Source organism: Maniola jurtina, chromosome 2 (assembly GCF_905333055.1).
Source record: "Maniola jurtina chromosome 2, ilManJurt1.1, whole genome shotgun sequence".
Lineage (NCBI taxonomy): Eukaryota > Metazoa > Arthropoda > Insecta > Lepidoptera > Nymphalidae > Maniola > Maniola jurtina.
The window spans coordinates 12,378,708-12,517,500 of NC_060030.1; the positions used below are offsets into that span (position 1 = coordinate 12,378,708).

Here is a 138,793-nt window from a genome sequence, read left to right on the forward strand (position 1 = left end):
ATACGTGTTATATAAATGATAGGCAGTGCCTGTGAGTCTCTATGCACTACTCTTGGAATATCTTGGTAAACTTGTTATAATATTAATTCGATAACCCCGGAGGTAAAAGTAAACAACCAATAAATAGTTGCATGTTTAATGCAATAATAATTAATCATCTTGTTATGATTAAAAAATGACGAAATAGTCCTCGATCTCAATCAGTGACGTTCTAGTCTCTAGATAGAATGATTCATTTTTCAGTTGACAAAAGGTCAAAACTAATAGCGGATTCATGTCTATACTTTGTTAATGAATCATGCGCCTGAATACGAATGTTGTTCCATTTTTAAACGACTTCGAAAAAGGAGGAGGTTCTCAATTCTTCGGAATCTTCTTTTTTTTTATGTATGTTCCCCGATTACTCAAAGACCCCTGGATCGATTTGGAAGTTTTTTTTTTTGAAAGGGTATATATATTATGGTGCAGGTGGTCCCATATAAAGGTGAAGATCTGATGAATACATGAATATCTTCAAAGATGGAGAACAGAACTCCGCAATGGATAAGAGCAAATTAATCGCGATCAGTGTAAAAGCTTAGTAAACAGTAGGATTTTAACTGGACATAGCATATTATAGTACCTACAGTGGGGCCACTAAAACTTGTGAAATAAAACATTTTCAAAAGAAAAATAAAACTAACTTCAAAAACCACAAACACTACAAAGTAAAAAATTTATTATGCTCGCTCGACTTCATACATACATTACACGTGCAGAAACAAAAATTATTTTTTCCTTTTTAGTGTTTGTGGTTTTTGAAGTCGGTTTTATTTTTCTTTTGATTTTTTTTACGTCTTTAAGATTTATCGTGTAAAATGTCGCAAAAAAAAATATCCGAGTTCGGCACCATCACTGCGCGAGTATGACTCGAAATTTTCTCGACTCGACTGGACCTCCTCAAAGCTTGTTTGCATCATTGTTCGCTGAAACATCCTCTTAGCTCTATGCCGAATTTGATAAAACATCTACTCTCATTACAACCACTGATTATTATTAATACATATAATATGTATGTTCTAACTAAGCCTCTATTTCGACTCGAAAGTCGAAATAGAGATCATGTCAGGGACGGATTAACCCTTAATCAAATTAAGCAATTGCCTAGGGCATCACGTCTGAGGGGGCACCAGAAGAAGCACAAAAAAAAATCCGTCCTTTGGGCATCACATCTCACTCTCACGTCATCAAAAAAAGTTTCTAGGACTAATTTGAAAATTCGCGCGTTTTTTAGTTGACATAGAGTCCGACCTAGAGTCATAACCAGACTCCCGCTTGCCCACTCGCTGCCCGCTTGTGCATTCGACAATTCGAATGCCCCCGAAAGCCGCAAGGCGCATTTCAATAAATAAATAAATTATGCTTTATTAGGGTGCCGTACCTCAAAAGGAAAAACGTAACCCTTAACGAACGGATCACTTTGTTGTCTGTCTGTCTGTCAAGAAACCTATAGGGTACTTCCCGTTGACCTAGAATCATGAAATTTGGTAGGTAGGTAGGTCTTATAGCACAAGTACACGAATAAATCTGAAAACCGCGAATTTGTGGTTACATCATTTAAAAAATTAAAATATGTTTCAATTTTCAAAATAAGATAACTATACCGAGTGGGGTATCATTTGAAAGGGCTTTACCTGTATATTCTAAAACAGGTTTTTATTTATTTTTATGTATATCTAATAGCTTTTGATTTATCGTGCAAAATCTTGGAAAATACTCGAGTACGGAACCCTCAGTGCGCGAGTCTGACTCGCACTTGGCCGGTTTTTTATTGTTGTCGCACCTACTCCACTTCTAAAGTACGTTACCTCTCATTATCTTATTTTACAAAAAACTAATGTTTTTAGGCAGTAAAGGTTTAAAAAGACCGATTCTAGTAAACATACGGATAGGGGGGCCCACAGGCATGGATTGCTTAGGGCATCAAGTAGTCTTAATCCGTCACTGGTCATGTACATACATAATAACAGCGTAAGACTGGACTCGTACCTAATGTACCTTATTAAACTATACCTTTCTACGATTTTGTACCTACTTTGTGACGTAACTTATGATGTCATGAACAGGCAGGTATTGATGAGTCGCTGACTGCAGCCTCATCATTTGAATGATGACGCACCCATTGCATCGTCACCATTTAAAATCTGTAGGTAGGTATTTATGCAAAAAGGTGACTAGATTATTATAGATGCAATATTTTGCGAAAACGATAAATGCCATTTTTAGTGTTCCTGAGTAAAATAAGAAAACTTTACAAATAAGTCCAGTCCGTCTGTGTGTCACAGCTATTTTATTTTTTCTATATAAATAATTTACTTATTACTTATCTAAGGAGTAGGTATTAAAGACATGCTAGTATCTAGGTAGGTACGTGCCGGCTCATAAAGTTCCGCTGTTTCCGGTGTACAGTTCGTGTTTTAACTTTTAAGTCATAAAGTTATATTACATTCAACTCTATTGAAATAATGGAATTATATTTTGTAATTAATGCCTACTAGAAAGTAACTTAAGAACTAGAACATCGGCGTTCGGCATCCAAAACCGTAAATGGCAAAAAAAGATTAAATATTCCGTTTCAGCAAATTCAGCAGTGCCTAGAGAAGTACCAGTGCCTACAAGCATGAAACACTACAAGTCAAATAATTCGCGGTTTTGTATTTTTTTTGATTCATATTCTACGCGGCGCGCGTCGTCGCGGTTACAAAACACCTTTTTTAACCCCCGACCCAAAAAGAGGGGTGTTATAAGTTTGGCGTGTGTATCTGTATATCTGTCTGTGGCCTAAACGAATGAACCGATTTTAATTTAGTTTTTTTGTTTGAAAGGTGGCTTGATCGAGAGTGTTCTTAGCTAAAATTCAAGAAAATCGGTTTAGCCGTTTGAAAGTTATCAGCTCTTTTCTAGTTACTGTAACCTTCACTCATCGGGGGTGTTATAAATTTTTAAAATACACTTGTTTTAGTGTGTGCTGCCATCTTATTGAATTACCGAAAATTTTCATATTTATATAAATATCGCCATCTATACGTTAACTACTAAACTACGTGATGAAGTTTTTCTGCGCGCTGATACCGCGTGAAGCCGCACAGCCTAGCATTTAAACGATGATAACAGAGATGGTGTTAAATATAAATAAACGTTACGAACATAAAATCATGTGTTGGATTTAATTTAAATTATGGTATGTACATATATTAAAAAAAACCAGTCAAGTACGAGTCAGACTCGCGCACCAAGGGTTCCGTACTCGACTTTCCTCCGACATTTGGTACGAAAAATCAAAAATGATTATACATAAAAAATAAATAAAAATCTGTTTTAGAATGTACAGGTAAAGCCCCTTCATAATATGTAACCCCACTTGGTATAGTTATTTTAATTTGAAAATTGAAACACATTTAACACATTTGTGTTTTCTACAAGTTCACGGATTTTGGATTTATTCCTTTACTTGTGCTATAAGACCTAGGTACCTACCTGCCAAATTTCATGATTCTAGATCAATGATCAATTTTCTTGACAGACACGACAGATGGACAGACGGACAGACAGACAGACAACAAAGAGATCCTATAAGGGTTCCGTTTTTCCTTTTGAGGTACGGAACCCTAAAAAGGATGAGGTTGTCAATTCGACTGTGTAGCTGTAGCTATGTTAAATATTATAAATTGACCGATTTCTAAGGTACAGAGGTAGCCTGTATCCCGGAAATTGTCATAGGCAACTTTTTTCCCGGAAAATCAGAGTTCTCACGGGATTTCTAAAAAAACCTAAATTCACGTGGTTGAAGTTGCGGGCATTATCTAGTAAAAAATAAGTCACATCAAGAACATGTCAAGCGTGACGCGAAATTTTAGATTAGATCAATAAAAAAGTTCCATATCCTACCATCTGCTACCCCAATAGAAAGATTGGGGTAGTGCCGCAGCTGGCGTCGCACGCGCACTCCACAATGGACGATCAATGAACCCAAACTCCACCCCTAGGACAACTAGGTGCCATATCAAAATTATTATCATATTCAGGACCATAACTAATCTAGGGCTAACGTACATAACCAAGCTTTGTTTGACGATCTCTCACAAAGGAGGGTAAGCAGATATAACTGCCGTCCTATGATATGTAAAAAAAAAAGTTGAAAAAACTATAACCCGACTACGGAAAAAATAAGACAACTTGAACCCGACTTGGTACAAGTAAAATAAACTAAAAAGAAAGAAACAAGATTGTGCTTAGTGCTATCATCGTCTTGATTGAGATTCAACACAAAGGCCGTGGTCGTGCGTTGTCGACAGCAAAAAGAAAATATTCTAATTTGGTAGACAAATAAAATCACTGGGAATTCCGTCAATCAATGATAAGAAATACGCTGTCGACAACGCACGACCACGGCCTTTGTGTTGAATCTCAATCAAGACGATGATAGCACTAAGCACAATCTTGTTTCTTTCTTTTTAGTTTATTTTACTTGTACCAAGTCGGGTTCAAGTTGTCTTATTTTTTCCGTAGTCGGGTTATAGTTTTTTCAACTTTTTTTTATTTGAAACTTTTCCGTTTTAATAAGTCTATAATGCGACGATTAACTGAGGTCTCGTAAATAGCCAATAGCTGGCGCTGCTGTATGAGAAATAATAAAATTATAATAAAATGGGATTTCTGTCGCTTGATATATTTTAATGATAACTATATACTATATATTTAAATAATAAAAAGAATAATCAATTAATAGGGTGCAAGAACTGTATTCAACTACGTACTATATGAGAAATTCTGTGAGCTATGCGTTGTAAGCAGCTAGTGGCGCCATCTGTTATGTCTAATCGAAACGAATTTAATTATAGTAAAATGGGGTTTCTGTCGCTTGGTATATTTTAATACTAACTAAATTTATATTTATGAACACAGAATTTTTTTCTCTTTCGTTGGACATCCCACTCGACACAATAGCAATAAAAAAAAATTTGAGACCCTCACTTTTTTTGATGTAACTTCCGTCAGGCCGATTTTTTTCGTATAAAGTATAGCCTATGTCACCCGGGCCATTACAAAGAATCGATTGACACCTCATTCATCAAAATCGGCCCAGTAGTTTAGGCGCTACGGTGGAACACACAATATCTGGATACAAACATACATACATATTTACATACATACATACATAGACTGCTAAAATCATAACCCTTCCTTTCGGCTTTGCCGTAGTCGGGTAAAAAGCCTATTATTACTATTATCTATTAGTTAAATAGCGCCCTTAGAATCCAGATGAATCAATCAAATATTTGTGTCAAAACTCATATCCCTAATCGTAATTGGCATTCTACACGGTATCGTACGGTGGTAATTATAATAGCCTCCCAACAGACCAATGGAGACTAGCGATAAAATAGCCGGGAATCGAACCCCGAAACCCACACTTTCCAGTAGATTGTCAGAAAAGCTCTTCTTGGGGATCATCTCGGGATACATTAATTATAGTACCTTGGCCTTAAAGGAAAGTAATAGATAGTCAATTCATTCGAGGCTGTATTCAGGATTGAAAAAACGGCTAAAACCAGCCAGCAAGCTTTGATGAAATGATAAAGCAAGTCCAACAATCAAAAATCGGGTCAATCCCGAAAATATCGGAAACATGGTGTCACTAGTTACGTAGCCAGCGTGCTTTTCTCACCGAAAAGGTTCATTGAATCCTTAAAAGGGAAGGTTGTACACAATAAGAGATACTGGAACAGCTGATCCATTCAAAATCTTACAGAAAAAGTACTGAAAGCATTTTTTTCAATCGGTTTTATGCAATAGGGAAGAAATTTTTAGCCCCCGAGTCCCGACCCAAAAAGAGGGGTGTTATAAGTTTGACGTGTGTATCTGTGTATCTGTCTGTGACCTCGTAGCGCCTAAACGAATGAACCGATTTTAATTTAATTTTTTTTTGTTTTAGAATCTGCGTTACTTGAAGTCAAATTGTTTTACTTGTTTATGATGACAGCGTTATATCTGAAAAAACTTTTGATCTACGAAATATTATATGGGGGGATGGAAATGTGGCATTGGCCTCCTAAGTAATCGGTGGTCTGGGGTTCGATTCCAGGCCTTAAACTTTTCAGTTTTAAGAGCTTTCATTCACCGGACTGGGGCATTCATCGTAACGTGGGAGTTATCTATAATGTTATCAAAGGTACGTGAAATCTGCTTGTGGCTAATCTGCACTTGGCCAGCGTGTTGGACTATGTTCAAATCCTTTTCAATCTGAGTTGAGACTTATGCTCGTAATGAGCCGGCGATTGGTTGGAGATATGATGACTGTCTCATTGGTATTATTGACTATTATATTATTGCTATAATACATTGTTGCAATAAGAATACCATATCCAGTCACAATCATTGAGATTGTAGGTCGATACGGCTGGTAGCACTAGGTAGGTACTTATTAGGTAGCACTCCTACCTGTTAGAGATTGGGAAACAATGAAAATTAGGAGTCACTATGTTAGGGGACACCACTGCATAACTAGATATTATAACAAAGTAGCAGCAATCAGCATCCGTTCTCTTTACGACACATTTGCCTGAATCGAAATGTATGCAACTTGTGGGAGGAGTAGACGGTGATTGATGGGCCGTGGCTTGGAGGTTCCTCGAATTGTGCTAATACTTAGCTATGTGTACGTCGGAATTATATGTATATAAGCAGGTAAATATGCAATATAAGTAAGTACTTAGAGTCAGTTGCAACACCGTTTCAAAATTTGACCCCCAAAAAAGCCGCTTTGGGTTGGGTTGAAGTGGTAGGTCTGCTACCGCGGACATCCGCTGGCGGAGTAACGAGGTGTTTTCGGTCCCTTGTGCCCCGTCATCAGCGGTGGGATGGAACTTCGTGAGGTTTTTAGTCGGTAGGAGTCCGACATAATCAATGTGTTCCCCCGTGGCCGGTGGTATCCATGACAGTTTTCCCTCACAAGAAAAAAAATAAGGGTTTCTTTAACTTTTACCAATAGAATACTGGCTCGTGCTACAGACTTTACTTTTTGGTGGGCAACTACGATGACTTTTTGTGGTGCGACTCGCCCTCACCATGTATTACTGGCCCTTACTATAATTCAGCAAGTAGGTATCTATCTAGATGAAAACCACATGAAAACAGTAGGTACCTACTAGGTACTTACAATTACAACTTAGAGTAGCACAATGGCATTTTGGCGTCAGGTAAAAAGAGCCGGGGCTCGGGGTGACAATGGAGGGGATGTGAAATGTAACTTTCCTACACATCGATGTTCCTACATCGGAAAAGTTTACTGACGAATCATAATCGCGTGGTACAAACATCTCCGCTGACGCACCATACTTCGTTTTGTACCACCAAATACATCGATAAATCACCTACTGCGCATGTTCAAAGACAAAGTTTTAATCCTGATGCCAGTCTCTCAGTTCTCAATCATTAGGACCCAAATACATTACCTACTGTATTGAAGTGTGTCTTGACGAGTCGTGCGTGACAAGACAGAAGGCGATCCTATCGGATCCATACTTCGGAGACACTGGAACTAGACCGCTTGGTAAGTAAGTAGGTAGGTAAGTAAACTCTGAATTCAAAAATAACACTGATTGTGCAAGAAAAACTTACGTAAGCTAGGTACTTGTCGTGTTTTTTATACTACGTATAAATACAAGACTGACGTAATTTTTTGTTTGACCAAAACTAAAAAAAATTAAGTTATAACTTATAACTGTATGAAGTAAGAACTTGACTATTATAAAAACTAGACCTCCAAGACTGTTTAGGTAGGTACCTACCTAATTAACGAAACCGAGTTTAAATTATCCAAGTATGTCATATCTGCAGATTGACGATGCAGACAACTGTGTTGTGGTGTGTCGCACTCGCAACACAATAGTCATCGTCATCAACCGTAGTGCACTGTTGGATATAGGTCTTATATTAGGTAGGGGTGAATTTTAAGATTTGGCACGCTTAGTCAATAAGATTTATCGCATCACACATGCACCAAATACGCGCAGCAAACGCGCCACACAGGAGGCGCCACACATATTACGACACACACGAATCAAACATGCGCTACACACAGGGGATACAAACGCGACACACACGCGTTAAACACGCTCAACACACGCTCCACACACGCGCGACACACGCGGATTCGAGAAGATCAAATTCGGATCTACGAAGTCGGTCGTCCACCCAGTTACAGACTACAATCAAAGTTGCTTATCGATCGACATGCGTTATCACAATTGGATCACAGCCCCTCCAGCACATGAGTATCTAGACATATCCCTACCTCCAGGTTGATATCTACTCATGTGCTCCGTGCTCCCGGTACGAGGTCCAGGTGCTAGGTCTATCTAGATGTACCTACCTAGTACCTACCACATTATGCCTACACGACAAACATTCTAATCACAGATAACTATGATAAAGCTTTGACGTTATCTATCTACGTCTAATGCACAATTCCTTATAAAAAACTGGAGATAACAGAGCATTCCTATAGGTGTAGACTTGTAAGAGGTGATGCCGGATGTTTACCCTGGCGTCAGTAAATATTGGTTGCGGAGCTATGATGTCGATGTCTTGGGACCGTCTATGGACCGTCAATAATGATTGTGGATCTGAAGTTCTCAAAGAGCAATGTACAAGTTTATGTACAATCACATTGACGAACACCCAGTAAGTGTTGTCGCAGTGGTGAACGCAGCGGAAGGTCTTCCTCATTTTGGGCATCCATATATTTTTAAATAGAGTCAGGTGAGCGGTAGCTAACTCAAATTTGCTAACAGGTCTGGTCATGGTATTTACCACCTTTCTGACGAAATCTTGCCGCTAAACGATTTAGCGTTCCGGAACGATGCGTGTAGCTGCAGAGTGCAGTAGACGGTAGTATCACGGTTTTATAAAACTGTGCTACTATTACGTGCTATTACTATAATAACCTACTAAGTAGGTACCTACCTACTTTACTTACCTTAGGTACTTACCTACTTCTTCCAAGTTTGCCCGCTAATCACATTTATAAGCTAGACTGTACTCACCTGGCTGGGCTTTACAGAAATTGCTTACAACTCGGTACGATTTCTAATAGTGAGAGTGGTGATAACGAGGCATATCATTACGCCGCATGTGCACTGCGCTGGCTGGAGGGTAGCAGAGCCTGGCATTAGGTACTAGGTAGCTGGTAGGGCGACGCATGTGGCCCAGCGGGGACGGTGCCTCGCATCTGGTACCGGCGGGGGGAGCGCGGCGGGGGTTAAAATTAGTACCGGAGAGCCACGTGCGCGCCGCCGACCGGCGACCGAGCGAGCATCAGTTCGCGCCCGACTACCGCACACGTCGCTCATACCGTCCCACCCCAGTGTTTGCCAAACCTACGCTCGTGCGTTAGATCCGCTGCAGCGGAAAGTGATCGCGAAGTGCAAGGTGGCCGGCGCGACGGAGACGGTGCAAGGAATGTTGATGGCGGGCGGTCTGCCGGCCGAGTCCGAGGGCTTGCTGGCCCTGGGCGCGCTACCCGGCCAGAAGGACACGACCTGGACGAAGCTCTTCGTCGGCGGCCTCCCTTACCACACCACGGACAAAAGCTTGCGGGAACACTTCGCAGTGTACGGAGACATCGAGGAGGCCGTCGTCATCACAGACAGACAGACTAGCAAAAGCAGGGGATATGGATTTGTAAGCTTAAATTCAGTTTTCTTATTCCATCTATTGGTCACGTTTAGGATCTTGGGTACCTATTAGAAGGACTTTATGAACTTTCAAGTCGTGCGTAGGATGATGTGTGTAAGAAAATATAAAGAAAATTTATTCAGCTGAAATGACACGTAAACTTGCTAGTAATAAGTAAGGTGCCCGTGCGCAGTCGTATCGTGTCGACTCTGAAACAGCGTATCGCTCGCATGTTTGCGTTATCGCTACTTACCTGCTGGCTGCTACCTAGTATGTATGTATGGTACCTTGTACATTACACATTACTACTGGATACTGTACAGTTGTACACAATCACACACACATGGCACATATCGTGAAACATCAAACACGGAAGTTGCCCTTGCTATACCGGTGGTACCTACTTCCATCTCTGCGGCCTGCGCCACTTAAAACAGACATAACTCACGCGTTTTCATTTCCGAACATTAAATTTATTACTGGTGCATCTGCCTATCTATGTTTGTGCAAATACAATTCCTAAATGGATCTTATATTATTGTCTATTATTACGACCAATCGATCGTAATATATTATATCTATTTTGGATAAACTTACCTAATACATATTTGAACACTGCGAATAAGTTGATAATGTGTGGATATGTCGTACATATTATTAAGTCAAAACCGTAACAATACTCTACGTATAAACCGTAGCAATACTCGGCGTCAATCAACGCGTTAATAATGCATTAGCATCGCCGCAAAGTTTAATAGTTGGTACCTATCCAGCAAAGTTGATTAAAACGCACTAAAATTTCAATATGAACCTATGAATTCGATTATCCAAAAATTTTCTCCTCAAAAATTTTAGCGTAAGCTTAGCGCGGTGCGCTTGGGGCTCGAGGGAAATGAATCACAACCCCATTCTCAATTCAACTAGGGTTGGGACCCTGACGAAGGGAACATGTCTCGATGCACCCTCGCTGTGACATCTAAATAGCTGTAATAATCGCAATGCGTCGATGGCAACACTTTGTGAATTCATTTTTTGTAAAATATGGAAATATGAAACACTGGGTTGGTACTTTATGCTATTGCGTCTTTAAAGCTTTTTAGAGGTACTTTGTAAGTAATACTGAAACGTTTTTCAGTAATTGAAATGCAATATATCTGGGTACAAGGGGCTACGCGACGTTATTAGTTGAAATAGGTAGCCAAATTAGCAATTAGCAAAAACTTCCCCTGTAGCTTGGCTATACAACAAAATGTATGAAAATAAATAAAAATCTGTTTTAGAATGTACAGGTAAAGGCCTTTCATAATAGAATACCCCACTTGGTATAGTTATCTTACTTTGAGAATTGAAAATATTTGTTCATGAACACATTTTTTTTTTGTTATAGTAAGTAACCACAAATTCACGGTTTTCGGATTTTTTCCTTTACTTGTGCTATAAGATCTACCTACTTGCCAAATTTCATGTTTCTAGGTCAATGGGAAGTATCCTGTAGGTTTTCTTGATAGACACGCCAGACGGTCGCACGGACGCACAGACAGACAACGAAGTGATCCTATAAGGGTTCCTTTTTTCCTTCTAAACTACGGAACCTTAAAAATTGATAATGATGAAGTGGGATCAGTGACGGATTAACCCTTAATCAAATTAAGCAATTGCCTAGGGCATCACGTCTGAGGGGGCACCAGAAGAAGCACAAAAAAATCCGTCCTTAGGGCATCACGTCTCACTCTCACGTCACCAAAAACCACACTAAAAAAAGTTTCTAGTCGGACCTTCAAGGCGCATTTCAATGAATAAATAAATTATTATGCTTTGGTTTTTATTGTTGTCGCACCTACTCCACTTCTAAAGTACGCTACATCTCATCATCTTATTTTACAAAAAACTAATGTTTTTAGGCGGTAAAGGTTTAAAGACCGATTCTAGTTGACATACGGATAGGGGGGCCCACAGGCATGGATTGCTTAGGGCATCAAGTAGTCTTAATCCGTCACTGAGTGGGATCCACCATCATAGGAATGCAACTAATAATTGCAAATTACAAAACAATAAATATCCTTCGGTGAGTGATGAACTATAAATATCAAGAGCAAGTGATTTTGAAAAAGTTAACTTTGCTTTGCATCTGAAAAATATAGTACTATGTACTGGTAACTATGAATATTGCAGGTTTTAGATTATTTGGGTTGGTAAACATGAATGAATTTTTCGCCAAATCATATTAATTGCCTTCCGGTAACCATGAGACCGTAAACTAGTGTAAAAAGGTTTATTTAAATTATAAAATAAAAGTAAATTTCGGACTTCCTATATCAATATTTGCATTAGGTTTATAAATATTTTCCGGTACCGCCAACACGACTATTTTAATTAGGTTGGATGAACAGATTGTAACAGATTTGATGACGATAAAAAAGGGTCAGCTAATAAATGGCACATCACAGATTCAAAACACTGAAGAACATTAGTTTCAACATTAAATTTTACATCTATTACATTTTAATTTTTAAACATTGGCCGTGTAGGAAATTTGTTTGCAAATTTGGCTGCCTAGTTCTAACTCCACACAAATTCCTCTTTTTCCCCATCTTTAGGGGCCGAAATAGATCTCCAAAATATGTCAAATGAACAGTTTGGTGGTAATGGTAAACCAGCAGTGTACTGCCTGCTATTGATAATAACTAAAGCTCCTTTATATATTCCATATCCTCAGCTTGGTATAATATATCAGGTAGGTATGTATTAATATTTAATACCTACCTGATAGAGGTATTATATCTACCAAGTAATAGTAGGAGTCTTGTGATTTCAGTAAGCAGACATTTACAGGTCTGCTTTACAGGTCTTCTACGTTTACAAGACAATCTTCTTTTTTGGGTCCTCTCTTCAGGTCGTTTTCGTCTACGCGTATAAATGTCCAAAATATTCCAGTGTCCTGAACTACTTAATATAAATAATTTTCAAATATCTTTTCCAAGCAAACGAAGCAGAGGGAAACTTGGCTTTATTAAAACAATTTGATTTTGTGGATTCTGCATAAACCTAGCCTAGATAGATTACGGGGTAAGGTTTTTAATATCGAAATTAAAGTGAACCTTGTGACTCTAGTAATACGGGTTAAAGATGATCTTTGTGTTGAACAATTGGTTAGCTCAGCGAGCACCGAGGCGGTATGACGGGACGTGCATAAGTACGTGTTAAAGACAAAAGACCGACATCTGATACTGTGCGGGCCAAGAACGGGTCTTGTGTACTGCAAAAAATTGACATTAGAGAAAATTGAAAAGGTGTGGAAACTCCGCTCAGTCAATAGCCATTAGACAACTAGGTACCTACGTAATAATAAAATAGAATTCTGCACTGAAATTTGATGATCTGTAAGGACATGCCCGGGCACGAAGACCCAGCCTCGATGCTCGTACTGTCCAACTGACTGAAATTAATTGGAGAAAAACGAACGAAAACAATCCTAGTCTGTGTCCAACTTAAAGCTCATGTGGAATAGGCGACTGGATAAAACAGATGGCATCAAACAAGTCCCAGGGAGCCGTTAAACACGACCGGTATAAGACTGCAGAATGTGGCAATACTTCCTTCAAGAGACCGATGTCCAGCAATAGAAGCCCATCAGTTGAGATGTTGACTACGACGTCGTAGTAAAACTATGGCGGAATAACATCTTAAGAATGGGAGGAATAATTAAATCGTACTCACACAAGGTGGGAGATGTATTGGAAAACAATGAAAGTAATAAAGCTAAAACACCCTGACTTAAAAGGCTGCTTTTCCACCAGGTATATTTTCATTACTTCATCATACGTCAGAGATTCTAGTGAACTTGACAAGTTTAATCATAGTAAATTGATGGTAAATTAGAGGGAGATTGGTTCTAATTATTTTGTGCACAATCTCTAAATTAAACTAATTGGACTAAATCTAAATCTTTTTCGCAGGGAGTAAGTTTATCATTTTAATTTATAAAGATTGTGTATACAAGAAAATGTCATATTCATACAGTTTTAATCCCTTCTTTGGGAGAGGTTCCCATTGCTGAGCCAAGCTACGAGGGGTTTTTTCACCAAATTTTGGATCATTGCCTGTGTTCTTCGAGTGACCCGAGGAGTTCTCGATCGAGCTCTGTATGAGCATCATTTTCCTTACCATTACTCAGGCCTCTCTGGTGGAAGAGATTGATTGCAATAAAACGCTTCTATTTATGAGTTTTACATACATCCCTCGCTACATACTCGTAATTGAGCACTTCCCCGATGGAAAGGCAGCCTATATAGCAGGTAGTAAAATTTAAAACTTAATTGGAGCAGAGTTAACCGATTCAAGCGTGAAGTCACAAGACAATGAAGACAGACCATTTGCATAAGTGGTACCGATATGTAGTTTTGAACGCGCTCGTTAGCAATTCTGAATTCCACATACTACTGAAGTTTTACTTTTAATCGACTCATTGATATGCGTTAATTAATAGCTGAGGCGTGACTGGTACACTGACTGCAGATAATAGGTATATCTTCGATTGTATTCTTTATGCGTATTGTAATAGAGACCCTGAGGATTGGGATCTTGATATGGAGCTGTGCAATTGGAATGCTGGGCGTCGCTGTGCGCGGCACGCCTCCCGCTACGGGTACTACGACGTAGTATTTTCACTCATCTAAAAAATTATTAAATATAACATAAGTTAGGTACTTTACAAATATAAAACATATTAGCACACATTCATAGTTTACGCTTCACACATTATCCTTAATTCCATTTTCGCATTGTTAATTTATGAAAAATACGTATTTTATTTGCGCAACAGCTTTAAAAGTGTTCATTAAAAACTATTCTACTTAGATTCTTGCATTTTATTTGAGGCTACACATAATACTGCTAGTAGCATACGAGTATTCACAATTCACGTATAAACATAAAATAATTTTAAGTTTGAATTAATGTAAGATTTTTATAGGCTCCATACTCCTGAATACATAAAGAATAGGTACTTAAAATAAATGTTATAGGTTTTCGAAACAAAACGAAGGTTATTAAAGAATAAAACATTTTTATTTTTGGGGGTGCCTTACAAAAGTAAAAAAGTGACTTAGACCCGTTTTATCTAAACGTCTCGTACCTAACTCGTAAGCACCAAAAGAGATAAAAGCCTAAAAAGTTGTTTACTGTAATTGCCGTTTGTTGTTGGATTGTCGTTTTTGTGTTTGACTTCAGGTCAAGGTTGTTTCTACTTATAGTTTAATTGTACTAGCAGCTGCCTGCGACCTTGTCCGTGAATCTTTTGATACAATAATATGGTCAAAGGCTTCTTACCTACAATTTTTAGGGTTCCATAATTAAAAACAAGGAATCTTCAATAGGGAAACTTTAAAAATAATAACTATGTATGATAAGAGCTGTAAAGTTGAAAAGCACAGGTATTAGAAACCTGTTAGGTACCGTCCTATCTATTACATAATCCTACTAATATTATAAATGCGATGTTTGTTACTCATTCACGCAAAACTGAAGAGATTTGACTATTTGGAATGGAGACAGATTACACATACCCTGAATTAACACATAGACTACTTTTTATCCCGGAAAATCAATGAGTTCCCACGGTATTTTTAAAATCCTATATCCACGGGAACAGAGTCGCGGGCATTAGCTAGTATTCTACTTATGATATTACAGAGATAGATTTAAAAAAAAAAGAAAATTTTCAGGGTACCTACATATTTATAGGGCTAAATCTTTTTAGGGTTTTGTACTTATTTACATTTTCTATAAGTAAATAAAATATTTTTAATTTTTAAAATCTCTTGGATAGCTGGTATGGTAGAGCGTATGGTAAGCAGTGCTTATCTGCATCTGTGAAGCGACCGCCACTTGGTAGGTCTGTACATACATACCATGTACATACTAAGTACTTTTACCGCTTATTTACGACAGTAATAATCTTCAGTTATTATATAATCCTTCGTAAAATCGATGATAAATGAATCTCGATGAGGTTTAATCGCGGAAGCAATTATAATTTGCTTCTTTTGAAAATTTTGTGGCAATTGTAGGTATTACATTTTTAGTTTTTACACCTTATTTAGTCCTGTTTGACTTGTATTAACATACCTACCTACATATTTTATCAGCGCACTATACAAGTAAAATTATGCACGTAGTTATCAGTTATCAGCCAGGAAACAAAAGGAGTTTACTGTGTTACTGGCTAATTGCAGGGCATACAGGTAACTTTCTCTTTTTATTTATTTACGTAAAGGAATTATTTTTTACGATTTTAGCTGAAATGACGGAGTACAAAAATATTTTAGTTAGCAGATAGTTAGATCCTAATTCCTAAATGAACACGTTTAAATTAAAAATTTATAACACCACCCCCGACAAATGAAGGTTATGCAGTAACTAGAAAAGAGCTGATAACTTTCAAACGACTGACCGATTTTCTTGGATTATAGCTAAGAACACTCTGATCAAGCCACCTTTCAAACAAAAAAAACTAAATTAAAATCGGTTCATTAGTTTAGGAGCTACGATGCCACAGACAGATACATAGATACACACGTAAAATTTATAACACCCCTCTTTTTGGGTCGGGGGTTAATAATACAGATTATAATAATTGGTAGGTAGATGGCGATGGGTTGATCAAGATGATGATGATAATAATACAAACAGATATAAATAATACAATTAGGAAGTTTGACGTAATATAAAGTTCACCAAAATATGGTGAAATTCAGAGGTGGTCCACCTCTGAAGTATGACCTACCAGAAAACAGAAAAAGAATCATCAAAATCGGTTCTTAATGGGCTGAGTAATCGCGTACTTAACAAACATATAAAAAAAAACGTAGGTACAGTCGAATAGAAAATCTCCTTTTTTTAAGTCGGTCAAAAACAAATATCTATAGGTAATAGTCTACAATATCAATGGAAGGGATCGAAAAGAGGTCGCCTACCTATTTCACAAAACCAATAAAACAAATAAAACCTGCCACTTGCGAGTTGGTCGATAAGATTCCTTATCGGTGCCATACCTAACTCCAATTTGAACGCTTTGCTAAACATTTTGTACCTATACAGTCTGTTAAACCCATTGGACCTTGTCAATATACTGATAAGGGCGATTTTGCTTGCGACTCTCCAAAACTTATTTCGCCTACCGTATATTGATACCGATTGCAGTAACCATTGCTTTCAAGTTTTAATTATAACATGGTTTCCCTTTGAATTAACATACAATGTCTATAAAATTGAATTGAAACAGCGTTTGCAGTATCTGCAGCGATAAGCTCATTTTCAATGAGTAGGTATTAGCTGGGTACCTACTTACCTAACGTAAAATCTCTTTTATATACCTACTAACTACTTAGCGCTGGGTTCATTCTGGGTTTGGACTGCTTATCTAGCAGTCCAAACCCGGAATGAGATATCTCTCATTCAGGGTTTGGACTGGGTGTAGGGTTTAGACTGGATGTTGATAAGTCAGTCAATGGGTGAGTTTTTTTGAAAGAAATCTGACTTTAAAAGAGCACACTGAGTGTGTTCTCTTTGAAAGTCAGTTTCAGTCAGAAAGAAGTTCAGTTCAGAATCAGTCAGTCTGACTGATTCTACTGTCAACTTCCATTACAAAGGAAGTAGGCAAATGATACACATTTACATAATAATGGTAATACAGTGTTGCATTGTCACTAAAAATATGTAAATTATCCTACGAAGTATGAAAATGTAAAGTATTTTTTATAATTACGAATATATCAGACCTTCGATATCCGAAGGTCATCTGACGTTTCCCTAATTTGTGTTTGTATGTACCTATACGATCGGATCCAATGTTACATATTCTGACCAGGTATTGATGACCTGTGGTGCTTAGTATCGAGTCGTTATTGTTGTTTGTGTTGATGGTTGTACGTGAGATCTACTCTAGCTGGTCGGGGTGGTGAGGTGGCGACCTGTGGGGCACACATGCATTACAATTGGTAATGGGACGACGTCATTCTAGAATTATTTACAAAATTTGTTTCACAGAATATCGACAATGCAACACGATCGAAGAATATATATTTATTGATATGATAAGATATATTTTTGATGAGTATCACCTACATTCAAATTGATAAAAACATAGATATGGCTTGTTGTCATAATTACCGCATAATATGTATCGATAAATGTAACTTGTAATCGATAAATAAAAATGATAAATGATAACAGATAAGTTTTGTTAAAACTTGGAACCCGAACTACGCAACTCGATTTATGAGATGATATTATCAATGAATTCAATAATAAAAATCTATCTTGATATTATAATCAATTTAGCTATGTTCCCTCTACTTCTCTGCAACTATCGTTAGAGAGAAAGACTCTCGAGTATTATACATATTATATTAAATTAAAAATAACAGTAAATAACCCAAATTTACTACCCTTAACGGCTGATTTTCAAAAAAGCCTTATGCAGGTTTTTATTATTTGAAACTAATACTAACTCCACAACCATACGACTTTCATAAAATTTCGACACTTCATTTCACCCTCTGAAGTGCGGATTTTCTCGAAATACCTATTATATCCTAGGAAAAACCTAGGTGTCTTCTAAATTTCAAGTTTGTAGGCTTTATAGTTCCCGAGATTACGTGGTTAATCAGTGAGCGGGTGGTATTTCGCTTGTAAAATTAACCGTAAAAGACTTATCAACTACTAAGTTGTTTCCAGGCAATTTCCAGGTATATTTTAACTGTCACAAATAAAATTAGGCGTACTGTTGTGGTATGGTTGGACCTATCTCATCCAGTGATAAGAGAAAGCTCGGTAAGGTTCTATCCTAATATATAAAACACAACAAGGGTAGGTAATTTAAAAATATATAACACCCCCAACAAGTGAAGGTTACAGTAACTAGAAAAGAGCTGATAACTTTCAAACGGCTGAACCGATTTTCTTGGATTATAGCTAAGAACACTCGATCAAGCCACCTTTTAAACAAAAAAAAAACTTAATTAAAATCGGTTCATTAGTTTAGGTGCTACGATGCCACAGACAGATACATAGATACACACGTCAAACTTATAACACCCCTTTTTGTGTCGGGGGTTAAAAATCGTTTTACCTATGTGCGTATAGACTTTGAAACCATCGAAGTGATCCAACCGATCTGCTTCAAAATGGTTTTATTAGAAAGGCAATAATGCGAAGATGGTATCAGACCAGCCGGGCGATTCAGAACACTCGATTCGGTAAGTTATCGTTCGATAGGACGTATTTTTCAATGAAGAGTACGCCTTATCGAACGGTAACTTACCGAATCGAGTGTTCTGAATCGCCCGGCAGTAAAAAATTGCATTAGGCACATTCTTTGCATAGTAGCACAGCCGGGTATCCGCTAGCTAGGATAATATAAAATGTAGGTATGATTAATTGATTAATTCTTGCAGGTAATAATGGGAGACAGAGCGGCAGCGGAGCGAGCGTGTAAGGACCCCAACCCCATCATCGACGGCAGGAAAGCAAACGTCAACCTGGCCATCTTAGGAGCTAAACCCAGAGGGAACCTTGCGCCTGGTGAGTACCCTAAAAATAGCTACAACCTACCTAGGTATTACATTTCCAAAAAATTGCCTAAGAGTGACCTCAAAATATGAATATGAGCATTGAGCATGGCATATGAATGTACAAAAAAATTCAGAGAGTAGACTTTATTATTATGCTATCAAAGTTGGCACGTATTTGCTAGTAGAATATATTGTTATGCTATCAACGTTGGCACGTATTTGCTAAAGTACTGAGATCAACAGTTTAGTCCGTAATGACCTCTCTATACTACTCATTTAGTTAATGTAGGTAGGTCATAGAGGTAGTATAAAATATTCATCTATGAGGCCATGAGGTAGGTATTAAACTGTGAGAAGAAATTGTCATTTCTTTTATTTTTTTCGAAATACCAAAAGTTTTAGTGACATTTGATATTTCTCTTTTTTCACCCAACCAGAGTGAACTAGAGTGAGGTAACTCTCGGTTTGATCAAATATTAGCGTTATGGTTGACCTGAAATCAAAGAAAAATAGGCGATTCATAGGCTACCTAGCGTCAAGACTTGTAGTCAACATTTGACGCCCGCCAGTGACGTCGAAGCCTCGACGTTTTGTTACAAGTTCCCTAAACTGTCGTTAACTGTGACCGTCATTTTTTTATCGTTTTCGAAAGTTGAAAGCTTTCTTAAACTATAATGTAAGCATTTTTTAAACTATAATATTTAAAAGCGCTGTACTCTGTAGACCCTTTTAGAGTGAAAACTGTGGAATACAATTATAATAATCTACTCTTCAATGAGTTATCTTGTATACCTTCAACGAGTTATCCGTCCATAGTTGCTTAAACTAGCTGTTTGTACTTCAAAAATCTCATCAACACTGCTCAGCTGTTTCAAAAACATTTGTTAGTGTAAAGGAGCACTTTTTTTGGTTATAGTTCACATGAACCCTTTTTTTTCAATATTGGATTTCGTTCAACCAGTCGTGTACTCATGTCGCCTACAAAAAACTCCGCTTTGCGTGTGACAATACGCGCTGAGGGAGTCATTGTTACATGGCATGTGATAATAAGGAATTAAATGTTTCAGTAGATTTGAAACGCTTTTTATACAAGTTGGAATTCAGTCTCGATACGCAACTAAACAGTGCTTTTCTTAACACTAGGCAGTGTGCACTAGCACTAGTTTTTGCAGAGTGTTGTAAACAACATTGGCTCTCATTTGAATACCAACCCATCAAACGCAATGAAATTTTGTAGTACATATATGATTTAGGTGCTATATTTGTCTGTGGTATTCAAGATTTTCGTTAAAATATTCAGTTTAAAAGTTACATAGTCTCAACTTTAAAACTAGTTATTTTTACGGAAATCTGGCAATCCACCGACAGAATGTGTCTACGAAGTTCCATCGAGTTGATTTGTTAATATTCGAATAAGAACTAAAGTAGGTTTGTATGGAGCGAGTGACGGAGAAACCGCCTCATCAGACTTGTACATAATATCGAACTGTCCTGTCCACTTTTGGTTATAAGCTAATAGGGATGATGACTATTAGTCAAATCAGCGACTTTTTGTCAAACGTCAAAACGCTCGCTTAGTATGGGAGCTTGTATGAAATACACAGATGTGACGTCATACACATTTGACGTGATTTGATGTACTTTTTTAGTTAAATCGATAATTTAAAATGGTTAGCAAATTAAATCTAGCAGAGAATGTGGATTTTACCAATTTTGAAAGACGCTCTATTTAATAATTACTAAAATATAATTTATTTTTGACCTAGGCATCATCCCCCATTATAAAGCACGTCACTGCTCACCAACGGTCGTTATCAAGCCACTAAAGTTATAAGCAACAACATTTTAAAAAAAGCGGCCAAGTGCGACTCAGACTCGCGCACTGAGGGTTCCGTACTCGGGTATTTTTTCCAACATTTTGCACGACAAATCAAAAACTAACATACATAAAAATAAATAAAAATCTGTTTTAGAATGTATACGTAGAGAGCCCTTTCATATGATACCCCACTTGTTATAGTTATCTTTTAAAATTAAAACACATTTTAATTTTTTTTTAATGATGTGACCACAAATTCGCGGTTTTCATATTTATTCCTGTACTTGTGCTATAACACCTACCTACCTGCCTTTCATGATTCTAGGACAACGGGAAGTACCCTTTATAGGTATCTTGACAGACACGACGGACGGACGGACGGATAGACAGACAACAAAGTGATCCTATAAGGCTTCCGTTTTTCCTTTTGAGGTACGGAACTCTAAAAAACGTTGAAAAGTTTAAAACACACTATTAAACGGCGCTTTATGGTATGGTACTTAATAGTGTCGCATTTATGACCATCATAATCATCAGAGGTACAACCTTTGACCTTTTCTAGTCAGCGTTACTACACACGGTTCTCAGCCTTTTTCATGCAGCTACTTTCTTGGTCTCATCAATATGGGATGATTGACCTTGAAAAAGGTATTTACTTAGTAGAAATTAATGCAATTATCCATACTGAAAGATACAACCTAAAATATGTCCTGGAGATGCGGTACTTACAATTCAGTGAGGTTAGTTGCCTGTTTTTAACCCCCGACCCAAAATGAGGGGTGTTATAAGTTTGACGTGTGTATCTGTGTATCTGTCTGTGGCATCGTAGCGCCTAAACGAATGAACCGATTTTAATTTAGTTTTTTTTGTTTGAAAGGTGGCTTGATCGAGAGTGTTCTTAGCTATAATCTAAAAAAATTGGTTCAGCCGTTTAAGAGTTATCAGCTCTTTTCTAGTTTTCTTGTAGAAAAGAAGGTTAGATAACCGTTAGGTTCTTAATATTATGTCAATTGACAAATGTCAAGCTGTCGAGATGGACGTTGCCTAAATACATAATTATTTATTTGAAAATGATCTTTTGGAAAACTCAAATACTTTGGATCGTCGGGGGTGTTATAAATTTTTAATTTACACTTGTTTTAGAATTGATTGGTGTACCTAGGTATAACGGTAAAAAAAAATTATCGATTTTGGCAATTAAAATATTTATTTATAAGTTTAGCTAAAGTCCTTTGGCAGTGAAGTTCATTTATCACGGCCAATTGATAAGGCAACCTAATAAGACTGTAATATTCAATGCTTCTTCACTTCCCCGCGATATTAATGCCAATTTGGCAACAATCCAGACCAACCTTGTCTAGACTCGTATTGCAAAACAGCATTTAACATTTATATAGCTCTATGATTATACTTCGGATATCTTGTTGGTCCATCTAAATATTTTCTTACGCTAGCCCCACGTCATTTGATCTTCATCTCCATAACATCAATGCCAATCAATAATATTGATAAATAATTAATCTTTGGTCTTCCTTAGTTTCGGAAGCTATAGCTCCAAGATCTACAGATAAACATCCGAGACCAGTGTCAAATATAAAAGAGTATTTTCTTTAATGAAATTGATGGGAATCTCTGAAATACTTGTTAGTGGGACAATAGTCATTTAATAGTGGAATAAAAGTTATCTTTCCTGCGGTTTAGATCTTGCTATTCGAAAACATCAAACATACATGGACCGACGATATAAAGCGGCTGGCGGGAAGTGGCTGGATGAGGAAGGCTGAGGACCGTGTGTGGTGGCCGCTCTATAGGAAAGGCCTATGTCCAACAGTGGACGTCCACAGGCTGATGATGATGATGAAACATACTTATGTTTTGATGCTGTCCAACGGAATAATACTTAGACGCAAATAAAAAATTTAGGCGCAAGTATTTGGCTAATACTCGTAATATTTTTTGGGTAGATATATAAAGATAATGAGATGATAGGGCTATCGGACGGTGATATTAATTTATTTAAACGTTTATCTATCGAGTGCGAAGGTATCCACTCATTTTAGTGAAATTATTGATGAGGGTCGCGTGAAGTGTCATTGACAATTTCAGTTATTTATAACTTTGACCTACTTTGTAACAGCTGTATAAATGAAAAACTCCACATCTAACTTTGAATGGCAGCAGTGTATTTGTATTTGTCATAGAGAAGGTATTTGTTTAGTACCATCATTATCATCATCATTGTTAACCCACAGATGTCCACTGCTCGATCTTTTTATTTTATTTTACTAACCGACTTCAAAAAAGGAGGAGGTTTTTTCAATTCGTCGAAATCTTTTTCAAATACAAGTTAGCTGTTGATTGCAATTTCACCTGGTGGTGAGTGATGATGCAGTCTAAGATGGAAGCGGGCTAACCTAGAAGGGTTTTTATCAACCCCTTTGGTTTCTAGTTTCTACACGGCATCGTACCGGATCGCTCAATCGCTTGGTGGCACGGTTTTGCCGGTAGGGTGGTAATTAGCCACGGCCAAGCCTCCTTACCAGACCAGACCAGAAATTTAAAAATTATAAAATTGTACACCCCTGCCGGGAATCGAACCCGGGACCTCCCACTAATAAGACTACAGCGTTTACCACTGTGCCAGTGAGATCGTCTTGCGCCAGCTGAAGCCGTCCATTCCCAAACCGCGGAGCTACGAGTATGTCGGCTACTCTGGTTCTCCCAAGAATCACTTCATTTCTGATTTGATCACGTAAATAAACTCCAAGCTCTGTCCATTTGCTCGCGCATTTGCTTAGTAGGTACTCCAATCTTAATTTTTTTAAGGTATTTGATTAGATGAATCAGATATCTAGTTTCTATTAACGGCATGTAGGTGCACCAACAGTTGGCTCATAAATTGAAGTGTTACCAACATTTCACCGCAAAAGCAACACAAGGGTTGCGTGCATAGTCCAATCAATTAGCGAGCCTCCTACTAGGTTCCGGTTCCGAGCGTTTAGGGACTTCCGGAGGGGATTGTTCTGCTAATCATGGCAACACGTCACCCGGAGACAGGCTTACACGACACGCTTAAAATCGTAATACAACTGAAAAGTTGATAACTATTGTTATAATTGAGAAAATATTCTCCAGGGTCGACGAAACCCATGTACCTATCATATTGGAGAAATTTAGAATTTAGGTACCATCCGCTGATTTTGGATTCATAAAAAAGATGGATTTAAAAAATATTGAAACCCAAATTGAAATTTGAAGCTCTAACGCTGTAACAAAGATGATATGCAGACTGCCCAACTGCTTGACAAATTATTGTGGATGTCGTGTTAAGGCCCATTTAATTAATTTTAATGAATCATCACCAGAATGGAGTAGAAAGACCTTCATATTTGGTTGTCAAGTTTATCAAAAGTTGAAACATACATTCGACATGTCGGGGAAGACTTTTAAATCAATATCTTATCTTTAAAACAAGAGTGAATAGGCACCTTCTAGGTAAACGCGTCCCATCTTAGACCACATCATCACTTTCCATCAGGTGTGATTGTGGTCAAGCGCTTACCTATAGTGAATAAAAAAAAAAAAAAATTCAATTTCATTTCACCGCGTTTAATAGCCTCATCGGGTGACAGAAGGGCTGGCTCATTTTTTGCGCAACGGATCAGCCTGGCTGTCCAACGCGGAAATGCAGCCAGTATTCTTGGCACCATTCCACGCGGGCATGATTTGTATAGTAATTAGATAAGGCTAGCTTTAAGTTTTATTGTAATATTTTCATTAAAAAAAAAAAAAAACAATATTTGTAAAGACAATTTCTTTTCTAGTCTGTGTAGTAAGAAAAAGGATAAGTACGCTATTATTATATCTAAAACGGAAGGTTAGTGTTGCCTTCTCAGATTGACTTGTTCTGTTGTTACAAGTAACATGCAGCCATATAAAATCAGGTGCAAAAAGCAAATACAAGACAATCTTGTTAGACCCACTACAAATAGAATTGTACCTAATGTTTATTATAAGTGCTAAGTACTATATACAAATCTAGGTTTACTTTATATCGAGTCATTAGTCAGCAGGTGCATTTAACGATGCACGGCTCTTGGATTTTCTGGAATTGGTAGATTTAGGTTCATATAATTATTTTCATTTTCCTTTGAACTCCTAAATCGTGATACAGTAACTTCTAAATTTTCCGAAGATTATATTCGAAATTCCACTCAGCTAGTGGTAGTGAGAGCTATGCTCGGAGTTTTCTCTACTTGTCCAAATCAGGAATGAGGAGGTCCGTAGAAGAATCAGAGTAACTGACATAACTCAATGAGTTGTAAATCTGAAAATATAGCATTGGGTGGAAATAGTTCGGAGAACCGATGACTTTGCGGTTCCAAGGTGCTGGAATGGTTGCTAAATGCTAGGTGACCATTAGGAAGAATGAGTCGCAGTAAGCCACTGGACTTTTTTGTTCTTAGTACTCAATGCTACACTTGTAGCATGTGAGGTCTTCGAATCGTCGATACCGCAAAACCTCAAGACTAAGGTCTTTAATCAGTGCGTCCTACCTGTGATGACGTATGGAGCAGAAACGTGGACACTGACAGTTGGCCTCGTCCACAAACTAAAGGTCGCTCAGCGCGCTATGGAGCGAGCTATGTTGGGGGGTATCACTCTCAGGGATAAAATCCGGAACGAGGAAATTCGCAGAAGAACAAAAGCGACCCACATAGCTCAAAGGATTAGCAAGCTGAAGTGGCAATGGGCAGGTCATGTCTGTCGCAGAACCGACGGCCGATGGGGCAGACGTGTTCTGGAGTGGAGACCGCGTACCGGTAAGCGCAGTGTGGGACGACCTCCTGCCCGCTGGACCGATGACCTGAAGAAGGTGGCGGGGAGCGGGTGGATGAGAAAGGCGGAGGACCGTGTTTGGTGGCGCGCTCTTGGAAAGGCCTATGTCCAGCAGTGGACGCATACAGGCTGATGGAAAAACTCAATGCTACAAACGATCTTTGCCCAATGCGACGGTGTGTCCGTCCGCTGAGACGTAAATGATCTGAATCTTTTTTTTTTAAATGAAAATTTGCTACTTATACTCGTTAATTATACGTTATCATTGATTACATGAGCCATTACGTAAAAATGAACTACGATTATGGCAACAAACATAAACCTTTGTCCTTTTCATATTAGTGTGATGGCGGCTGAATGTACGGAATGGAACAATAGCCGTAACCTTTGCAGGTATGACATGCACAATATACTTCCTGTTGTTATTGAATCGTACCTGCACTTGATAACAGCAATCGACCTATCTAAAAGACCTGGTCTGTAAAACTGGTAGAAAATTACCTAAGAGCTAGCTTATATTTAAACCTATTATACTTTAAGAACATCGCTTCCTCTTTATTATTTTATAATCTAAGTAGTGTTGAATTGGGGATTCTGTATCAAAATTGGTGGGGATTTTGGATCACTCTCGCTACGCTCGCTCGCTTCGCTCGCCGTGATCCAAAATCGCCACCAATTTTGATACAGAATTCCCCAATTCTAAACTACTGTCCTCAACAACACATTAAATAAATGGAGTGTAGCTAAATCCAAGCAAAAATTAATCAACTATCCGTATTTTGAACAAACTATTCACATGGTTTAAGAACGAAATATTCATTCTATTTGCACGAGCAAATATGTTGATAAAACTAGATAGGTACTAAGAAACCTTGAATTTTAAAATTACTCTTCAAATGTAATATTTTTACAACATGAAAAACAACTATTTGGCTATAACAACCTACACCAAATATTGTGTTTTCAATACGAGTATAATCAGTAAATTAAATAAAAGAAGCAGGTATATGGAAATTAAACAAGCATATTTAATCATCTAAAACTTTATTATTCATACACCACTTTTTTAAACAAGTTACATTTTTCAGCGCACAGATGGTCGGATGATAAACACAACTATATATGTCAGAATGTGAATTATACAACTCATACAATGTTAATAAACGAGGACATCCTTTATCTTCTAAATTATGTACGTTAGGATTACTTAATATATCTTTTAACCATAACTGCTTTTCAAGGCCTTTACAATAAATATCATTATTTTTTAAAATATCTATTAGATGGTATTTATAGGTCTCGTAAGGCACGATTCCCTCGCTCCATAATATTTTTCTATTCTTTTCAATCCATTTAACTTGTTTCTTTTCTGTGTCTGTTAGCCATTCATAGGGATATGGTGGTTTTATTAACAAAACTTGAACTCGATCACTATACACTATAGCAATCTCTTTAGGCAGAAAGTAATTTTGATCATTTTTAAAACCTTGAACGTCCACAATAATTTTCATGATAGTTTTCGAACAATGTTACTCAGCGGCCTATACTCCACAAGACGATCGTTTATGATTAAACAGTAAGCGCTGGTATTGCTTGGAATTTCCTGAGACGTTTCTATTTCCAGACGAACATCAACTGGACCAGTTTTTAAATTTTCATTTTGTCTGGAACAATCTATGACAAATAAAGGCGCTATTTCTTTAAATGTATGAAGATCAAGCAGTGGATCAATAGGAAGGTTGTAAAACGACTGACGAAACTTGGTGTACATGTCGTATAATATACTGTATTTATTTTCCTCAAACTTGAGATTTAAAGCATCATACGGATAATAGTGGGAATTCAGGAATAATGTGACATTGGTTAATGTACAATGATCGAATATTGTGCTGTCTCTGTTTTTAACATTTTTTCTATTAGTTTGCAAACCAAATATAACATATCGAGGTTTTTCTAATTGAGAAGCAGTCTTTAACGCCCATGAATGTTTGGTAGTTTTTGGCAATAATGGATATTCATACAAATCCCAATTTCTAAATGCTATTTGTACGGGATTATCTTTTTCTAATTTCCTTAAAAGTATTAATCTTTGCTGATCTGATACTTTAATATGTGGTACTCGCCATTGGATTCTCTGTATATCAATGTCTACAATATCATCGCTACCCATGACAACACTATTTATGTTAGTACTACCTCTGTTAAGTATGAGTTCATGTTTACAGTTTATTATTATTTTATTGTAGTCTTCAGCAAAACCTAAAATCTTATTTAAGGGTATCAAAGCATTAAAATTTCCATTTTGATTTTTAAATCCGTCTATATTCCAACCCCAAGCAGCAGCCGCTTTACTGTCACCGCTATTCATTGAAATGAAAGATTTTATGGTTGTAGTTATTCCAGCATTTCTAATACGATCGATTTCAACACCATTCATTTCGTATCGGATATCTTGAAAAAGAAATGCAATTGCATTATTACTGAAGTCAACACTTTTCTTTTGAACTTTGCCAGCTTGATCTTTATGAGTCACCGAAACTTTTCCTTCAATGTAAATGGAACTGGCTGATGGTAACACGTAAATATCTTGCTGGTGAATAGGTATCCGAATTTCATCATTTTCATTGAAACTGTTATTGTATGGATTATATGTATGAACCTCATAACTCTCGATAGAGTTATCGAATTCAGGTAATTCGTTGATCTGAAGGAGGCTCATACTTTGAAGCCGAGGGCTTTAAGAAATTGTTTATTACTCTGATGAATTTTTTTATATACTCTAACACGTCTTCTTTGTTTTACACTTTCCTTGGTAATAACTTTCTTAATAGTTGGGTTATACTCTTTATAATAATTACTTTTGTTAAATACGATCATTTTGACTTTTTCAAATGAAGACACAAAACAATAGTTTCGCCCTTAAAATTTATATTATTGCCTTCCAAATCCAAAATTTTTATTGTTATTGATGAAATTATCTTTCTTTTGACCGGAAAATATATCACATTACTTGGAGATTCTATAAATCTATGACCTGGAGGAATGTTTGGCACAAACTCATAAATAATATGTGAAGGAGAACCGTTAGTGTACGAACTCTGTACAAGATCACATTCGATCCTTATGACAGACAGTGGTAGAATGTTAACGGATTCTGTAGATTCATGCCATTTATTTGCTTTTAGTTTTTCGTTAGAAAAACCTAGCATAGGTCCAATACTATTTTCTGAATTAAAGTTTATAGTTTCAGTACAGTACAAAGAGCATGTCATTGTATTGATGTTAGATTTTATTTGTAATTCACAATTTTCAACTCTTTCTTTTAGGTATTCATACAAATCTTGTAAATCGTAAGCACCTGGTTGAATAAGAATTCTTTTTTTCTCTTCTCCATATTCAAACACATTATTATTATAGTCTACATTTGGAATTGAATTAAATGCAGAAAAATATACTAAGCCACACTCATATTCGTCTTCCAAAATAAGAGGAGGGGCGTAAAATGATTCTAGAATAGATTTTTCACCCACGATCGTGAGTGTAATAGACATGATGGTTAAATGAGCTTACATATTTTTGTATCATCTATTTATTTTCAATTTTTATTCCAAAAATTAATAAGAAATTTGATACATAGATGGCCACAGTTATAAGAATTAGATCCTTGATAATTGTCATAATTATAATTAATATTCGCTCCCACATATTTTACAAATTCTTTAGGCGGTTTCAAATTACCATAACTATCAAAGTATTCAATGTAATTATTTATTTTTGCATAGGCTACCCAATGAGTTCCAGGATTTTGAGAGCTATCTAAGTTGATGATACCACACTCTTTTTTAAAAGGATATTTTGGAAGTTCATTTCTCATAAATACACCTCTGAAATAAGGAATATTTTTTGAAATTTTTAGAATATCCAAGTTACTTAGAGCACGATTAGGTAGCCGCCGAATCAGTTTTTTTCCTTTGCTGTGTATATTCCCAAACCATTACCATAGGGCTTTATAAATAATCCTTTTCCGATACACAATGTTTCCATCTTCTCGTTATGTCTCTTTAGTTCTTGAAATTTTTTTTTCATTAAATTAATAGCATTGACTGCTTTCACTATACTAGCAGTACCACCCGCTAAGCTGCCCGCGGCAGACAATCCTGCAAATATGGGGACTAGTGGCAAAACCCCACCTGTCTTTGGTATGGGTATTATACGCGGTACATTAACTGAAGATGTCGCTGCTAATTCCTTAGCAGCAGCAAGAGCTAATTCGATTGCAGCTTTTTTGCATTTAGGTTTCAATTTATGGATATGTTTTTTCGCGCGAGATACAATATCCTTAAAGCTTTTCTTAAAACCAGCACCAGAATTACTTGTTTTCAAATTGTTAGATTTTCTTCTCAAAGTCATTTTACGCTTGGATGGTTGTTTCTCCATTTTTAATAAAAGAGAACTCTGCTCAGTATCGTAGATAATAAGAGACTGAAAGTTGTTAACATAAAATGTGTTTATAAAAGATTTAGTTTATCTATCCAACTGTTTTCACTAGGCGGCAGACCTAACCATTTGACATATAATTTATTTCCTTTTGTTTTTAAAACCTTTTCAATAAGATATATATCAGGATGTTTTGTTTTTTGTAATTCTTCAGTATAGAATGATCCTAAAATAGGTCGCTGTCTTGCATCTTTTAGAAGGTAAGTAATTGGATGAGTGTTTTGAACTTGAGCTATATTAAAAATTTCAGTTGACCAGTTGGGAGTATATCCTTTGTCAAAAGTTCCTTTGTATTTGCTTATTCTTACATAATCTCCAATTTTGAATTTTGAACGTTTCTGCGATGGTGCTGATAATTGTAGTAGTCTGTATCTTTTTAGTATATTTTGTTTATTCTTTTCATTAACTTTATCTGGAGCTGTACCAATTGTTCTGTGAAATGTGGAGTTATATTTTTTCATGATGTGCTCGAGGGTTCCATCATTCCATTTGTAATTCCCTTGCAAGCTAAATTGCTTGTACATTTTAGTTTTCAACGTTCTTATAAATCTTTCTACTATTGACGCCTTTTTAGTGGAATAAGTGGAATAATGATTTATACCGTATTTTTGTAATAATTTTTTGAAACAACTATTATAAAATTCTGTTCCTAAATCAGTTTGTAGATTTTTGGGAACACGACCTTTTTCTAGTAACTTACTAAATGCTTCAGTCACAGTTTCTTTATTTTTAAGTTTAAGCGGATATGCCCATGCATACTTTGAAAAAGCATCGATGACTGTTAAAATATATTTATATTGTGAATTATCTTTTGAGAATGATTGCATATCAACTAAATCGGCCTGCCATACATCATCAATGTCTTTAAGTATAACATGTCTTCGAGGAAAATTTTTCCTAACATTTTTATGTATTTCATTTACTACACTATCTTTGCTCATTTTTTGAATTTACGACTTACACCTTCTATATTCCTTTTTAGACTATTTATTTCTGATTTTAACTGCAACAATGTTTCCTCTACTGTTTTTAATCGTATATAGAGCCCATCTAAGAATTTGTCAACATATAGTTTAGTAGCACAGTCGTTTGGGTCAATGGGTGTACCAACATGTTTGATGATTTTATGTTGAGCATCAAAGATATTTTCTAAGGCAGAGCTATCCATTTTCAGTTTCTTGTGTACATGATGACCAAACTTGTTGACATTCATGTTCAACAGTGTTTATAGAACTAAGCAAAAATGTAACCAGGTTTTATTTTTATATACTTATTTTATTATACCAGCTTCTTTAAGTTCTTCAATTATTGATATAATCTCATTGTCATGACTAGTGTTGCCAGCATCTTTTGAAGCAATTAAAATTTTCAATCTATCTACTAACTCATTCGGATCATCCCAGTATATGAAATCTGTATTTTTTTTCAAAGTTTTAAGAGTTGGCATAAAACCACCTTGTTTTTTTTCTTTTAATTCACTATCAGTAAAGAGAGGTTTCACAATTTTAGTATATTTTGTCCCTTTATCGCCTTTAATCTGATTCGTAGGGTTATAATCTCTCCTATGTGCACTAGTATTGCATAAAATATCTTTATATACTAATTTATCTTGATCAGATACAATCTTTACATCTGGTTTACTCTGAAATAATAATTCTGCCAAACCTGGGGTTACTTCATAGGATCTATTTCCTATTTTAGCCATCATATTTTTGCTATGAGCATCACCATCTGAAAATGTTACTTTTGTATTTCCAATCATTAAATTACTATTTTCATTACGTACACCAAAAGGTACATTCAAATTATAGATTTCATTGCTTTTTTCAGGCGTTGGAGATGGAGTATAGAATTCTTCGATTTCTTCAAAATTTTGGGTAGAAGTTATTGGTTTTGGTGTTACATAATTTTTATCATCATTTTCTATGTTTTTAATTTTATCAGAAGTTGAAGGTGAACATGTATCTGGTAAATCATGGTGACTATTGTTTTTATTTTCTTTTTTTTGCAATACTATGGATTCTAATGGATCCGTTATGGATTTAAAAAGTTTGCGCCTTTTTAGTTCTAAATCATCTTCTTCTTCACGCATTTGTTTTGCTTTCTTTTTGATGGTTTCAATTGATTTAATTAATTGTTTCTTTACAACGGCTTCCATTTTTAAATTAAATATGGGTAGGTATTCTTACCAGTGCTCTCATTTGACTGACTAAATTTGTGTCTCGTATGTGGTATATAATTGTAAAATTGTTAGTCGAATTTCACGAATATGTCAAATGTTTTTCTGTACCGACCGTTATTTAGTTCGCAATCTTTGTTGATTGATAAAAACATAAACGGATCTTTCCAAATACTTGCACACAATTGTTTAAAGACATGCCAGCTCATATCAGAATTAACATGTTCCTTATATATATGTTTTAAGTTTATATCATCTTGCTTGAAAATAATTAAAAAGTTAACATTGTCACGTATTAATTGCTTAGGAATTTTTGAATATGTTTGGGTCAAGTAAAAGCAATCAATTTGTTTGTGTCTGCCCATCGAAAAATAATTTCGAATATTAACTTGATTTTCACAAGTCACGTCGTCAAAAATGAAAATAGAATTTCTTAAGGCTTCAGTTGGCGAAATAACTTCTTCACTATTTTTGAACATAATAAATTTAACATCTGGAGTATTTTGAAAAACTTTTTGTAGGAAACAATATTTAGATTGAAAAGTGGACTTTGAGTAAATATAAACATTTTGGAATTTAAGTCCATTTTCGTGCAATAATAAGTTTATCATAATATTTGTTTTCCCACAGTTGGAGGGTCCGCAAATTATGCATCGAATTATGTTTGGTAGAAGTTTACTATGTCGGCTAAAGCATGGTGGTGGTGTTTCAACATCTATATAATTTATTTTTAATGATTCAGCCTGTTTTATCAACTTCATATTACTGATTGATGATAATTTTAAAAATGCAACTTATTAAATAACTTCATATTATTGCTAGTTGATTTAAATTTTAAGGTATTGCTTGTAGGTATCACATTCGTGTTTCACTTCGCACTTGTCTAGCGCACTATTATTTGTCGATGATTATATTAAAATGTAGGTATACATTTTAATTTAAACCTTGTGATAATAGTATGAAATTGAAATTCGTAAGAACTTAATACTAAACAGGTTCTAACATGTCGCTAGAGATTGCATAATGCGGACGAATGTCATACAAGTATATACAATTGTTTTGAAAACTTGACTCCATAGATTTGTTACTAAACAATTTTCATTCCCAGATCTTCTCACGCAAGGAACTCACTCGCTTCTGGTTAGTGAAAAAAATTACTTATATAATATTTTGACTGTATTCTTTTCTATTTTAGAATTTGTTTATTGATATTTTTATAAATGTTGTTTTATTGTTATATTTATAAAATTTTGTATTTTGTTACAGCATCATGTCGGACTTTTATTTCACGGATGACGAAAGAAACACAAGTATGAATAATCCATTTTATGGAGCTCAAGACTTGGATGCTATTTTAGAAAGAGAAGAAGAGAATAGATTGAAAGCTTTACGTGAGCAAAAAAATAATGAAACACTTGAAAATAACACCAGTTTGAAAACCATAAAAAAGAAAAATAAATTGTCTTTAAAAAAGAAGCTTCCAAAAATAGATCATGTGATTTCACCAGCTCCAGATTCATCTTTTGTTATACGGAAAAATAAAGCAAAGGGAAGCCACATTATAAAAATTGAAATACTTGAAATTGATAGTAAAGAACAGGAGAACAGTGCAAAGACTAATTTGAGTGTACAGTACATAGTGAGTGATAATTATGACAATATGATGGATGCTACAGAAGATTTAATTAATAGGATTATACAAAAGCTAAGTGTGCCTGAATAGTTAAATTTAATATTATTTTATTGTTATTTTGCGATTGTAAAAATAAAAAGCATAAATGAGTTCTAATTAAAGTATAAAGTATATTTTATATTTTCATATCATGCAAGTAAGTTGTAGTCCGAATATTTTCCATTAAGTAGTAAGTTTTTATAATACGTTAATCTTATGTTAAGTACTAAGTTTATGAAGTAATGTAAATAATTGGTTGAATTAATAAAGGGAATATAAAATATGTTGTGATTTTATTTGAAATAAAACACTGTGGTAAACTTAATCAAATTTATTAAATGCTAAATTACCATTAAAACTAATATTAAAATTAGACACATAAAAATTTGTAAAATACATAGGTACTTAGCATAATATTTTTACTAAAGAATCGTGCTGTAATGCCCCCAAGGCAAAGTTTTAAAATCATTTTCCATTATTTGCCTTTTATTATCATCACTATTTAATACTAATTTATTAATTTTCTGAGTAAAAACCTGATGATTTTTTGATCGTATGACAAACATATCATCTCTTATATTTTCATTGCAAAATAAGGCTTTCTTATATTTCTCAAAGTTTAATTTTTTTGTCACAGGCTTCGTGATACCCTTTGCTTTACTGATAGTTTTTTTCTCAGAAAGTAAACAATATAATTTTGCGCGTAAACCAACAAATTTAGAAATGATTTCTCCTCCCATTTCGTCTTTAAAATATCCAGGTATTTTCATATTAGCTTTCGGCATATTAAAAATATTATCATCTTCAAAATTGCTAGTATCAAAATAATGAATGTTATCTTTCATATCTTCATAAAAATCATCAGTTTTTACAAGATATAGTAAACTATCAGTATCCGTATAACATAACTGAACATTATTTCCATAGATTCTTTTTATGACCGAATAATGAAAATGATACAAATGCGTTTTCGACAGTTCAAGAATCGTGAATCCAATATATATTGGTCGATCTAAGACAATTTTTGTTTTTTTCAATTGAATAGCTACTAAGTTTTCAGAAAAAATTGATAAACTGTGAAAATGTGGTGCACTAATATATTTTTCCGCTCCATTCAATTTATTAGTATTATTTGTAGTATCTCTCCAAACGTTTACTAGTTTTACGTCAACCTGCTTCCTTTTGTTTTCTATCGTTTTTCCAAAAATAGAATTATTCTGCTTTTTAAAAAAGTCTTTCTCAAAATCAGACTTGGCATTTTGTCTGAGACTTGTGTTTAAAAAAATATAAGGCTCTAAAAAGTTGTCCTGATAAAAAGATAGCACTCTGTATATTTTTAAAAGCAATAAACCATTCTTTAAGCATTCTTGCAAGTGCATATAATGAATAACAAAACGATGTTTATTATATAAATTTGCCACCAATTTTTTGCTTTGATTTTGAGCAGGAGAATATTTTTCCGCAGCAAATGGTAGGTCTGAATGAGCATCATGAATATTATCCGGATAACATAAATCTACCTCGAGAATATATCCACACTGACTTTTTTTAGAAATGTTCCTTACATCAAAATTTTTAATTTCATTTTCATTTAAAAATTTAAAGTCACGCATTGGCATTTTTTGCATCATAGCAAAACCGTAAAGGTTGACACAGTCTAAATAAATTAAGTACGTACTTGACTCATTTTTATTGTAGGATGGTAAATATTTATTGTTTGCTTCAGCATATCTCAATGAACACTGGGCTAAACCACCTCGAATACCTTTTTCTAACATCTGATACATATCCACATCAGAAATCAAATCAAGCTCAACTTTAGTATATAACAACATTGCGTCCCAACTTAAAGATGGAGATGATACATAATAGCAGGGGTCTAAATTATAATAGTCTAAACTCATATTTCTGAACTTTTCAAAAACGTCGCATAGTAATAAGACATCGCATTGTAAGTATAAATCTGTATACTCTCCTAAGTTTTTTATACCAAAAGTTTTCCATATTTTTAAAGCGTGTTCGTAATCCTCAATGGAAATATTTTCACCTGTGAGTTTATTAAAAAAAATCGAATGTTTTGGTAACTTTGTTTCATTATATTTCTCCCATGCATCCATATAATCATAACAATAGACACCCTTTTTACAGGCCAAATTTAATAAGTGTTCATCCTTAATAAATACACGCATATGCTGAAAATCATTCGGATGAAGACTCTTTGCCAGTTTATCCAAACCCGAACTCAAAAAATTAAATGAATCGATAAACTTCAGTTGAGCAGCATTTGTTTTATCAATAGGTAAAAATTTTGTGAATGATATATATTTTTCTTTAGATTTTGGTATCAAGCTCGTTTTTCCGGTAATTTCTGATAATTCTTTAATAAATAAGTGGCAATCATAACCACTCAAGTTATGAAAAATGATCGGTATAAACGTACATTTTTTTGCATTTATGTTACAAGTGTTGTGAGCAGGGCCTCGGTATTTACCTGTAAAATGGTCATGATCCTTTACTATTATATCATATTTTTTAAACATTGTTTTACAGATGCAGCAAATTTTTGCTTCATTATATGAAGTCAACTCTTCGGTAGTAAGAGGAAACATTGGATTATTTGTATTTAAAATACCGTGCAATCTTTTTACATCTCGCGTAATGCTTTCAACAAATTTTTTACCACAGTTTGGTCCGCGATAGCTTACAAAGTCATTAAGCTCAGGTTTAGAATGGCAACATATGTAATAAGCGAAACAAGATGGTTCATGTGTTTGTATATCTTCAGTATAAAGAGATTTATTTTCGTTTGAATATTTACAAAGCAAGCTCTCAAAATCGCCATATATCACGATAGGAATTCTTTGAGTTCTCTCATAGTTTGAAAAATGCAACTTACTACCATCTTCTGGAAGTACAGTTTGTCTTTTAGCACAATCGTGATTGTGTAGTTTTTGTTCATTTGCGAAATATAAAAAACATTCATCACATAAAAATATTTTAGACTTGTGTTTTGTTAATTGCCTTCGCACAAGTCGGCCAAAGTCTTTAATCAAACAGTAATGGGCTTTGTCATTTTTAGTAATATATAATAAATTAACATGGGTAAGTTTTCGAGCTAAAGTCACATACAAAGGACCTGTAACTGTATTATTGGCTTCTAACCCATAAACATTTACACTAATAGTTGGATTGTTCTTCTCAAAGGTTTTAATATCTTCAATTCCCGGAGGAAATGTCATATTTCTTATGTCAAAAAGCAATGAATAATGAGGATATGATGAAACTCTATTGGAATTAAGTTTTGTAGGATACATTTTAGCAGCAATGCACCATAAAAAGCAACAATCATCGAAATTATGAATATTTAGACATGATTTTGTATTTCTTATATGTGATGGTAATGCCAAATATGATCCACCTTTCAGAGGATTATATTTATTAATATTTATCTCCAAATGACTGATAGAATCAATTGTCCAACCAGATTCTGACTGTTCGAATTCTGCGCATTTGCAAGTTAACTTTTGAGCACATTGTAATAAAAAATTATCAATATCAGTACTTTGGACTATAATACCATATTTAGTACTGAAAGATTTAATAGACTTTTCAAAATTTTTTGGTAAAATATACGAAACAAATAACTCGAAATTTACTTTAATGGCAGTGTGTTTCTTTAGAGATATATTTATGATCTCGCGTGTGGTTTTAAATATTTGTGAAAAAAAACTCTCTGGAACTAAAGTTGTAGAGGTCGGATTTACTTTGTAACTGATTATTCTGTTTCTAAAAGCCGTTTTTATAATTTGCACATTCTCATATCTAGATTGAAATAAACTATTAGATTTATGAGTATTTGTTCTGTTATGTGACGATATAGATGTTTTAACATAAAGGTTACACTCTTTGCAGAAAAACATTTTCAATTTCATAGAATTGCTTATCTTGTTTATCTATTTAGTATCTAGTTTCTCAGTTCTGGTTTTAATATTCTGCGTATAAAAAATCGGTAAGGAAATACATCTAAATAATAAATCAAGCTATTGGCTAATAAACAGTAAACAGTTATTAATAGAATGGAAGTAATGCGATGTTTCGATATCAACATTCAAACATGTCAAGTATCTAGTTTGTATGGTTCTAGTTTCTCAGTTCTAGATTTTAAATTTTGGATAGTTATGAGATGACTGTATTAAAATAAAGTAATCTAGTTATTTTCAGACAATGTGCAGACTTAGTAAGAGTATAAGGGCTGTAAGTATCACGTTATTAATATCCCAACTTCAAATCTTTCGATATGAACATTTAGACATTTTTATTTAATTTTATATGGTTCTAGTTTCATATGGTTCTAGTTTTTATGTTTCTAGTTTCATATGGTCTAGGCTTTGTATGGTCTAGGTTTTGTATGGTCTAGGCTTTGTATGATCTAGGCTTTGTATGGTCTAGGCTTTGTATGGTTTAGGCTTTGTAATTTCTGTAAAAAAACACGTTAATTTAATTTTATATGGTTCTAGTTTCATATGGTTCTAGTTTTTATATTTCTAGTTTCATATGGTCTAGGCTTTGTATGGTCTAGGTTTTGTATGGTCTAGGCTTTGTATGATCTAGGCTTTGTATGGTCTAGGCTTTGTATGGTTTAGGCTTTGTAATTTCTGTAAAAAAAACACGTTAAAAAATATTTACAGGCACAAACATAAAGATAGTAATTTAATTGTCATACTTATTATATACAATATGTTGCAGATGAAATATTTTTTGAATTTATTTATGAAAATAATTTCTAAGATTTACAAAATTTAATTTACAAAATTTATCTTAGAAATTATTTTCATTTGCAGGGTATAAAATGGGCTGAATATTTTTTAGTTCAGCCTTACTATCATCAATTAATTTGGTGAGGGACTTCCATACCACCGAATTTAAATCAGTTGCAAGTTTTAGTGTGCAGATGGCATGCTTCCAACGCTCATTGTTCGCGAGTTTCTCCACTTCTTCAGAGTTGTAGACGCGCAGCTCGAAGTAGTAGCTGCCTTTCTTCGATGGGTCTGATTGGGATGTATACCCCGACGCAACGCGCCGACTGAGAAAACTTCTCAATTTCGCAGCGCGCACTGGCTTGCTAGTAGATTCATCCTGAAATTGAAAAATATTCAATTTAGTATCATCTGCGATAATTTCAACTCTCTACCTATTATGGTTCATGAGATAAAGCCCGCTGACAGACAGACGTCCGGGCGGACAGCGGTAGCTTAGTAATAGGATCCCACTGGTACCCTTCGGATATGATCCCTAACAAAATAATAACTTTAACAAACTATATTCATAAATTTATATACAGACCAATTGCCTAACAACATTCTTATTGGGAAGTCTTTTAAAAGCTTTAATCCAATAAAATATAAATAAGACAACTCACCTCAGATTCGGTAATAAACCTCCTCCGCTTAACAGATGGACTCGTAGGTGTATTTGGAGACGTTTCGGGTTCAGATTCCGATCCGCTCGATTCGAACGGATTCTTCGGAGCAGAAGAAGTCACCTCCTTTTTCTTGATCGTCTTCTTCCGCTTCACCTCACGTTTCTTCTTAAGAGACTTCGATGTTGATGGGGGCTGCACCAAAGCGATGGGGTCTTCGTCTTCGTCAAATGGATTGATGAAAGATGAAGAGGCCCTGAAAAACAATTTAAGTAACTATCAACATGAAAACTCCAAATAAAAATTCAATAGGTACCTAGTTGCTTAATTCAAAAATAAACATATAAAATAAAAATACTTACATACTTTATTTCGACTGTTGTTGTCGTCGTATCCAAAACTCGGAAAGAAAGGAATGGTGACGCTTAGGATCGACCTATTTATACGCTCGAATTCTAAAACCTCTTTCATAATAAACGAAATGGATTGAAATAAATTAGATTTAAACATTTGCGCATGTAACTTTAAACACTAAATCATCACAACATAAAACTTATATTTGCGAAAGTAATCAGACTAGATTTATACATTCGTATGAACACTGTCTTACGTATAAATTATTGCCGCATCAGCTATAGGTGTTCGATTTTGAAGCATGGAAGACGCTGTTGTTTATAGTTACGCCGTGAATTGAGATCTAACCGTAAAAGGAATGGTATGCGTCGGACTCGCGATAGTTAAAATGTTAAAAGGTTATACATTTTACTACTTTCCATAGGTAGGTATAAAATTTGTGAAAGGTCTAATAATATTTGCTCCTATTTGATGCTTCAATCTTCTTCCTTGCGAATTTGATTTAAAACTTGAGTGGAAATCCTTTAATTTTCGACGTCAAAAAATATCCTGGATCCGTCTCCAAGATGTGAATTGTCTGTGTATCAAATTTCGGCAAGATTCAGCCGTTAGTCTTTAGTTTAGACAGACGCCTTTTTGCATCACTAATCATACTTATTATAAATGCTAAAGTGTGTCTGTTTGTTTGTTTATTGGTTCGTCCTTCAATCACGTCGCAACGGAGCAACGAATCGACATGATTTTTCGTGGGTATAGTAAAAGAACTGGAGAGATATAGACAACTTTTTATCTCGGAAAATCATAGAGTTCCCGCAGGATTTAAAAACCTAAATCCATGCAGATGAAGTCGTGGGGGCATCAGTGAATTTATTATATTAGTACGCATTGTACGTATTTTTTTCGTCCATTAATCTCTATTTATCAAAGTATTTATAACAATCGAAATATATTTAAATAGCGGGAAATGTGTCTAAATTCATCATTAAAGAATTAATTTTCGATAAATAATAATGTATGATAAGCTTGCACACCTTACTAGAAATCTGCTATAATATATTTTTACTAATAAATCTTTATCCAAAATTCATTGTTTGTAGATCAGAATGGAGTTAATATATCCTAAATATCCTCGCTATGCAACTCAAATCGCAAGATTGCGAAGTTTTGATACCTGGCCTCAAGATTTAAATCAAAAACCTCAAGAAATGGCTGATGCTGGTTTTTTTTATACAGGAGATAGTGATCGCGTGATTTGTTACTTTTGTGATGGCAGGCTCAAAGACTGGGGCATCGAAGATCATCCATGGTCGGAGCACGCACGCTGGTTTCCGTCCTGTCCCTATGTTTTACTTGTGAAGGGTGAAACATACCTACAAATTGGTAGCAAAGATGTTTGTGGTGCATCAAAAGTATCTGAACAATTTGTAAATAACAATATAATAAGTTCTTTTGCAGACAGAAACATATTATGTGTTGAAAATATTAAAGAAACACTTTGCTGCAAAATTTGTCTTGTAGAAGAAGTAGCTGCGTGTTATATACCATGTGGTCATGCTATAACGTGTACTAAATGTGCTTTATCGTTGGATAAAATGTTATGTCCGATATGTGGAAAAGCAATCGTTAATGTAATACGAATATATTTCTGATGAGCTATAAACATTTAAAGAGTCTACCTTTATCCAACCTATTATAAGTATGCGCAAGCCTCGAATCAATCGATCGAAATTCATACTAATGAATACAGCAATGCCGGATCAAGCAGAAACACGATCAATATACAAAAATAATTTGAGCGCAACAAATCAAATGGTTAACTATGCGAGAGCAAACTTTTAGACGTAAAATTATCATGCATATGGGCTCGTTCGCATTTCTTATGAATGCCGCAGTCTCGTCGAACTCATCGTATTATATCATCCACTGTGCGGTGCGGGCGTATGATATAGGATCCGCAATAACTAGTCATTGAGGATTTTGTCTCACTGTTGATAGTGATTAATTGTTGCTTGGATTTAGGAATACTCCATTTATTTAATGTGTTGTTGTGGACAGTAGCCTACATTGGGGATCCTGTATCAAAATTCATGGGGATTTTGTATCACGGTGAGCGTAGCGAACGAGCGTTAGCGAGAGTGATCCAAAATCCCCATGGATTTTGATACAGGATCCCCAATTCAACACTACTAATCTATCTATTGGGTATAGCTTTTTCCATCCTTGTTTATCTCTTGCTTTTTCTTTGATCAGCCTATCAGCCTGGCTAGCATGGGCAGTAGATAAAAATTATATCCCCGATTATATCCACTGATTTGTATGACATCAGTGGATATATTCAGGGGATATAAATTTTATCTACTACCCATGCTAGCCGGGTTGATCCGACTTTAACATTCTTCAGGACCTGCTCGGTAAAATTCTAAGTCTTTCCCAAGAAAATTAAGTTGATGTTATAATAATTGCGATGTTTAAAAAGTAATCAGCTAGTTGTATGATAAGGAAACCCGTTTGTTTGATCGTTCATGTGTTTGTAACGTTATCTTTCCGAAAACATTATCGGATTCAATGTGCTACCGATAGATTATACTGAGATAATAATGTGTTTCAGTAGCCCATTATGATTTTATTATTTTCAGCCAGAGATAAACTAGAGAACTTTTAAAATCCTTCTTTAAATTTTAATCAGAAGCATGGTATATATTAATTGTATTTGTCTTAGATCTTAACATATGAGTTTATGTACCTCCTTAATATTTAATTTCGAAAATTCTGTTAGGTATCTAATATTATTGTATTGGGAAAATCGCTGACGGAAAACTTGAATTGACCGCTAATTTCAAGGTATTTAATAATTTCTTATCGAATGGTTTTACTAATTTGCAATGGTGTTCAGTATTAGGTATTAGGCAAAAGACCGAATACCTAGTAAAATCTATGGAGATTTGAGTATTGAAAAGAAAGGATTTTTTTATTTGCAATAAGTATTATGGGATGATAATAATGTTACTGAATTTTTTTATTTTTTTTGAGCAAATACGACTGTAATGATGAGATACAGCTGTCATTATTTCATTTATAAACCAGCTTCTTTGGGAATAATGTAATAAGCATTTGCTAACATCATGCAAAACCGATTCGACCTCATCTCAAAGACTGGAGAGGTGCGAAAACTAACTGACTCCCGTTAAACATTGTCATTTGTCATTGTGTGTTTGTGGTTCGTTAATTTAACCTAGCTTAACAAAGGTTCTTTGTGTGAATGTTTTTCATGTAGTGCCTAGAGAACTAAAATGTGCATTATAATAATGTTGACGACCACTGTGCGTCCAACTTGATTAGAACGAAAGTGTCTTTGAAAGTCGAGATAACTCATTCAGCAGATAATTTAGCCGAAAAAGTTAGAAACGAAAGTCGCAAAATTTGGGAAGCCGACATCTTTAAAGTTTGTGGTATATTTTTCTATTCAACCGACTTTCAAAAAAGGAGGCTGCTCAATTCGGCCCATTTTCTTAACCAAGAATGATCACTGTCAAGCCACACAAGTTTCAACGTCCGATATGTACCCTTTTTTAACCCCCGACCCAAAAAGAGGGGTGTTATAAGTTTGACGTGTGTATCTGTCTGATGTCACAGACAGATACACTGTCTGATGTCACAGACAGATACACAGAGTATCTGTTTGTGGCATCGTAGCTCCTAAACTAATGAACCGATTTTAATTTAGTTTTTTTTTGTTTGAAAGGTGGCTTGATCGAGTGTTCTTAGCTCTATAACCCAAGAAAATCGGTTTAGCCGTTTCAAAGTTATCAGCTCTTTTCTAGTTACTGTTAACTTCACTAATTGTCGGGGGTGTTATAAATTTTTAATTTACACTTGTAAATGTTGTATAGAAGCACGCCTGCTTCTACTTCGCCTTAATTTGCGGAAGTCCATGGTATACAATTCTTTTTTCAAAATTCAAGGTGTTTGCAATTGAGTATTTTAAGGTCTAAATCTCTTGAGAATGCTCCAGTGTCGGTGCGAAACGTGCGTCGAGTGGTTTTGGGAGTTCTGTGGTGCTGCGTGGTGATGGTATTGCTTGCTTGGTAGCGGGCTTTTCCTGCATGTTTAGCAGTGGGAGGTGCATATCGCATGTTGCACCATGCAGATTTGTCTGGTTTTAGCGGATTATAGCAAATTAAGCTTTTGGTTCCTTGTATAGTTGGATTTTAGTTGATCTTGTTGACAAACGTCGTTACAGTTTCGCGAAGGCTGCAGTAGGTGATTGTTTGCCCGTCGCGCGGGCGCACTCGCATGGTGCGAGGGGAGAGCGCGCGCGTGGTACAATGGGTGCGGGCGCGCATGACGGCCACCTGGCCGTGGCGTACCGGTCCCGCCATATGCCCTTCCCCTGTAATGCACCGTGCTGTACTTAGGGTTGCCAGGATTTTATGACTCATGTTTTTCTAACTCATAATCTTTCATTCAAAGTAGGTACAATGGGGATGATGCCTAGTATGTCAAAAATAAATTATTTAGTGTGTCTTCTTAAGTTCGTAAAATCCACATTCGATGCTTGATTCGATGCTAGTTTTAATTTTGCTAACCATTTAAAATTATCGATTTAAACAAAAAAAGTACGTCAAATTACGTCAAATGTTATGACGTCACATATCTGTGAATTTCATACAAGCTCCAACGAGTGTTTTGACGTTTGATAAAAAGTCTCTGATTTGACTCGTAGTCATCATCCCTATTGTGCACCTCTTGATGGTCGGAATTGTTAGATTTGTAAGATGATAATATGATAATATAGTGATCATAATTAATTACGTAGACTTAAAACTAAAGCCATCTAAAGCTACGAGGGTTTCATACAATTCTAGTTTTGGTAATGTGAAATATAAATTTAAACGTATAATATCAGATGATGACCCGAATCTTATATGACATCTGCCGAGAAAAAAAGAAAAGAAAATTGGGTCTAATAGCCAAGTATAAGACCCAATTTTCTTTTTTTCATTACATTTATCTTCATTTCAATAATGACCTTAATTTCTGTTCCAATATTGGCGTATTTTGAGGAGGAATCTTTCTTGTAGTGGGCGTTTTTATACATCTAAGTAAGAGGATCATAAGATCAACTTAAAATACCTATCTATTATCTAGGGTATTTAAAAGACTACTCACTACTTTCTGCATTTTTGCGTTAAGTGCCATAAGTATTAGAAGAATGCCGACATTCTTTCTTCTACCCCTAATAATGTTATAATGAAAAGAGTACATATCGGACGTTGGTACTTTAGTGTGGCTAACTGGCTACTGCTCCATATAACAAAAAGCGGCGGTTAAATCTATACTTATGCAAATCGCGACAGACAATATACGCAAAATCCATTTATTTCACATATACAATTTTTCTTACTAAGTCTTCGTTCGTTACCGTTAATAAACCGGTTTTTAAGGTCTCAGTGTTACAGTAGTTAAGTGGTTTTGCATAATTATTATAGTTTGAAATTCAGATATTTGTGAAATGCGCTTAAATGCGTTATAACTGCAATATTCGTTGAAGTGTGGGTTAATTTATTCAAGAATTTTTGCAGAAATTTAAAATTGTATTTATTGCGCAATACACAGCATTGCAGCGATAACTAGATAATTATGTAGGTAGGTACCTACTAACTTAATTTTTTTTCTAGTAATGTATAAGTATTAGGTACTTTATCTTGTACCCAATCGAAAAAATAGAAAGAGCATTAGTCTATTTTAGAAAATAATAGACAAGTAAACAATAGAGCCTAATGGTCTATCAAAAACCTTTTAGAATCCAGTAGATCGTCCAAAGATAATGGTACCATAAAAAACCTTTTCGAAGACATAATTTGGCCTTTGTATGAGATGGATATCAGAATGATTGTTAAATAAACGCATTAGTTAACTATCATGCCACCGAAAAGCCGTGTTTAGTCTATAGCTGTTTGTCTTGAGAGATTAAGGTTTACGAGGCAGTATGTATAACGTGTGTTTATTCTTCATAAATACATCGAGCAGAATAAACTCTGTTTAACGTTCCCAAAGTACGTTAAACATTTGTTCCTACCCTGTTAGGGCTACTCAGTACTCCAGTACTTGACCAGGCACAAAAGATTCTTTCAAAAGAGTTATGTCCGTTATTAGGCCGGTTTTTTAGAAAAGGTGTTGTCATGAAATGCAACTGGTTGGAAGTGTGAGCCGTTATCGTTCAAAGTAGCATCCGGCTTTGACAAATGCGTTTTAGATTTTTTACCTGTGTGATTTGCAATTATAACGACGTGCTACTACTGTATTTCTTTAACAACTAAACAAGTAAATAACGGTTCTATAAGAAGAAAGATGCTCTGAATTATAAATATGTAATGGATTAGTTATTTGTCTTTGATGCCGCCATGGTTAGGTACAGTGTACAGTTTAGAATTAGCAAAAATAAGTGAAGGAAGCCAAACACTTCAGAAACTTTATGTTATACGAGTATCTCTTCCATGCACGATTAGTTGTGGTAACTTAAAAATGGGAAAGAGTACCCTGGCTACAATAGCCAGAGGAAAGAGGTTCAAAACTGACGCCACGTCACGTTGCAATTTTCTAGCCTTGAATATTATAAACTTTTGTATGAACGTTTTACTATGGTTGTATTTTCAGCTGAACTGATCTTTGTATTATGGGAATTGTAGAATATAAGCTACGGCAGTAGTACCACTGCGGTAAAAAATATATACTTATTTCAGAATATTCTTCGTCCACAAAATCGCGAGTCAAAACTAATTCATATCCATACAATATTACAAATGCGAAAGTGTCTCTGTCTGTCTGTCTGCTAGCTTTTCACGTCCCAACAGTTTAACCGATTTTGTTGAAATTTGGTAAGTACAGAGTTAGCTTACATCCCGGGGATTTTTAAAAAACCTAAATCCACGCGGACGAAGTCGTGGGTATCATCTAGTTTTCATATATGTATCGGGTTTGATTTCTTTTCATTACAACTCAAACATCAGATTGTATGTTATCGAATGTAATATAAATGCTTTTTCATAATATTATTTTCATGGAAATCTATTCGCTGACATTGATAGAAGCGTAAACCCGTATCTGTCTTCGGGGCATGCGCATCTGCTCGTGCGCCAAAACAAATACGCACTAATCCGCGATCGTCTTGGTTTGCTTACGTTTTCTTCAAAACTGGGCAGTAGATACGTACATCTTTTCATTCAAATCTTTGGATTTATTTGTTACTAGCGACCCGCCCCGGCTTCGCATGGGTAGCTTATTACAATTTACGTAGGGATCTCAAATTTTTTGAAAATTGAATTTAGCCTGTATCACTCAAGAATTATGTAGCTCTTTACTGGTGCAAGAATTTTCAAAATCGTTTAGGAGTTCTAGAGATTACTTGCTGTAAACAAACTTACAAACTTTATTTATTAGTAATTGATAATGCCCGTGACTTCGTCCGCGAGGATCTAGGTTCTGCCTGAGTGCCAAAACAAATAAGTACCTACTAATCCGCGATCGTATCAAATAGATAGGCCCACGTCTAGGTCCACGTGAAGTTAAATATCCCGTTAGAATTTTTTGTTTTTTGGCGCAATACTTACGCCAGATGGCTTTGATGCCATTTGGTGCAAGACACACTCAGTAATATCCCAAGTCCGTAGAAGCAGCAACAGCATCCTGCACATGATAGCTGATAAGATGGGGATTGTCTGAAATTGAGGACTAAATAAATCTCTTAGTATTTAAGTAACTCCTTAGTGTTTAAGTAATGAAACAGTTATTGTCACGTCAGACTAAATATAGTTATACGTGCATAGATTATTTGTTCTGTGGTTATAATTATTGTATTATGTTTGTACTCGTAATTATTCCAAAAACACTTGTGAATTCGTTTTGTATCTCATATTTGGTTAGCTGTTTCATATTTTATGAGTAAGTAACAAGAACATTTTAATGAATTCAATGTCGCTCAAAACTTCGCTCATACTTTTGTGATTATCGTGAAACTAAATGTAGCTAACCTAGTTTCCAAAATACATTGTATATCTACAACCATGGGTGATTTTAGGCGAGCTGACGTCGGATATGAAAACATTGTTAAAGTTTTATTATATGGGAGTGTTGATGAGGGCCAAACAGGCGCTTGTCCAAACAGGCCAGGCGACACGTTGAATTATTAAGCGCAGTCGGCCTCCGAAATAATCGATTAACACCTGTCAAAGAAATTATGAAGAAATATTAAGTTTCGGCCCAAACCCAACCCAAGTTAAGTTGGGAATGTAAGTAGCCCTCGTTTGCCATCCAAGTCTTGTTTAAAACTTTAAGTGAAAGCCCCCGACCCCCCGGAATGTTATAAGTTTGACGTGTGTATCTGTGTGTCTGTGTATTTGTGTGTTTGTGTATCTGTCTGTGGCATCGTAGCTCCTAAAGGAATGAACCGATTTTGATTTATGTGAAACATGGATTCGTTTACGAGCAATTTGCGGCGTGCAACACGAAACATGTACAAAACAAACCGCAATACTAATGTGCGAAATTGAAACGCCGAAGTCATCATTGATTAATGAAGAGTTCAGTTTGTTAGTGATGGGGTCCGCCCTGCATTCGGCGTCGGCATCGCGTGCGTCGCTCGCCCTTCGCCTGTGCATTACTTATGCATGTCTCCCCGCTGTCCTGCCATGCCACTATTTTTATTTCGGCTTTGGGATACAATAGTGCTGAGTATGTTGAGTATGACACGGTTTCGAAATGAGGTGAGAGCCGGCTCTTATATTTGAGCCAGACGCTCTAGCGTAACTTTTAAGTTAAAACTTTTTATTAAAGGTAAACTGGACTACCTCTGTACGTCTGTGGAGTGTGAGGACTGCAGTTGTAATATGCATTAGGTCGATGTTGACCGCGTTGTCTTTGTCACTACTTTTACGGAAGCAGCCACAGCGTGAGCAACGTACTCGGTCGCGCTAAGTTTGCACCTCGCTGGAATGCGACGCCTCTCCCACTTACCCGCTCACCTCCCCGCGGTCGTCTTGTCACGTCAGTACGATTCGCATACCGTACCTAAACATCAGTTTGACGTAATCGATGCGAGGTGCAAACTTAGCTTTATCGAGTAGTAAATATTAGGTGCATCCATATAACAAAGAAAGATTGATTGATCTCTGATTGATCAGAAAGCTTGCTAAATCAATACCATTGATGGTATTGATTTAGCAAGCTTTCAGCAACTGATTTAGCAAGCAATACAGTCGCGCGTTTGCATTGATGCAAAAGCGATGCTGAATCGATACTCACGATGCGATTGTATCACTATTGAATCGATACTTGCAAATGCGACTAACGACTAAAAGTCCACGGCTTCTAAGCACACGCGCTCCATCTTAGGCTGCATCATCACTTGTAGCCAAGCGCTAGTCTGTTTAAAAAAAAAAGTATAGTGATGCAGATGCGCTGTAAAAGTCACTGTGGGCGACCTCCCTTAGGGTTGTTTTAGGTTCACACATCACTATGGGAACAAGAGCCCTGAATATGCGTTGAATGCACCGACGAGTCCGCACGCGCCGCTTACCGTGATCGATATTGATTCAAACAAGAGTGCCTCATTTTGTGCGGTACAACGAACTTTGAGTTTTTTCGGTTGTTACGACCGTATTTTGGACTGAGCAGTGAATCATGAGAGCAGAATTAGCTTTCAAAGCAAAATGTGTTGGTACAACGAAATGTAAGGCTGATCGATAGCTTTGCGCGTACATGTAATTGTATGAAGCGAAGCCATAATGTTTGGCTTAGTCCGGTACCACGCCACCACGTGTTTGTATCTGCCTGAGGTATCTGCCTTCACAGTAATCATGGCTTATTTTATTGTAGTAAGCGGAACTCGCAATTACAGCAATTACATCGCCGTGTGTCTAGTCACAGTTTTAATGTGATTTGGGCTGTAAACAGTTTAATAGCCACATAAACTTAATCATGTTTATTGTGACATTAAAAGTATTAATAATAAATAATTGATATTCACACAACTAAAAGTAAACTAAAAGTATTAATAATAAATAATTGATATTCCTAACTAACCTGCACCTAAATTGGAAAAAGATCTCTGCTTATAAGTACCATACCATCTAGTATTTTTAGCCGAACATTACCATCATTATAATCAACCGGCTCACTACTGAACGCGGGTGTCCTCTCAATATGAGAAGGGATCAGCCGTAGTCTACCACGCTGGCCAAGTGCAGATTGGTAGACTTCACACACCTTTGAGAAAATTTGAACTCTCAGGCGCGCAGGTTTCCTTACGATGTTTTCCTTCACCGTTAAAGCAAGTGATACTTAGTTATTGCTTAAAACGCACGTAGGTCCGAAAAGTTAGAGATGCGTGGCCCGGTTCCAACCCCGGACCCCCTCACTAGGAGACCGGCGTTCTAGGCTATCATACTTTTGAACAAATAGTCGGTGTGACTATCCCACAATATCGCTCCGTACAGAATTTCTTTCCGTCCAGTAAAAGTTTATGCTCCTGCCCATCGCGTTCCCCTAAAATGTAAGCGATTAAAAGCGAACCCAATTTCATTATTAAATCTACATAATTAAATTATGAAGGAAGACATTCATAAACTAACAGATGCCTATAACTTCGTTAACGTTACAGAAGGTTAAGTTTTACAATCGGCAGTATAGAAAGGTAGGTCGGCATTTTATTGAGCACAACAAATAAAAGTTAAACGTTACAATCTTTGATCTTTCTGATCACTTCAGTCGTTAAAACGGTGATTGAATTAGGTACCTGTAGCAAATGTTAATATATTAAAAGCGTACAAAAACATATAAAACGGCTTCGCTAATACTAATAACAATTTTGAACGTGTTCCAAGTAAATAATTGGTAGAGCTTCACTATAATGCGGACATGGTATTTGTCTCATTAATTTCACTAAGTAAATTAGCGACGGCAATAGGTGCTTCGTTAATAAGGCGCATCAAAATTTTGCACTAGCCAGTCCATTGTTTGGGGACTGCCAATGGCATTTTCCCAAAGAATGCAAGGGCAAGATAATGATCAATACTTCTAGGTTTTACTCGACTGTATGGGCTAAAATCGGCTGTTGTTAGGACATCCGTCCTTCTACGTGCGATCGAGGGTTCGATTTCGAGCACAGGCCTCTAACTTCGGAGTTGCGTGCATTAAACTTTAAGCAATTAAATATTAACGGTGAAGGAAAACATTGAGGAAACCTGCATACCTGGGAGATCCACAAACTGTTCTAAAAGGTGTGTGAAATCTGCCAATCTGCACTTGGCCAGTGAACTTGGTTGACTATGGCCAAACCCTTGTCATTTTCCGATGAGACTGTGCTCAGTAGTGAGTCGGCGATGGGTCGATTATGATGATGGTGATGTTCGGCTAAAAATACTAGATGGTACCTATAAGCAGAGATCTTTTTCCAACTTAGGTGCAGGTTAGGTAGGAAAAGTTCAGTGTGTGAATAGCATATTCAGTCAATGTTAGTGAATGTATAGGCGTACTATAACCTCATGTGCTATAACCTGTAGCTAACGAACAAAGAACAAGATAGGTACAGGAGTGAATGACACGTGTGTATTTTTCTGCTAGAACAAACAAAAATGATTTTTGCGTAAACTATTTTTTCTTTCAATTGAACATATATTATGGAGAGAGAGTCGTTCGTTATTTTATAAAAGGTGAAAGTTTCTCTGTGTATTTCCCCAACATCGGGAGGAACGATCAGCGACTATGAAGATTGGATCATGGTGGCTTTGGGAGATAACAGGTAACAAAGTGTAAGGCGCCCTTAAACCAAGAGCATTTGGCAGGGGGTTGCTACGACACTAAGTGTCTGGTTATGCATGACATGATTTCTAATACTATTCAGAAGAAAAAAAAAACTGATTTTATACTTTGACATAATTTTTTTAACAGCCTTGTTACCTGTTAATTCCCAAAGCCATCATGATCCAAACTTCATGAACGCTGATCGTTCCTCCCTGTGTTAGGGACACTAGGCAAAAAAAGTTTCAGATTTTATAAAATAACGAACGTATGGCCCTCGCGGACTCTTAGTCCGTTATTATTGAATTAATTTTATATTCAAGCTAAAGAATATAACTGTCTAGAAATCGATCACTACGGATACCTCATCGAGGATATGAGAATAGGGATACTTCGATTATCGAAGAGTAAAAAAATGATGGATAACTTTAACCCAATAAGGTTTTTTGTGATTAACAAAATGATCTATATTCACTGATATTCACATGTAAATGTATCAACAGAGAAAGTGTGACGAGCACAAATAAAACGGGTGTCCAACGAGGTTTGAAAACGGAAAGGGAAGTTCGTGTGGGCATTGTTCTAGTGTTGGCATAGGCTCGAGTCGAGGAGTTCCGCCCCTGCGCCAACTGTAACGCGATCCCTAGTGGCGACATCCGCACGAAGCCCCGTAATCCGCCGATCAAACCTTACTAACATGGGGCATTGATTATAAACCATTTACGGACAGTTCCAGCTAAAATTTATTGGTATAACAATCCTCCACTCTGGCAATCTTATCTCCTAAATTTATCTGTCTCTAAATCGTGTCTATTACCTTGCTTGACTGTCTCCGCAGCGATCTCAAGTTCTTTTTGTCTGACAAGGCCTGACATTTGGATAAATTCATATCTAATGTTAGGCCTTTCCAATAGATTCTGCCTATCTAAAATAAATTAGGACGTTTTAGGAGAATGTCTCTTTTATAGGTGCAGTACGTTTGAAAGAATGTTTTGGAACGCAGTATCCAGGGAAACGAAATGAGTTTTTGAATTTTTTGAATTTTAGTTTTTTATTAACCATCTGAAGATAACGAGTATATTGATCTGAGTTGACCTGAGGTGATTTAGAAAAGATTTTTCGAAAAAAAAAAATGTCCCTAGGGGAGTTACAATATGTCACATTTTATTACTAACCTTAATTTTTTGCAGATTATTATAAGGGATTTTAGTACTCTAGTAGGGTACTGAGGCAAAAAAATGAAAAGGACGCTGACGAATCCGCATTTACAAGTTTGTAGAAAGTCACGATTGTCATGTCTGGAACTTGTCAGTATGGAACTTGTGTTGCAGGAAATGGTCTAATACATCATGTCTAACCACTAATGCAGTTAAAAGTCGCAGGTCTACCAATCTGTCTACCATTAATTACAATCGTAAATCTCCTGGTGACGAAAGTGCTGGCTCGCTTTTACTCGTAGAACACAACGCGGATATAACGTTAGCATTCTTGGTTCCATTCCAGGAAGATATTATATTTTCTTATTGGAAAATAAAATTGATTTTATTGTTGGCATGTTCAAATTAAACTAGTAATCTATCAATTATTGATTTAGAAGAATAGTTTAACCAGAATTTGCTTTCTTCGCGTCTACCAATCTTGAGGTGACGAAAGGGCTGGCTCGCTTTTACTCGCAGAATACAACGCGGATATTAGCGCTCTTGTTCCATTCTAGGAAGGTATTATATTTTCTTATTGGAAAATCAAATTGTTTTTGTAGATGATATCTTCAAATTGAACTAGTGACTTTAACCAGAAACCGTTTTCTTTGCTAAGCCATGAAGATGATAAAAGTATTTGTCGTAAACTAAGAACCGTGCATGTGGTACGAGTACAAGCCGCTAATATCTTCGTCATCGTCAACGTCCACTGTTGGACATGTCTCTTGTTGGGACTTCCACACGCCATGGTCTTGTGCTGCCTGTATCCAGCGACTTTCTGGGACTCGTTTGCTATCAGCTGTCCACCTAGTGTTTGGTGTGCCCACTCTGTCCGGTGTGAGATCGCCATTTCAACACCTTGGGATCCCAACATCTATCAGTTCTTCAAACTGTGTGCCTCGCCCATTGCCCCAATAGCTTTGCAGCCAGTTGAACTATTTCGATAACTATGATTCTTCTACGAGTTTGCTTGTTTCTGATTTAATCATGTAGAGAAATTCTGAGCATAGCACTCTCCCCATCGTCCATTGAGTGACGAGCTTTCTTATGAGATTCATAACGACCATGTCTCGGATTCGTTGTCATTATGTGAGTTGTTACTTGTGGATTCGTATACTGGCAACGCACACTGTTCAAAGATCAACATGTAATAGTGATAGAATTGTTTTAGATCTTACCTTACTTTATTTGGATTAAAATTCCCGCATACCTATAATTTCTAAGTCCTTTAGTACTTACAAAAAGCACGTAGCTTTCTTCGTTGTCTTAATTATTATTTATGTACAACAGCTGGCGGGCAGAGGTTGGTTGCGCGAGGCAGTCCGTCCGGCGAACGACGCAGCTATTTATAAAACAAGAGTTGCGTCTCGTTTTGTCTTCGGCTGGCTCTTTATTTTGTCTAAATATACGCAGTTTTGGGAACGTCGCCGCCTCTGCCGCGACACCAGCGCTGGCTGCGCGCCAATAGCACATATTTTCTCGCCAGCTTTTCTTTTGTTCTACGAAGTTTCAGCTACATAGTAGCCTGACATTCTTTTCTTGTACACTTTCGCGAATCCCTACAGATTCTATGAGTTACCTACATAATATAGTACAGAAAAACTATCATTTGATAGATGTAAATACATATATTATCTCGTCTTCGTTTTCTTTCTTTTAGGTATACACAGTTTTTTAATATTTACCTTCACCACCTAATAAATAAACGCAAAAAATGTCATACAAACTCCGATTTCATTCTGTTCCGTTGCTTCTGTTCTGACTAATAAGTACATATTTCAGTACATTTATAGAAGCTATATGACACCGAACTTAGTCGAAGGTGACTAACTTACTAAGCCCGCGCACGTGTTTTCCAAAAATAATGTCTGTGTCAGGAACCGACGTATTTAAGACTAGTCAGTAAGCCTAATCATCATTAATTCTACGCCTAATATATCGTTGAAGTGATCTTATACCAAGAGACGACCTGGCAAAGGGCACATCGATGCAATGCTGATGAGTGATGTTGTGAGAGGAGAATGCAGAGATTGGAGCTAATGTGATTTCTGCTCTAGCATTTTGAAGGTTTGCGATGCTGCTGGTGCTTGCTTAACTCAAATCGTTTGCGCGTCTTGTGATCTTCCTTTGGGGTTCTAAATTAATTCTTAAAAGAAGCCGGCAGTGCATTGGTGGTAGTGCTGCAAATGTTTATGGGCGGTGCTAATCACTTTACATCATGACCCGCTGTTCGTTTGCCCCCTATTTGTACTATGAAAAAATCTTGTAAACCTTACTTTATACACCGCAATAAATGATGACAACCTTCTAACAGCTGTTCTGTTTGGCGGACATTTTAAATTTACGCAAGTAACGCGAAATCACTTTCGTCAAAAAAAGACCTGAATTACTTCTCAAGTCGCGTCTTAAGAAGTTTTACCTGCTTCAAAAAGATCAACTAGAGGCTAGAGAGCAATCAATATCATTAATCCAAGATGGTCGTACAAGTTAGAACTGGAGACAGAAGTATTTATTACTGCTAGACATCAAAGTATTCGACGTCAGTCGTAAGGCCACCGGACACGCCAACTGTCATATACGATACCCAGATTCGGTTTGGACACAAAACTGGGCCACGACTGGTCCACGTCTATTCCTGTACCGGTAAACTTGTACGACATATTGGTGTTACAATGTATATTAACAAAGCAAGCTTGCTTCTCGCGGTGCCAGGGAGATGATAATATCTACATTCGTATCATATGGAGGAGCAGATCTCATACATTATTGGGGCTTCTTGATGTAACTTTTTAACCCCCGGCCCAAAAAGAGGGGTGTCATAAGTTTGACATGTGTATCTGTGTATCTGTGTACTTATCTGTCTGTGGCATCGTAGCTCCTAAACGACTGAACCGATTTTAATTTAGTTTTTTTTGTTTGAAAGGTGGCTTGATCGAGAGTGTTTTTAGCTATAATTGAAGAAAATCAGTTCAGGCCGTTTGAAAGTTATCAGCTCTTTTCTAGTTTTCTTATAGATGTTTTTGTGTCGGGTGTTTTTTAAATTTTAAGTTATTATATGTATTTATTATTTGTAATAAATAGTGTCAGGTAATCAAAAGTGACTGCGATTATTAACTTTGCGAGGCTGTCATTTCAGGCGCCAAAAAAGTGGTCCTAACACTTACCTAATGATAACAACGATGTAAGCGTGGAACTAATAGATAATAATAAACATTTTAAGTAGCTAAATATATCTATTTTTTAGAATTAAATCTTCTAAAAAGATATTTAGTATTTAAAATGGCTACCACACAAAAAAGCTGTTTTGAGGCTGCCGTTTGTAGATAAAGTAAAGGAAAGTGCCATTGACTGAATGTCTAAAAATACGACTGGTCTATGACCGACTTTAGTAACTAGGTAAAATATCATGGTATTAGTATAACCGATTTTGCTCATCATTTCACGCTCTAGAAATGTAATATCTCTCGGACAGTAGAAAACAATTTTCCGCGTCTTTCTGTAATATTTGCTATGGCTTCCCTGGCACGTTGGCGCAAATTCTGAAATCGTAAACGGCTTTTAACGGCGTAAACAAGAAGATCGATGTTCCAACGCCTATCAAATGCTGTTTGAAAACTAGGGTTTTGCTATGAATAAAGATTCAAAATTGCCTTCCAAAATTTGCTTCTCACTGGCTCTTCTCAGTCGAGTTGCTTTTCGAATCGTAATTGCTAGATTGCTAGAGTTAGTACAGGCAGGTGGACTTGACTTTTCATAAGCAAACCAAATCAAATCAAAAACGTTTATTTTATGTAGGTCTACGAGTATTTTACAGGGGCTTATGATAAAGGATAAGTTAAGAATTTACTATCAGATCGGTGACCCTGCTGATAAAAAAACCGGTAACTAATTCAGCAAACGCAAACCTTCTCTGAACTAAACTTATCAAATGCCTATTTCACAAGCATGCGCGAAATAAAAATACTATTTTTATTATCTTACAAAAATTTGATAAAATGTCAACTTATGTTATACAGTGTTTACTAGTAGATATATTTAACCTTACATAAATAATTAGGCATGTAGAATTAGTACTATAATTACTTAATCTATTTTGGAAATTTATAAATTCGTCTATTGTCTAGAAACGCCGCGTAAACCAACTTTTAATGTTGATTTTTTTAATGTAAGTTATCTAATCACTTTTCGAATTTTATCGTATACTTATACTAAATAGAATTTATTTACTGCTCAGTTCTAAATCTGCCTCAACTTCTAAGACGACTTTATTTCTAGTCAAAATATTTATGTGGACAAAATTAAAAAAATAGTCAATAGACCGCTTTACCGGTGCCGACTGAGTCTAAAATCGTATTTCCGTGGAATCCTCACAAGCGACGTTAAGCTTCGGTGTCGGCTTTGCAGTTCGTCGACCCGGACTTGGAACTCCTGAAACCCAGCAAAAACATCCAAACAAAGCGTTATTTACTTAAACGGGACGTGTGCGGTCCGATTTTCAGGAGAGACCGTGACTAACGCAAGCTACGTAGAAAGCATCATTATTCTTGGTAATAACATCTATCCATACTAACGATTAATTTAGATCCTAAAGTGTCCGATTTCAATAGACAAAGTCTAAGAATATAATCTTATTCTAGAGGGTTATGCTACTTTTTTTGATAGAAAACTAAAGGATTCCTACAGGATTAGAAAACCCAAGTCCAAGTGACACGGAAAGTAATTCAATATTCTATTGGATGCAGTCAGATGGATAATGACTTGCTTTTTCTGCATAGTGTAATTGTTATAGGTATTCATTGATGATGGAATAAAGTGTAAAATTTTAAACTGAAGCAGTGCTAAATATTAAGGTGTCCAGAAAATAATTGTCCAAATGGTTTTAGATATCCATCGAATCCTATAAAATTGAAGGAACTGTTTTAACTTCCGTATGCTCGACGAATTACATCGTAAATGTGGTTTCTCTCCAAACATTGGTTTGCTGATTGGAGTAAAACTGGATAATTAAGGTGTTTAAAAATACGCATCGAATATTATAGAACCTCCTTTGTTCAAAGTCGAATAAAAGCTTGATTTTGAAAGTTTTTTTTAGCTGTTAATTAGGTAGATTCTTGTTTAAGGCATCAATGCGGTTGAGCCATTTAAGAAGTTCAATAGCTCAGTGATCAATGAGTGCACTGAAGTTTGGCACAAACGTCAGCTGTGGCATATTGTCCTAAGCCAAGCTTTACGCTTAGGGGCTCTTAAAAATGATGACATACAGATTCGATTTCATCACTTTCTATTTCTACATCAATCCACGGGTGTATCAACGACATTTTGTTTTATTGAAGTAAAAAATATATTGTGTAGACAATCGATTACTGTGACTAACTAGGTCACACACGGACAAAAGCGCATCGTATTTAGGCCGTGGCACAATGGTGAAGAGGAAAAAAAGAGTTTTGAATCAGATAACGTTTGTGGTGGACAGTGGTTCGACCTCGGCCGTCAAATGCCACGGCATCGATCGGTCTGCGGCCCCATCACGCGGTCTCCAACCACACGCCATCAGGCTAACCCTTTTTATTTTTAAGGGTGATTCGATTCCTGTATCGGTGTCTATGTAATTTGTTTCCGTAAAGTTGGAACTTTGAAGTTAATTTGAAATGGATAGGTTGTTACTTGTTTTCCTCATTCCTTTACCTACTAGAAAAGTTTTAAATTTGTTTTCAACCTACTAATGTAATTCTTAAATAATTTCATGCTATGCTATGGCTGTTAGAGAGGATCGGGGGTCGGCAAGTAATTTTTAGTGAGGAAGGTCCAGGAAAAAAATTGATACCTACTGCCTATTCTACGTCTTCTTGTATCCAATTCGCCATCGATCATCTACATTTTAAGGGAAACCTTTGAAAGACTGAATTCAGTCCATTCTACTACAGCAACAACTTGAGAAATCTGCAAAGTCTTGGAATCTTATAACAATTCGTTCCTAAGACCGATCTTGAAATAAATAACAATTTCGTCTGCAAGTACGCCTAACTGAAATGAAGATGAAACCTTTGAGCATTTTGGCAATGAATGTCTATGAATTTGTTAGAGATTCTTTCAAATTGTTGTAGTTTTAGGTTTATCTAGTTTAATTTTAATCTAGTTGGTACCGATGGGGCTGGCATACCTATACCTATCTCACCTATAAAAGCCTCTTAAAAATATTAGTATTAAAAAAAGGTGAATACCTATTCATATTTTTATTAATTTTTTCAAGGTAATTAGTGAAATAGTTTGCGAAATATGAGCATTGAACACCAATGTGTCAATTTTATAATGACGATTTGTATCGGTAGCCGGTATGGTTCCAAACCGAAGGTCATGCATTATCACGGTAGCCGAACCGCGACTCCATCCGGGGCCGCTCCGGACGTATTCGTGTGTAATTGTGGGGGAAATTTCACCATAACCGTCCAGCCGGACATGGGACACGCTTCTATGCCCATTAGCCATTAATCTATCGTTTGTTATCAAACGCCATATGCCATTTATTTCTATTGTCGTGCTATACTTAAAATTAATCACATCCTAAAAATTACCCAGGTACCAATATTGCTAAAAAATATCGCTCCTATATTGCTCCACAAAAAAAAATCTAATACAAGTAGTTTTCGACGCAAAAGGTTTAAGTATATTATGCTAATAACTCTTTTATCGTCAAATTGTTTCAAGAGTTTTGAATTGTCATTACAATTTTTTTTTCTTCAATCTTGTGAGTTGAGCAAAGGTTTCTCTAGTCTCTTTCCTCCTCACATCCATTTCAATTTAACTAGAGATCTATTAAGAAACAAACAGACAAAAGCAGACAAGTTCAAAGATATACCTAATATCAATCTCAGAAAGTAAGAGAGACAGGAAATACACGTTTATAGGAATTAGGAAGGAGTATTGTAAAACATCGATGAAGATATAGTAGAACATAACAAAATTAAAAGAACATTAAAAAAAAATTGCGTAGCCCTCGAAAAAACCCTAAAAAATTTATGCTCCAACGCGCAGACCATCAGCTTATTAAAATTGTATGGAACAATTAATCTACTATTTATACGATCAAAGCGGTCAGCAGATTATATCTACCGAAAATCCGAACACAGTATGAAGTTAGCTGTGTACACCTGGCTCTCTTCGCAAGTGAGTTGTAGTTAAGATGTTCTGTCAGGCATACGCGATATGTGCTTTGATGCCAACGTATAGCGAGCGTGTCGTCTTCTTGTCAAGAGCCATGTCCCTGGCTGCCGGAGCCCAGGCGGGCTAGCTCCCGAAATAGACGCGTCTCGAGCGACTTAACAATGCAATAAAAAGAAATTAACATTTCTGACGTTGCTTGCGCTAAGTTGACTCTTGTGTCATTTGGAAGTCGTCCAATACCGATGTGATATATTTTAGTTTCGAGTCCTCTCTAGCCACTTCCGTTAAGTGGGAATCGAAATAGCATCTTTTGGGAGCGCACGCGATGACAGATTATATTTTTCCTCCGAAATCATTTCAGTATCGTCCCTGTAGAGCGAGAACTCATTAAATTGAAAATGACCAAAGGAGATACGATTTACGAAGCTTCAAAGAAATGAAAAAAAAAAGTACTTAATCTTTTTTTTTGACAATAGCTATTTCTGGATTTATAGTCTTATCTCGCTTCAAGGGATGATTAAGTTCCCTGTCGCATCGCACAATTTGGGATGTGATAGTTATTTTTGGCTATGTTTGTTGCAGGATTCGGTTTGGCTGCGGCGGCGGCGGGCGTCCGTGCCGGCTACCCCACAGTATTGCCAGCGCACTATGGGTAAGTATAGACTGCTCTAGTTGCCCTTAACGCAATGTATCGCATCAATGTTCTATGGTTCAACACTTCGATATTTGCCAGCACAAGCGGCGCCGCATGCCGCTTCGAATACATCTCACGAGACAAAAATCAGACCTGATCTCAATACATGACAGGGTCTAGTAATAGGTGATAGATAACTACAGCAATATTATATTTATAAGATAGACACAGAAGAGAATCAGTTTATATACGTACTTAGTTCAATTTTATTTCTGTTAGATACTTATATTTGCATCGTCACTCAAATTATGCTCAAACACTATAGCTGATAGAAGTTTTGGTGTAACGTAGGTACGAGTAAGTGACCGAGGGTAGCGTCGCTATGCGAGTGCAACGCTGAGCTGACTTTTGTCTCGGTAGATGAGGCGGGCGGCGTCTTCGGACGGTCAGCGACGCGGCGGCCGGCGGACCACACCTAGAATAAAATATTCAAACATTTTCACATAGGTATCTATGGCAAGCGTGAGCGTGAGAGTGGATTTTTCGTTTTGGGTGTGAATTAGTCGATTGGGTTTTACATGTTTACGTTTTGAAGCTATACGTTGCATGGGCGGCGCCGGCGCGGGCCGCTCGCCAGCGCGCGGGCGCCGCCCAGGCCCTCACTATTCGCATCGTCTCGACACTCAATGTTTTTCTTTAATTTTATGTTTTATGCCGTGTTCGTGTAAGATTTTGTTGATTTGAATTGAGTTTTGTTGGTGGTGGATTTCGTTTAATACACTTACTAAGAAACAAAGTAACCGAATTTCCCTTGCAGCCTGTGGCGCGCGACCTATACTGTGATTCCTATAAACGAATACAAGTAACCACGATTCATTGTACTGGTGGATTAATTTATTAAATGTACCTTAATTTAAATAGTAAACAGAGCAGTACTTTTAAGTTTTATACGTCTATTATGTTATATAGTCTACGTTTTATGGCCAATCGTGTTTTCGTTTGTAAAACTAAATGTAGATTTTTGTGTCGAATAAAATCACAATGAAATAAATAATGGGTCACGAGTTAAAGGCTCCATTCACGTTCCGTCGATCGTAACAATCTATCACAAGTTTCAAACAAAGCTATATATAATCCTCACAATTTACGACAGTTTCATTCCGACAAATTACGGCACCAACAGTTTGTAGGATGGTTCCTATGCGTTCGCCGAAACGTGAATGGTTCTCAAGAAGGGATATTCTGTTATACTCATCGGTGGCCCAGAGCATTTTAGTTATGAGATAGTGTATAGAGTAAAGAAGCAATGTGCTCTCTCGTCTTCCACCGTCGCCGTGTCGTAACTTCGCGTGCAGTTCCATCATAGGTTATTTATTTTCTTCTTGACAAATTACACGGTACCAAAATGGTCCGCTGTCAGGGTGACGCAAGCCACCACATAAAGTTCCACCAATTAATAAATAGTTAACGTCAACCCTAATGTAAGTACAATCAAGTGAAAGCTTCTTTCGATTAATAGACTTTGTTTTCAAATACCAATTTAGTAGAAACAATGTTACCTACACAAAGTCCTTGGCTTCGATGGCCCTATGGATAATATCAACGTGGTTATTAATACTCGTAGGTGTGCATGTAAGTAATTATTTAATATTAAATTATAAAACGTAGGTTTCTAACAGATGAAATAGATAGAGGTGAATTTATTAAACTTAGTTTCTGATTGTCTTTGTAACTGTAGATGTGGCAGCTTGTGTGTCGTTTCGCCAGTTTTATAATATCTATTGCTCTGACGCGTGTTTTTTTGTATTGTAAGTTTCCTTTGAATAATATAAATTAGAACTTAATATTTAATTTATCGGGCTTCTAGGCGAGATTTTTTCCGTTCACCGTTAAAAAGCATATCAAGTGGAGACAATACAAAATCTATCCAAATATTTTGGAGTTAGTAGGTATGGTAGTTGCGAATGAGATTAGGACACCACAGGTGGGCGGCTTGGGCGGGCGGGGCCTCTCGCCGGGCGTGCACCGCGCATGCGCGCTAGTCTTGACTCCTCGTACCAAGCTAATCAAGTCCGCTATGAACTTCGATCATCCATCAATCCGTCTCTATTGACGTGTATAATGTTGGAGGAAGACAAAAGGTCGATAAATGGTGAACTGAGTAGCGTAGTCCCGGCCGGGAAAGCGACAACCCCTCGTAAATGCTGATGCAGCGTACTTGAAGCGCTCTTGAACAGACTTGACCGCCCGCCGTCATCGTAGAGGGAAATAAGCGCATTTGGCATTTTTGTCGTTTTCTCATTTTAAATTCTCCTCTCTTCAATACGTGATGTTTCTTTTAAAAACGTGTTCACAATTTCACCACTTCTCTATTTGCGGATTGCGAACGGATGTATTTTTCTCTGCCTCTATTATTTACAGAGAGGCATAGTCTTAATTATCTCGACTTTGAGAGATGTGAAGACATGTGTCCCAGCGACGGCATACGGTTATTTTGGTCGCGGCTCTGATACCGATAGCGCATTTTAACGGATTTTTTCTCAACTTTCCTGCCAATGACGCACGGCGGCGGAGCACGACAACTGCGTATCGCATACTTGCATAATACATAACCGTTCGATGTCTACTAACATAACAAGACTATATAGATGCTCGTACCTAAGGCTGCAAATGGGGCTAGGTACTTATTGCGTGTGATGACAGTTTTAAGAAGTGTTTCGTTTTGCAAGGATGGCCTTTCACGGTTGCTGTACATCTAAACAGCCTTGTACACATTGGACCAATGCACTCGGCGAATGCACTTTACGAATATGGACACTGTACGTTTGCATCTTATGGCGCATTGCCGTCATTAGTGTGTTTTTATACAAAATATTAAAGGATCTTGGACAAATTCGCTACGTTTACAGTTAGACCAGAACTCGTTGAAGGCATTGGGCCATTGTGCTCAAGCTAAGCACCGTGAGTGGCCATAGCGGGGTCAGGCATCGAACGGTCGAGATTTCTGCTCGAGCGTTTGACGCCTGTTGTACTTAGTCCGACATCTAAGATAAATGGTCGGTATTGATCGGCAGGTTGTCCCCCGGCTACGTGTACGGGACCCCTAGTTACATGCAGACCGTAGGGGGTGTGGGGGCCGGCGTGGGGACCGGCGCAGGGGGCCTAGTACAGATTCCCCAGATACAGCACGCGGCCGCGATGGCTGCTGCGAACCACCTGTACGAATACCAGGCCGCTGCAGCACAGGGCGCTGCGGCATATCAGCAACAGTATGCTGCAGCTGGATTCGATCCTTACGCTACTGCTGCAGGTTTGTATATAGTTTTGTATGTACATAGATGATACTGGCTTTATTGAACTAGTAAGAATAGGTAGATACAGGTATTAACCTTGAGTCAATGAATTTCAAACACAGAACTAAAACTTATTCGGTGGATTCAAATTGCAAAAAGTTAGGTACGAGTAGGCTCATGAATAGTTATAACTTATTAGTCGCGTGGTCCCGTTTATTATCGCTGATAACTGTTATCCTTAGTTAATGAGTGCATTCGACATTGATAATATTTTTGATAGCATAGTTTTTAATGTTTTCATGTCAACTCACATTAGTAAGCTATTACCTACTAGGTAGTCTGTCCCAGTCTAACTCGTAACTTTTCAGTCGTGTAAGAAGCAAGAACCAAACGGCTGGAAAACGACTATTCTTTGTGAAATCCTTGACAAACGCTTAGTTGATTGATTAATTCCAATGAGTTTCCATTCATTTTAATCATCATGAAACGCACTTTCTGTAGGTATAACTTTGATAGTTGTAAGTTTTATAATTTTTGAGAAAATTGTATCAGAGTTCCAAGTTAGCGGGTGCCCCGTTTTATTTCCAGTCCAGTGTTCATACTGCTGCTAAAAATCGTAACTCTTCCTTTTGGCTTTGCCATAGTCAGGGAAAAAGGCCTTATCGCCAAATTGCGATCTCTTCGAAACAACCTACCATGTGTGCCATGGACACCGTACCATGTCTTCAATGTTATTCTATCGTCATGAATAATCCATACTATGGATAGTATGGATACTAATATTATAAATGCGAAAGTGTGTCTGTCTGTCTGTCTGTCTTTTCACGGTCCAACAACTGTTGGACCGTGGTTAAACTTAACCGATTCTGATGAAATTTGGTAAAGGGTTAGCTTATATCCCGGGGACGGAGATAGGCTACTTTTTATCCCAGAAAATCAATGAGTTCCCGCGGGATTCCTAAAAACACATCCGCTTAACCGATTTGTATGAAATTTGGTACCGAGGTAGCTTGCGTCCCTGTAATTGACATAATATAGGCATTTTATCCTGGAAAATCAAACAGTTCCCAAGGAATCTTTAAAATTCTAAATCCACGCGGACCAAGTCACGGGTATCCTCTAGTAGTTAATGTCATAAGAAGAATAAGTCAGTGTCCTCTAGAAGAGTCTTCTGTTCCAGCAGCAGCGGCCGCGGCGGCGAGCGGAGCTGGCTACATGTCTCAGTACTACGCGCTGCCAGGCGGCGGAGTGCAAGGACCACTGTTGCCGCCGCTAGCGTACCCGCCGCAGCTTCAGGAAGCGCGCATGCAGTAAACAGTCGGACCCAAAGTGTGGCTACATGACTAACGGCCAAAATTAAAATCAATCTATCTTTAACTTGTCGATAACTTACTTAACAACGCTGTTATACTTGTATGTCAAAAAGACTTTGACGAATAACAACATTGCTAAGTAACTTATCGACAGATTATAGATAGATTGATTTTTAATTTTGGTCGTAAATTGACAATCCTATCTGTAATCTGTCGATAAGTCACTTAACAAAGTTGTTGATTGTCATGAAATTTTTTGGCATACGTACAATAACTTTGTAAAGTAACTTACCTACAGATTATAGATAGTTTGATTAATTAATTATTAATTATTTTGATCGTTTATCGATGGCGTAACTAAGCTACGCATCGACTAACGATTTTCATCATTACTAAAAAATACTGGAACCCCTGTTCAGATATCGACGGACCGACGCGGACGTCCAGTGCTGTCCATAGATTTTTTAAAATAGAGATTCCTTGTTGCATATGAAAGCGGCGCAGCGCACACTAAACGCAACTTTTTTTTAAAGAATATTAGTCATTTTAATCATGACTTACATTCCCTCCAACTAAGCGTAAAGCTTGTGCTAGGAGTAGGAGTAGGTAGAGCAACGGGCGGGGTTTGAACGCAACGGGTGGGGTTTGAACCGTGTCGACCTGTCGGATTTCAGTCCGTTCCTATAACCGTTGAGCTATTGAGGCTTTTAAAAACGTTGACTTGATACCATTGAATAGATAAACAAGAATTATTATAATTATGAATTTTTTCAGTGGTTGTTGCAAAAATCGGCGTAGCGGAAGGAAATTGGCGCAATGCAAAAAAACAAAGTTTGAATGATGACATGCTCTCAAGCGGTAGAAATCACGTCGCGCCCCTTTTGGCGCGTCAAAGAACCCTAAAAATCTGTGCATTTCCTCAAATTGATTGCCGGTCACAATGCCATGTTACACAGTTGATTCAGGTGAACTAAACAACCTAGTACATTGTATTTCAACAGTAGGTTTACGGATTCTGTTTGTCGTACGAAGCAAGTTATGCTGAGTTCATATGCACCAAGGAAACCTTTAAAGGATTACCACAGTTTACGGTCTCATGCCGCTTATGTCCAGTGGGTTCCTTTTGTCTAGTTGGAAAAATATATATGCAAAATGAAAAATAACCAAAATCATGAAGCCACATCTTATAAGGCCGCGGTATTTTTGTAAGATCCCGATTATACTAGCGTTTGTCAGTGTCGTCGATAAAAACTTCTACGGTAGACAAAGGCTAGTAACGCAAAGTCTAATATGATTTTAGCCTAAAATGTGATGAAGAAGAGTTAATTATTGTGAAAAAGGAATGCTTGTCGTCCTCAATGAAGCTGCGACACATTACTGTGTTGTTGTGTGTTGCAATGCAATCTGTGGCGAAAATCGATTTGAGCGCACCTCAATAGCAATACTTTTGTCGCGTTCTGTCGCGTCACAACAGTTCACAACACAGTGACGTATGTCAGTGGCTTAATAATGATAACGCGAATGGTTTCGTTACCGCATTAAACCAAATACAACCTATCGTTACAATTATATGTATCAACCAAATATAATAAATAAATGACCAAAGCTCTAAGCTTTTACGTTAGATTTAAGATATGATGAGGGTACATGAAATATGCGGATCGGTGAAGGGATTAGGAAATTTAGTAAGTGAAATCTTACATAGTTACATTTCATTTATGAGTAAGATATTGATATCTAGACGTAGCGTATCTGGAGGCAGTGAAAATTAAATTGACTGTTTTTAGCAATCAAATCGCATTACAAAATTACGTGACTTTAGTATGATTGTCGCATTAATTTGTAAACTGCATTTGTCGCGGTGTCGCTAAAATTTACTAGGGTCTAAAATCTTCAATACATTTTTCCCTTTCATGTCACCATTATTAGATATCGTTGGAAACAGGTGATGAAGATAGATGAGTAATTTCTGATTATTAGTGTCTATATACCTACGCGCATATTAAATTATAATTAAATAGCTTGCGCACATCTAAGCGGATCGCCAAGCAAGCTAAATTTAATACTTACTATATTTATTTAATTAAATTATACTTTTTTAATTTTTCATCTTCAATGAATATATTTTTCAATAATTAGTCTAGATAATCACTCTCATACAGTCATACTTCTTCACCTAGAATGCTTCTAATTTTCATATATGATGTCAGTTATATTTGGCGTCCTAAAACTATCTTTCTCCTATTTGTGTTACTCTCACACCTCTTCTAGAATTTTTCTAATGTTTCCTTCCCTAAATAGTTAAAACTTATCATGTTGGTGTAGCATATCTACGCATACCACGTACGTACCTACATTTTGTGTCTTAACCATGCTCCACGCTGTGATGTGCGCAAGCTTTATTATAATTTACAATACGTAGCCAATAGCTATGTAACGATAATCTTGCCTCAATATTTCAACTTCCTAATATTACACCTATTTTTTTACCTAAAATGTATTTCTTAGAACTACAGCTAGGTACATTTAAAACTTATTATAATCGTAATCATACATAATTTCTTAGACTAAAGCAAAGAGCTGTCGGATGACAATAATTTAAAAAATTTATTGCTCATAGCGTAAGGTTTTCTAAATCAGCAGAAAATCTCAGGCAGCTTTTAAGTTTTTTGTTTAATTAAAATGTGAGTTTTTGTTTGTAAACTGGTACTTAATAAAAAGTTTTTCATACTTACTTCCAGATATACATCTTCCTTTGTTTTTTATCATATTTTTTTTGTATATATGTTTAAATCTTATACGTGATTTTACGTCTGAGTAAAAGTAAGAGGGGTTGGACACAGACTAAATTATTTTTTGTTATAGTAAGCTTTGCCATACTTAGGTATTTCTGGGTTTTCCATTCTTTACTATACGTAGTCAATTTACATAGCCTATATACCTAGAATACCTATATTATATGTTTAAATGCTGTAAAAAATATCTTCAACACTTACCTACCTCTTGTTACGTTAATCGGAAACTAAAAAACGTAAATATTCTAAAAGATAATTTTAAAAGCTCACATTATCAAAATTTTTAAACCAAACTTGTTTAGAAATAGAGTTCGGCATTGTATACCTACTTAGGTAACCTAACGAAAATGTGTAAAATCACGTGAAAAAGAGTTCGTAGGCAAATGTATGAGTAAATAGGCGAAAGTTACTATGTTATAATAATATTAGCTTTTATAGGTCTGTATTATCGTGTCCATATTGCTCAATACGTCCTAAGATGGACTCGGTTTAGCTTAAGGTTAGAGGAGAGCAATAAGGGGCTTATGTATTAGTTAAGATAAGTAAATATATTTGGATGTAAAATCGGATATAGTCACATAGTCGTATATGTCCGACTATAGTTTTGGACAACATGATCCTCAAAAGTCAAAAAAGATTCCAACTTTTTTCAAATACGTAACTTCATTTCAGTCAATAATACCTTTACACTTAATACCTATATACATAGGCAATTAGGATGTCTATTATATTTAGTTGTCCAAGTCCTGTAGGTAAGTCCTAGTGAAAATCATATTTATTTGGCTGTCTTATATAATGACATATCTCAATAATGTGCACACAATAATTTTATAGTATATTATGTTGCGACATTTGTATATCCGATTTTATATTTCAATACGTACACCAATCACGATAACTTAAATTCTAAGTAAATATACTTATACTTATTAATGTAAAACACACATATTTCTTATACATATTATAATAAATGATACGCCGTCGTAAAATTACTTTGTTCTCCAAAGCGGTATAGGGTACTTACTATAACTAGTTAGAATAAAGAATTACTAGTCCATGTAATGTTAATGAGTATTGACTTCCGCTGGCCGCTCTGTTACTAAAATTACCTTAAAAATATATTCAAATGCTTCTATGGGTAAACTGTTTCACTGAGATGGCTTGTGAGATAGGGCCCGGAAAGGTGACAGTTGACGTAAAAATCAAGAAATTCAATATAGCTGTCTCTCTCTCTCTCGTAACTTGCACCCTACCCCACGAGCCATCTCAATCAAGCAGCACATCTATACATAAAATCTTTACTAATTAACTGATAACAATTATTGGAAAAAGTTGCCTTGAGTAGACAGATATAACTATAGCTGATACACCTATTTTTTCCTAAATAATCTGTTTCTTCCTTAAATAAACATAATTGATACATTCCGGCTAAACTCAAAATTGCACTTTTCAGGACTAAAAAAATAATAAAAACGTAGCTACATCGTAAATCGTGGGATACCTTTAGTATTGTATAATGATAATGGCACATAATTCTTTGGCAATTTTGTTAAGGTTGCAGATTTATTGCTAAACAAGTAACACTAATTAACGGTTGATCCTTTTACTTGTATAAACTAGATTAATCAGAATAATAGTAAATAAAAATAGTTATGCAGGAGTCTGTTTTCTATATCTGATCTGTCTATTTTCAGGACATGCCTAACCAACCAACCGCCTGCCCCTATATTTAGTCTATCTGTAATATGTTAATAAATTACTTAGTAACGTTGTTATTTGTCAAAAAATACTGTTTTTGACAAAATATAATAACGTTGCTAAGTAGCTTATCGACAGATTATGGATAGATTGAATATAGCAACGGGCGGTAAACAGTTTCGGCCGGCGTCGTAGTACAAGCTAAGGGCAGTAGAGATACTTCGTAATTAAAACGATAAGTAAAGAAACGTAGCGTGTAAGTTTAATTTTAGTTATTATAATATGCTGTTATTCGTAATTTATTTTGTTGATATTTGTAAATCTACATGTTGATAACTATTTATTATGTGGAAGAGTAATAAAAATTGTTGAATATTTATTGAGCGGATCGAATCTCTTATCATGGCAGTGTCTCAGCTAAAAACCACGGTTCGGTCCAATATATTGAAATATACACACCGTAATTTTAAGTAGAATATTATATAAGATATGTACCAAAAAAAACATGTACCATGTAAGCCATAATACGTGGCCATCTTGCCTTAATATAGACACAATATTGTTTAAATATATCTATATATATATTCTAATCGAAAGCATAGAGAAGGTAGGTCTATACATTGATAGTAAAGGAATCTGCTATTGTAAACTGTCTCTCTAAGATCATTAAACATATCTAGAGTTTAAAAAAAATAGGTACATTGAAAATTCATAGGTTCAAACCTCTGTTAGGTATAGCGAATTTGCGAGCATAATATGCTGATACTAAATAAATTATACATATTATACTATAATAATATATTATGTTTGTGACACATCATAACATCAGTTGTATAAAAATTAAGATATCATTATACAGTCCATGATAGTGCATTTCATTCACAGTAATATTTAAGCACAATTTATTTATGTACCTACTTATTACTTATATAAAAATGTGAATTCATAATAAATACCTAATAATTGTTATGAATAATTTAAAATTATACTATACTGTACTTAAATTTAGGATAAACTAAAATGGAAGATAATTTTATAAGGTAAAACTGATGTGTTTTATTTTTTCATCCTCTCATCCAAACCAATTGGCTAGGTACTTATTTAGTGTAACTTATGGTACACTGAAATAATTCTACTAAGTCAACAAACACACGTAGGATAGGGTAATTGTCCATATTAATGCTCATCTATACCTACTTCTGACTGACTGACATACCAACCGAGATTTTGCGTGCAGTTTGTCTCTAATGTAGGTAGATCTCATTGAAAGGAATAAGGATTTTCAGGAACTCCACCCGAGTGAAACCCGGTGAGCCAGGAAGGACGGTGATAGCCTAGTGGTTAACGCGTTGGTCTCCTATTCGGGAGGTCGGGAGTTAGATCTCGGGCACGCACCTCTAACTTTTCAGTTACATATCCTAAATCGGTGAAGGAAAACATCGTAAGGAAACGTCTAGGCTTGAGAGTTTTTCTTGACAAATAACAACGTTGAAGCTCTGCTCAACATGTATGATTTATCGTGCAAAATATCTAACAAAATGACCGAGTACGGAACCCTCGGCGCGCGAGTCCAACTCGCATTTGGCCGGTTTTTTACCATACCCTTACAAGGTCTCATAACGTGTAATGTATCTACATGGGAAATGCAAAATAAAATTATGAATATTATCTAGTTCAATAGGTAGGTACCTACCTACAATCCTATCTAGATCAATAGGTACCTATCTACCTACTCATAGTCATAAACGCCAACATTTGTTGTTCTTGTTCAACTATTATTATAATAGTCTCTTCTTGCTCTATTTAATAAACATGTTAGTAAAGAAACAAGTAGGTCGGAACGGAAGAATTTTCGTCGTCAATTTGGCTGCTTTCCAGATTAAAATGACTGCGTAAAATTGTCTTCCGAAATCAATGAGGTCATCGAAATTTTAATAGAAACTTATTAGCTTCAGCGACTCGTTAACGAAGGGTTATAAATATATTAACTATAATGGATTAATTTTATGAGCATCATCAGCAACATTATCACGGGTCTCTCCTCTGAATGGTTTAGGCCAAAGTCTACTACGCTAACCAAGTGTGGATTGGCAGACTTCAAGTTGCGTCACAGTCACACACCTTTTTTATGATGTAGGTAAACTTTGTTGTTTTTAAAATTAGTGTTGCTGGTTGTTTTTTAAAATAAAATACTGGGACCAGTGTATTCAAAGTAGAATTTTTAGGTATGTACCTACGCGATACGAAAAGCCTACTATCCAGAGCTGTTAATACTATGACAGTAAAAAAATAAATTATCTATGTTATTGTAGCATGTCATCTGTGATGTGTGGTCTTTGGGTCTTGACATGTATGTCACCGATATGTCATGTCTGTCAAATCAGGGTGACCAGATTTAGCATGATCCTACTAATTTAGCAGGATATAGCCTCTAACTTAGCAAATTTTCCCACAGGCTAGAAAAATTGGCAGTTATAACAGTATTAAGTATCAATCAAATAGATATATAATAAATTATAATAAAGCAGAAAATTATGCAATTATAAATTTTTATTAGAAAAACACTACGAAAACATTATCGTTCCTTAGTGAAGAAGGATTCAATGTTTTTCGTCTTGGCCTTCAAGAGCTAAGGAGTTTCAAATCTTCAGCATGTAAATATTAAATAATTAGTTTCACGTCATTTTATTTTATAAAATTGTGTCTTTACCAGACAAACACAATATATGCTAGATATTCCAGACAGTTATAGCTAACTTAGTGAAGGAATTGCCTAGTTAGACCTATCTATAAATTATTTTTTCCTAGGATAAGAGTTTTTACTTCATTACGTTTCTAAAATATAAGTTAATTTGTTAGCAATCTTAGAAAGAGTTTGGCAAATTATGGCAGTTTTTAAGCAGCTCGCAGAATCAGCAAATTAAATCTGGCCACATTTTGTGAAATGTCAACGTTCTACTGTCAAATGCCAATATCAATTTGTCAAGTCGTCGAAAGTTGGAAATTGCTGATTGCTCATTGCTGGAACTTGGAAACCGGGAACTAATGGGAAATGTGTACCTAAAATTTTAATTATTTGCGTTTTATTTGTGAAAAAATAAAATAAGATCTAAAATTTCTGATATTACTAAAGTAAATATTGACCATAGTTTTAAATAAGGGAGTAATTTTATGTTTCAGTGTAAAGCGTTGTAGTTGTAAACAAAGCGGCTTACTGATCAACATAAACAGATAACTGTGATGTTTTTATTATAATAAATCAAGTAATAAAACACAAAATGGCTGGTCAAGGACATCAGTTTCCTGGAAACTTCCAGGGTAACGCAGGCCCCATGAGATCGGGTTTCGGCGGCGGGCCTATGGGCGGCCAAATGCAGTCCATGCCTAACCAATTAACCGGTAAGTCGATCAAATCCTCCAGAGGTCCTTTAGACTATAGGTTCAAGGTTTTGTTTTCAGTTTTGCAACGGTCATAGCTGTGACTTATGGACAATGTATTGTATAATGTGATAACATTTGCATGACAAAATATATCTGGATATATCTCTGCTCATTTCATTGTTTATCATTTATGTTTTTTTTTTTTTTTTAAAAGAATACTAGCCATGCTAATCATGACTAATACTCCCCTTTCCCCTCCAATTAAGCGTAAAGCTTGTGCCAGGAGTGGGTACGACAATAGTGCAACGGGTGGGATTTGAACTGCCGACCTTTCGGAATTCAGTCCGCTCCTCAACCGTTGAGCTATCGAGGCTCAATTTGGCCTATAAGTGTCTAATAGACCTCATCAAATAGACACTAAGTTGCGGGCATCATCAAGTTGATTACAACTAACTATATGATGCCCCAGACTTTGTTATTTGTGTGGATTTAATTTTTTAAGTCCCATGAAAACTTAGATTTTGTGCAGCCTATTATTATACTTAACTCACTCTGTTTGTAAATACAACAACTAATATTGAGCTTGTTCTTTAAATAAGTATAAAACTTGTACAATGAAAGGAAAGCGAAATGTTAGTTAATTTCTTAAATAAATTTTATTAGAGAATTTTGAAGATGAAATGAATACTTATCTTTATTTGTATAATTCCAGGTGTGATGGGTGGACCAATGGGTAACCCTGGAATGGTGGGGATGGGCAACCAAATGGTACCACCATATGGAGCCACCATGCAAGGACAAATGGCCACCATGGGGATGGGTGGGCAGGTGAGAAAATAGTTTTTATTAGTTCTTTTTCTGTACTGGGTTTATTTTTTGCACTTCATTGTACATAAGACCACTGGTAAAATTCTGTCAGACGACTCCAGCCTCAATCCATGCCATTACCCAGGTAAAACGTTTGGTTGTTAATAAGTGATTTCAATAGTAACTTATCAAACTATGCTCTACAAGAAGACTAACTAAACAGTATTGTGGATGGTAGCTCATTTTATGTGAAATTTTACACATGTGTACTAAATCACATTTTTACCCATTACACATCAGCACAAATGTAAAAAAAAAAAACAATACATCTGTGGGGGTGTTCAATGGGGTTATCTAAAAGGGACTATAAACAATCCATACAAATCCATATTTCTCCATAATGCATACTAATATTATAAACTAGATGATGCCCACAACTTTGTCTCTGCAGATTTATATTTAAAAAACTGGGGTGAACTCTTGGATTTCACAACAAAAAAACTTGCCTATGATAATTTCCCATGTGCAAGCTACCTCAGTAGTCTGTACCAAACATATAAATTGGTCAAACAGTTTGAAGCTTCAAGAATCCTGTAGACTACTTTATAAATTTTAAAACCGAAATCTTTGTGCAAAGTTGTGAGCATCATCTGCCTGGAACATCCTGAGGATAGACATAGATACTTTCTGTCCTAGAAAATCAAAAGAGCTCCCATGGGATTTATAAAATCCGAAATCCATGCAGACAAATTCGCTGCCATCATAATGTTCAATAATTAAGAACTACTTATGTACTTTCAAGGTACTGGCATCAAACAAGGAGTTCTTATACTTTCACTTAGTTGGTCTGTCTGTCTGTTTGTCTGTCTATATGTTACAGCTGTATAATTTAATTGAAGGTAAATAAAACAATCCTCTATTTTATTCAGGGAATGGGTGTGGGTGTGGGTGCAGGGCCGGGAGGACTTGGCCCCCAGGCGGTGCAGCAACCAGGTGGGTGTTACAATATTCATTTATGCTACAAGTGCAACATGATGAAAATTACAGTGGAAGCGCGAATTTTAATAGCCAAGCTGAAGGCGAAGGTGAAGGCAAGCACCGCACATGGCTCATACAAGGTTTTACCATATATTTATGAGTAAAAACAGTAGAAAACTTAAATCTGTACATCTATACTTCATCAAATGACCTTGGCATTTTACCGAATTTGTTTTGACGACCTCCCTGGCGCATACTCGGTATAGTTATCTTACATTGAAAATTAAAACACATTTTAACTTTTTTTTTGTGATGTGACCAAAGGTTTTTGGATTTTTTTGCTTTATTTGTGCTAAAAGACCTAACTACCTGCCAAATTTCACGATTCTAAGTCAACGGGAAGTACCCTATAGGTTTCCTTGACAGACACGACAGATGGACAGACAGACGGACAACAAAGTAATAAAAGACAAAAAAATCCATAAGTGTTCAGTTTTGCCTTTTGGGGTACAGAACCTTCAAAATTAGTTCACTATTGTGATGATGATCCTAAATACTTGCCTATCATATAACTTTCAGGAGTGATGCAGGCGGCGGGGTCCGTGCAAGCCGCAGCGGCGGCGCCGCCCTCCGCGCCCGCGTCGCATCCCCCTCAGAATAAGGAGTTCAATACTGCCTCGTTGTGCAAGTGTGTACGCACTGTTATTACTTTGTATAAGTTGCTCCTTTTCACAGTTGTAAGGTTTGCGGCTATATGGTCCTGGGTTTGGTTTCTTTTTTAAATTTATTAATTTATAAATTCGTGTTGGTGTTCGTGCTGTGGCTACTTACCGAATGTCAAACGATTTAGCATTCCGATACGCTTTTGCAGGGAAACAGATTTAGGTTACAAGTCCATAGCTGTAGGCAGCAGAAGCAGGCAATATTACTGGTTTCTATCATTAGCTAGCGACATGTCTAGAACTGTTGTGTGTCAGGTTGGCTACGAACTTGCCCCTTTACACTGCACTACTAGTCATTACCCATCGTCATCACTTACCACGAGATTTGATGTAGATTCACTTGACAATTTCAAAAGCACTTGTAACAGTTTATTTGAATAAAATTCAATCTATTTCTTTAAAGTATCACTATCAATTTCCAGGTTCGGCCAAGAAACAGTACAAGACATAGTGAGCAGAACACAAGATGTGTTTCAAACCCTGAAAGCCATACAGCCTCCGAACGGCACGCAGCACGGTGAAAACGCTAGCAACGACAAGAAGGCCAAAATGCAGGAACAGCTGAGGACTATACGATTGCTGTTCAAACGACTCAGGCTGATATATGAGAAGTGTAACGAGACTTGTCAGGTATCTAACTTCATAAATGGGTCTGGCTATTGATTTTAGTAAAGAATTCTCACGATAGTGCGGCAGGGCTGATGTAGGAGGCAGCTAGATTGGAGCAATCCAAGGTGGTCCCTACACATGGGTCTGCGCTCATATCGGATATCCGTTCCTGCCGGCTGGTCTAGGATCGGACCTAGAACGATCTACACACGACATGTTTGCGGGGCAATCTAGGATCTTCCCCACTTACACTCTAAATCGGCCCTACCGCAATGTCGTGAGTAGAATGCTTAAGACATATCAAAATGACCCAGTTACAAGAAAATCGTTTGTGGTGTTTTCAATTTTAATGTTTTCAAAAATGTGAGATAATGAAGACCAAAGTGCTTTTTCGCTCGAAATTTTTGCCAGAATCACAAATGGTGAAGTTACGACTGAGTGGCGTCGTATTTCTTGCTTCTTATACACTTTTTAAGCCTCAACCTCAAGCTTAAATAATGCCAGCGTCTGAGTGGGCTTAGGTTTTTTAGGTTTTTTCCAGGATAAAAAGTAGGCTATCCGTTTCTGGGATACAAGCCATTGCTGTATAAACTATATGATGACCGCGACTTTGTCCGCGTCGATTAAGGTTTTTGAAAAACCTGTGGGAACTTTTTGATTTTTCGGGATAAAAGTAGCTGTTCCAGAATGCAAGCTATCGCTGTATTATTTTGTAGTTTGCACCTATGACCACAACAATAACATGATACTATGAATTATAATTAATATTGTATTTTATATTTTGAAACTATAAAATACAGAAATTTAATAATTTTTATACAAAAAAAAAAAAAGGAAAAAAGGCAATTATCGATTTTTCTTTTCCCCGCCCTAGGTTCGAACGCATGCTATAATGTTGATAAAGTAGATTATTTTCGTGAGTTACTTCGACTGGGAGCGTGGCGTCTCCTGTAATCCGGCTACTCGGAGGTCGGGTTCGGAGGATGGTTTGAGGTCGGGAGTCCTGATGCTGAGTGGCTCATGTTGACTGGACGTCCACACTAAGCCCGGTATTAATATGGACCCCCCGGAGGAGTCTGGGGGGTGCAGGTTAACTAAGGAGGGGCGAACCGGGCCAGGGGGGAAACCCAGCAGCCAAAAGTCCCCGTATCGGGCAGTAGTGGGATAGCGGCCGGGAGTGAGTGCTCAGTAACAGCCTGACCAATACAATCAGACCCGATCCTTTTGCCACTCAAACAAAAAAACAGCGATTCTTCATTCGGCAAAAATATAAATTCTATTGATTCCCTACTAGATGATGCCCGCGACTTCGTCCACGTGGATTTAAGTTTTTTATATTCTGTGTGAAGTCTTGATTTTCCGGGACAAAATAGCCTGCTTTCCCCAGCATACAAACTATTTCTATACTTTTATCAAAATCGGTTAAACAGATGGGCCGTGAAAAGCTAGCAGACAGAAAAACAGCACACTTTCGCATTGATATATTAGTAAGTATGGAAAAGCTAAATGAATCGTTAGAACATCATCACATTATCATCTGAATATTAGAACATCCCTTATATTATAGACTACATGGGTACAAAAGGACTCTGACCTTGAAACTGCGCGATGGTGACAATCGATCTATTTGATGGTGCGTAGCGAGGCGCGCCAGTGAGGGTGTGTACCACCGCACTATTAGTTCGCCAGTCAACTAGTGCTCCCAGCGTTGTAAGAAAGAAACCATGTAACAAACACATCCTCTCCATTATTATCTAGAGGTATTTTTACCTGACACCTTCTGTATTTGCTTGTTTCATACAGTGACGGATTAAGACTACTTGATGCCCTAAGCAATCCATGCCTGTGGGCCCCCCTATCCGTATGTCAAATAGAATCGGTCTTTAATTAAACCTTTACCGCCTAAAAACATTAGTTTTTTGTAAAATAAGAAGCTGAGATGTAACGTACTTTAGAAGTGGAGTAGGTGCGACAACAATAAAAACCAAAGCATAATTTATTTACTTATTGAAATGCGCCTTGCGGCTTTTGGGGGCATTCGAATTGTCGAATGCATAAGCGGGCAGCGAGTGGGCTAGCGGGAGTGGGGTTATGACTAGGACGGACTCTAATCTCTATGTCAACCTAAAACGCGCGAATTTTCAAATTAGTCCTAGAAACTTTTTTTTGGTGTGGTTTTTGGTGACGTGAAAGTGAGACGTGATGCCCTAAGGACGTATTATTTTTTTGTGCTCCTTCTGGTGCCCCCTCAGACGTGATGCCCTAGGCAATTGCTTAATTTGATTAAGGGTTAATCCGTCACTGGTTTCATAGGGGATGGAATACACACACATGGAAAGTCTGATCCCGCTCAAAGACGAAGCGGATAACAAGGCGCTGGACGAGCGACGCAACACAGAGTCCTACAGGTTGGCGCTGGAAGAGAACCGGGAGTTGACTGAACAGGTATTTCTACTTTTTTTGACTGACTTTACGGTTCTGATGACCTTTGGGTTCTATGGGTCTCGGGGTCCTATGAGTTCTAGCCCTTTTGAGCCTAGGTATCTCTACTGAGTGTAAACTAATCGAAATTGTAACTTCTAAGATAGAAGAGATCTCTCATTCTCAATACTTGCTAGATGATTCCCGTGACTTAATCCATTTAAGTTTTGGTTTTTTAAAAATCCAGTGGGAATTCTTTAATTTTCTGAGATATAAAGTAACCTATATCCGTCTCTGGGGTGCAAGTTATCTCTGTATTAAACAGAAAATACCCACAACTTCTTTAGCATAAATTTAGGTTTTTTAAATCCTGTGGGAACGCTTTGATTTTCCAGGATAAAAGTAGCCTTTTTCTTCCATGGGAGCAAACTATCTCTGTACCAATTTTCGTACCTCTGAAGAGTAACTATTATGGATCAAACCCAGACCCCTGCAGATTAGGAGGCCAAAATCTTAGTGACCACTAAGTTATCTCCACTAATAGTTACATATCTAACTCTTGATTTGACAGAATTTATTGGCCTAACGTATTTTTTATTTTACAGGTGGTACTGAAAAACAAGCAGCTGAAGGAAGTGATAACGAATCTCAGGACTATTATATGGGAGATAAACGTTATGTTAACTATGAGAAGATCGTAAAATATTGTAGATAAATAAAAATTGTATAGTGATGTGTTTGTGCAGGAGTTATAGTGAATGCTCGCACTGCAAAATTTCACCGAGCCATTTTTCTCAGAATTCTGTGACATGGAAAGTGTATGAAGCTGCACGCTCCCGCGAAATGAATACGTGTAAAAATTCTCTTAACAAAATCTATGCAGAAGCAAAACTTCAAGCAGAATTAACGGCACTGCGGCGCGTTTGTGCACTATCAAAAGGTAAACACTAACAAAAATTGTGAGAAATTTTGTTCTGATATGTTATTCTGTTGTAACTTTTATTAGTTTTTAATGTTAAATAAATATATTTTTTTGTATTTCTGATGTACTTCTTTGATCTATAAATGAAATGGTTATTATTATGAGATTTGAACGCTATAACTATAGTACGCGATAGGATTAAATGCAATCGGGGAGGGAACCCCTCGCACACCCGCACATCCCCCGCGCTCATCCGATGCGACCGAGCGCGTGAGACGTGCGGGTGTACGGGGCGTTCCCCCGCATCGTACCCCGATTGCCATCTCAACCTGTCGCGGACCATATGTCAAGTTATAAATAAGTATAGAAATCGCTCAGTACAAAAACTGCGAACTTTTAGGTCTGATTCATTTAACATTACTAAAGGTCGATGTAAAAAAATAATTCTGAAAATTCATTAAGATTACATTATCACTTGTTATTACTTATTAGAGTTATAAAGTATACTACGTCGTACGCGGTTTTCCCACAGATAAAAATGAAACGCAGACAAAATAATTAGTAATTTATATTTTAATCGCGAATAAGTTTACAGGTCATGTATAATGCGTAGCAAAATTAAAATTATACTTAAATACAATGTTTTAAAAATAAATAACAGGAAGTAGGTATATTATGCTAATTGGCAAGCTTAGAATGAGTTTGATGATCTTTGATCTTCCGTTGCAAACTCTTAAGTTATGTCCACACTGCTTTTTTCGTGAGTCGCGCATTTGAAGCTATGATGAACGTAAAATGAACTTTAACTGCATTGTTTTAATGCTCAAATTCGTTCATTCATCTTCAGTCAGCGCTCCAATCGGGAACCTTGCGAAATAAAAATCGGTGGTACAGAATTTTTTACTTCATTTGAAAGAGCTCGAATTCTATCGAGGTTAATGAGATGTAAAATCTCATACTAACCCCACTGTTACTTTTGACAAGATAGTTGACACATACAGCAAATATGGCGAGTGCGTTCTCAAAATGAATGCACTATAACGATATAATATTAGTATGTTTGGTTCGTAACGTCTTAAATACGTTTAGAAGATTTGCAAGTCGAAAATAATAGCGCAGACAAAACAAACAGTGTGGACATAGCAGTAATAATCTCACTTGTTAATTAAAACTAAATTAAGTACAAAGAGTCTTATCTACGTTCCACTGGCTTCACAATGTCGGAGGTTGCTTTCTTTTTGCCCAGAAGCTTCTTTCCATAGGATTTATCGTTAGAGTCGGTTGGTTCGGGGACTTCGTCGGGTTGTGGTTGGTCGGCTAACTCTGGGGTGTCAGGGACGGCGTCGACCTGTTTCCCCACGCTGCGGCCTGCTGGGAAGACGTGGAAGGCCTCAGCGAGGTCAGGGTTGATTTCTTCGAGCGGTGTGTCACCGTTCTGGATGTACACTGGCACGTAGCCCGGCACTGCTGGTAGGTACTGCCATTTTGGACGCGCCTCTGAAAAAGAAGTTTGCGGTTATTTTTATGACAAGATACGTCAAGATGTAGGTTTGGGAAAGTAAACTAGAGTGCGGGAACTTTCGGTTTGATCCTGAATCGAAGATATGTCAAATAGGTTATGGCTGACATGAAATAAAAGAAAAGTAGTCGTTTCATAGCATACCTAGCGTCAAATGTGGGTAACATTTGACGCCTGCCAGTGACGTTGAAGCCTAGACGTTTTGTTACAAGTTCCATAACTATAGTGAAGTTTTTAGTATAGTGGGTTATAGTGGGAATAGTGGGTTTTTTAACCAGAATGTATTATATTACAGTCAGTAAGATAACAATTAATTCGGCGGTGTTACTAGACTCGGATAGGATAGTCCACCGATTTTTCAACTTGTCGCCCTGACCCCCGGCCGTCTGGTCTCTGCCGGGGTGAATGCTCCGCCCGATACAAACATTTATGTTAATATTTCATTTTTCATGTACATAACATACATGACATACATAACATGTACGTAAAACTAACTAAAACTATTTATTTTTAATTTTTATACACGGGCGTAAAAGTAAATTTTATAGGATATAGGTAACGACTAGCGAGCGTTTTGTCGTTTGATAAAAAGTCACTGATTTGACTAGTAGTCATCAGCCCTATTGTATCTCTATTCTCTAGGGATAATACTATGATAGATTATGATATTATTATAATAGAATTAATAGATAATGTGAATTGTGTCAGGGTCTCTACAGGGACATTAGGCGCAGTTTTTCAATGTGCGTAGCATACCACTTGTTATCACATATCGTGACCTATATACTTGGATGATTAAATAACTACGAAGATTGACGTCGCTATTTGATTAATCGCATTATGTTTTGTGAACATTATCTCCTTTGCACATTCAAGTCGTCTGAAATATCAGAATGGCCCAATTGTACGCTTTAGGACAGATTCGCTTTAACGGCCCGACTACATTAACGGCCAACAACGCGATGTTCAACGGCGTTTCCCGTTAAACGTAGATGTAGCCACGATCAACGTACAACGGCATTCATAATGCCGTTTGGCGTTAGAAGGTTTTAACCCTAATTCAATTGGCATTAGACGTTAACCGTTCAAGTGTGGCCACTCAGTTTAACGCGTTATCGCGATAATTATGGCATTTTGGGCATTGATGTTAACCTTAATGTAGCCCCATATAAGACAGATTCGCTTTACGAGTACGGCCGGCAGTTTTTTTAAAATACTAGGTATGATAAGCAAGACATTTATAATATTTTTATACATATACAAGTTAGCCCTTCACTACGATCTCACCTGGTGGTAAGTGATGATGGAATCTAAGATGGTAGCTGATCAACTTGGAAGTGGTAATAGCAGTGGTAATTTTTGCACACATTCTGTGAAAATTTCATTTTCTACCTATTGCGGTACCAAGATACAACCCGCTGACAGACGGACGGACGGACAGCGGTGTCTTAATCATAGGAGTCCCGTTTTCACTCTTCGGGTGCGAACCCTAGAAAGCGGTTCAAACGAGCACCGATGACCGATTTGGTTTATCTGAATTAATTATTATATTATTATCAGCGAATTTACGATCCACGATGTGTCTGCACTCTGCGTGCGTGTTTGACCTCCCGACGGATAGGTGCCTATCTATCGGCGGTCTTAACTCTGACTTACATGTCACGACTAATGCTAGTTAAATAATTATGTAACATTATGATAATAAATAGCCGTGAATCCGTGACTGATGTAGGTTACACGTTACAATATTAAACTCGATAAAAATTAATAAAACCAATAAGGCCCTACATCGAACCTGAAAGCTTCAAGGGCAAATTTTTCAGTCGCCAATAAAATCAGTCGGTCAGATGAAATAATGTCGTGTGAAACTAACTATGAAATAATCGATAATAATCTTCATCGTATATTATTTAATCCATACTAATATTATAAATGCGAAAGTGTGTCTGTCCGTCTGTCTGCTACCTTTTCACGGCCCAACAGTTTAACCGATGCTGACGAAATTTGGTACAGGGTTAGCTTATATCCCGGAAAATCAAAGAGTTCCCACGGGATTCCCAAAAACTCATCCGCTTAATCCGATTTGTTTGGAATTTGGTACCGAGGTAGCTTGCGTCCCTGTAATTGACATAGGCAACTTTTTATCCCGGAAAATCAAACAGTTCCCACGGGATCTATAAAAACCTAAATCCACGCGGATGAAGTCGTTGGCATCCTCTAGTTTCTAATATAGTCTTTGGTCGGCGTGAGGCTTTACTCCTGTGGCTATTTACCACCCGACCGGCAAAGTCGTGCCGCCAAGCGCTTAAAAGTTCCGGTAGGTTGCCATGTAAGAAACCAATAAGAGGTATGGGTTTAATAAAATATTCCATACTCCATCCAAGTTAGCCCGCTTCCATCTTAGACTGTATCATCACTCACCATCAGTGAGATCGCCTAGTTAAAGGCTAACTTGTAATCTATAAAAAAAGTTTCTTCAACCTACAGAAATTAACTTGCTGCGAGTGTTTAGGCACCTAGTACAAGTGACTTGCCTGAGCAGACTTGCAGTTTGTATTCCTAATGCACGCTTTGCTTAAGGCCATGGCAGACATTAAACGAAGAAAGCAACCAATATATTGAATAATTAATAGGCAAATTAGTTAATCAATCAAATAGTTCCGACAGCAATTAATGACTTGCTAATCCTGAAAAATATTAATGCACAACATGCAATTATATTAATCTTCGTGCGTCTAATTTCTCTAATATTGATTAGAGAAATTCGAGCATTGGCTCAAAATACTTTCACGTTATTAAATGGTGCAATGACCGATAAATAATTGTTCCGTTTGAGATGAACATTTCAAGATTCTACCATATCGGTTACCTATCACATTTTCGACGTGTTGCGTAGGTACGGTTACACAAATATTTGCTAGTATTTTACAAATTAAAGCAGGCATAAATCATTCTTCTGTCGAAGCGATATGAGCTGGTTTCCCTTGTTCAGATTTTTCGGTAGTGTGCACTGTTGGTGATAAAATGCTGTTAAAAGCATTGGAGCGGACGTACGCGACTTTCATCTAACGGTCCATAGCCGCGAGGCTGAGTTTTTGCTTGTCAAAACACTAACTGTAAGTACCTATAGTGAGAGAGCCAGCACGTGCCAGACTTTAGTTATTTTATAAAAGCTGAAAGTTTCTCTGCGTATTGTCCCTAGCACAGGGAGGAACGCTTAGCGACTATGAAGTTTGGATCATGGTGGCTTTGGGAGATAACGGGTAATAAAGGTATATAAAGGTCGATCAACAACCGACGCGGCCGCAATGCTGTTAAAGCATATATTCAATGCGTGGGAGGGGTCACAGAATGCCATTGGTATTTTCTGTGATTTATCCAAGGCATTTGATTGCGTTGAGCACGAGACTCTTTTAGTTAAATTGAGCCACTATGGAATCAAAGACACTGCGCTTGGTCTCATTGCGTCCTATCTTAGTGATCGTATTCAAACAGTATGTGTGAATGATGTGAAGTCATCCGGATCAGCCTCACTAATGGGTGTTCCTCAAGGCTCTATTCTAGGTCCTTTCATGTTCTTAGTATACATAAACGATTTACCATATGTAGTCCAAAATATTTGCGATATCGTACTATTTGCTGACGATACGTCTTTGATTTTTAAAGTCGATAGAAATAAGGTCAATTTTGACGATATAAATGGTGCCATATCTCAGGTAACTCACTGGTTTACTGTAAATAATCTACTTTTAAATGCAAAAAAAACTAAGTGTATTGAATTCGCACTGCCCAATACCAAGAACACAAGTAACATTAATTTAATGATAAATAATGATATTTTGAAAATAGAAGAGACTACTACATTTTTGGGGATAACCTTAGATGCGAAGCTGCAATGGGGCACCCATATATCAACTCTTGCTGGCAAACTAAGCTCTGCTGCTTACGCGGTTAGAAAGATTCGACAATTAACTGACGTGGAGACCGCAAAGATAGTATATTTTGCTTATTTTCATAGTATTATGTCTTATGGAATCTTAATATGGGGTAGAGCGGCAGATATTGGGAGAATTTTTGTATTACAAAAAAGGGCAATACGCGCAATTTATAACTTAAAACCACGCGATTCACTTCGAGAAAAATTTAAGGAAATAGGTATCCTTACCGTAGCCTCTCAATATATTTACAACAACATAATTTTTGTAAGACAAAATATTCTTAGTTACAAGAAGGTTGGCGATCTACACAACAGGCTGACTAGACACCGTAACAGGCTTGCGACTCCTACGCTCCGTCTCAGGAAGGTCCAAAAGTCATTTGTGGGAATGGGTATAATCTTCTATAACAAAATTCCTCAGTCAATTTTGGACTTGCCTTTACACAGGTTCAAAAAATCTATTAAAAATATGCTCTTGAGAAAAGCATATTATACTATCGAAGATTATGTAAATGATAAAAAAGCGTGGATTTGAACTTCGATTCGCTCCAGCAATGCGCAGGACTTCAATTGCTTTTATACATGGCATAATATTGTATATCAAATCTTTGAAAAGAGCAACCGCCGAGTTTCTTGCTGGTTCTTCTCGGTAGGAAAGGCATTCCGAACCAGTGGTAGATGCTTTTGACGATTCGAAAGAACTTGTAAAAGTCTAATTGAATAAAAACATTTTGAATTTGAATTTGAATTTGAATAAAATCTTACGTCTAAGTATAAAGTCTAATTTCTTAAATATTTTCTTCGGAATAGTAATCGGTACGTCTTGGAAATCACGCTATGTTTTGCGATACAGTGTCGTGGCAACCCCCTGCCTGACGCCCTTCACTGGCTGGAGGTTGCCATGATTGCTGGCTCTTAGTCCATTAGTCAGTACTCTTGAGAGGTTGACCACAATAATGTTCTGTAAATACATGATACATCATACGCGATTGTAATCTCCAAATCAATATACTAAGGTTCACATTTGACTGCAGACTTCGTGAAGATAATTTTGTTCATACATTCAACATCTTTCACCAATTGGTTATCTGCTGGCCTAGATTCTGAATAGGCAATATCTACCTAGCTAGTATAATAGGTACCTAACTAATGTCTCAACTCTCAACAGATTAGTATCTCAATAGATTAGTTCTAATAGAATGTTATCAAGTCTGATCCTTATTTTTATAATATTCAGATACAAGTTAGCCCTTGACTGCAATCTCACCTGGTCGTAAGTGATGATGCAGTCTAAGATGAAAGCGGGCTAACCTGGAAGGTTAATGGCAGTTTTTATTAAACCCACACACCCCTTTGGTTTCTATACGGCATCGTCGCAACGCTAAATCGCTTGGCAGCATGGCTTTACCGGTAGGGTGGTAACTAGCCACGGCCGAAGCCTTTCTCCGGCCTCCCTCCAACTACTATCATCACATCTATCGCCGGACCACAATGAGCACAGGTGTCCTCAGAATGAGAAGGGTTTAGGTTGTAGCACCACCAATCACCATGTTTGCCAAGTGCTGATTGGCAGAATTCTTTGAGAAAAATGGAGCACTCTCTCAGGCATGCAGGCTTCCTAGCGATGTTTTCCTTCACCGTCAAAGCAAGTGATACCTTCCTATTTAATTGCTTTAAACGCATAAGAAGCCGTCTAGACAGAGCTATATCGTGCGGTCACCGAGCGGTTTATTTTGTGTGGATCCTACAGATAGGCAAATTGCCGTAAAAAGTTATTGCAATTCGCCTTGAGTCTCTTTTGTTCAAGCAAGTTTGTTTTGTATCAGGTAACTTAAACTTCTAAAGTGTCGAATACTCTATCGGAATTTGGCACGCTTACTATGTAAATAAATTAAAGCCTGACCAGAAAAATAAATAAATTACCTCGCCATAATGTGGAAAACTCGTGGAACTAGACCATGGCAAGACCATAATATACTTAGTGACCAAGTGTTTGATATAATTATGGTCAGACTTTAAAATACATATCAACAGACTAGCTGATGCCCGCGACTTCGTTCGCGTGGATGTATGTTTTTTAAAATTCCCGTGGGAACTCTTTGATTTTCCGGGATAAAAAGTAGCCTATGTGCTAATCCAGGGTATAATCTATCTCCATTCTAAATTTCAGCCCAATCCGTCCAGTAGTTTTTGCGTGAAGGAGTAACAAACATATACACCCACACACACACACACACACACACACACACACACATACAAACTTTCTCCTTTATAATATTAGTGTGATAGTGTGATTTAAAAAGCTTTAGTTAAAGGTAAGTAGGTACTACAAACGCAGCAGCAGTAGCTACAAAGCACTTTTAACGCCGGAGCAACAACATGCGACAATGCAGCATGCTACAAATGGAAGAATTAATTTAACATGCGGCATAAAATAGAATAGACTAATTTTCAACGTCATCTATAGAATTGTTGGCATGCTGCATAAAATTTATAATTATATTTATGCCGCGATAACATCGCACCTCGAACTGAACTGCAACTGAACGGCAGTGCCGCGCCACGCGGTACGCGCGTCGCGGCTGGAGAGAATATCGTGCAGCGCGCTGCCGCGACGCGCAGTTCAGTTGCAGATCAGTTCAAGTGTTCACCTTTAAAATTAGAATAAAGTACGATAGTCTGCCAACGATTCTTGCTGCATTTGAATTATTGTACCATGCGGCCCCGTAGCACGTAGCATGCCGCAATGTTGCAACGTAGGTAAATGAAGCACAACTTTATAATGTTATCAGGTAAAGTATTACATCTACATAATGTTCTGATAGCTTGGGAACAGGCTTTTAAGTTGTAAACTTGATGTTGCCGAGAATAACCAGCAAATGATTATGCAGTTAAGTTATTACGATGGCTCTAAAGGACTAGATTTACTTGATGGTCGGTACTTATCGATATAAAGTCTATACTCAATCTATAGGTACTCATTTGTATCGCTTTTGTATCTTGAAGCTTTGGTGGATAAAGTAGCTTATTTACTTTACATAAAAATTAACTTCAAAGCCAAAGAACAAAATTAAGCACGTTTTCAAATAACTACAAATAGTTCACATTCATCTATCAAAATAAATAATTCATCTTAGTTACCTATACAAAAAAAATAGCCCATTTTTAATACGAGATTTATATAGGTAACTTACATATTCAAACTTAACTCTTGTACCTACTTATGAGATGGATCTAAGATATTTTCCCGCGGTAAAAACTGATATGTCCATCTCCAGAATGCAAGCTGTGTCTGTGACAAATTTCACCAAGATCGGTTCTGCGCCTTAGACAACTTAAATAGACAGACAGATAGACACAATTTCACTATAGGTATCCATATTTGACTAGATTACGTCCGAGACTCATCCGCGTGGTTCCCCTGGGAACTATTTGATTTACCGGGATAAAAGGTAGCCTATGGCATTCACCAGGTCTTTAGCTACTACCATGTATAAAATCACGTCGATCCGTTGCTCAGTTGCGGCGTAATTGAAGGACAAACCAACAAACTCTCGTGTCACACTAATCACACTTATTACACTAATATTATAAAGGCGAAAATTTGTGTGTATGTGTGTACGTGTGTGTGTGTGTGTGTATGTTTGTTACTCCTTCACACAAAAAACTACTGGACGGATTAGGCTGAAATTTGGAATGGAGATAGATAATGTCCTAGATTAGGACATAGGCTCCTTTTTATCCCGGAAAATCAAAGAGTTCCGCGTGGATTTCGATAAACCTAAATCCACGCGGACGAAGTCGCGGGCGTCAGCTAGTTTGTAATATGGGTAGTGATAAATTAATATGAATTGTGTCCTTATGTTAAAAGCATGAAGTTATCATTGTGGTTCCACGGTATAATAAAAGTCATTGTCCTGTTCGTTGGTGTGTGGCCGACTCGGACTCGGAACAGGTTGATCGTGTTTGTTTTTGCATTATTATAAAACTAGCTGATGCCCGCAGCTTCGCCCGCGTGGATTGAGGAGTTGGACTCCTTTATGAAACAATGTCGCAAAGTTCCTCTATCGATTAAAAAAGAAATGACGCAAATCGGTTCAGAAACCTCGGACATTTCGGTGTACATAGGTAGAAAAACGCAACTCCCTTTTTGAAAGTCGGTTAAAAAAGTAGCCTATGTTACTCCGTGGTCAATTCTCTACTTGTCTGTGAAAATCCCGTCAAAATCGGTTCAGCCGTTCCCAAGATTAGCCTTTTCAAACAGACAGACAGACAGACAGACAGACAAAAATTTTAAAAACGTGTGATTCAGTTATAGTATCGTTCAAATAACCATATGACCTTAATATGCGGTAGTTATTTCGAAATTACAGACACTCCAATTTTATTTATTAGTATAGATAGATTCCGACTCCCGCTATGACTGTCCTGCAAATATCATCGCGATTCTATTGCGTGCTGACTTCACATCATTTAACCTTCACCAAAAGCTTTCAGAGCATTGTATTACTAATAGAGTTAAAAACTTGATTTTTATTACTAGAGGTTTATAAGGATTGGTGCACATTTGATTTTAAAGAGCGATTAATCGTCCACATTAATGCACTATTTTTAAATTAAGTAGTTATCTAAAGGCCAAAATTCCTAAAGCTCTCCACTCTTTTTTTCGTCTTTTTCGTTGAGTCAACCAAAACAAAGGAAAAAGGTGAGTGACTGAACTATATTAACGCAAGCTCAAACTACTGGACGGATCTTGGCTGGGCATTCAGATAATTATTAGGAGGTATACATTCGCTAAGAAAGGATTTTTGAAATTTCAACCCTTAGGGGTAAAATAGAGGTTTGAAATAAATATTTAAAAATTAAAAAGATAAAATCGCGGGCTTAAGCTAGTAAAAAATTATAATTAGTTCTATGTAAACTCATTGAAAGAATATCTTACCTATTTGAACATCATCCATAATTTTCCGATAATTTCCCAACGAGAAGGATAGTTGAGACATTGGAAGCAGTAGAAAATATTTTATGTACACTGCTTTATGCCTGAAGACCTGCAATTGCTTTGATGGGCTAGTAATAATTCGCCATGCGGTATGCCACGCTGGCTATTGAAAGTAAGGGTTGATTCACATTGGCAGCTAATCAAGCCAAGTGGCACAAGATCGTAAATAGAGTTTTATCTCAAGTGTCACGAAACTCAAAGTTGAAGGGGACTACGCAAGAATAACAGAACGTTATTAAAAAGCTCAATCTGTATGGCAAAAAACTGCTCGCGCTACCAGCTAAAAGTTTTCCTAATGTGCACTCGCCCTAAGCGAAAACAGTTTTTTTGCGAGCCCATCAATTTTATTCCAGACGTTGTCGGTAAAAAGCATAAAAAGCTTTTCAGTTTTATACCTTTATATACTTTTCTTAGAATAACGATGATATCATTACTCGTTTATAGATATTATTACATACAATCTCTAAAGGATGCGTAGGTATAAGCTTGGAAAACCTATAGGTAGGTAGGATATTTTTTGTCTTATAATAATAGGTAGTAGGTACGTATGCGTAGCCTTGGCGTGGTTCAGTTTTGGCTTGTTTCTCGGATATCGGATAATTGGGCTGAATGATTTATTAATTGTTGATTTGGCGTGAATATTTTATATCATTTTATATACCTAGCAGTCGCCTATGTTTACACGTATTCCTAGGTAGTAAAATTGTGTGGTTAAATGATTTAGTACTGTTATCTGTTATTAATAATATTCGCTAAAATATGTATGGCATGCATTGTAAAAGTATTTAGGTGGTTGTCTCTGATACTACTATGTGAAGTCATGTGTAGGCTTTTTTGGATCTTATTGTGATTGAAATTTGTCGAAAAATTTATTTTAAGATTAGCCAATGTCAAGTTTGTAGTTATTTGTAACAAGTTAGTTAAACTATACAAGTATGGACCCGTCTGTGCCGGCGCTCGCCGACAGACGCACGGCACCCCCTTAGAGCGCTTTCCAGTCAGTTTTAACAAAAAAACATTACTCCAAAAAGGCAGAGCACGCCCGCCAGCCAACACCGACACCCGAAAAATTGTTATATCAGTGTTTCCTGACTGGATATTATTTTGGATTAACTCTGTACTGTTTAAACACCTTGTCTTCCCATATTCAAAGAAATAAACTATTTCATTCATTTCATATGGTAAAATGTTGCGCTATTGTTGAATACAATACAATAGAGTTTAAATGAACGCTTAGATATTTTGCGATAAATGATGCTGCGTAGGCGCACGACCGCGGAAAAGATTATCACGACTTATCCACGGATTCAATCGTGACTTGAAACCTGAATAACTAAATAAGTATAGCTAAACCGCTTGATTAGCTAAAGCTTTTTGCGTGTTATATATAATTGGCCATTTTATTTTATTAAACAAAAACTATCCTGATTTAAGAAGATTTATTCGATCGATCGAAGGTTTTTACATTAAGTTGGTAACTATACTTTTTCATTAAAAGTCATTGTTTTGGTATGTGCATATTTTGAGTTTAAGTTAGGTACCTAAGTATAACATTTGTTGTTAGGTAAAACTGAGCGGACGCTTTCAATTTGCGTCATCCATAAAATTATTTGCCTCGTAAATTCTTGTAGATACTTGATAAAAAGCTTTATCTACGAGATTGCTGCAGAGATTTTAACCGTTAATTGGAGATAATTCTCAAAAACTAACACTTGAATCACGAGGTTTTTTATGAACCTAAAGGTTAGCAAGATTTTTGCATTGAATTCATATTTTTCATTATTTGCAAACCACGACAAATATGATAAACGTTTGATTATAAAATGCATTTAAAATTACGAAGATTGTTGATTTGTTATAGTGAGGTATAATTCGTATTTTGATTAATCGAAAAGTAAGTCGACAAGACGTGAGCTCTTGACTGCGCAATGCAATCTCATCTGGTGATAAGTGATGACGCAGCTTAGATGAAAAAAGTTGAGAAGGGCATGACATTCATTAAACCATGCCCCCAATTCTGGAGGGGTGGTAACTCGCCATAACCGAAAACTTCAAACGCTCCCACCAAATAATAAAATCTCAAATGAACCCAACCGGAAATTGAATCCAGGACCTCCCACTCATACCTAACTCACCATTTCTCCGGCAAGTTCATTAAATTATATTAGGACCTTGTAAAGCTCCTTCAATGAAAGTGGTTGTATGTTTGATTGCCGCGATTTCATTCTCGTAGATTTAGTATTTTTTTAAATCCCAAGGGAACTCTTAGATTTTCCCGTATACAAAGAAATGCATCCTTGTCCAAGAGGAAAGCCATCTCTGTGCCAAATAAATGATGACTGGTACTTTGCCCGTCTGGATAAAGTCTCTCAAAAATCCTGGGGGAACTTTTTCATTTTTCGGGATAAAAAGAAGCTTATGCCCATCCCCGGGATACAAGTTATCTCTGAATTCATCAAAATCGATCAGTCAGACAGACAGACACACTATCTATCGCATTTATATTATTAGTATGGAGTATGGATGGTGAATATTATTTTAATAAGCATTTAAGTGAACACCTAGTCGTAAAATCAAATAATACGAGTTAAAAGCTCTATCAACTTAATTGCATTCAGGCCGGATGCCTGCAACGAGGATTTTAATGGTGATTGTAAACGTGTAATATACATAAACTTTTGTATCATCTATAGTATTTATTGTTAACACTAGGAAACCGATTGACATCGGTAGAGGGTAATAAGTTAAAATTGCACGCTAAATTAATTACTTTTGGGACACTGGCCCACATTTCTATCAATTTTCTAATACTAGCTAAATTAAACTAAATTGACATTAACATTTATTACTACCCTTTTGCGCAGGGTACATTGTAAAACGATAGCAATTTATTTATTCCTATAATTTCAGTTTAATTCAGAGATTGCAAATGTCTAACAGAATTAGTACCACCTCTTCACGTGTACGGTTTTGTAAAATTACAGAAAACCTTTTTTGTACCTTCTTAGTTAAAGTTATGTACAGTATAATTTTAGCTGAAATCTAATTCAAGATTATAGTACTTTTGTTTATGTAGGTACCCCTGAAATTGCCCTTTATCTTGACTTTTTAACCCATGCATTCCATTACTTTTGTTACTTTTTGATCGGCCTCGCCGCTTGCGAAATTATCTGAACTGGTTCTTGTCTGGTCTTAACCGTTGTTTTATAATCAAGTGAAGTGGAAGTCTATTTTGGTCCATAATAATATATTCTCTTATAACTTTGTAATATACCTAGCGGAATGCTTTAACTTCTTCTGTTCGTATTAATATACTAGCTGTGCCCGCGACTTCGTTCGCGTGGAATAGTGACTTTTCGGGCAGCACGGACGCTCAGGCGCGAGGCGTGTAGTACGTACTCTGTACGTTAAAAATGTTCGCCGTGATTCTTTAAATTGACATAACTTTTTTATTTATGAACCGATTGACATGAAATAAACACTAAATGTTAAGTGAAGCTTACTACAATATATTAGTGAAAACCGTATCTAAATCGAATAAGCCGTTTCTGATATTAGCGTGCACAAACACACAGACAAACAGACAAACAGACAAGCAGACAAAAAAAAATAATTACAATTTCGGGTTCGGCATCGATATAATAACAACCCCTGCTACTTTTTTTTTTATATATTTCCATTGTACAGACACCACTTTTCTACAATTTTATTATATGTATAGATGTATCTAGTAGTACTAAATACTAGAAGTATTTACAGCTAGATAGATATATTTGTAGGTATAATAAGTCCAAGATTTTTCTAAATTTTCGGATACTGTCTATTTTGCTGCTATTTATGTATGTATACAATTACATCTTTGTATGATTGTGTGGTTGTCTTAATTGTTTAGTTTTCTGAAAGCAAACTGCTGCAACTAACAAAGTTTTGAGGTCGACAAGCTTTTTTAGGTTATGAAATAATTTCGCTACTTAAGATTTAGGAGATTTAAATATGTAAGTATTTCTGAATTTTTAAAGAGTACAATTAGAACATTAAGAATTTTTTAAAGAAAAAAATTTCAATGCGCATTCTTTTTCGAAAGGTTTACAACTTCTGGTTTCCCTTATAAAAAATAAATAAAAACAATACACTCACCAATCAAAACAACGCACATAACACACAAAACGATAATCGATTTATACATTGCGAATAAAAAAATAATCAATTAAAATTGATAAAAAATAAATAAAGTTGTCGATGTTTTCACTAACGGGTGCGGGCCACGGATGCGAGCTTGCGAGTGAGGTGCGCGTGCGATCGGAACGGGGTTAAAAAGATCCGGCTTCTGGGATGCAACTTTCCTTGTGCGAATAAGATAAAGAAAGAAGGAAAAGTCACTCTGTCTGTAACAAATAGGTCATCGTATTCAAAAGATTGATAAAGTATTCGTAATGAGTTTCAAAATTTTAAGTTTTTAAAGTTCAAACCCCAATGTTTGGAGCTGTGTTGAATGTTGATAGATCAGTCACATAGTTAGGTTAATCTTTTGAAATCTTTTATGTTGGCAAAGTTTGACATGAATTTGCGATAAAGAAGGGGTTTAAAAATATCCGGCTATAACTGTGAGTTGTGACGCAACTTTCCTCGTGCAAAGACACAAGAAAGAAGGAAAAGACGATCAAATCTGGCAAGCAATAGGTCATGCCATTTAGAAGATTAATTACATTGTTTGTGTACAGTTTTAAGGATAATAATACAAACTTAATAATTTACAGTCTATTTATTGCTCATTAGTTACTAATGAAGCCACTCACTGTCTCTCTCAAGTTACACGAATTAACTAAACATTTTCCGCCAAAAAACTGGTTGTCTTTACTCACAGAGAATGTAGAGCGATAGTTTTAGTGCTTGACCACCGTGTTGCTTCAGGAAACTCATTATAATACTGCGATTGGTTCAGTACTTCATTGGTTCAACTTCAAATAATAAAACTAAATTAGGTATCAGTACGCAGTGTCCAACATTTTTTTTGGTATTTTGTGGTCCGCTTTTCGTGCCAATTATCTATATTCTGTGCCAGATGTAAAAGTTTTATCAGGCAGTTCCCATTTTTGGCGTAAAGCCGTCCTACTGAAGCGTAGAAAATGCAGCTAGGCACAACTACAGAGCTTTTGAAACTCCTTTCAGGTTAGGGTGTTGCCAAGACATAACTTAGTCACTAAGTGAGATCACTGCCGAGTGCTGTCATCGATAAAATATACTGTAACATCACGAGGATTGGACGATCTCCCTTGTGCAGTGGTGGCTTTAAGTGGGAGGCGTGGCCTGGGTTAAATTTTCGGTAGAATTTAACATTTATTACCTTAATGAATGGCTAAAATTCTGGCACAGTGATCGCAAAACAAGTAGTCTAATCTGCAGTTGCAACATGGTGATTTGCGCGTATCTTAGGATAGGATTAAATAAGTAAGCCCAGTTGTTATCTGTTTTTAACCGACTTCAAAAAAAGGTGGAGGTTCTCAATTCGTCGGAATCTTTTTTATTGTACAATGCGTAGTCATTCTCTATTCTGGATGTCGGGGGTTCGAGCTCGGGACGCACCACTAACTTGTCGGAGTCATGTGTGTTTTAAGTACTTAATCTAGCAAACCTGCATGCATATATATATGCCTATATAGTTCTCAGTTATGTTCTCATAAGATGTGTGAAGTCTACCGATCCGCACTTACCCAGCGAGAATAGAGTTTGGCCAAGCCCTTCTCATTCTGATATGATACCCGTGCTCAGTGCTCAGGCGGTGATGAATTAATCATGATGGTGATGATAAAGTTTTGATTCTTTATTCCATCCATTCCTTTCGTGTTTTGCCTATAGGTAGGTAATGGTAAAATATTTAATACTATAGTATTAAATATTTTACCATTCTATTGTCCCCAAGTAGTTTTCATTAATAATACGTACATAAGTCGTAACTCAAAGCTACGAGAAAGCTCACGTCTATAAATAATAAACTTTCTATTTTCTACTCGTGTTATATAAATGCGGCTTTTCATATATTGTTAGTAAGATTTATAGCGTTGTACCGAGTAAACACGGGAAAAGAGATAGAATATTAACTTTTCTAATGAACTTCGAACTTTTACACCAAGTTTAATTGATCACAGATTAGATACTAATATCGTAAAAGCATATGGCTGATATCAATATTAATATTATTGTAGTGAAAACGTCGTTGGGCGATTTCGGGATGGGTAAAAATTAAATTTAAAATTTGAAAAACCCCCGACACAAACTGCTGAGTAAGTAAAGCCACACAGTCTGAGTAAAGTCAAAGTGAGATTTTTTACGTATTACGTAAAACTGTAGATTTTTCTTCCCTAAGTTTACAATGATTAGAATGCCTTACATAATTATTATGGAACCTAGTTTATATACTAGGTATTATGGAACTGATAACCTGTGACACTGTAACATACTGCGCTAACAGTTTTGAGTTTATCAAGAATCTAGATTCTAGGCGGTCCATAGGTACCTATATGTATGTCGTCAGCAGTTTTGCACACCTTTCTGACCTTGTCGTAGAGTCGGTTTTTTTCTTAAATTACAAGATATAGGCTTGCGCTTGGCGAAAATCATGCCTATGGAAAGCAATGATAAAGGTTGAAGTGCGATTGTTTAGATATTTATAAATTACATGATGTTCTTATTTAGCGGTGTGGGTGGAGGTGTGGCTGTTTACCACTTACATCATAATTATTAAAATGTACGAAAATAGGCCAAGTGCGAATCGGTCTCGCACAAGAAGGGTTCCGTACCATCGTACAAGAAATAACACTTTAATTATCATGGCAGCCATTTTATTATTTGTTGTTACAGCGGAAATAGAAATAGACATTCTATGAAAATTTCAACTCACTACATAAAACGGTTCACGAGATATAGTCCGCTGACAGATAGACGATCGGATGGACCGATGGACAGCGGTGACCGATGGAGCGCTGGGTTTCGCCGGATCGTCCGTAGATTTTCTGTATACCTACTTAGATAAATGAAAGACGTCTTCTTTCTTCTATCTGGCTTTCTCGTTGTTTCGTGCCACTCTTCTTAGACGAGGTCTAGCAGTGGGGCTTTTAGGTAACATTGATAAAATCCATCCATTTCCATCCATCCATCCATCCTATTCAGGTGCGTTGACCCTTGGGGCGATGACCGCCGTCCCTTCATAGACATCGCGAGCCAAATGATCCGTGCAACAGACCACTACAAAATTACGTAGGTAGGCATTTACAGTTATCTAGAACGATTATGCTTTTATTATAGCTGCGTTATGGAATCGATCTCAACGCCAACGGTCTGACAACGGTCAACGGTTCTGAGTTTAGTTCAGGCCTCAGAGTTCTGCGTTCCGTGTAGGTACACTGTAAACTTGAGATGGCTTGGTAAAATAAGTAGGTACGTTGTCTCTGATTGGTAGTGGTTTAGTAAGGGGATTGACGCTTTGAGGCTCTTATCTAGACCGCGGTTTTGGGGGCTCATCAGTAAACGCTGTTGGATCATGGCCGTAACCAGGGGTAGGGGAGGGGGGGGGGGGAGCTTACCAATTATGGTCTATGGAATGAATTTTGTAAAATAAGTTCCTGGTACATTATGTAGAAATACTGAAGGATTCTTATTTTTGACGCATTAAGTAGGTACTTGTTTTATGTAATGAATATTTTTATTACAAAGAAAACAACATAATTATTGTTCATATTATATTATAATTTTAGCAGTAATGAATATTGCACAGTCAGGTACAGTACAGTAGGTAATACCTAAGGTGCATTGGGGCTATTTCGAAAATGGGTATATTCCGAAAGTGCAAAAAATCTACCAAACGCAGCATTATATTCCTGCTGGCAACATTAGGCAAAGCGCCATCTTAGATTTACTTGTCGCGACAGAGACGTTGCGAGTCGCTCGCGCTAACATCACGCGAGTGTCGTCAAATTATTCAAGAGAAGTGATTTCGCGCCGAATTTTGGTGATTCGTAATAACCCCAAGATAGTTTTCTCGAAATCCTGGTAAGTTATTTCAATGTTTGTTTGTTTTTATGATAGATTTTTGTTTTGTGCTTAATGATAATAGGAATATAAGGTTCCAACTGTGTTTTTTATTTTTTTTCTGATTTACCCCTCCGGGTTTATTTCGATATGATTGTTTCGCAATAACCCCACTTACGTTTTCCTACTGTAATTGCCAATAGTTCTCAAAGTGTATCGTTTTATTGACCCGCGACGTAAAAATGACGGAATGTTATGAGTTTGACGTTTCTGTATGTGTGTGTGGTGTGTCTGTGGCATCGTAGCTGCCCAACGGATGAACGGATTTTAATTTTTTTTGTTTTCTTTGAAAGGTGAATTAATGGGAATGCTCTTAGATATGTGTGATGAAAGTTAGGTCGGGGTTTAATTAAAATTCTTAACTTTGTTTTGTACCATGTCGACTTTGCTAGTTATTTTTTTGGATTGGGTTTGAAATCGGTTTCCATAATGGGGGTTGTGAGAGGTGAGGAGTGATGAGGGAGAAGTGTAGAGTCACCCCCACTTTTCAAAAAATACCCTCCCCCCCGCCTCTCACAATCCCTTATTATGGATACCGATTTCAAAACCGTAACCATTTTTTCCCCTTAATACACTGAATGGTGTATAACGGTTCTGCAGTTGTATGTCTATGGTATTCCTCAGTTATTGCTTAATTATTGCATTTTTTGTGTTGACAAAAGTTATTTCTTTTTTCAGTGTCATCATGCCTCGTACTTATTTAAAAAAGAAAAATAAAACATACACTTCTCAAGATTTAGCCACTGCCATACAGAAAGTAAGAAATGGGGAGCTTACCGCATATGCTAAGAATATCTACATCATTACGTACTTACTTATAAAAATAAAAGTTGATCTCACTGAATTTTTGTTTTATTTTATTATTGACATTCTTTAAAAGACATTAAGAAAATAAGTAAGTACTTAAAAATAACTTTTTTTATTCATCGTGCAGTTGTAAATTTCCTAAAATCTTAAATGATATGTTGAGAACCACTGTCACGTATGTCTGAACATCAAGGTTTTTCTGGGGTAATTCCGTAATACAAAGTTATAGGAATTCAAGTTAACGGTTATTATTTAAAAAACTTACAATATCAAAATCTATGGGGCAATTACGATGGAAAATGTAATGTAAACTCTGGCTGAAATGCAATAAAGGCGACTTTTGAGTTCTTCCGGAATTACCCCGCGATAGTTCGCAATTATCCATTATAACCCAAAAATATGGTTCTTTATTTAAAACACTTTCTTTAGCAAATGCAACGATATATTTAAAAATATAATTTATGCTTTTCAAAGGCTTTTCAATATCTGTGCAGATCTAAAACAGTTAGAATCGTAAAATAAAGCATTCCCAAATAATCAAATGAAATGTTCACCTCTAGTCATCTCGCAGAAATTTCTATCGGAATTGCCCCAATGCACCTTATACAATATTCAGTAAGCACTCAACTAATGTATTTATTACTATCGTTTGTATAAACAAGCTAATATCAATCATAACAGTTTTAGTATTTTCCCACTCACCAAATACCTAGTATTTTGTATTTTTATCAGATACTTACTTAATAGGTATGTTTTGTTTTGAGGCGTTTTTGATCCGTGAATAATATTATTGTTTTTGCCTTTCTCAAGTACGGGTTGAAGTGCATCGATAAAATTCAGATTAATCAACTTGCTACGTTACCTAATACCTAGTCATTTTCAGTAAGGTTAACCCTTTTCTTGGCAATTACCGTTAGTTAGGGTTAACCTAAAGCAAAGCCACGCAAGGCTGATGGGATAGATGCAACTTTTATAAATCAGGGAGGTATTGTATCTATATTTTTTATACTTAAGCAATTTAATATCACTTGCTATCATGGACTTTAACGGTGAAGGAAGCCTGTATTTTTTAGAATTCTATATGATGTTCTCAAAGACGTGTGAAGTCTTCCAATCCACATTTGGCCAGCGTGTTGAACTATGACCTAACAAACTCTTATGCTGAGAGTAGACCCAATCCCAAGACCACCAGACCAAGGAATGCTCAATAGTGTGCCGGTTGAGATGATGATATTATCTTCCTATAAAACCATTTTCTTCACCAATTAAGTAAATTCCATGGAACAGCAGACAATACATTTCGAAGTAATGTAACGTAAAATAAATAGATAAGTAATTACTCAATTAGATAAGTAAGTATTCCTGAGGCAAAAGGATCGGGTCTGATTGTATTGGTCAGGCTGTTACTGAGCACTCACTCCCGGCCGCTATCCCACTACTGCCCGATACGGGGACTTTTGGCTGCTGGGTTTCCCCCCTGGCCCGGTTCGCCCCTCCTTAGTTAACCTGCACCCCCCAGACTCCTCCGGGGGGTCCATATTAATACCGGGCTTAGTGTGGACGTCCAGTCAACATGAGCCACTCAGCATCAGGACTCCCGACCTCAAACCATCCTCCGAACCCGACCTCCGAGTAGCCGGATTACAGGAGACGCCACGCTCCCAGTCGAAGTAACTCACGAAAATAATCTACTTTATCAGCGTTGTAGCACGCGTTCAAACCTAGGGCGGGGAAAAGAAAAATCGATAATTGTCTTTTTTCTTTTTTTTTTTGTATAAAATTAATAACATATCGTAGTCTATAGTTACAAAAATATATAAAATACGGTACTTATACTTCATAATATCAAAGTATCAAGTTATTATATTTACGCTTATATACTTTATAATAGGTACAAAGTACTATGTCACATACACAATGATATTTATGTGATACGCCTTTGTATATCATGCAAGCAATTTATTGAGGTGAGTATTTTAGTATTCAAGTTTTATACTTACCGATTTGTAAAGGAATATCTGGCATTTCGTATTCAAGGAGGTCGAAATCTCCATTGTCTATTGTTTACCTACCATCCATCCCATCATCAGTTCACCAGTCATAAAAGTTATTTCTAAATGAGAATCGAAGATAAGACCTCGTGATGGTGAGGGGAGAGAGAATACATAGGTAGGTACCATTGCACTGGATTTGATAGAAAAAGTTAGGTATATTATAGGTGCCCTGTAGATCTTGGTAGCCATAAACAGATGAGTAAGTACAGTTAGCAGATAGTTTCAGTTCCAGGCACTGTAAAATTTCATGCCGATCGATCGAAGTTAGAAATTGGAATTGCACTCGCAATCGGAATCGCCTTGAATGTGGATTAACATCAACATTTTTTAGATATCCATAGGCAAACCTATAATTACTGTAAGTATAGATTGTTAGGAAATAGGAATATACGTGTTAATGATGTTACAAGGCCGCATCGCAAGTCAGAGTTTATTTTCCAACAACAATATTGCGGTTTTTACAACCTATCTGTCTCTATTACTTAGTATCCGGCTTCATTCATGGGAATTATTCATTATACATATAATTGCTTAGTTCAATTAAAATATAACGATAGCCATAAAGGGAGTAGTTAAATGTGATTAAAATCCATCTGTTTAAATGCTAAAACTGATTTGCTTTAAATAATAGGCATCTATCTTCTAGGCTAGGCTTGCCTTAGCTTAGCTTAGCTAGGCTTGTAGGCACTGGTCCATTAAGGCGCAGAACGCCAAAAAACCAAAAAAGCAACATTAAAATGTGTCCTTTAGCGATAATAAAAGATTATAAAATATTTACGATCAAGCCAACGCCAAAAACGCAAAACGGCAAAATTGAAATGTTTGAAAATACCAAACTCATTAACAAGGTTTAGGCTTAGGGACATGGTTTAGTTTTGTTTTTTATTAAACGTACTTGGCATTATCGCATAATATATTATTATGAACCAACATTTTGCTGCGCTTTGGCGTTACGCGATTCGGCAAGCAAATCTGCGTATACCTACCTACTATTTTCGGTTATTTGGCATTTTGCGTTTTTGGCATTATTGTGCATCTAAACGTATGATCATCTATTAAAAAATTACAGTAGTACAGTCGTTACGTCAGTGCACTGTTTAGATTACTAATTCATTGCGTGAATTGAATCTGAAATTCTTTGGAGCTTTGCCCGAGATATTGATCCGATCTTTTGCAAAGGAACCGCGTGGTGTATTATGTAACCAGGATACGTAAATCTAGCTTTGTCTGCAATCTGCCGCTTTGTTTGATTTTTACGAGGCCTAATCACGAAACAAACCTTCCGGGTTCATTTAATATTATTATACGAATAGGTCGAGTATAAAATAGGTATACCTAAAGTTTAGATGAAGACCTTGATGAAGCAATCCTGCAATTCCCGAAACTGTGGTAGGTATTACGAATAGTCTAAGTTATCGGAGTAAGTAGAGCAGCTGTAGGTCAATGATCTTTAACCTATCTATTTGGTATCTATATAAATAGGTAAAAGGAAAAGCTGATTGACAGACTGATTTTTCAACGCATAGCTCAAACTACTGGACGGATTGGGCTGTGGCATGCAGATAAGCTATTAAATGACGACAAAGAAAGGACTTTTGAACGTTCAACCCCTATTGGGGTAAAATAGGGGTTTGGAATTTGTGTAGCTACCCATGCGGACGAACTCGACTGACAAGAATCAAACCTTTGACTTTATCTGACGATTTGTTTTGTATGCATTTCTTCGCAAAAAGTAAACGATTTGACCTGACCTGCATTTTTGATCTAGGTAGGTAGGTTTTTGATTTAAGCAGACAGTATATCTAGAATTCAGAGTATAGAAAATCAAGATAAATTAAAAATCAAATTCAAAACACGGGACGTAGGTACGTAATAATAATTTATTTATTATGCTAAGATAATTGTAATCAACTTGCGGCTTCTTCAACTAATTCATTGCACGCTCATTTCATGGAATGAATCAAAGATGATAAATTACTGCCTGCAAAACATTATAATTTTATGACCAACAGCTAGGTTTTAACAATGATATCATAATATGTATTAGCTATTTTGTTTCTGTGTTCCTACTATCTTATACATAATACATATACATATTTATTATTTATATAATTAGTAGCTGCGCTCGGTGTCTTTCGGACTCATTTAAAGTATAGGTTGCCTTTAGAATAAAAGAAGTAACTCACATTTTAACCGTTTTATATCCTAAGCTAAGCACACCCGCACAGCTCCCGCGCTAACTCGCTGCGGGTGAGTGCGGGCGATGTGCGGGTGTGCGGGGCGTCCCCCCACCTCATACCCCGACTGCCATCTCAGCTTGTCGCGTACTATAGTTACTTACTACATTTTTGGTTGGCCAATAATAAACCTCTACCATGAAGCAGCCCTATATCAATCTAATATAGGTAGTACCTAATGCCTACATGTACGATATACCTACCCACATCATCATCAACCCATCGGCGGTCCACTATTGAGCACGGGCTACATAAAAAGAAGGGTTAGGCCGTAGTTCACCTGGCTGGCCAAGTGCAGTGCAACAGGAACCATCTCGGGCGTCCTCAGAACACGCTACCAAAGTTTCATCACAATCTGATCAGTAGTTTAGCCGCCTATAGGGTGCAAACATACTTAAACATTGATTTTCATATATAAATATTTAAAATCAGAAACGTTTTGAAGCGGGGAAATAATTCTTTCATTGACTTCATTGACTCCAAATAAATATTTCGGTACTCAGAGTAAATATTACTTAGGTAATTTTCTTTTAGGTTCGTGTTTTGGAATAAAAAATAACAACAAGAAAATCAATACATTTTTTTTATTCAAAATACTTAGTTCCATGAAATAAATCCTGTTTTCCATAGAGTTACTGATAGGTTGCAAAACGAGAACTTATCACAAGATATTTCATTAGATAATTACCTATCTAAAACATATCTATTAATTATTATTAATTTATCAGACTATGTTAAATATTGCTTGCTTATTTTACGTAGGTTTTTTTATTAATTATTATTAACTTACATAAACAGAAGAAAGTAGATGGCACTTTTGCTTGAGCTATGCAAATTACTGCCTCACAAATAAAACATGCAACTCTTTAGCATTCTATCATGACAATTCGTTCGTTCGACCACCGAAGCATACACTATTGGCATTTAATTTGTATGCAAGTTGTTAGTAATTGATATAAATACCTAGTTTTAATCCTAATCAGAATCACAGAGTACTACATAATATAAAGTTGAATCCTCACATTATATTGTTGGTATAATTAACAATACTTGATGATTAGGTAATTTGGTGTTCAAATGGCGTTTGAGTTTCCATTGGGCTATCTTCATGGTGGTTTATTTACGTTTTTTGTACCTGTAATAAAATAAGTATCAAAATAAATGCCTATTTAATACATAGGTATCTTATATCAATCTAGGTATCTGTTATAATGTGATATCTAATAACATTATATCAACCTATTACAAAATACATCCTTTTTAGGGATCCGTACCTCAAAAGGAAAAAAAGGAACCCTTGTTGTCTCTCTGTTTCAATTTTCAAAGTTTAGGTAACTTGGTAAAGTGGGGTATCATAATATCAAAGGGCTTTTACATTCTAAAACAGATTTTTATTTATTTTTATGCAGAATAGTTTTTGATTTATCGTGCAAAATGTCGAAAATAATAATACCCGAGTACGGAGATAATAATACCCGCGGCTGCACCAGGCAGGCGCAATTTACTTCGCCAGTGTCGTTTGAAATTGAAGAGACACGAATATTGAAGCTAAGTAAACTTGACAGAGTGCTGCTGTATGAGTCGATCGATCCGATCATAATTGTTGAAATATTTATAGATATTTTATTTCAGAAGTTGACATAATACGGTTACTTACGCATTAGCGTGCGCCGTCGCAGTAGCCGTAGCGGTGGCCGTGGCTTGACCCCCGCCATTGCCACCGCATCCACCACCGCAGCCTCCGCCATGTCCCAAATTTCCACCACCATATCCTCCATGTCCGAGATTCCCGCCGCCATATCCTCCATGTCCGATATTTCCGCCGCCATATCCTCCATCATAGCCACCGCCATATCCACCGCCGCCGCCGCCACCGCCGCCGCCGAATCCACCGCCGCCACCGCCGCCGCCGCCGCCGCCGCCGAATCCACCGCCATATCCGCCGCCATAACCACCACCATAGCTGCCGCCGCCTCCATAGTTGCCGCCGCCGCCGCCGTAGTTGCCGCCGCCATAGTTGCCGCCGCCGCCACCGTAATGTTTACCATGACCATGGCCTGAAGAAGTACGTAATATAGTTATCATTAGCTAGTACAGTAGCTTGTAATAAGCTACTAAGCTTTATTTAACTTGTAAAGAAATGGTAGTTCGAGGTTTCTGTAAAGTTTAACATCCAAACATTGCGTGCCGTTCAAGTAGTAATACCGACTTCTGCTTTTTCTACTGTATTTCGGCCGTTCATCCAAGTGATCCAGTGAACCTATGTTATATAGATTTTATCCTAATAGATACATAATTATTCAGAGGTACAATTAGCGTTGACTATTTATTTTAAAATGTTCGTTAGTTGACCTAAAGCAAGTAGGAAAGGAAACATTCGATAACTTTCTTGGTAAGTTTTGGGAAGTTATTATTCTGGATTGGTTTTTGATCTGAAAATCTTTTAATAATCGTATAATGCCTTAGAAATCAGGTTTTAGTCTTCAACAGCTATATTTCACGCGTAGCACAAAAAATTAACTGGCCAGTTTTACTTTTTTTTATAAATAAAAAAGTGGAATCACGTTTTTTCTAGCATATCTACTCGTAAATAGCTACGCATAGAAAACAACTTAAACAACAACTTTTTGCCTGACTATTGATCCAAGTTTTTTTATGTTTGGATTTAAAAAAATCACATTCATTATATACATTTAAAACTATAGGGCTATATATACCTATATCCTTCATGTATATTGGCCTATATCTATCAGCGTGTTGGTGAAACTGAAATACAAAACTTAATGCAATCCTAAAGCTCCCTGGATTTGGCATAGGAATTTCAGTTAGAGAAAACGAATAGTTTCTACGAGATTTTTAATAAATCTAAATCCACGCGGATGAAGTCCCAGGCAATCTAGCTATACTTTTTTAAACTCCTCATCAAAACTACAAAAAATAAACAAAATAAGGTCTCACCATGTTCTTTCACAATTTCTTTCACAACTATCACCTTCGTGGGCTCTTGATAACCACCGCCATGTCCATGCCCTCCATAACCTCCATCCCAGCCTCCGCCGCCGCCGCCGCCATAGCCACCGCCGCCGCCATATCCGAAACCGCCACCGATTGAAATACCACCTCCTCCTCCATGTCCTAATCCTAACCCTAATAGTTTATGTAGATGACGCTTCTGTCTATTCAATTGACCGGATCTCGGTTGGTCTTCTAATTTCTGTAAGTTATATGTAAATTGTCTTATGAATTTTGTGGTTAAGAGTTTATACTACTCAGTATCTATTGCCGTGGAAATGAAATTAGGGTGCGATAGTTTAGTTCCATAAGGTTCGTTTCGATTCAGTAGAAGCAATTAAAAAATCAGTCACAACTCACAACATTCGAAATATTATACGAAAATGAAGTTTAATAAATCCATTATAAAATAACTAACTACACACATACGAAAAATTTATTGGAAATTAAGTTTCGTGCAATTTAAGTAAATTAAATCCTTTTCGGTGTAGGTAGGTAGGTAGGTAGGTACCCTATCTATCCACTGTTTGTCAACTAACTTCCATTAATTAGGTATTTACTATACCTATATATTCATATTGTACTTATTATATCATACAATTCCTTAATATTTTACTTAGATAATAAATAACACTAATAACTCTTAACCAGTTTAGATCGCAATCAATTATGTCGTCGAATAATAAAAAAAGCTTAAGTAGGTAGGTACCTACCTAAGCTATTTTTAGAACAATTTCACTTTTTCTTATATCCCAAAATAGCTTTGCAAAGTTACCTGCACATAAACTGGTTGTGGGTTCACACCCAGCGATTTAGCCTGCGGCTCCCTCGGGGGTGGGTTCCTCTGAGCAAGGAGCACTAATATGGGGAACTGGCGCGCACGGTCAGTGACATGAGTCCTTGAGTCCCTAGGGGGCGCTAAAACCGGCGCGACCAGAACCACTCTTTCCCCTCCGTCGATATCATTGTCACTTACTGAAGCGTAAGCTAAGGCCACTAGCGCCAATACGCTCACTGCACTATAAAGTCCCATCTTGTTTACTGGCGCAGGATTCGCGAGTCCAACCTATTTATACCTACGTCAGTTTTTCCATCGTACGCGATGAGACGTCATGGTATGTCTTTGTATTGGACACCCCGCGGTTTCCCACGATGACGTTATCGGCCCAATGCTGATGCCTTCATTGATGGGTTTGTGATGCGGAACTGGATATTATAATTAAGTATACCTTCGTACCTACCTTCTGTTTTCTGTCTTCGTCGTTTTAGATCGTTAAACAACCGACACATACACACACACATTTGTGTGCTAAGTCCTAAGTCTGTAATCTTTATCTAAGTACGAGTAGATACCCACAGATAAAGGGTAGGTAGATATGTTTAAGATTGGGATTATAAAAGTCGAAAAAGTTGGGTGTTAGAATATAGCATAGGCTCAGAAACCACATTCATTTATGTAACACTAGCTGATACCCGCGACTTCGTTCGCGTGTATGTAGGTTTTTTAAAATTCCCGTTGGAACTCTTTAATTTTCCGAGATAAAAAGTAGCCTATGTGCTAATCCATGGTATAATCTATTGCCATTCTAAATTTCAGCCCAATTCATCCAGTAGTTTTTGCGTGAAGGAGTAACAAACATACACACACACACACACACACACACACACACACACACACACACACACATACACACACATACAAACTTTCTCCTTTATAATATTAGTGTGATTTTTCCGAAAATAATGTAAAATTACCTACCTAAGTACCTAGGTGTTGACTCACGTTGACTATATTGGTATCTTGAAGTTCGTATGCTGCGGCCTGCGGGATACTTTAATTTTTTTAAAATAGAAAAGTGGTTATATACCGATAAGCTGCCATACCTCTTCGAAGTTAGCCCGCTACCACCTTAGACTGCATCATTACTTACCTACCACCAGGTGTGATCGCAGTCAAGGGAAAACAAAAAAAATAGAATGTGTGTTACGTATTAGCTTCTTACTTTCGTCCAAAATATCCCATTTAGGTCATTTAGGTTTGGATCTCCAAGAAATCCATTGAAATCCTTTAATTTTTCAGGATAAAAAGTACCATAAGGCAGTCTCTATATGTACTATACGTAAGCTATCTTTGTGTCAGGTCAAGATGGGTTCAAAATTGATCAGTACAGTACCTACAGAACATACAAATTGACACTTTTTAAGAAAATTGATTTTCCGTGAAGCCAAAATGTTTTCTGGCTTCGCTTGGACGGCGACGCCTAAGTAGGATGAAAATAATAATAAAGCTAAGAGTTGTTATAGCAATGTTACAACAAGAAATCCTCCTTAAAGGCTTCGCCGCAGTCGGTAAAATACAATATTGCATGGTAGTACGAAGCGACATTATACCTGCATAGTAATTTGTGAATTCTACACACGTACAATATCAGGTTAGTCCAAAACCGGATATTCTGCTTAGCATGTTTAGATGATACGCCTTACAACGAAGAGGCGGGATTTTTCATTTTTTTGTGCTATTATAAAATTTCCTCTGTATGCCAAATAAAATCACGAGTGAGTTGTTTTTGTAGCATTTTTAAACAGTTTTAAATATTTTCACTTAGTATATTTCATTCAAATTGCAAAGGATTCTTCATGTATATCTGCAGAACCGATTTTTATGAAACTTCTCAGATGAATAAATAAATAGAGATATTTTTTAAGGCTACTTTCGAATCGTCAAATGCAACAGGGATACCATTGGTTGGGAATTCTCTTCCTGCCGAGAAAACCTCGTTTATATGAATTTTGTGCACATATTGCTTCCATCATCATCGTCAGATAAATATGTGCGATTAATATGTTTTTTTAAGGTCTCAACCATTTTCGCTTGCAGCTCCAGATAAAGGTCTTCTTACCAATAATATGTTAGAACTACATATCTAGTTGCAGCCTAGACAAAGAAGTTACGCGCAGGCGCATCGAAGCTTAATTACAGTATCACGATATTCTGATTATTTACAATTAGCGGGAAAAATCTACGGGAAAAGGTATTTTACCCACACATTGTTATGGTTTTATTTTTTGCTATACTTATTATTAACAATGACATTTTTTATAATCTACTAGAATTAGATGATAGCCACGACTTCGTCCACGTGGATAAGGGTTTTGAAAATACCTGGGGAACTCTTTGATTTTCCGGAGTATACAACTTCAGGTTTCAAGCTCTCATATAACCTTTACGCTCTGTAAATCTGTGTGGCTCGCGTATGTTTTGGGAGGACATTCCAATAATAATTCATTTAAAATATTTAAATAATACCAGCCTTTTCTGAGTGACGCTTAAAATACGGAGCCAGTCATTCTCTCATTTACTAATATAATATCTAAGTATGGATAATCAAGTGAATTTTCGTTTTTGAAGTTGGAGGATATTTACGTGTAATCATAATGCAAAATGTATTTAGATGTGTTTTAACCTCATCATTGCATTCCAACCCATGATTGAAGTCAAGTGCAAGCATACCTAACTTGCATAAAGATACATTAAACATTAAGTAGTTCTAAAAAGGTATCAGTCTAACAGGCAGGTGCTTAGATGCAAGCTTATAGTTTTATCCCTGGCGGAAGCTGCTCAGGTTTCAGAAATGTGGTTAGAGACATCGATGCAGCATACATGATGAGCATGTTTATAAATAACTGTCTACCTATAATTCGATGTGTATTTGTATTTATAACTAGCTGATGCCCGCAGCTTCGCCCGCGTGGATTGGTCAGATCCCCTGCAACTTCAGGGTTGAGGAGTTGGAATCCAAATTTTTTATGAAAGAATGTCGCAAAGTTCCTCTATCGATTAAAAAAGAAATGACGCAAATCGGTTCAAAAATCTCGGAGATTTCGGTGTGCATAGGTAGAAAAACACAACTCCCATTTTGAAAGTCGGTAAAAAAGTAGCCTATGTTACGCCCTGGTCAATCTTCTACTTGTCTGTGAAAGTCCCGTCAAAATCGGTTCAGCCGTTCCGAAGATTAGCCTTTTCAAACAGACAGACAGACAGACAAAAATTTAAAAAACATGTGATTCAGTTAAGGTATCGTTCAAATAACCCTTTGAGCTTAATATGAGGCAGTTATTTCGAAATTACAGACAGACACTCCAATTTTATTTATTAGTAGTATAGATAATTAACAATGTGTTAGAGCTAATGGATGAGAGCAGATAGAACTGTAGCTAAACAAATCCCCTAGATCCGGGGATGCACATCTTTTGTTTGACACCCTGATTTTCAAATAAACACCGAATTACCTCTTTTTCTTTTTTATAAGAACCTCTCAATTTGGTATCTGTTTACAGCCTATTCGAATTATTATAATTTCCCAAAAACAATTCAGTATAATTTTCCATTTTTAGTGGAAAACCCTAATATTATTTAAATTTAATCAATGACGTTGATTTGAAATGATTGGTAAACGGTTATTATTATTTATTGATGATAGGCAATTATAAAATAAAACATGCTTTTTTCATATTTTTATAATATGTCATGCTATGAATTATCTAACCATATGTATTGGTTGGAATGTATTTTGTTCCATAGCCCCTGTTATAATTTCCATCTGAAACGAAAGATAAAATATTACTTAGTATAAATTATAAGATAATTAATATAAAATATTCATATTTTTTTAAATATTTTTAGTCGAAAGCAGCAAGATTTACTTTGTCAGAAAATCTTATAAATACTTTTATCAAAATAAGAAAAACCGCAAATAGGTACCTACCTACCGAGAAAATTAAGTTTGAAGAGACAATTATTAATTTCAACATGAAATTAATAGGTATTTATCATCCAGTACTTATTATAGGCATGGACGTAGTAGGTAGATAAAGTAGGTATATATGTATAACTTAAATTAACAGGTTCTTGAAAAGTCAAAGTTAGTCTGTTGGTAGGTAGTGATTATAGCAAATAATATATATATAAACCTATCCAATACATTCCTATGCTTATAATTATTAAAGTGTTGGAGAAAGGCTTTTCACCATAGGACACAATTTCACAAGGACATAATATATAGCTTCCTATATGTCCTTGTCTTTGGTGACTTACTTAGCTGGGTAAAGGCATGGACAGAAAGGAAGAATCTTACCTGGGTTACTGACAATAACTGTTGTTCCGCTATTAGCTCCAGATGGATAACGAGAATAAGGATTTGTCGGATAGTAACTGCTATAAGGATAATTCGGACCTGAAATAACATAATGATTTATATACAATACATTTTATAATTTATACACAGGCAGTGTTCATGGATATTTGCAGCTAAACAAACTACAAAATACCAGCATTTGCGAAATAATTTCGTCCGCCCCTTGATTATCCTATAAAAGCTTAGTGTAAACACTGAAGAAAGAAATTGGTTTCACTGTTTGCATTTTCTTCATAGAATACCTACCAGGTCTCTAAATGAAGGTTTTGTATAAGTATTTAGGTAGAAAATTGGAATACCTATTTGAAAAATTGGCCGTCTTGGATTCATTGTTTTCAGTTATAAGCGTGAAGTAAGTAAAATAGATTACGATTTTTTTTATATGGATAAGTAGATTATAGCTAAGTACAGTCTGCGACAGGTCGACATGGCAATCGGGATGGCACACACCCGCACAGCCTCCGCGCTAACCCGGCGCGGGATAGCGCAAGTGGCGTGCGGGTGAGCGGGGCGTCCCCTCGCCTCATACCCCGACTGCCATCTCGACCTGTCGCGCACTTAACAGGGCTCTCTCCGTCACTCGCTTCATACAATCGTAGTTCCAATTTCATTTGTATATTAAGCAACCAAAGTCCATGAAATTTTGCAGACATATTCTAGAAACTAATATCTGTGCCTGTGGTGTTTTAGATTTTTCTAAAAATATATACTTAGTTTTAAAATTACAGGGGCTCAAAGATTTGTATGTAAATTTTTAAGACCGCGTAACTTTGAAACCGAATATTTTAACAGAAATCTGGAAAACCACAGACATAGATATTAGTTTCTAGAATATGTCCGCAAAATTTCATGGACTTTGGTTGCTTAATATTCAAATGAAATTGGAACTACGTTTGTATGAAGCGAGTGACGGAGAGACCCCTCTTAAGCAGGTGTTCATCTTACCTGAATTTGTAACAATTATCGTTTCATCTCTTGATCCTCCGGCAGGCACTGGAACGGTGTCTGAAATATATTTAGGTATACTTAATAATGTAGAACATTAAGAATATAGCGGAAACTTAACACAAGTAAATTAAAATTTTATTTAGTGAATACTTATATTATTTACCTATACTATAAACATCCCGTTTTTTCAGCGCATGCGTTGATCTAATCATGTAGAAATAACCTTCCTCGAAATTCTGTAAAAAATAATTACGATAAAATCTTTAATTGAGTCAATTTATTACTAAGCCGAGGCAAGAACAATATTATTAATAATAGGTAAGTAATTTTATCTTTTTTAATTTGATGGATTTTTTGTGTAACATTTTTGATGATGTATGCAGTGTATTATTTGATTGTTATAAAAACTCATGAAAACATGATAAAATAAATGATGGAGCAAAAACTTTGTTGTGGAGTAGATAGGTTTTTTAAAAATCAATATAGGCACACGTTTGACCACAATCACACTTGATGGAAAGTAATAATGTGGCCAAGATCAAGGCCAACTCCCGTTGGGACGCGTTTACTAGAAGATGCCTATTCATACCTGGATTGTAATTGGTAAGAAACACGGATCCCGGAGGAATATTCCAAACCTTAGCCATACGTAAGTATGAATAATGCTGACGCAAAGCGTTTCGTGCGTGAAGATGGAATGTCGCTGACTTAAGGATGTCTGTCTGTCCGTCTATCGTATCTGACAGGAAAACCTATAGGCTACTTCCCGTTGACCTAGAATCATGAAAGGCAGGTAGGTAGGTATTATAGTACAAGTAAAGGAAAGATCTGAAAACCGTGAATTTGTGGTGACATCACAAAAAAAAAATTAAAATGTGTTCATGAACAAAAATTATTAAGTATTTTCAATTTTCAAAGTAATATAAAAATATCAAGTTGGGTAACATAATATAATATTAAAGGGCTTTACCTGTACATTCTAAAATAGATTTTCATTTATTTTTATGCAGAATACTTTTTGATTTATCGTGTAAAATGTCGGAAAAAATACCCGAGTACGGAACCCTCTGTGCGCGAGTCCGACTCGCACTTGGCCGATTTTTTTATCAGCGTGTGCCACATATTACATATATTTACGATAAAATAGGTGTATCCTTATAAAGTTTAAGCTGTCTATTGAATACAAGTGTAAATTAAAAATTTATAACACCCTCGACAAGTGAAGGTTACAGTAAGAACTAGAAAAGAGCTGATAACTTTCAAACGGCTGAACCGATTTTCTTGGATTATAGCTAAGAACACTCTCGATCAAGCCACCTTTCAAACAAAAAAAACTAAATTAAAATCGGTTCATTAGTTTAGGAGCTACGATGCCACAGACAGATACACAGATACACAGATACACATGTCAAACTTATAACACCCCTCTTTTTGGGTCGAGGGTTAATAATACGTAATTTTTCAAATACCTTTTCACGTCCTACATCTTTTGTATCTATAAATAATGTGTCTGTACTATTGCACATAATAACAAATATTAGGCCCAGTAACATGTGTTGATACATTTTTCCACCTAGACAAATAAAAAACACTGGAACCGGTGACAATTTTCACATATTTACATTTTCATTTAACTGACCACAGCCTTTTTATACGACAGTTAATATATATAATTAGTATATATAATTATTTTTTGTATCTCTCATCTTTTAATTGTTTTACGTATAATTGTTATAGCCGCTTATAAAAATAGAAACATAAAGGTAAGCGCATATTTAAGACTGAAGTTTACAAGATATCGAAGTTCCATTTTAGTACATTTTCCATTTGAAAAATAGTTTCTTTACAAAGCTTTAGGTAAGCACACATATTATACACTCAGATAAACCTTAAAATTCCTACAAGAATCAATTTATTTATATTGTAATTAGTTAGAAATCAACATACTTACCAACGTAATGTATTTATTTATTCGCGTACCTAAAAATTGTGACAATAAGAAGAAATAAGATAAAAAGTTGAGGTCAAGCACTTATCTCCTTAAGAGGGGTCTCTCCGTCACTCGTTCCATACAAACGTGGTTCGTCTCTCATTGGAATACTAACCAATCATACTCAATGGAATTTTGTAGAAACGTTCCGGGAACTAATAGGTATCTATGCCTGTGGTTTTCCAGATTTCCGTTAAAATATTCGGTTTCAAAGTTACGCGGTCTTAAAATTCACATACAAATCTTTGAGCCCCTGTAATTTTAAAACTACATATTTTTAGAAAAATCTAAAACACCACAGGCACCGATATTAGTTTCTAGAATATATCTGCAAAATTTCATGGACTTTGGTTGCTTAATATTCTAATGAAATTGGGACTACGATTGTATGGAGTAAGTGACGGAGAGAGCCCTGTTAAGTGATCTCTAGTCTCTACTTAGTGACGTGAAAGAACTGACATTTAGAGAGGTGTAAAGGAAAAAGAATAGGTAGGTACAACCATAGGTTTAGAGCGAAAAACTCGTAAGTCTATGGGTACAACAGGGTTCCATCCACGTTGGTAACTAATTTTTCGTAACCCTACGAAATAAAATTAATACTTCATCTTTTTGTAACTGGTTACACTAATCAAGAAGGTGACGGAATTCAAGAAAGTTTAAAGTTGTATGGTAGAGTAGGAGCAGACAATAATATGTGCCATAGAACCATTGACATTATGTGTTCCTACTAACTACTAAGTAATCCACAGAGCACTTAGATATAATTTTCATAATAAATACGTATTACTTACGTCTTTTATTACGAACAATTAAGTCATGGAAATACCGTTTAAGTCAGACGCATGCGGCTAATGGTCTGATGGCATCAGATCGCTGTTGCCTTTGCTAAAGATGTAGCATATTATAATTATTCCACCTGGCTGTCTCGAAATTTCGATTTGTTAGGTCCCAACTGTTTGTAATAATGCACTTAATATATTCAGCGATTGAACTGTAAGGTTTGTAGGTAAACCTGATTAGTTCAAAAGAGGAGTGTGTAATATGATAAAAGTCTGGTTTCAAGGGTAAGGTAGGTAGGCAGTTACTTAAACTGCGTGGTAGACTATGGCCAAACCTTCTCATTCTAAAAAGAAACTCATGCTTATATAGAGTTTTATTAGTATTTGGAGAGGTTGTCTTTACAGAACGAACTTACGAAATGTGCCTTCTAGGATTAGATATAATAAAGTAGCTACTTTTAGAGACAATCTCACACTAGCACACCAAGATCTGTTTCGTTACGCTTACAATCCGGTTATCTTTATATGAGTAAAGAGGCATCTCCTAAACAGACCAAAAATCTTCAGTCAAAACTAATTTTCCATTAGATGAGATTGCCGTCAAAAGTGTACTTAGTAACCTATAGATTCTTTATCAAACATTGAAATAATATTGCACATAAGGAAAAACATAACTCACTTTTGTATAAAGACAGAGGCGTAAAAACAGGCGTAAACAAACTATAGTAAACCGGAATATCTTCTTCGTATGTTAATTTGATCTTCAAGTTTCTGCAATCGAAATAATTTATTGCATTTTTATAATAACACCTAGTTCTAATAATATACATGTATGTTAAGGGCATTGGGTATACCAACAATGTAATCAGTAGTCACTATAGAGAAATGGACTGTGAGGGCCAGACTTTCATTATTTTATAAATGGTGAAAGTTCTCTGCGCATTGTCCCAACACATGGGAGAATGATCAGCGACTATGAAGTTTGGATCATAGTGGCTTTGGCAGATAACCAGACAGGTACCTATAAAATCTTTCGCCAAAATATAAAGACTATTTTTTTATATATTTTCTTCGGAATAGTATTAGAAATCACCTCATGCATTGCCATACACGTCGGCGGGTCCAGATGGGGGCGGGTGCGTCCATAGGAGCGGGCAACGTGTGGAACAAACTTTTAATATTTACAAAAAATTGGAAGAAAGATGCGCGGACGTGTCCTAATCGAGATCGGGTGCCGAGCGGCACCCATCATGGAGAGTATGGCATTGCGCCCGCTGCCCGCTACGCAAGACGCACCCGCTCCCACCTGGGCCGCCCGCCTAGTATCGTGGCAACCCCTGCCAGACACCCAAGAGTTTGATCTCACATTCAATACATTCGTACTGACTTACTTCGACATAAATAGGTTGAAGCTCCATCTTGCGTTCAGGTTCGTCACTTTTGGTAGTATTATCTGTAGATATTAATCTTACAATAGGAAAATCTTTGGCTGTTTCCACTACCCTAGCTCTCGGGTTTTTATTTGCTGCCAATATCGGTGCCACAAGCACTACTTTCTCTTTATTAAACCTTAAAATAGTTTCACTTCCACTCGTAAAATTTAAGCATTGCAATAAAGTAATTATTACAGTAAGTCTTCTTATTAAATACATCGCGATGAGTGACTCTGGATATTTATTCAAAGCTTTATTTATACATTTTTGTAATATTTTATTATCACGATCTGCCGTGATCTCTTCCGAGTTTTGCATATTTTATTATTTCTGTTTTAAATCATGATATCATAAAATAACTAATTATTTCGAATATTTTGTGTGCTAATACCGTATACTTTTAGCTTCACTATAGTGGAATTTTACACATTTCCATTCCATGTAAATCCAAAATTATTTGGACTCCAGTTTCCTCGTCCTCAATATTGTGATGATGCAGGGATACTGTCTACTGCCGAAATAGATCTCGAGAACTTAGGATCTTTCAATTGTGAATTGTTCTTGCGCGTACCAAGTACCTATAATATGTTATATTTAGGCTTTGCTATTGAACTTCGTGTCCCAACTTCTCAATTCTGATACTCCAGCGGTCTGCATAAATCATGAGGACAGATCTCGTCAACTACTTATTATTTTTATTAGTAAAACAGCTTGTTGTATGTTAATCTACTTGATTATGCTATTCCATTTGTTACATTTTAAAAGTCATTTGCTTATACAAATTATTATTTATTGATTTAACCTCCTGACTCCTAATGATTTGATGGTTATTCACAATATGTCTTCATTTGAATTTTATTACCATCTTTTATTTACTTACCTACTATTTTTTTAGGTAACGTCGGTGCCAGACATAGCTTCAAATATGTAAATATACAAAGTTTACCCTGACAGCTCAAAGTCATCAAAAAAGTTCAACTCTTGACTTACTTAATGTTGCGCGTGCGCCGCATGTTTCCTGGCTTTCAAAAATCTTTGCTGTGTGGCGTGTAACATTAGTCACAAAATAGATAGATAGATACCTCTACGAGGAGTTCCCTACATATTTCTGTACCTATGTGTATCATTTCTTAGATTAATTTGTTTTGATGTACATAGGTACGAACAAACTAAAAACTGCTAGGTATAGTAAGTATTAATACCGATTCAAGAATCTTAATTTCTTTTAACCATAATCAAATTGATCACTAATTGTTTTTTCACCTTAATTGTTTTTTCAATAAAAGAATTATTGTAAAAAAAAAAAAAAACAACTAAGCAAAATAGAATTAGCTGACCTTGTAGCTGACTAAACATGAAGAAATAGGTAGATACAATGAAACATACAAAATTGTAATGATTTTATTAATAAAATGATAAAGTTATGATAAAAACTATTAAAATAACAAACAAAGTAGGTTTAGGTATAACGAGCATTCGACAGCAATTATTATAATCGTAGGTACCTATGTAGACATATTTGCTATTAAAATTACACGTTGTCTTGTCACAGATGACTGAGAATATAAAAGAGTATTTTCATTATCTGGATGAGACTGTTTGTATACAGTTTCAAAACTTCACAAAAATTATGCGTTCTATATTTTTATCTAATTTTATCAGATTCTCTAACAGGTAGGCAATTATTTCGGATTCCATGCTCATTATTTTAAGATTCCACAAAAACCACTCTTAACCAAGGATTTAAAATCTTTGCTTTGTTTCCAATTTTACACTTCTAGAATAATTGGATGCAGATGAGACGATGTTTCTTTGTTGTATTGCTTCTTTATAATATTTTCCGTAAGAGTCAAAATTTAACATTGGTAGTTGCGAATATCATCATTTATCATGCTTTATATTTTGTCTGTTTATTTTACATTTTGTTTGATTTTAAATGTTTCTTCTTAGTTTTTTTCAATAATTGAGTCAAAAAGCAAGTCATTTGTGTAATGTAAGCGGTTTATTCGTGTGATTTGTCCATTCTTCTAGGAAATCCTATCCTGTCCCTACTCGCAATGTAAAAATGAAGTTAATAATTTTGGAAGTCATTAGATAAAATTGGATTAAGTACTCCTTGTGTTGTTCGTAATGATAGATTGTTCCAATCTTAGTATGAGGTTACTTTCTTCTATTGTGTGTTATTAACGTGTTTCTTATGTTCATTAAATTTGGAATCACGGTTTCTGAAATACAAATAACATACTATTACTACATATTAATAGAGAATGTCTACCTTAGTTTTGTATCTACTATTGAATCAAGCACCTTAGTGTATATAAAATAATATGTAAGCAAGTGACAAAACTAATTAACTCGCTTTACAAAATGAATTATTGTAATAGAGATAAGATACCTTTGGTGAAATTGGATCAACTGCAGGTACGTCTACGGCTTCTGAAGGAGACATTTTCACAACACTAGTTGGGGCTATAGCATCATTCATTCCGTCGATTACTGTAGCAGGTTCAAGTCTAGTAGCCGTTAGCAGTGGAGTCGGTTTTATTGTCAGGGTGACTGGTATGATTGTGTACTGTTCACTCTCAACAACAGCTTCGGCATATTGGACTTTAGCAAGTGACGGAGTCTTGGTCTTGAATTCAGAGCTAGCTACCACAGGAGTCGGCTTGACATTTAATTCATTCGCCAAGGACACAGATATGCCAAACAAAAACATCAGTAAAAGGCATTGTCCTCGTGCCATTTTATTTTTAAATGCTAAACTTATGAATAGTAAATGAAAGCACCGGGGACGACTGATTAAGTTTGACTGCGTGGCGTCTACGCATATACAATTTCTTATATAGGTATGAGAATGAGCTTAAAATTTGAACTCAGTGTTCTGTGATATGTACTAATCAGTACATATTTGTTGCTAACGCTCGCTTTACTTGAAATACTTTTTATCATAGTTCACTCCATATTTACATTATTTTGTCTTCACTGTTTATATTCTAATAATATTATAATTAGGTACTTAAATCTGCTATCTAAAATAAAATTAGTTATATTATCAAATGCATGTTTTGTTCAGTAATTAGATAGTTTCACTTTTTTCGGTTTAAGCATCCACCAAGCATCTATCCCAATCTTCTTTTAAAAAACTTTACTTCAAAAATTGCAATCGATCTATGAAATTAAACTACCAAGACTGTACTGAGAATGTTCCAACTTCAAATTGATTTTGCGCGTACCAACTAATTATAAATTATATTGATTCACATTCACTTGTAATAAACCATTGAGCATTCGCCATTTTTAAATTTTGATGAAAAAGACATAGAAAGGTGCTTCTTTGTTCGTCAAACTTTGAAAACAAGGAATGTTCAATGTTTTGTTACAGGTGGTTTATCAGCAACGTAAATTTTGTGTTCAATTCATAAACAATTTGATGCTCAAAGGGACAATAACTACATAAACCTTGAGAGCAGATGATCTGTTGACAAGTGTAAATTAAAAATTTATAACACCCCCGACAAGTGAAGGTTACAGTAACTAGAAAAGACCGAAAAGACCTGATAACTTTCAAACGGCTGAACCGATTTTCTTGGACTATTCCGCGCCTACGACCTAAAGTATCTGAGTTTTCCAAAACATCATTTTCAAATAAATAATTATGTATTTAGGCAACGTCCATCTTGACAGCTTGACATTTGTCAATTGACATAATATTATGAACCAAACGGTTATCTAACCTTCTTTTCTACAAGAAAACTAGAACTCTTAAACGGCTGAACCAATTTTTTTGGATTATAGCTAAGAACACTCTCGATCAAGCCACCTTTCAAACAAAAAAAAGTAAATTAAAATCGGTTCATTCGTTTAGGCGCTACGATGCCACAGACAGATACACAGATACACAGATACACAGATACACAGACACACAGATACACAGACACACAGATACACACGTCAAACTTATAACACCCCTCTTTTTGGGTCGGGGGTTAATTATAAACTGGTAAGTAATAATGGCAAAGAAGACTGTTTAACTAAAAAGTTTTGTGATAATTTACTTGCCAAACCTACCTGCCAAATTTCATGATTCTAGGTCAACGGGAAGTACCCTATAGGTTTTCTTGACAAACACGATGGACGGACGGACAGACAGACAACAAAGTGATCCTATAAGGGTTCCGTTTTTCTTTTTGAAGTAGGAACCCTAAAAAGATTGCAAAATAGGTATTAGCTCATCAAACATTGCTTTCAATGAAATACAATAAAACACCGATATATATTGCTTATTATTATAGGTAATAGTTTTATTTATAGAATCTACAAAGATAAAAATTACTAAAGTCACAAACAAAGCTGGTATGAAAAGAGTATTCGACAGCAATGATAATAATAATTCAATCATACCTTAGTAAAGATATTCGCTATTAAAATTACACGTTGTCTTGTCATAGACTGACTGAAGACTTGAATACATTTTTCGCCTACCTATAACTATACTTATTTCATAAAATGAAGCGTTTTGTATTTTACATCTTATTCATCTAATATTTTGATCTGATTGTAATACCTACAGCTGCTGATATCCAGACTACTTTTATATTGAAAATCAGGATGAAGCTGGATTTAGGCAGCGCAAGAACTAACAGCGGACAAGACCCATGTCAAGAAATGAACGTCTATTGGTTTATGACCCCGATAATGTTCTTTAGTGCCATTGATGTTGTTTTGGCGTATATCACTATTGCAAATCCACAGTGTGCATCATTCTGTAATGTATAACCATCATCAAAAATTGCTTTTAACAGTTAATTCAACTGTTTGTTTGATGTCAAATTTTTCCAGCAATTTTATCATATTGTCTTAGAGTTTAAAAACAGGTCGTTCGATGTAAGCGGTCTTTAAGAGTGGTTTGTCCGGTTTTCTGGGAAGTCCTATGTACGAGTATGGTGTACTTGCTTAGAACAAAAGCTGCATGTAGCTGCTGAGACGGAGTAAATCATTTTGGAAGTCATCAGTTATAATTGAATTAAGTACTCCTTAATTTGTACATGATGATGGATTGTTCCAATCTTGGTATGAGATTATTTTCTTCTATTGTGTGTTATTAACGTGTTTCTTAGGCCCCTTAATTTAGGATTCAAGGTTTCTGAAAAACAAATAATTTATAATAATAATAATGTCTTTGATAGAGGATATAGGTACTTAATAGTGTTTTCTATACCTATCTTTTGTTACTATTAAATACACATTGAATTAATTACCTTAGTGTAATAATGTGTTTAAGTACTAATGTAAACAAGTGGCGAGATAGAATAAAGTGAATCATTATTTTACATTTGCTCATGAATTATTGCAATAGTTAGGTACCTTGGGTGGAAGTAGATCAACTGCAGGTACATCATAGGTTTCTGACGGAGATATTTTCACAACACTGCTTGGAGCTATCATTTCTTCGGTCACTTCTGTACTAGGTACAATTCTAATAGGGGTTAATAGAGTTGGTGTTATAGTCAGGGTGATCGGTATGATTGTGTGTGGTTCAGCCTTAATAGCTGGGGCAGATTGAATTTTAGCCCATGACGGAATCTCGGTCTTCAATTCCGAGGTAGCTGGTAAAGGAAGTGGTACAGTAGGTGTCTTAGCAGTATCGTCAACTAAAGTAGCAGTAGTAAAATCTTGTGGTACCACAGGAGATGGCTTGACATTAAACCCACTAGCCAGTGTCACAGATGCGCCATCTATAGGTAAAACTTTTGCACACGAAACTAAACACAAAACTGCTGCAAATGAAAACACCAGTAACAGGCATCGTCCTTGCGCCATTTTATTTTTAAATTCTAAACTTATAATACACGAAAGCACTGGACGACTGATTAAGCTTGACTGTGTAGCTTCTATACAAGATTTCTTGACTTAATATTGTGTTATATACGAGAACAAAATTGATTCGTACCCAGTTTGCCGTGAATTGTATTATTTATCAGTATTTGGTATATTGTTGCTAACGCTCGCTTCTCTCGGTTTTGATTCTAATGTTTATATTTTATGGCCGATTAATTAACACTTTTGGTCTTTATTGTTGTATGTACTAGCTGATGCCCTCGACTTCGTTCCCATGGATATAGGTTTTTGAAATCCCGTGCGAGTTCATCGATTTTCCGAAATAAAAAGTAGCCTATGTGTTGATCCAGGGTATAATCTATCTCCATTCTAAATGTCAGCCAAATCCGTCAAATAGTTTTTGCATGAAATAATAACAAACATTTATCCATACACACAAACTTTCGCGTTTATAATATTATAAGTAGGATTCGGATAATTTAAATTGCTAAAATTGACCTTATGAATGTAGATTATAATATGGATAAGAATATTCAGAAAAGCGTAAACTGAGTCAAAAAACCTGACTACTTCTCTTATTATATCTATCTGATAGAAACGCGATACTTACAGGCAAAACTGTGATACAGGTGGGGTGTTAAGAGATCTATGAATGTAATTATAATATGGATAAGAATATTCAGAAAAGCGTAAACTGAGTCAAAAAACCTGACTACTCCTCTTATTATGTCTATTTGATAGAAACGCGATACTTACAGGCAAAACTGTGATACAGGTGCAGCACAGTGGGGTGTTGAGATCTGCCGATAGCTAGCGCTAGTTACTACTAGCGCTAGCTATCGGCGATGTCGAGGCCTAGAAGTTTTGTTACAACGAACTGTGGAAGCCCGCATAAATATATTATATTCGTTCGTGATTAATGGAGGTCGTCGTCGTGTCGAAATCACTTATTCAAATGTTCAAAAAATAAACGAATAAGTAGGTATATATTTTAATTTTTTTTACCATTGAACAATAACTGTTCTGAATCCATGGTTGATTAAAATTCAAATTTCGTCCGTGAAACCAGAAGCGATGATGGATAAACCTTTGAGGGCTTCGATCCAACTTATGGGCCATTTGTAATCCACGCTCGATTCGGATATTTTCGTGACTAATCGGTTTGCCCACGAACAGGATCTTCAATGAGGTTCGTGGCATTCACAAGAAGAATCATTGAAAAGGCATACGCAATCGAACTTGGCCATTGTTTTCAATGCAACGTGTGAATAATATTTTAAACGACATGGAAATTGTGATAAATAGGTAATTGTGTTAAGGAAATTTCTGTTTGGTTTCCATCAAGAAAAAAAGGAATATACCTAATATGAATGAATATGGCAAAGATACAACTTTTTGTGTCATTCGTCATTTCTTTTTGGTTTTTCAGAGATTGAGCAATGGAATTCTTAAATGAATTATTTGGAGGACCGTGGATGTGGGTGGTGTGGTGATCTATGCTTGCACGATAAAGTAATAATTAAAATCGGTCAAGTACGAGACGGACTTGTACAGGAAGGGTTCCTTACAATCGTGAAATAAATAACACTTTAATTATTTAGATTTTTATGGCGGCCATTTTGAAATTTTTGATAATTGTTGATATAGCGGCAATAGAAATACACATTCTTTGATTTCAACTCTCTACCTATCATCATATCTCTACCTTCATGAATACCCTATGACAGACGGACGGACGGAAACCCGAGGCTTACTAATAGGGTCCTCTATTATTAAGCCTCGGCTTTCCGTTCGTCCGTTGGTAGGTATCCTTCGTGTACAGAATCCTAAAAATATATAACTAGGTAGCAGCGCCTTTGTCTAGAGGAGAGCAAAGTTCGTATCAAAAAGGTTTAAAGACTTTGAAATCTACATAGAGCCTGTTATTTATCATAGCAATTTAGTTTCAGAGTGTGTTTAGTAAAAGAAGAATAAAATAAATAAAATAGAGCATTACCACAGCATTACTGTGCTTGCGGTGTAGGTGAATAGTAGGTGTCTTTCCAGCATCAGGATTGAGGAGTTGGAACTCGGAGTTAATAGGGCTCTCTCCGTCACTCGCTTCATACAATCGTAGTTCCAATTTCATTTGAATATTAAGCAACCAAAGTCCATGAAATTTTGCAGACATATTCTAGAAACTAATATCTGTGTCTGTGGTTTTCCAGATTCCAGAGACCCCACTTAAGGTACATTTTCTCTAGGTTGGGAACTATATACTCGTATGTGTGCGATATTCCTTAAGAATCGGTTCAGTAATTTAAAAATCTATCACAGGAGTTATGACTATACACCTCTATGATACACCTACATATCCTGTAAAGAATAATGTATATTACATACTAAGTACCTACACAGTACACTGTAGAAACACGACGGACGGACGGACGGACAGACAGATAGACAGACAATAAAGTGATCCTAAACGGGTTCCGTTTTTTCTTTTGAGGTAAGAAACCCTAAAAATTAGGTAAGTACTGTACCAGTAGCGTACTAGCTTTAAAAGTAGGTAGCGTGGAAATATAAATAAAAGATTTCGTGAGTTTCTCGTATATTGCTTTAAATAATAACATAAAACTACGAGGTAAATAAATAGTGCGTCAGTCATAAACGTTTGTTTTGAAAATATTATTGGATTACCTATTCGAGATGATATGATTATTATTTTTATTAATTTAATTGATTCATTTTAAAAAGTATTACAATGTACACCTAGGCAGGGCATGTTGTTATTATGTACAGAATAATGTAATTATTCTGTATTTACAATACTACATACATAGCATAACAAAGCTGTATTTAGGCACCTAGACTGTTTCCTCTTATTGCAGTTCCCGTTATGTGCCAGTGTTTGCGTGTATGCCTATTTAATTTTCCCATATTCGTACTGTAGTTTTGTTGAAAAGAAATACTCGTGCAAATGATGATTTTCGTATAAGAAAAATCAATGATACAATCATTACAATATGTCAAACTATTAGATACACGTACAATGGATATACTTACAAGTTTACACATTTCGAAGACAGTTATGGTTTTTGTAAGGTTCGATATTGTACCATCGTCTGAGTAAAGTTTATTGCTCTATTACTATCGAACTTAATTATTCTTAAGTTTTCAGTAGAGCCTGTCTGATGCGTTTTCAAAAACTATATAATAACTTGTTCTTGGGCTACTGAGTCCAGGTTCCAGGTGCTCAAAAATTGCACCATACTCGTATTTATAACGGGTAAATTAATATCGATAGGTACCGATATTTTTATCCGTTGCTTGTTGGTTGATTTATGACCATGATGCCCTTCATCATGGTCATAAATCATAATTTAATATTGTCATATGGCGTCCAGCACCATTCTTTGGATTTTACTATAAATATGTATAGTAGTCGCACAGAATTCAGAATAAGTAATAGAAGTGCTTTGTGGAACGTGAGATTGTCGCTGTTCAAAATGATGTCTAGTAAAACATCAGTGCGCGTTATTGTCAAAACAGACGTATTTGCAGTGCATACTGTTACATTCAGAACTCTTATTGCAAAGATAAAAGTTGGCTAAAAGAAGTTTTTCCTAAAAAATGGTTAATAGTGCGTTTTATTAAAAATATCGGTTCAAAATGGTTTTAAATGTAGCCCCGTAGCTCCAGCGTATTACGAGTATATGTACTAAATATCTACCTCTGTTTTTAAATGGCCACACCAAAAGACTCACTTCAGGCTTCGCGCTTTACAAAAACATTCTAGGGGTAGAACTACGGCTGAAATCTATAATAGAGCGTACTTTGACTTTGCTCAGAATTAATAGTATATATATGCGTTATTTATAAACTTAATGGTTGTTTTAGATTATTTCAGCTAAGAGTTTTGGCCGGATTTTCTATAAGGTACTTTGGGCAGGATAAGAGTTTTGACTGTATCACACACATTTTAACTCACAGAGCTTTGACATCGGACATAGACGTTCCTAGTATATTATTATGCTCTTTCGAAATATTTTTGTATCAAAAAGGTCATCTAAATAGGCATCCAAAACACAACATTTCTATTACCTTATTAAGAACTCTGTGGGTCGTCACTCGTCGAAATAAGCCTACTTAGCATCTAGTATTAATTAGAAACTAGTACAGCTAGGAAGTCGTCGTTGTTCCCAAAAGGTAGAGATTTGAAGGCGGATGCAGTGAGAGCCTTGTGTCTTCGGAGCAGGTCAGGGAACGAGAAGTTTGGCGCGCCGCGATGCCTCACGTCGAGGAGACCGTCTCCAAATGAGACCTGGAATAGAAGAGATAAAAAATTCTTAGGTTAAAAGTTAAGGTCGATTCACATCAACACGTGACACGTGCGTAGTGACGCGTGTGAATCCGTAGACATAACTGCACGCATTACGTCTACGCGAACGTTCATGTCTCCTACATTTCCATACATTACAACGCAATGGTACGCGCTACGTCTACGCTTACTCAACGCCTGCGCAGCCTGTATGAAGGAGCTGTAAAGGTTCGTGTTTTGAGTTTTTTGGTATAAATTACCTAGTTAGTAGCCCTTCCCCAGGGTGCAAGCTATCTCTATTCCAAATTTTGTCAAAATTGGTTAAACGGATGGGCCGTGAAAAGCTAGCAAAGAGACAGATAAAAAGACAGATATACTTTCGCTTTATAATATGAGTGGTATACCCACTATATAAGAAAGATATCCATCGATTTTTCTAATGCTAGGAACTTCTGAAAACCGCAGACTCATTAAATAAGTAATTGTGTTAGGTATTTACTACTGGTTGAGCAAAAGTGTTCTCGGGCACAGAATGAAAGAGGTAGGCCGTAGGGCGACAACGAACACTTCCAACGAACGAACAACGAAGTGCTCCCCTTCCTATTTGCAATTAATGACAGTCCAATGATACAGTGCAATCCAATCCTAGGCTTGAATAACTCCGTTAATGAGAGCAGTCTCACTGAAACTCAAAAAAATATTTCGGATAAGTCCAGCTACAATATCCTTGAATTAAATATTCCTCTTCAGTGACATTTCATGTAAAAGTCATCAACGCTTATTGTAGAAAAGGTCTGGGTACAATGGACACCGAATTGGATCCTGCTCCAACCAGGATATGAAAGCGCGACCTTAACATTAAAGTGGAGTCTGATTCACTAGTTGCTACTGCATAATGGCTTAAACTCACAGAGTCATTGAACTTTACATCAGCTTTGTAGACTGATGATGTGTATTCAATAAATTAAATCTTGTCTTGACCAATTAGATGAAGCCGAAACCGACGGATTAAGGTCGGATTGAGGTATTTATAACTGATCAATAGCATGAACATGCATGACACATCGCCAAAAAAATTTAGAATTAAATATTCACTAAATCAGGTGTCGCGTTTTTATTAATTTGAAATTACTTTCAATGTTACTACACGTTAAATTTACGATTAATTATTATTATTATTATTCTGACGTTGAGTTCGATAGATATGCTTAATATTATAATTATTTAATATAACTATCGATATAGTTGAATTCAATGATAACTTTAATTTATTCAGATTTGATAGGTATGTCAGATAATTTATTTTCATTTATGAATAAATTATAGTTAGAAATAACTTGAAAGGCAAATAAATTAAAAATATGTCACCATATTTTTATTTTAAGTTACAGTCAAAATAACGTTTTCACTTCACTAGCTCAAAAAGTGCGCCTTTGCTGTCAAAAACCAGTGAGCAAAAGTCATCTCCTGTTTGGTGCAGTTGCAGTCAAGCGCAAGCCTGTATAAAGTTTAAAAAAGGAATAATTTTCTTTACTTACTGGGTCATTCTGGAAGCCGTTCAGGGAGTTAAAGCCAAAAGCAGATGAAGCGCTTTGGCTGCCCGACTGGCCATTGAAACCACCTCCTAAAGCTGATGCAGAGGACGCGGCTCCCGTAGCACCTGCACCGTTGAAGGATCCCGCTTGGCTGCTTGCTTGACTGCCGCCGAAGCCACTGAAAAATGTAAAATATTTGTGTTATTAAAAACAACAACAATATGTTCCGGCTTTGCAAGAAGTGACCTTTTGTATTCATATAAGCATAGGTACCTATTTAGGAACCTTCACTTAGAGAGTTAACTTAAATAAAATTGTTTTGTCCAAGCAGATTGACATGACGAGCAAATCTCTATTCTCTATAGCTACTTAGGTAGGTATATATTGCAAAGCTAACTTTTGTATATTTTGACTACTTTTTTATTCCATTGCAAGTTTTTTGATGATAAATTCCAGCTGCTTTTAAGCTGTATCATGATTTCATTTTTTCATTAATTTACGTAGAGATAAAGATACTTAGAAATTATCTATGCCGGTATTCACAGTTATCATCCTAATCCCTTTTTAATAATCAAATAATGGTAAGGGTTCTCTTAGGGTATGGGGTGTGTCCACATACAACTCTATAAAAAAACGAGATTTCAACACTTAAATTTTTACAGTTATTAATTAATTATTATCAGATGTTAGTGATAATAAATGGAACCATCAAAAATGAAAGATTTAATGTGTGAGTGTTTTAATAAAAAAAAAACAAGGCTTTGAACTGTTCTTATAACATCAAAGAAAACAATCGTAGCAAAAAACGCTAATTGATCAATGAAAATTGGTAGACCAAAGTTGGAGAGCATTTACTTTTTGCAATAGATATTTTTTATTGGAATCAATAAACCAGCAAAAACGATAAGTGTTTAGTTTAATTGGACGAGAGTCGAGACAAATTAGACATACCTCTTAAAATATTTAGATGTTACTTACAGGTAGGTATTGGTGTTTGGGAGAGTTTTCCTCGATATAAATGTCTATTGTTTGTTTTTAAGTTTTGGTATAAAATAAATAACTTTTTGAAACTTATATTCTTCATATTATGTTGCCCTACATTTTCGAAATATTTTAGGTTAGAGAAAGGTTAAGGTTTAAAGGGTTTAAATTGGATGATAAACGATCACAATAATATGTCTGAGCTATGGAACATTTTTTTTTTTGATTTAATTAGTTATACATAATATTATTTCAGAAAGTCAACTCAAGAGCTTATTTTAGAAATAATTCTATCACTTACTTTCCAAATCCATTGAAAGAAGATGCCTGGCTTGCGGAATGAGATGCACTGAATCCTTGATTGAATCCAAACGAAAATGACTGTGAAGCTGAATGACTAGCACCGGCACCATTAGCACTGCTACTTATACTCGCTGTCAACCCCCCATTGCCAGATGGCTTTACATTAAAACCACCCCCAAACCCATATCTCGGCTTCACTTGATTCACTGAACCACGTTCACCAGGCAATAAAGTACTGGGATCGCGCTCCAGATGTTCCAAAACTGGTAGAACTGGAGGAGTAATTATAGGTTCCAATTTTCTTTCTTGTCTCCTTTCATCGGGGAATACGAAGCCATTCGCTGGTGCTGACTTCGCGACACATGCTAGGGATAGGAAGACACACGTCCAGATGAACATCATGATTGAGCCCGTCGGATACTATGGCAGGTTTACGATGTTTGTAGTATTAATAGGGTCGCACGAGGCCACTCGCGGTGTTGGCATGCGGCCCGCGGCACAGCCTTCAGAAAACCCACTGCACTAAACCCCGGCAAACGTCCAGGCCAGTAGCTATCCCCTCTACTACAGTGTCCTTTCGTAGCTAACGGTTCATTGTTAGCATCTCGTTTAGGAAGCCGGAAAAAAATAAAAAATCCGGCGCGATGTCGGGAAAACTAAGTGTCCTACTTAGATCCTCTTACTGAGTCGGAACACGTTCAAATGCTCAACAAAAGTTTATGATCAAAGGTTATATGCAGATAATATGTTACTCATCGCATCATGTGCCTTTTTTAAATCAATAACCTGATATTAATTGTGTTCAAATTAATTCAGCGTCGAAGACTTTTTGCGTAAATAAATTGTATATTTTCGAACATAATAAAAGAGAAATCAATTGGCAATAAGGCATCACTTAGATATTCGACTCGAGTTGGAGATCGTTGAATTAGTGTTTAATGGTATAAAATTTTAATATTAAAAAGGTTTATAAGACAGGTTTCAGTGGCGACTGTTATAAAATATTATAAAATGTTTAAAATGAACGAGCTAAAAGGTTGAATTTTTGAAGAACCGTCTACCAAACTAAGACACAATTTGACGATAGGTAAAGAAAGGTAACTATTTTAATAAGGCCAGGGAATTTTTTGGAGCCTTGCTGTAGGACTCTGTTGAGGAGCCACGAGTACCTACGTCAGTATTTAGTTTCCTAGAACTTTCAATATCCTGACGATAAAGAACTAGGTAACATTCACTAATTAAAAGGATTAAATATAACAATTATACATTTCGTTTTAGATCTCCATACTATTCATTTTATTGTCTACTTTGGCATCCATGACACTAATATTATAAAGACGAAAGTTTGTATGTATGTGTGTATGTTTGTTACTCTTTCATGCAAAAAGTACCTATATTGAACAGATTTGGCTGGAATTTAGAATAGAGATAGATTATACCCTACACATGGGCTGCTTTTTATATCGGTAAATTTAAAGAGTTCCCATAGAGTATTCAAAACCTATATCCATGGGAACGATGTCTCGGGCATCAGCCAGTAAAAAAATGTATCTGTCTTTCTGTCTACTAGCTTTTCACGGTCCTTTCATGTTTGGTACAGAGATATCTTGCACCCTGGATACTGACATAGACTAAGTACTTTTTATTCGGGAAAATAAAAGAGTTTCCACCGGTTTTTTTAAAAACCTTAACAATCCATGCTGCTGAAGACGCGGGCATCATCAAGTTTTTTTGAAATAAAAGTGCAATGAGTGGTTTGATTTAGTTTTTGTCGGACTTACAGATCCCGTATCCGTGTACCCAATTTAGCATTTGGATTGACTCATATTAAGTAACTGTGTAGGTGTAGGTTTGTTGTACTAAGCCCTGTGACTCATGATTATTTAACACTTGAATCTTGGGAAACAAACTCCAAATACCAAATAGGTACAACTTGTTTACGAAACACCAATATTGATATTTTAAACCGTGAAAGCCTAGTGTTTAAGACGTCTTTCTCCTATCAGGAAGGTTGGGGGTTCAATTCCTGGCACTAACTTCTCGGTTAATGTGCGTTTTAAGAAACCTGAATATTTAAATACAAAAAAGGTATATTCAAGTAGACTAATTTAACTTTAGACATCAGTATTCACACAAAAATTATAATAAAATTCATTAGGTTGGCAGGTGGGTTTACTGTTATGATTACGTAATCTAATGCGAAGATGAAAACTATTAAATATAAGAGTTTCATAATTTATTTACCTATTAAAATTTACCTACTAATTTAAACCCTATGAGTCGGGTTGGCGATTTCGTCCGCGTAAATTTCGGTTTTTCGAAAATTGCTCTGATTTTCCGGAACAAAAAAGCCTGTGCTAAAAATAGCCTAGGCGCTGAGATGCAAACTATACCCAAAACAAATCTCAAAATCGGTTAAACGGATGATGAAGCAGCAGACACACATTCGCATTTATAATTTTAGTGTGGAAATATGGATTATCTATATTATTACTGAATTAAATACAAGTAGATAAGTCGATATTATGTTAATATGCAAGTCTTTCTCTAAAGCGGTCACAGACACAAGTTACAATGTCAAGTGGACTGGTTACTTAATAAGCAGTAGGGTTACCACGTGGCGGAAATTCTTGATTTAACGTATTTTTAACCGACTTCGAAAAAACGTAAATAGAATTAAAGTAAAAAGTATATAGAATTATAGTAGTAGCATAGTAGTATTGAAAAAAAAGTTAAGAAGAATTTATTTTGCTTTCCTATATTTAACCTTTTTTGCTATCGGTAAATGACAACAACGCAGTTTTCTGGTGCTGTAAATATTATATTTTCTTTGCCTCTGTACTCATGAGGGCAAGAAATTGTGATCTGAGGTTTGAATAGAGAAATTAACCAGTTCCCTTTTTACGAGTCATGTTTAGATCCGTAATTTATACTGTTGAATGGGGTTCTTAGCCTCAAAAGTTTGAATAAACAGAGGTGGATTATAAAACCGTCGCGGCCGTTAGAGTAATTCAACAACATCTTAGGTAGGTAGGTAGGTACATCCTATTCAATTCAATTTCAAGAAATCTACAGGTGAGATGATGCTGACAGATAAATAGCTTACTGGAAATAGAACCGAGGATTCCATTATGTTTTTATATGTTACGGAACTAGGTGTAATAAATGTACCTAAGTAAATTCATACATACTTCCATATCTACTTAAAAATATAATTAATTAGAGGATGTCCGCGACTTCATCCGCGTGGATTTAGGTTTTTGGGAATCCCGTGGGAACTCTTTGATTTTCCGGGATAAAAAGTAGCCTATGTCCGTCCCCTTGATATAAACTAACCCTGTACCATATTTCGTCAGAATCGGTTAAACTGTTGGGCCGTGAAAAGGTAGCAGACAGACAGACACACTTTGGAGGATGTGGCAATGTGTTGTCTATCACCGGGCATCCATTCCACCGATTCTGACAAATTTTGGTACAGAGACAGCTTGCATTTCGGGGACGGACATAAGTAGTAACTTTTCCATCCCGGAAAACCAAAGAGGGGGACGTACAAAGGTTAACTTTTGCCCCGAAAAATCAAAGGGTTCTCACTGGAATTTTTAAAACATAAATCCACGTGGGCGAAGCCGCGGGCATCAATTAGTTTATAAATGAGTCATAAAACAACTTGTAAAGTTATTATTATGTATGATAATAATATGGTTGATAGATAATGATAAGAGCAGGTGTGATTCTAATATTAGCAAGGTATGGTAATTTTAGCAATTTTTAGGTAAGTATGGAAATTCGGTACGATTAAAATAAATCTTGAATCGCTCTCATTAGGTATTTTACGAAAATTACGAAGTACGGAAATTCTACCATTGGCACCCTTATGGTTGACATCCTATTTGCGTCTTTGATACGAACCACTAAGGTGTGGAACGCCCTTCCGATAACCGTGTTTCTTGATACGTAATCTAATAACTTGAGAAGTACCTTCAAGGCAAATATCAATAAGCATCGTCTAGGCAAGTGCGTCATTGCTTTCCATCTTGTCTTACAATAATAAATCTTTGCTAAAAAATATTTTAATAAAAGAATGAAGACAACCCTAGGAATTAAGAAAATCCCAGTCGGTTCGGGGCCACACGTCTTGTGCCACGGTCGTGCTACATTATAGTATACTTCACACTTGTGTACCTACCTACATGTTAAAATTCACGTATATCGACACTTAGGCGCAATGCACACCGGCAGAGCCGAGGTGCAGCATCCCTCCAACTCTAACTTTGTGTTAGAGTGTGGGTATTCGGTGGCTTTGTTTACAAGTGCAAACGGTGGTAAAGCGCGTAATCCGTGGTTTGTTTTCAGACTACCAATTTCAACGGTAGGTCACGGTTCACAATGAAAGCTGAGCTATATTCCTGTATGCGTGTTTGCGCTGGTCCTAAGATACGCATGCGACTTCTTTATTTAATTGTTTAAACGCACATTCTTAGCTTCGAAAAGTTAGACGGTTAGTGCCCCGGGGTTGAACCCCTGACCTCCCGAATAAGAGGTGGACGTCTTAACAACTAGGCTATCACGGCTGGTAATATGGGGCAAGTAAACTTAATATACCTACCCACACATAATAATATGGGAATAGAATAGAAATGGCGCTGACGTGTTTCTATCACTTGGCTCAGCATGTTTTGGGACCATTAAGTCGATGCTAAAACTATGTTTATGTCGGTAACTTATTTTTATTAGGTATACCTGGCTAAAACTGGAATTTGAGTCATTTCCCCTTATGGACTAAGAGCCTGCGAGGGCCAGGCCTTCGTTATTTTATAAAAGCTGAAAGTTTCTCTGCGTATTGTCCCCAACACAAGAAGAACGATCTGCAACTATGAAGTTTGGATCATGGTGGCTTTGGGAGATCTAAATCTTACGTCAAAGTATAAAGTAATTTTTTTATATTTTCTTCGGTATAGTGAAATCACGTCATGCATTGCCAGACAGTTTAGTATCGTGGCAACCCCCTGCCCTTAAACTTTTAAACTTTAAGGGTGTCTGGCAGAGGGTTGCCACAACTCTGGTCTAGCCTTCGCTGGCTCTCTCTCTATAACATGTTTGAAACAAATAACTCTAGTGGTTTACCACAATCACCATCATTGTGGAATGTGTTGGAGTTTTTTATAAGTGTGTGTTCCACCTGTGATGAGTGATGACGTAGGCAGCTAAAACGCGAACTTAGGCTATTGACCTCGTCCACAAACTCAAAGTCACTAGATAGAGAAGCCTCAATAGCTCAACGCGTATAGAAGCGGACTGAAATCCGAAATGTCGGCGGTTCAAACCCAATCCGTTGCACTGTTGTCGTACTCACTCCTAGCACAAGCTTAACGCTTAGTTGGAGGGGAAAAGGGAATGTTAGTCATGAGTATAAATGACTAATATTCTTTAAAAAAAAGATTGGACTACAATGGAATGTCTTTCTAAGGGACCAAATCCATTACGAGAAAATCCGGAGAAGAACTATTGTGACTATCATGTCCTAAGCCCTTCCACTCTTCTTTATCTGTGTCACCCAAGGATTACCAAGTCTGTCCATCCTTAGCGATGTTAGTCTAAGTTGATTTGATTTTGATTGTGATCAATAAAAAAGGTGTTAAGCAATAATTTTACTCTCATTTTGTTGCATATCAAAAAAAAGTATGGATATACCTACCTTGATCACTCGGTATGTGATGTCACCTCACTAGAAAATTGTCGATTGTATGCTGATTGCGTATAGTCAGTCAGCGGTTTCGATGCACTTTATGTCAAGTACTACCCCCAAAACGCACATTCTTTTATTCCCGAAAGACCAATAGAGTTTGCTTAGATTTTACATATTGTTTAAACGAAAAAGATTTGTCTCTAACTTAAATGCTTAGGTGCACTCTTATTACTGCTTGTACCTACTATTCATTTTACGATTAAGTAATTAAATGCACATTGCATGTTGTATAAGTATATATATTGTTGTATATATGTTGTATAAGTATAGTATTATAATGTGTAACAGTCAAGCATTATTGAACATTAAATAGGTATAATACATAGAAATCTTATATTATGGTAGGCTTTATAGGTAAACCACCTACTTAATTAGAGTGACTGTTTCGAATTATTGAAATTATATGCATCATGTTGAAATAACTTAGGTATATGACGTGGTGTAAACATCTGTTATAGATACACGTATGAAAATCATTCTATGGAAAAGTACATAAGTACATATTTACAATTTAACAAGCGTGAGTCACAAAGAAACAGTAAAACAAAAGAAGCATTAGTAATTATTCTTAATTATTGCTCATATTTTATTTTTACTTAATTTTGTATTACTGGTCCACAAATTGAGAATGCAAGATGTTATTAATATCCAACTAATAAATAATAATATAACCTAACTAGATGCAATAAAATATCGAAGACAATGAAAAATATTCAAAAGCGAAAGTTGATTTCCCGTTGCTGTTAGAATATGTTAATTAATCTATCTACTTTCTTCTATTTTCTTCTTCTATATAAATAAAAGGAAAAATTGACTGACTGACTGACCGATCAACGCACAACTCAAACTACTGGATGATCGGGCTGAAATTTTGCATGCAGATAGCTATTATTACGTAAACATCCGCTAAGAAAGGATTTTTGTATATCCAACCCCTAAGGGCGTAAAAAAAGGGTTCGAAATGTGTTGTCCACGCAGACATAGCCGCAGTCATAAGCTAATACTTAGGTATATAAGTACCTTTCAAGTACTTGGCTCTACTTTCTGAAGTGCAAATAAATTGTTAGCAAAGAATAAAACCAAAAATAATATAAGATATTATAATATCATTTGTCTAGAAAAGAGTTTGTACCTAACGCTATGCAAGATTTGTTTCCTCGTTTATACGAGAACATTAATATTATTCTATTTTTGCCATAGTAAGTAAAACTAGTTTCAATATTATATTATTTACGGTGTTAAATAATGGCGTTTCTGCATAATTAATTGACGCTTATTAGGAACAGATTTTCTTAATAAGGGCATATTAGCCTAGATATGTATAATATGAATTTCTTTTCCTTGATAAAAAAATCCATATCTCTTGAAATAAACAAATTATAAACAAACATCTATATCTAATGTAGAAGATAATAATTATGTACTTGCATGAAGGTTCTAAATTCTAATATGATACCATCAACATTGTAAATTATAGAATAGGTAGGTAGGTGGCGAGCGAGGACAACGCATCCCGGGTAATTGCTAGTTTCTAGTAAAGTGTAGATAAGTATAAAAAGTTGGATTTTCAGCATAGTTTACAAATCGGCCAAGTGCGAGTTGGACTCTCACACGAAGGATTCCGACTCACAAATTCCCGACTACGGCATAGCCGAAAGGAAGGGTTATGATTTTAGCAGTCTATGTATGTATGTATATGTGTATATTATGAGTGTATGTTTGTATCCAGATTCTGTGTGTTCCACCGTAGCGGCTAAACTACTGGGCCGTACTACTATTTTGATGAATGAGGTGTCAACCCGACTACGTAACAACCCGACTTGGTACAAGTAAAATAATCTAAAAAGAAAGAAACAAGGTGCTTAGTGCTATCATCATCTTGAGTAAGATTCAATTCAAATGCCGTTGTCGTGCGTATTTCTTATTCTTGATAGACGGCATTCCCAATGATTTTATTTGTCTACCAAGTTAGAATGTATTCTTTTTGCTGTCGACAACGCACGACCACGGCATTTGTATTGAATCTTACTCAAGATGATGATAGTGCTAAGCACCTATCTTGTTTCTTTCTTTTTAGTTTATTTTACTTGTACCAAGTCGGGTTGTTTCGTAGTCGGGTTACAATTTTTCAACTTTTTATTATTATTTGTTTTTATGGCGGCAAGAGAAATACGCATTCTGTTAGAACGCTCCATTTCGCTAGTTCGATTCTTCTCATACTTTGCTCTATTACGGTTCACGAGATACAGCCCCCTGACAGACGGACGGATAGTGAAGGCTTAGTAATAGGGTCTCGTTGGAACCTTTCGGTTACGTAACCCTAAAAATTGATCTCCATACGACTAGAGTGTCCTTTTCATAGTGCCCTCACGTGATCATTAATTGATCGATACCAACTCCATTTGTTGCATGTATGAAAAAAATTATTCGTGATGTTGGGTCGTTTAACGAGCGAAGCGAAGTGAGGAATGCAACACACTCGAGTTCTGGATAAATACTGATTATTATTATTGATAAAACTTTTGATTGATATAATTGTTATACTCTACATAATGTCTATAAGTCACACAGTCAAAACAGTAGTTTTTTAGTAGATAAGTCATCTTTATCTGCTCATAAAACATTTTACAAATCACGAAAACGTTATAAATTATAATATTATGATATTGAGTGAGTCTTTTCCTCTTGTACTCGTCCACCCATAGATAACAATTTCTACTCAGTGCATCTACCTATAACTTACTCATTGTTTCATTATTCACAGTCATTCAAATTTTATTTTCATAGGTAGTTGTTTTTTGGGTTCCGTACCTTAAAAGGAAAAACGGAACCCTTATAGGAGCACTTTGTTATCTGTCTGTCTGTCGTGACTTAAGAAAACCCAAATCCCGTTGACCTAGAATCATGAAATTTGGCAGGAAGGTAGGTAGGTAGGTCTTTTAGCATAAGTAAAGGGAAAATCCGAAAACTGTGAACTTGTGGTTACATAAAAAACTAGCTGATACCCGCGACTTCGTTCGCGTGGATGTAGGTTTTTTAAAATTCCCGTGGGAACTCGTTGATTTTCCGAGATAAAAAGTGCCTATGTGCTAATCCAGGGTATAATCTATCTCCATTCTAAATTTCAGCCCAATCCATCCAGTAGTTTTTGCGTGAAGGAGTAACAAACATACACACACACACACACACAGACAGACACACACACACACACACACACATACAAACTTTCTCCTTTATAATATTAGTGTGATAGTGTGATAATTAAAATGTATTTCCTAAATTAATTTACTAAATT

The 138,793-nt window shown here is 36.3% G+C and overlaps 7 protein-coding genes across 11 annotated transcripts; 2 read left to right on the forward strand and 5 right to left on the reverse strand.

Moving 5' to 3' along the window:
- Positions 1-9,325: 9,325 nt before the first annotated feature.
- On the forward strand, positions 9,326-65,991 carry LOC123877050 (RNA-binding protein 24-B-like). Its single transcript, XM_045923565.1, has 5 exons — positions 9,326-9,723; positions 19,173-19,299; positions 60,807-60,876; positions 63,933-64,168; positions 65,335-65,991. The coding sequence occupies exons 1-5, from the start codon at positions 9,502-9,504 to the stop codon at positions 65,463-65,465; spliced, it is 786 nt and encodes a 261-aa protein (XP_045779521.1). The 5' UTR covers positions 9,326-9,501; the 3' UTR covers positions 65,466-65,991.
- Positions 65,992-72,931: 6,940 nt separating this feature from the next.
- LOC123874949 (mediator of RNA polymerase II transcription subunit 30) lies at positions 72,932-79,812 on the forward strand. Of its 2 annotated transcripts, none has more exons than XM_045920542.1 (7): positions 72,932-73,356; positions 74,051-74,166; positions 75,075-75,138; positions 75,697-75,811; positions 76,268-76,475; positions 78,768-78,899; positions 79,481-79,812. In XM_045920542.1, the coding sequence occupies exons 1-7, from the start codon at positions 73,236-73,238 to the stop codon at positions 79,574-79,576; spliced, it is 852 nt and encodes a 283-aa protein (XP_045776498.1). In that variant the 5' UTR covers positions 72,932-73,235; the 3' UTR covers positions 79,577-79,812. The 2 variants fall into 2 exon arrangements, with proteins under 2 accessions (XP_045776498.1, XP_045776507.1); XM_045920551.1 differs by having other exon boundaries at positions 75,703-75,811.
- Positions 79,813-80,349: 537 nt separating this feature from the next.
- Positions 80,350-94,608, reverse strand: LOC123875033. Its single transcript, XM_045920682.1, has 2 exons — positions 94,393-94,608; positions 80,350-81,294 (listed from the first exon to the last, which is right to left on the reverse strand). The coding sequence occupies exons 1-2, from the start codon at positions 94,439-94,441 to the stop codon at positions 80,990-80,992; spliced, it is 354 nt and encodes a 117-aa protein (XP_045776638.1). The 5' UTR covers positions 94,442-94,608; the 3' UTR covers positions 80,350-80,989.
- Positions 94,609-104,007: 9,399 nt separating this feature from the next.
- LOC123874937 (glycine-rich protein DOT1-like) lies at positions 104,008-107,511 on the reverse strand. Of its 2 annotated transcripts, XM_045920529.1 has the most exons (5): positions 107,226-107,511; positions 106,397-106,652; positions 105,230-105,495; positions 105,096-105,199; positions 104,008-104,573 (listed from the first exon to the last, which is right to left on the reverse strand). In XM_045920529.1, the coding sequence occupies exons 1-5, from the start codon at positions 107,481-107,483 to the stop codon at positions 104,555-104,557; spliced, it is 903 nt and encodes a 300-aa protein (XP_045776485.1). In that variant the 5' UTR covers positions 107,484-107,511; the 3' UTR covers positions 104,008-104,554. The 2 variants fall into 2 exon arrangements, with proteins under 2 accessions (XP_045776485.1, XP_045776477.1); XM_045920521.1 differs by having other exon boundaries at positions 105,096-105,495.
- A 3,390-nt stretch (positions 107,512-110,901) lies between these two features.
- On the reverse strand, positions 110,902-117,373 carry LOC123874990. 3 transcript variants are annotated; one of them, XM_045920605.1, is made up of 5 exons: positions 116,754-117,373; positions 112,757-112,829; positions 112,591-112,650; positions 111,586-111,684; positions 110,902-111,051 (listed from the first exon to the last, which is right to left on the reverse strand). In XM_045920605.1, exons 1-5 carry the CDS (start codon positions 117,111-117,113, stop codon positions 110,993-110,995), a joined length of 651 nt encoding a protein of 216 aa, XP_045776561.1. In that variant the 5' UTR covers positions 117,114-117,373; the 3' UTR covers positions 110,902-110,992. The 3 variants fall into 3 exon arrangements, with proteins under 3 accessions (XP_045776561.1, XP_045776574.1, XP_045776569.1); XM_045920618.1 differs by lacking the exon at positions 112,757-112,829 and adding an exon at positions 116,042-116,133 and having other exon boundaries at positions 116,754-116,891; XM_045920613.1 differs by lacking the exon at positions 116,754-117,373 and adding an exon at positions 114,063-114,630.
- Positions 117,374-121,837: 4,464 nt separating this feature from the next.
- Positions 121,838-122,867, reverse strand: LOC123875013. The gene is made up of 2 exons (XM_045920642.1): positions 122,160-122,867; positions 121,838-121,938 (listed from the first exon to the last, which is right to left on the reverse strand). Exons 1-2 carry the CDS (start codon positions 122,613-122,615, stop codon positions 121,930-121,932), a joined length of 465 nt encoding a protein of 154 aa, XP_045776598.1. The 5' UTR covers positions 122,616-122,867; the 3' UTR covers positions 121,838-121,929.
- Positions 122,868-125,206: 2,339 nt separating this feature from the next.
- Positions 125,207-130,325, reverse strand: LOC123874961 (nucleoporin NUP42-like). Its single transcript, XM_045920563.1, has 3 exons — positions 129,751-130,325; positions 128,472-128,646; positions 125,207-126,936 (listed from the first exon to the last, which is right to left on the reverse strand). The coding sequence occupies exons 1-3, from the start codon at positions 130,152-130,154 to the stop codon at positions 126,775-126,777; spliced, it is 741 nt and encodes a 246-aa protein (XP_045776519.1). The 5' UTR covers positions 130,155-130,325; the 3' UTR covers positions 125,207-126,774.
- Positions 130,326-138,793: the final 8,468 nt, after the last annotated feature.

What these genes read in the sequence shown, in the direction of transcription:
- LOC123874961 (XM_045920563.1), bottom strand. Translation starts at nt 130,154, where the DNA reads ATGATGTTCATCTGGACGTGTGTCTTCCTATCCCTAGCATGTGTCGCG. An exon ending in TCTTTCAATGGATTTGGAAA is followed by an intron (nt 128,647 to 129,750) that starts GTAAGTGATAGA and finishes TACATTTTTCAG; the next exon opens with TGGCTTCGGCGGCAGTCAAG. An exon ending in ACGGCTTCCAGAATGACCCA is followed by an intron (nt 126,937 to 128,471) that starts GTAAGTAAAGAA and finishes CTTCTATTCCAG; the next exon opens with GTCTCATTTGGAGACGGTCT.
- LOC123875033 (XM_045920682.1), bottom strand. Translation starts at nt 94,441, where the DNA reads ATGTATAAATCGATTATCGTTTTGTGTGTTATGTGCGTTGTTTTGATT. An exon ending in TATGTGCGTTGTTTTGATTG is followed by an intron (nt 81,295 to 94,392) that starts GTGAGTGTATTG and finishes CTTCTTTTTCAG; the next exon opens with AGGCGCGTCCAAAATGGCAG.
- LOC123877050 (XM_045923565.1), top strand. Translation starts at nt 9,502, where the DNA reads ATGTTGATGGCGGGCGGTCTGCCGGCCGAGTCCGAGGGCTTGCTGGCC. An exon ending in GTATTGCCAGCGCACTATGG is followed by an intron (nt 60,877 to 63,932) that starts GTAAGTATAGAC and finishes ATTGATCGGCAG; the next exon opens with GTTGTCCCCCGGCTACGTGT. An exon ending in TCCTTACGCTACTGCTGCAG is followed by an intron (nt 64,169 to 65,334) that starts GTTTGTATATAG and finishes CTGTTCCAGCAG; the next exon opens with CAGCGGCCGCGGCGGCGAGC.
- LOC123875013 (XM_045920642.1), bottom strand. Translation starts at nt 122,615, where the DNA reads ATGGCGCAAGGACGATGCCTGTTACTGGTGTTTTCATTTGCAGCAGTT.
- LOC123874990 (XM_045920605.1), bottom strand. Translation starts at nt 117,113, where the DNA reads ATGCAAAACTCGGAAGAGATCACGGCAGATCGTGATAATAAAATATTA. An exon ending in TTCAACCTATTTATGTCGAA is followed by an intron (nt 112,830 to 116,753) that starts GTAAGTCAGTAC and finishes TATTTTTTACAG; the next exon opens with AATTTCGAGGAAGGTTATTT. An exon ending in ACGGGATGTTTATAGTATAG is followed by an intron (nt 112,651 to 112,756) that starts GTAAATAATATA and finishes AATATATTTCAG; the next exon opens with ACACCGTTCCAGTGCCTGCC.
- LOC123874937 (XM_045920521.1), bottom strand. Translation starts at nt 107,483, where the DNA reads ATGGGACTTTATAGTGCAGTGAGCGTATTGGCGCTAGTGGCCTTAGCT. An exon ending in CACAACCAGTTTATGTGCAG is followed by an intron (nt 106,653 to 107,225) that starts GTAACTTTGCAA and finishes TATAACTTACAG; the next exon opens with AAATTAGAAGACCAACCGAG. An exon ending in AGAAATTGTGAAAGAACATG is followed by an intron (nt 105,496 to 106,396) that starts GTGAGACCTTAT and finishes GTACTTCTTCAG; the next exon opens with GCCATGGTCATGGTAAACAT.
- LOC123874949 (XM_045920542.1), top strand. Translation starts at nt 73,236, where the DNA reads ATGGCTGGTCAAGGACATCAGTTTCCTGGAAACTTCCAGGGTAACGCA. An exon ending in CATGCCTAACCAATTAACCG is followed by an intron (nt 73,357 to 74,050) that starts GTAAGTCGATCA and finishes GTATAATTCCAG; the next exon opens with GTGTGATGGGTGGACCAATG. An exon ending in AATACTGCCTCGTTGTGCAA is followed by an intron (nt 75,812 to 76,267) that starts GTGTGTACGCAC and finishes ATCAATTTCCAG; the next exon opens with GTTCGGCCAAGAAACAGTAC.